Here is a 144,179-nt window from a genome sequence, read left to right on the forward strand (position 1 = left end):
ACCCAAAGCTCTGTTGTTCTCGCCCATCTTTGATAGCAGTTAGTTCTCATGCAAGTCTATGGGTCTTGCTGTGTCATGCTTGCATTGTTTATCACAGAACTGGTTGTATACATAACTATCTCTCATCTTCTTCTCTGGAATTTTGTTCTTGTTTTTGGGTGGATACCTTTGTACTTTAGGGTTGTTAATCTGCACTCTTTGGCCATCAAGACGAGATAATACTGGCATCTTTGTTTCTTCACTCCCTCTTTGGTGGTTATCCCATCTGCTGCTGGCATCTCTTCTTATTTACTCACACACTTGCATCCTCACTCACACAAAGAATGGCTAAACAATTTTCTAATGAGCAATTAAAGGGAAGAGCAAAGGGAACAGTTAACCAATCTTTTAACAAGCAGACTAGACTTGTAACAAAACAAAATTATTTTAAAGCAAAACAATTTCATATTACAATTTTAGCTTATGAAACAAGACAACAACTGACAACAAATTGGAACAACTTAATAGATTAAGACAACTCTAACATTTGCTAACATAATATTTTTTCTCACACTGCAGCCCTTTAGCACCTCTGAAAAATCAGACTACATTTATGCAGATGTCTAGATATGACTTTTGGTGCTGAACTCAAGTCTGAAAATGTTTGCCTAATTTACAAAGAAAAGGGGAAAAAGTGGGAAGGAGAGAAACAGGAAAGTATCCTGGACATCCTCTGACAACATTGCAAAATCAGGGGATTTCAGAGGAGGTCACCTGTAGTGTGTCATACTGCTGCTAAAAGTAGCATTGTGCATGTTTTGTGGAAAATCAGAGGATGTTATAAACTGTGAGTCATGTCACTGTTGACTTTACAGAGCACCCAAGTGATATATATACCGGGACACTGAAGAGACATGCACAGAAAAGCTAGAGACTGAGAGATTTTGTTAAACTAGCGGTAGGATAAATAAGTGATGTTGAAAATGAAGAGTCTTTCATTCCAGATCTTACTTTGTGTAGCATTTTCTTTTGCTTTTCCAGTAGTTCCAGAAACAGAGAAGAAAAATGAAGAAGACATGCAATTTGCTGAGGTAATGATTGTAGACAATATATATGAATAAAGCTGATAGGAAGAATTAGTCTTTTATCATATTAAGATCACAGCAATAACTATATAACTATTAAGATTATTCTATACATTCTAAAAGAAACATGAATGTCATAAAATGTGGCTGTTTTTTTTCTGATTAGAAATATCTGGAAAAGTACTATAAACTTAAAACAGAGGCAGAACCTATCTTTAAAACGAAGAACAGCAAACCCATAACTGACAAAATCCGAGAAATGCAGGAATTCTTTGGGCTGAAAGTGACTGGGGAACTGGATTCCAATACTTTGGAGGTGATGAAGCAGCCCAGGTGTGGAATACCTGATGTTGGTCAATTCAGAACCTTTCCAGGGTCTCCTAGATGGACAAAAACAGATCTGAAATATAGGTAATATTTCAATGTGTTTCCTGGATTGTCATTGGGAATTACAGAAAGAATTAGTTTTATATGTTTACTATTTATTCTTATCGTTATGGTAGCACCTAGGAGCCTGAATGAGGATCAAAGCCCTATTGTTGTAGGCACTAACCAAACACAGAGGTAGACATAAATTGTGTATCAAGGAGCATATTGTCTAAAAAGACAAGACATACAAATAGTAACATACAGACAACAGGGAAGCAAAATGTTTAATGTTAAGTACATGTCCTGTGAGTTGCATTTTTAATTGCCTACATTTATTTCCTTATTATGCATTTAAAGGATTTTGAACTACACACCAGACATGGAACCAGCTGATGTAGATGAAGCGATTGAGAAGGCTTGGAACGTCTGGAGCAGCGTGACCCCACTGAAATTCACCAGAGTTTATGAAGGCAACGCAGATATAATGATCTCCTTTGCGGCTGGATGTAAGAGAATCCCCATGTGTCAATGATGAGTATTGACTCCTTTACTTACAGTCCTGATTGAGAAGAATCATACTTTTTTATGTATCCTTTTCTAGTTCATGGTGACTTCTTTTCTTTTGATGGAGTGGGTGGAACTCTCGCTCATGCCTATGCACCGGGCGAAGGTATTGGTGGAGATGCCCACTTTGATGAGGATGAATACTGGACAAAAGATTTGAAAGGTAGGTATTCCTTACCATTTTATTAGCATTCTCTGCTGCGCAGTATTTGACTGTAAGAGCTATTAGCTCATTTTTACACTGGAAAGAGATGGGAGCACAAAAGTAAAGCAGCTTAGTAATAACTACATATAAAGAGTCTGAGGCTGCTGTACTTCTCAGCGGAATTCTCCTTCAAATCAGTGGTTCAGATTCTGACAACCCATAGTAGTTCCACTGAAGTCAATGCAATGACTACAACTGTGGCTCCCGTGGAGTGACTGGAATTACCATGGAGGTGGACTGTTTGACTGAGTTAGACAATAGGCATTACTAGTGTATGGCATGGAATTGTGCCCTTAGGGTGAGGCTTTTAAAACAAACTATAGTAATAAAGTGATGATAACTTTTAACAACCTTGTGCAGTGAAAACAACGTATGTTCAGTGGATGAGTGTATTTGTGGTGCATGTTGTGTGCTTCTCTCTAGTGTACTTTATCGTGGGTTAGATCATGGGATCACAAGCTATAGGGCTCAATGCAGGAATTACGGAGTGAAATTCCATGGCCTGTGTTATTCAGAAAGTCAGTCAAGAAAAACATAATAGCTTCTTCTGGCCTCTGAATTCATCAATATGAACAAAACCTTGGTTATACGTAAGGAGGGATATTTCTGCAGTCTGAACAGAAGCTTTCACGTTGGCTGGCCTCATATTTGTTTCTTCGAAGGAACAAAAGTGTAATACCCTCTACAGAATCAAAAACTAAATCTTTTCACAATCTTTTCTCAAGACTAAACATGCCCAGTTTTTTTTAACCCTTCCTCATAGGTCATGTTTTGTAAACCTGTTACCGTTTTGGTTTCTCTGCTCTGGATGCGTTCTGATTTGTCCACATCTTCTTAAAGTGTGGCACCCAAAACTGGACACAGTACTCCAGCTGATGCCTCGCAAGAGGCACAGTTCTCTCTTGTGTATTACATATGACACTCCTGTTAATATATCTCAGAAACATATTCACCATTTTTACCACTACATCACATTTGTGGCTGAGGTTCCATTTGTGATCCACTATAACCCCAGAACCTTTTCTGCAGTACTACTGCCTAGCCAGTTATTCCCCATTTTGCAGTTGTTCATTTTATTTTTCAAGTAGTTTGCACTTGTCCTTATTGAATTTCATCTTGATGATTTTAAACCAGTCCTTCAATTTTTCAAGGTAATTTTAAATTCTAATCTTTCCTCCAGAAATGTTAAAAGCACACTCTCCACTCCATTATCCAAATCATTAATGAAAATATTGAATTGTACCAGACTCAGGACAAACCCCACTAGATGCATCCCCCTGGTTTGCAGTGAACCATTTGTAACTACTTTTGAGTATGGTTTTTCAACCAGTTGTTCACCCACTTTATTGTAATTTAATCTAAACCAGATTTCCCTAGTTTGTTGATGTGAATGTCATGTGGGACTATGTCAAAAGTCTTTCTTAAATCAAGATATATCATGTCTACTGCCTCCCTCCTATACTTAGGCCAGTAATTCTGTCAAAGAAAGAAAGGAGATTGGTTTGGGATGATTTGTTCTTCACAAATCCATGTTGGCTATACCGTATAACTTTCTTATTCTCTAGGTGCTTACAAAGTGATTGTTTAAGAATTTTTTCAGTACCTTTCCATGACTCAAAGTTAGACTGACTGGTCTATAATTCCCTGGGTTCTCTTTGCGTATGTCAATGCTACACACTAAGCCTGGGCTCTTATTCAGGTTTGCACCAAAGCCCCTCTTCTGTCCACGTACAAATCATCTGACTTAAATCAGCAAGCAGGAAGGACCTGGGTCTTAGAGCCCTGTTTTGTGTGTGGGGCGGTTCGAGGGGTGGTGGGGATGGGGTGGTTGTGGTTCAGAGCCTGAGTTCCACTGTGACCTGGATCCAAGCCCTGTCATTTTGCAGGGTGGACACAGCTCAAGCTGCAGATCAGAGTCAGAAGGTGTGTGTAGTGTCATATGGATGTGCTAATATGACTGTGAGACCTGGGTCCAGCAAGTGAGAACGCAGATTTACAATGCAGTATGGATGCTTAAGCATGGGCTTGGAAACATTGTGTTCACAATCCCAGGTCCCACAGAGCCAGATTTACAATGCAGTGTAGACATACCCTTTGTTTCCCTTTTTTAAAGATAGCTACTATGTTCGCCCTTCTCCGCTCCTCTGGGACCTCACCCATCCTTTCCTATTGTTTTACGGGGACATTTATTTAATCTACATGCATGCTATGCTTTTTATATTTTTAGGATTCAACTTGTTCCTTGTTGCTGCTCATGAGTTTGGCCACTCATTGGGTCTTCACCATTCAAATGTCCTTGGATCCTTAATGTATCCAGCCTATCCGCAGACAGAGACTAGAAACTACAGGCTCCCTCAGGATGATGTTGATGGCATTCAGACCCTATATGGTAAGGAGGAAGCATCACCTTTTTTTAAAGTCTCTCTCATACAGGTTACAAACAATCTGATGAGAATGTGTAACCAAGAGCCATACTGTGGCCTACCAGTGGGGGGCATGAAGGGGGTAAGGCACCTCCGCCCTTAGAGCAGTGTACAGGGGCTGGCTGTAACTGCAGTCCTTGCTCTTATCTTTACGCAGGGACTGTGTTCCCTCTTGAGTCCTCTGGGTGCTAATCATAGCCAAAGGGATGAGAAGCAGGTAACGCCATGGCTCACTCTAACTCCATCTGCACGAGCTAGCATACACGCCCCGCCCCCCTGCAGAGGTGAGTGCTTCCTGGGCATCACTAATCCGAAAGGTTTACATATGTTTCTGTATGAAACTTTGTGACAGTCTTGTGCCAGCTCCTAAGCAGACATGAATTGGCACAGCTCCATTAATATCGAGGAGTTCAGAGAGGCAGTGGTCAGGGCACTAGGCTAGGAAACGCAGGTTTAATTCCTTGCTCTGCCATAGAGCTTCTGTGTCACTAATCCTCTCAGTTCCCTGATCCGTGAAACGGGGATAATAGCATTGTCCTCCCCCACAGGGGTGTTGAGAAGATAAATACATTAAAGATTGTGAAGCATTCAGATCATATGGCTCAGTGGTGGCCATATAATTACCTAGATAGAATGGGAAAACACTGTTTCAAATGCACTGAGAATTTGGCCCAGTATTGCTGTTCTCCAAGGGCTGTGGTAGCAATACTAACTGACCTTCCAATTCTGCTTTTAACTTCTTCCCTAAGGACCCCCAACCTCTACTGAGGCACCAGCTTCCACACCACCCACAGAAACACCCACAGAATCATCAACCACAGGCATCTGTGACCCTCACGTGACTTTTGATGCCATCACCACCCTCCGTGGGGAAATAATGTTCTTTAAAGACAGGTAAATTATTTCTGTTTTGTCAACATCAAGTTTTGCTTAGATTACACTTGTAATGGCAATGCTTTGACAATTAGTTCAAGAGGGGGGATTTCCTTCCAAATGTATAGTCAACACAACCTCACAAATTTCTACTTGCCCAAGCAACCTGGGTGAAGTAACTGGGCTTTCTGACAGGTGAGTAAATATTAGTATTTTAAATTATCCTTAGTCATCCTGTGCATGGTCTGTTACATTTCCATGCCAATTGTGCAATCAGAGCATTGTACTTTGGCCTGCAGCCATATCACATGAAGCATTGTTCTTGACAGACTGGCGTCAGACTGTGGATGGCAGATCTAAAGGGAAAACTATGGGGCTATAGAAAGTGTTGTTGGTGATTCAGTAGGTGGCATTCTTCACCTCCAGACAGCATTGAGTCAAGGCTGCAGCTGCAGTGCTTGGTGACACTCTGCTGTTAGAGGCGCCATCTTTTCAATGAGATCTGATACTTAACCCTTTAATGGGTCATTTAAAGATCCCAATGCACTTCTTGCAAGATGGAATAAAAGTGGCATCCCCAGGGTTTTGGCCAAATACCAACTCAGGGAATGACATTCTGCCTGCATAAATGCCTCCTGAAGATTCAATGGAAGAAATTATTCTTAAATGTCCCTCCTAAAAAATGCAGTTTAATGTTGCTGTGCACTGTCAAAGAGCTGATACATTGCACTGTAGTGATAGCTGCATTTACATGGTGGGCAAAAGGATTCTTCCTGACACGGCATCACAGATAGGTTTCAGCTCTTCCCTGTGCCTTACTGAGGACCAAAGGAATGGGAGGGAAAGGGTGAGGTAAAAGGACAGGGTAGAAGAACCCCAGTGCAAATAAATAGAAGGACAGGATTTCTCTGTAGCGCTGAAGAGGGCACTAGGAAATGGGCATTGCATCTCCAAGGGGACATGATCTGTGGGTTGAGGGCACGTCCCACCACCTGCAACTAATGAACAAATGTACAGCTCATGTAGTTGGAATTTTTATTAAATTTCCCTGTTGATGATCTCATGAATTAATGGTAAAATATGATTATATAAACAAGCATCTTGTCTTTTCAATCAGGTATATCTGGCGCAAGAGTCCTTATTTCCCAGGTATTGAGCATGATTTAATTTCTTCGTTCTGGCCAGCCCTACCATCTGGCTTTCAAGCTGCTTATGAAATTGACAAGAAGGATCAAGTGTTTCTTTTTAAAGGTATTTCTATTGAATTTCTAGACATTCTTCTTACATGTGGAAATGAAGAAGCAATTATTATTATTATTAATAACCACCACTACCCAGCACTTACATAACTTTTCACTTCAAAGTACAGTTTCACAGTCATTAACTAATTAAACCTCACAACAGTCCTGTGGAATAAGATATTGTGCCTATTTCATAACTGAGAGGAAAACTGAGAGTGAAGTTAAACAATGTGCTTAAGGCAGGTGAGAGGATCAGTTATATAAAATGGAGTGCTTACATTTAGTCAACTAAATTCATATTTAGGCACCTAACTAAGTGGCCTGGTTTCCAGAGTTGCTGAACAATCCCAGCTCCTATGGGGGGAAAATATTTTTTTAACTACTCTAATGAATTTATAAAGCAAAAAATCCAAGTGTCCTGAAACCTTAAACATTCCAGCTGCCTTGCAGGAAAGGAGTATCTTCAAATTCAGTGCTATCAATGGAATTCGCCCCATAGGGAACATAAACATTTCCTTGGGGAGGCTCCACAACTGTACTTAAATACTGCTTAATCTCATCAGAAGTACCTATCGAACTTTTCTATCTTGTTTTTCTTGACAGGCAACCAATACTGGGTTGTTAGTGGATACTCTGTACATCCAGGTTTTCCTAGGAACATCCACACCCTGGGCTTTCCAAGATATGTTAAGAAAATTGATGCCGCTGTTTATGACGAGAATACCAAAAAAACGTACTTCTTTGTAGGTGACAAGTATTGGAGGTAAAATTAAATTCTCCCAGCAAATAATCCATGCACCTTCTTTAAAGCCTTATTAACCCTTTACATTTGGAATGATGACAAATCTGTGGCTCCCTTGAGTAGGATTTCATGACCGCACACCCCATTATTAAGTTGAATTTCAATGACAATAGAGATAGAACTCAGATCTTTCTTCTCCTTAAAACACTTTAGTTAAAGACAGATTTCAGAGTAGCCAGGGCCGGCTCCAGAGCCCAGTGGGGCAAGCAGCCGCGTGGGGCGGCCCTTTCCCGGGGGGGCGGCAGGATGGGCCGGTGGACCTGCCGCAGTCATGCCTGCGGGAGGTCCACTGGAGCCCCGGGAGCAGCGGACCTGCCGCAGGCATGACTGCGGACGGTTCGCTGGTCCCGTGGTTCGGCTGGACCTCCCGCAGGCATGACTGCGGCAGCTCAACCGGAGCTGCCGGACCAGCGAACCACCCGCAGCTGCGGGAGGTTCAGCCGAGCCGCGCGACCAGCGGACCCTCCGCAGTCATGCCCGCGGGAGGTCCGCTGCTCCCGCGGCTCGGGGGCGCCTCCCGGGCATGACTGCTTGGGGCGGCCAAATTTGTAGAGCCGCCCCTGAGAGTAGCAGCCGTGTTAGTCTGTATCCGCAAAAAGAACAGGAGTACTTGTGGCACCTTAGAGACTAACAAATTTATTTCAGCATGAGCTTTCGTGAGCTACAGCTCATTTCTTCAGATGTATAGAATGGAACACACAGACAGGAGATATTTATACATACAGAGAACATGAAACGGTGGAAGTATGCATACCAACAGGAAGAGTCTAATCGATTGAGATGAGCTATCATCAGCAGGAGAAAAAAAGTTTTGAAGTGATAATTAAGATGACCCATAGAAGGTGTGAGGAGTACTTAACATAGGGAAATAGATTCAATTAGTGTAATGACCCAACCATTCCCAGTCTCTGTTTAGGCCTGAGTTAATTGTGTCTAATTTGCATATTTATTCAAGATCAGCAGTCTCTCTTTGGAGTCTGTTTTTGAAGTTTTTTTGTTGCAAAATTGCCACCTTCAAGTCTGTCACTGAGTAGTTAGAGAGGTTGAAGTGTTCTCCCATTGGTTTTTGAATGTTATGATTCCTGATGTCAGATTTGTGTCCATTTATTCTTTTGCGTAGAGACTGTCCGGTTTGGCCAATGTACATGGCAGAGGGGCATTGCTGGCACATGATGGCGTATATCACGTTAGTCTCTAAGGTGCCACAAGTACTCCTGTTCTTTTTTCTAGTTAAAGAACATTTTCCATTTGCTGCTAGTACAGTAAAAGTCTTTTTATTGGGCATGTTGGGGGAATGGGGGGTGCCAGTAAGTGAAAAATTCCAGTTAACTAAGAAGAAAGGAATTTGCATGTGGGAAGGGGTGTGAGGCTGGGGATTAGGGCATGGGAGGGGGTGCGGAGTGCCGGATCCGGGGGGCACTCACCTTGGGCGGCTCCTCACAAGCAGTGACCTGTCCCTGCTGTTGCTGGGGGAGGCACAGCTAGGCAGCTCCGTGCTCTGTCCCCACCCTGCCCTGAGTGCTGGCTCTGCAGCTCCCATTGGCCAGGAACCATGGCCAGGAACCACAGTCAATGGGAGCTGTGGGGGTGGCACCTGCGGGAGGAGGCAGCACACAGAGCCACCTAGCCGTGCCTCCACCTAGGAACAGTAGGGACAGATCGCTGCTTGCAGCAACCCCCCCAAGGTGAGCACTCCCTGGATCCGGCACCCCAAACCCCCTCCCATGCCCCAACCCCCTGCCCCAAGCCCCTTCCCGGACCCACATTCCCTCCCAGAGCCCATGCCCCTCCCACTTCCCGCACGCCCAACCCCTCGTGGCCATTCCTCCGCCTAGGAACAGGAGGCACATGTCTCCTCTTCCAGGGAGCCAAGGATGGAGCCCCACACCAACTAGATTATAAACCGGACTTCCTGTGAAGATTAGAAATACCGGTTTATAGCTCTTTCTGGTTGGTACACGGCCAAATAACACAGCTTTTACTGTAGTATTTTCCTATAACACAGGCGAACCTATCCAATTCTATCCAGCAGAAGATAGGACACCAACACAGTGGCCATGTCATTATAGTATAATAGTGTAATTTGGACAGGGACTGGGTTTGTGTTACAGGTTTGTACAGAGCTTAGCAGAGACATTTAAATCTGTTTTCCTTGCCCTTCTCTCACTTGGGTCAATGAGAATAGAGATGTCACTTTCACTTTTCTTTCTAGTCATTTTTGTTTTCTCGTTCTTGTGACCAATGCGCTACTGCAGAGTTCCATCCCAGCACCGTTATTAGCACAGGCTGAGCCCCGGAGTCATTGCAAAGAACAGTTAATAGAATTGCATCATAAATCCATCAGTAAAAATCTCGACTGCCTTTCCAGTCTCTGTTCTTAGTCCAAGTTTAAGGTACCCCCCTCCTTTTCAGCATTGGCTGATCCTTGTGTGTGATGCAGGCCTGTAAGGACCCCGTGTTTTGGCTGCTCCCTGTGCCCATCTCCAAGCCCTGACCGAGGTCTCTATTTGTGCCTGTGGTGTCCCTGCAGCTCATGCCTACCATGAGCTGTCTCGCCCAAGTGGTATGCCCCACCTCCAGTGGTAGGAGAGCTGGTAGTGTAACCCACACACCTCCTGAGTCTGGTGTTCTGTTCTATTGAGTGGCACCGAGACCTCTTAGAGAGAGATTAATGAGTTTGCTCTACAGCCTTAGCTAACGGCCATATGGCTTTTGGCTCATGCATTTAGCTCCAGAGGTCGTAGATCCAATCCCGCCCGCTGACAACCAGGGTCTGTTGGTATTACAGGGGGGCCTCGTCCGGGATTTCAACTGGGAAGTCTCTGAAGCTCGGGACACGTGTGAGGGTGGAAAGACCAGCACCTACTCTTATTTCAACCGCTACTGGATCAGGGCTGGGGGAAGGCTGAACTTCACAGCACTGCTGCTGTCCTGTGCAGTGGGGAACTGAACTCCATCTGCTTCTAAAATTAAATTCAGAAAATATTTCTACAAATAGACAGGTTTTGTAACCACTCCCCCCCCACACACACAAAAGCCACCCCTATTTCTTCTCGGGTGAGACATAACTAAGTGCTCATCAAGGCCCCATCCTACAAAGTCTTATGCGTATGATTAGCTTCACTCAGGTGACTAGTCCCATTGACAACTCCTAAGCACAAAGCAAGTCATGTACCGAAATGTCTTTGCAGGATGAGGGCCCAGATGTCAGGGTTGCACACTTGGGCCCCACACTGCTCCTCCTACAGCAATCAAGAAGGAAAAACAAACTGTGTAGTCAGAATAGCTAAGGACAACTGTGCATAGATTAGTAAAGGTGAAAGTATTCCTGTAGTAAGGATTGATACAATTCAGTGAGTTTACAGTAGCTCATGATTAGTGAGATTTGGCTAAGGGCAGGACTTACTTGTTGTAAAGGTCAGTTGGATTCAATATTAAATATCACATGCCTATGTATTATTTTCATTTCATTTCTTCATTCAGTTATGATGAAGTCACCAAATCCATGGAAAAGGGTTATCCAAGACGCATATCAGTTGACTTTCCAAGAATTGGCAATAAGGTTGATGCTGCTTTTCAGGAAAAAGGTAAATAGAAAAAAATATTTTGATAAATATTGGAAAATTTGCATTTCCATAGATTCAAGAATCATTATAGAAATTAGTAAGAATGATTCTTTACATGTACACATTTTGATTTGCAGCATTGTCTGTGGAAAGAGAATGAATATACATATGTACAAAGTAATTATTCATTTTGTTTTTATTTCTAGGACATTTCTATTTTTTCCAAGGATCAAAGCTGTATGAGATAGACACCAAGTCCAAGAAAGTTATTCGTGAAATGAAGAGCAATAGTTGGTTTGATTGCAAATAAGAACAGACACACAAGGTGATGGTGCAAAAGAAACAGAACCCAATTTTGTATGCGTTAGAGATGGTTTTTCATCGATTTTTTGTTTCTAATCAGTGTTATTCATCTTTTACTTTATGTCTGAGCCACATAACAGCTGTGATCCCTGATAATTATTATTTTAAATAACAGAGAAATGTTAAATTTAATATATAGTTTTAACTTATCTTAGTATTGTATTTAGGCTATTTATTAAGCTGTCACTGAGCAATAAAGCTATTTTATGTTTGTGTATATAACAGTCTTGGGTTCTTTTGGTCCAGCCTCCTGGTCTTTCTGGTCAGCAGCACTAGAGAAGGGGCCAGTGAATTTAATTTAATTGCCATGCAGTGTGAACTCCCAGCTCAGCCTTTCAGGCAATATGATGACTTTAAGAGACTGCACAGCACCCACCCACCCACCACAGGGGAGCTGGGGGAGGGGGGCTTCCTAGACTTGAGCAGCTGGGGCTTGGGTGAATTTTGTGACACCCTACTCCCCACCCCAGCCACCACCCTGCAGTCCCCACTCCTGCCCCACGCTGGGCAAGGGGCAGCCCCATCCCCCATCCCCAGTGAGGCTATGGTGAGGGGCAGCAGCAGGGGAGGCCACACATGATGGCAACCCCTCCCCCCCCAGTACCCACCATAGGGGAGGCAAGTGGGCTTTCTGGACCTGAGAGAGGCCCTAGGAGCATGTGTAGTAACCGTGGTGCAGAGTGAGTGTGCTGCTGGGGCGGGAGGCAAGAGGAGGTGTCCCTCCCCTGGAGCTTGCTGTTGCCGGGGGAGAGGGAAGTCCTCTCTGGCCCAGCCCTGGGGCAGCCTGTCTGCACCCCAAGTTCCTTATCCCCAGCCATGCCCCACCCCAGAGCCTGCACCCGCAACACCCCAACCCTGAGCACCCTCCTGCACTGTAAACCCCTCATCCCCAGCCCCACCCCAGAGTCCTCACCTGAGGTGGAAAATGTGCACCTTAAATTTAGTGGTCAGGTTGGAGTATCATTGTGTTTAGCACAATACTTGATTATTTTACACCCTTTAAAGTATATAACTAGTTGTATACAGGTGTTACGAAGTGGGAATGTTCTTAATGTTTTCTCTGAATACTGTGTGGGTGCCTCAGTTTCCTCTCTGCATTTCTCAAGGATCTAGATGGTGGGATAAGGGGGTGTGATTGTTGTAGAGCCCTAGAGAGCCAGTGTGATGCCGTCTGCACAGAGAATGGGCAAAACCCTGTCTCTGGGCAACTGATGGCCTGGGCCGCTCTCCTGCAAGGTGCCAACTGAAGGTGTTGGAGAATAAAGAGATCAGGTGGCCTCCTAATGCCTGGAAAAGAGACAAAGGCCAGAGGAGGGAGTGTCGTGCCTGTGTGGACTTCCGGGAAACGCATGATGTGGAAGAGGATGCCTGGATGCTTTGGAACAACTCCATACAAAGCCAGTCAGGACTCTAGGAGAGCCTCCTCTCTCTGAGCATACTGTCTCCAGGGCAAGAAGCTTACACCTTCCTGGGTCTGACCTCAGAGCATTCAGCATGCCCTTCCACACTGTGCACTTTCCGCAGCGAGTCTGCCCAGGCAAGTCCTGGGGCAACCAGAGGTCCCTGCACCCCAACTCTGTAGTCAGATGTGACTCTCAGCCAGCCAGTAAAACAGAAGGTTTATTAGATGACAGGAACACAGTCTAAAACAGAGCTTGTAGGTACAGAAAACAGGACCCCTCAGTCAGGTCCATCTTGGGGGGTGGGGAGCCCAGACCCAAGTTCTGGGCCTCTCCCCATTTCCCCAGCCAGCTCCAAACTCACACTCCCTCCTCTGGCCTTTGTGTCTCTTCTGGACAAAGAGGCCATCTGATCTCTTTGTCCCCAACACCTTCAGCTGGCACCTTGCAGGGGAAACTGAGGAACCCAGACAGTATTCAGAGAAAACATTAAGAACATTCCCACTTTGTCACAACAGGTGCAACAAAATATAATACCATATATTGAAGCAGACAAGTGCTCCTTCTGACTTTCCACTTTTAATTGACCCTTGTAAACTTGTGGCGCTGACGCGTTGTAGCTTCATTTTATATCGGCTTACAGGGCGGGAGCGGGGGGGGCACCACCATTTTGGGCACCACCAAAACATTTACAAACCTGCTGCCTATGATTTACCCTAGATAAAGGTATTGCTAAAGATGAGGGTGTAGGATGGCAAAGGCAGGAGATTTGGTGGCTCAGGTGAGTGACAATGGGCTATATCCTTCAGGCCTCTAATCTGAATGCAGCTCAGGTCAGTCTGAGCTATGAGGGAAAACTGAAAAAATTGGGTTTGTTTAGTCTGGAAAAGAAAAGACTGAGAGGGGACAGTTTTCTAGTACATAAAGGTTGTCACAAGGAGGAGGGACATAAATTGTTCTTGTTAACCTCTGTGAATAGGATGAGAAGCAATGGGCTTAAATTACAGCAAGGGCAGATTAGATTGAACATTAGGACAAACTTCCTATCAGGATAGTTAAGCACTGGAATAAATTGCCTAGGGATGCTGCGGAATCTCTGTCATTGGAGATTTTTAAGAGCAGGTTAGACAAAAACCTGTCAGGGATTGTCTAGATAATATTTAGTCCTGCCGTGAGTGCAGGGGGCTGGACTAGATGACCTCTCGAGGTCCCTTCCAGTCCTATGATTCTATTCTGGTGACTGGAATTGGATATAGCTATGTTAGCACCAGGTGGAAATTGTTCATAGATAGAGCACTGAGCACTTACCCAAATCAGGTCCCTTTATGATGTCTTAAACTGAGCACCCAAAATCCAAGGCACCCACAATCACCAGTCACATTAAAACTCTTGTCTATGTAGTGTGCATCCAACCCTGTTCTCACTGGTGTCAAAAGTCATGTGCAAACTTAATGACTGCATTCAGAGTAGTATCAGGCCCGGAATAAACACACACTGTGAGAATGTGTGGTGGGTGTGTGCTATAGACCACCGGATCGGAAGGATGATGTAGACGAGTCTTTTTTTGGACAACGAACTGAAGTTTCCAGATCACAGGCCCTGGTACTAATGGGGGACTTCAATCACCCTGACATCTGCTGAGAGAGCAATACAGCAATGCACAGACAATCCAGAAAGTTTTTGGAGAGTATTGGGGACAACTTCCTGGTACAAATGCTGGAGCAACTGACTAGGGGCCATGCTCCTCTTGACCTACTGCTTACAAAGAGGGAAGAATTGGTAGGGGAAATAGAAGTGGGTGGCAACCTAGGCATCAGTGACCATGAGATGGTTGAGTTCAGGATCCTGACAAAAGGAAGAAAGGAGAGTAGCAAAATTTGGACCCTGGACTTCAGAAAAATCAGACTTTGACTCCCTTAGGGAACTGATGGGCAGAATCCCCTGGAAAGATAATATGAGGGGGCAAGGAGTCCAGGAGAGCTGGCTGTATTTTAAAGAAGCCTTATTGTGGGTGCAGGAACAAACCATCCCAAAGTGCAGAAAGAACAGCAAATATGGCAGGCAACCAGCTTGGCTTAACAGTGAAATCTTCAGTGAGCTTAAACTCAAAAAGGAAGCTTACAAGAAGTGGAAATTTCGACAGTATAAAAATATTGCTAGAGCATGCAGGGGTGTAATCAGGAAGGGCAAGGCCCAATTGGAATTGCAGCTAGCAAAGGATGTGAAGGGTAACAAGAAGGGTTTCTACAGGTATGTTAGCAAAAGAAGATGGCCAGGGAAAGTGTGGGACCCTTAGTGAATGGGGGAGGCAACATAGTGACAGATGATGTGGAAAAAGCTGAAGTACTCAAAGCTTTTTTTGCCTCGGTTTTCACAGACAAGGTCAGCTCCCAGACTGCTGCACTGGGCAACACAGTATGGGGAGGAGGTGAGCAGCCCTCAGTGGTGAAAGAACAGGTTAAGGACTATTTAGAAAAGCTGGATGTGCACAAGGCCATGGGTTCAGATCCAATGCATCCAAGGGTGCTGAGGGAGTTGGTTGATGTGATTGCAGAGCCATTGGCCATTATCTTTGAAAATTCGTGGCAATTGGGGGAGGTCCTGTATGATTGGAAAAAGGCAAATATTGTGCCCATATTTAAAAGAGGGAAAAAAGAGAACCCGGGGAACTACAGACCAGTCAGCCTCACTTCAGTCCCTGCAAAATAATGGAGCAGGTTCTCAAGGAATCCATTTTGAAGACTTGGAGGAGAGGAAGGTGATCAGGAACATTCAACATGGATTCACCAAGGGCAAGTCATGTCTGACCAATCTGATTGCCTTCTGTGATGAGAGAACTGGCTCTGTGGAAATGGGGAAAGCGGTGGATGTGATATACCTTAACTTTAGCAAAGCTTTTGATACGGTCTCCCACAGTATTCTTGCCAGCAAGTAAAAAAAGTACGGATTGGTTGAATGGACTATAAGGTGGATAGAAAGCTGGGTAGATTGTCGGGCTCAATGTGTAGTGATCAATGGCTTGATGTCTAGTTGGCAGCCGGTATCAAGCGGAGTGCCCCAGGGGTCGTATCCTGGGGCCAGTTTTGTTCAACATTTTTATCAATGATCTGGATGATGGGATTACTTACACCCTCAGCAAACTCTCAGATGACATTAAACTGCGGGGAGAGCTAGATCGGGGGAGGGATAGCTCAGTTGTTTGAGCATTGGCTTGTTAAACACAGAGTTGTGAGTTCAATCCTTGAGGCTGTCATTTAGGGGATCAGGGCAAACATCTGTCTGGGGATAGATCCTGAGCAGGGGATTGGACTAGTTGATCTTCTGAGGTCCTTTCCAACCCAATATTCTATTAGCTGGAGGGTAGGGATAGGGTCCAGAGTGACCTAGACAAATTAGAGCATTGGGCCAAAAGAAATCAGATGAGATTCAACAAGGACAAGTGCAGAGTCCTGCACTTATGAAGGAAGAATCCCATGTACCGCTACAGGCTGGGGACAACTGGCTAAGCAGCAGTTCTTCAGAAAAGGATCTGGGGATTACAGTGGATGAGAAGCTGGATATGAGTCAGCAGTGTACCCTCATTGCCAAGGAGTCCAACAGCATCTTGGGCTGCATTAGTAGGAGCATTGCCAGCAGATTGAGGGAAGTGATTATTCCACTCTATTCAGCACAGGTGAGGCCACACCTGGAGTATTGCATCCAGTTTTGGTCCCCTCACTATAGAAGGGATGTGGACAATTGGAGAGAGTCCAGCAGAGGGCAACACAAATGATTAGGGGGCTGGGGCACATGACTTATGAGGAGAGGCTGAGGGAATTGGGGTTATTTAGTCTGCAGAAGAGAAGAGTGAGGGGGGATTTGATAGCAGCCTTCAACTAGCTAAAGGGGGGTTCCAAAGAGGATGGAGCTAGGCTGTTCTCAGTGGTGGCAGATGACAGAAACAGAAGCAATGGGTTGCAGTGGGGGAGGTTTAGGTTGGATATTAGGAAACCCTATTTCACTAGGAGGGTGGTGAAGCACTGGAATGGGTTACCCAAGGAGGTGGTGGAATCTCCATCCTTAGAGGTTTTTAAGACCCAGCTTGACAAAGCCTTGGCTAGGATCATTTAGTTGGTGTTGGTCCTGCTTTGAGCAGGAGATTGGACTAGATGACCTCCTTAGGTCTCTTCCAACCATGATTCTATGAATGTATCTCATTGCTTATTACTATAACAAATGCATATACATAGTCCAGATTTTCCATAAACAATCAGATCATTGTTCAGTCTAGTCCAGTATGCAGCAGTGGCCAGTCTGAGGGTACGTCTACACTTACCTGCCGGTTCGACGCGGAGAGTTCGACTTTTTGGAGTTCGAACTATCGCGTCTGATCTAGACGCGATAGTTCGAACTCCAGAAGCGCCGCGGTCGACTCCGGTACTCCACCTCGGCAGAAGGAGTTGGCGGAGTCGACGGGGGAGCCGCGGAGTTCGACCCCGCCGCGTGTGGACGGGTGAGTTGTTCGAATTAGGGTACTTCGAATTCAGCTACGCTATTCACGTAGCTGAATTTGCATACCCTAATTCGAACCCCCTTCTTAGTGTAGACCAGGCCTGAGTTGCTTCATAGGAAAGAGAAACAAAAGTTATAATGCTCCTAGCAGGCAATTTCCAGAGGAGTTGTGATGTGGACATCCTTGCTGGAGAAAAGAATGCTCTCATGTGGCCTGAATGGCAGATGAATTTTCAGAGGATTTGGAAATTCACCTCCATCATTGCCTGGCCAGGCAGGGTTTAGTCCCCTATCTAGATAGACACACATGCATGAAGATTGACCTGGAAGTGATTCCTGCATGAAGGGATGTTAGTGGATCCAACATCCTTATTGTCATAGAGGAAATTATGGCAGATTAGGCTTCTGGGAGGAACACACACCCTAGGCTGGAAAGGAAGGGAGATCCACCGGGAGCCACACAGAAGGCACAAGCAAGACAGCAAGCCCTGCCATTAAACAAAGACTATCTCATTCATATGAGCTGTCATTATGCAGCTGTCAGAAGAGGGGTACATGCCTCTCCCTCTGCGGCTGGCATCCTCAGCAACAAAATACATACATATGGCTCCATATTTAAACACAGTAGCCTCAAGGTTTGGCAGTAAACCAGGCAGCCAGGTGGGAGATGTAAACATCTCTCGGTTAGACGCCACTCATCAGTGGCACAGCCAGAGCTGCAGTTTTACAGCTCAAACGCTCCTTGTGTGTGGGTCTTCACTCTTGTACTTTAGCCTGTGGCTCCCACACTGCTGCCAGAGTACACTGTGGCCAGAACATGGCTGGGTGTGTGAAGAATTTTCAGAACAAACCGTACTCATTACCTCATGGGCAAGTCGTGTGGGGACCCCCACTCTTATCTTCTTCCTTTCAGGTTTGTATTTGTACAATTTAAAGTAGCATTTACATATGCTGACTGGCAACTTGCATGCATGAACACAGTTGAAAAGGGCCAAATTTTGAGACTCCTACTCAGCATTGTGCCCACGGGAAGATGTTGTCTTCTTCGGGTGCTGTTACTAGGGGCTCTGGCCAAGGGAATGCTGCTGGTGGGGGTATCGACTCTGGCATAGCAAGGGCCAGACAATGGTATGAGACATTCCTGAGAGAGAGGCTTTGAGAACGGAGAGGGTAGCAATCAGCAAGTCAAATCTCTGTGGAAGAAGAAGAGATTCTCATTATGGAGGTCACTTCTAGGTTTGATCGCTTCATGGGTATGTGGCTATGAAAGTTTCTATATAGGATGATATAGAAACTAAGAAAAGTGAATGATTTTAGTGGGTGATGGACAGCACCAAGAAGTGGGGGGGAAAGAGGGAACAGAATAAGAGGACAAAAGTTAGCAACGGGGCACACTTGACAATGTTGCTGAGCCCTGGCAATCAAAGAACCACAACAACCTCACTAAAACCTTCCCAGTACCCCTGTGGATGGGCACTCTAATGCAAACAATGATGAGTGTGGAAAATTTAGGCCCTATGACCAAGTGTCTGTTTCCTCCTGAATCTCCATCCTGTGTCCTGTTTCAACAAGACCAACCAACCATCCAGGGGGAGAAAGCAGATACTCGAGACTTCATCATGACACCTATCTCCTGGGGCTCCTTTCTGCTGGTTTCCACTGATGTGTCCCAGAGGGAAATAATTCAGCAAAGGTCTCTGTAATGTATGTACCTCTCCTTTCAGAAATCTCTTCTATTGCCATCTCTCACTATATTTTGGATGGAGGCCCCTCTGCCTACTTCCTGTTGCATCCTGTTCCCCTTGTGGTGGAGAATGAAACAAAAGAATTCTCCACCCTGAGGTGGAGACGGTGGTGTTAAACCATTAGTGAAGAATTTGAGCTTATGAATTTTTGAGGACTTTCTAATATCCCAATATCCAGGATGCTGATACTGATTGGTGCATGCACCATATGAAGCAGAGAGAAAGCTTCATGACAATAGCGGGGAACATATTATCCAAAGCATAAGAACTAGGACCGGATTCTGGGCTCTGTGGTGGCTCAGTACTCTGGCTTTGCTGGTATACCAGGGCCACAAAGCAGGCCGAACCGTCCATTTGGGAATCACCCCTGGCATAAGGGAGATTCTGGTAGGATAGAGCCATCAGGACATTCCCATATCACCCTGCTAACAGCCCCCAGTGTAAGGGAGCACCAGGGGTGTGGTGGTAGATTATGGGGGGACATGTTGAAGGAGGAGATATAGTCAGAGCACAGTTCACTCCTGCTATTCTATACCATGTTCAGCACAGTGTAAGATAGAGCAACTCCTAAGGAGTGTTCTAGCTTTTATTGTTCTGTTCCTTTGCTGTCTCCAGAATTAAGGTGGTGGTGCAACAGTCCTTTACCCGATCCCCAATTCCTGCATTCAGTTTACCTCAACCAGGCCTGAGAATCAAGTTGTAATTGCTGCATGGAATTGTTGCTTGGTAGTACAGGCAGGAGCAATGGGCAGAGAGAGACATGGGTGGTTCCAATAGAGCTAAGAACCTTATTAAAGATAACCTGGATGTGATGCAAATAGTCAGCACTGCTTTTTCAGTGTCTTACAGCACAAGGACTATTCCAATGGGTAAAGTGAGCAGATTATGGCACTATATTAACAATGAGATTTCTCCCAAAATACATGTGACCGTAGAAGACACTTGTTTCAGTTGTCTACAAAAAAACTGGAACCTGCCCAGGTTTCATTTTGTTTCTTATTAGAGGCCACAATTCTGCAAAGACTTATATCTGTGCTTTCCTTTGAGCACTGAGAGGTTTCAAATTGTCCAGATGCTTAAAGTTAAGGACATTCATAAATGGTCTGAGGTTCAAGGATGGATTTTTTAAGTAGCTAAAATAACACTTTTCTTACCTGAAGAAACAGTGAGTTTATAAAGGAAAGGAATATCATCCTATTTCCTGGGCATTAATCATATTGTCCGACTGCAAAATTTGCAAAGGAGAGGAGCGGGATGGGAGGCAGTTCACATGAAATCTGTCAAGCTTTTCATGCCTAAACCAGTGTTTGCATATCTTCTGTTGGTAACTGGAGGCTGTTCTAAACTGTGAGTCAGGCTACACGTGACTTTATGAAGCACACAAGTACTATATATACAGGGATATGTGAGAGACTTGTATGTAGCGGGCAGAGATTGAGATCTTCATAAAGACAAGACACAGAAGCAAAAGAATGAAGAACCTTCTGTTTCTGCTGTTACTATGTGCCGCATCTTGTGCTTTTCCTATAGATCCAAAAAGGAAAGCGGAAGAAGATACGAAGCTTGTTCAGGTAATGATTGCAGACACAAAGGACCAGATCCTGAGTTGGAGTTAATTGAAGTTAATGGAGCCATGCTGATTTACACCAGCTGAGGATCTGACCCTATACATGCTGATGGGGTGAATAGTCTGGTTCAGTATTTCCCAAAGAATAGAAGTATGCCCTCCTGGAGGGGTATGACACAGTGTCCGTGAAAGGTTCCCCAAGGCTGCCCTTCTAAAATAGTGGGGTGGAAGGGTGGATAGGACTTGTTTCATTTTCCTGAGGGGGTGCTTGGTTTCAAAAACTTGGAAAGTGTTTGTCTTGAGCGCTGTTTTAATGAATGTGCAATGCTCAAAGTGAGGCAATATTTCTGAAGAATAATTCAGCGCTGTCATCATGAACCATAGAAATTTGCCAGGAAGCATCTTATTATTTTTTGTTTTACATTATTTTGTGGGAAGCAATTTAAAATTACAGTGCACCCGTTTAGGGCCTGATACCACAAACTTTTAAACATGTGAATAACTTTACACACAAGTAATCTTCTTGGCTCACTTGGGGCTTCTCAGGGGAGTAAAGATATTCTCATGCATAAGTGATTGTAGGAGCAGGATCTTCGTTTTGTCTGAATCATTGCACATGATAAAATGTAATGCTATTGGCAACTCATGCTTTCAATCATGTTCTTCAAACATCTGTCATTGTCTGTCTTTAAATACTGCATGGAGTGCTAGAACAGAGAGTAAGTCTAAGGTGTTTTATCACAAAATGTTCCATTTACAGGGCAAATGTTTATTCTGAATGTGTTCTGAGCATTAATCCTATTGTACAATTGCAAAACATTCATGCAGAACTCTTGTAGCCACATTATCTCACAACAAGATAATGTCAAGGTATTAATATAAATGGAAAATGAGAACTAATTTCAGTTTTACAAAGTTTCTAAACAAAGTGAGTTCTTGAGACACAGAGGGAACAAGCAGCAGAAGCCCAGGGTAGATCTCATGTCATAATATTTAATATTATTTTCCAAGATCTAAAAAAGAACCTAGTGTCTTAATATATATCTGTTTCATCAGAAGTACCTGGAAAATTACTACAGCTTTAAGACAGATGGGAAGCCTGTTTTAAGATGGAAAAGCGATAGTCCCATAGTCAACAAAATCAAAGAAATGCAGGAATTCATCGGATTGGAGGTGACTGGGAAATTGGATTCTAACACTCTGGAGGTGATGCAGAAACCCCGGTGTGGAGTCCCTGAAATTGCTGATTTCTCCACCTTTGCAGGACAACCAAAATGAGGGAAAAGGAATCTAACATACGGGTAACCATGCAGTAGTAGAGGGGTTTTCTTGAACTAAAGGGAAACAAGTTGCTCTAAGTAGATGATAAATATTGTAAAGAACTCAGCTGTTTCTCTATATTATATTTGAAAGGATTTTGAGCTATACACCAGACATGGCCCAAGTTGATGTAGATGCAGCCATCAAGAAAGCTTTTACGGTCTGGAGCAATGTGATCCCATTGACATTTACCCGGGTTGACAGAGGTGATGCCGATATATTGATCTCCTTTGCAGCCAGAGGTAAATATATCTATCTATTTATCTACCTATATAGAATCATTGTAAATATTACCATCCAGAGGTCTGTGAATGATTTTTCCTGAAATTATTATTCATTATTATCATTTGTATTAGGATGGGGATCCCATTGTGCAAGGCATTATACAATCACACACAAAAACACAGTCCCCACCCCAAAGAGTTTATAATCTAAGGCGCTGATACTGCAAAGATTTATATCTGTACATAACTTTACACACTGTGTGTAGTTCAATGGGACTGTGCATAGTGTATAATGTTCAGCCTGGGCAGACATCTGCACAGAATCAGGGCTTTTGGGTCTTACTCATAGTTTTACTCATGACTGTAGTTCCATGTGAGTCACTGGGACTACTCACATGCTTAAAGGTAAGCACAGGTTAAAGTGCTTTGTTAAATAAGGTCCACAGAGCTCAGTGCTTGGGGCTGGCTCCCCCTCAGGGGCTTTTCTGTGGTGGAGGAGGGCAAACTACACCCCCTACTGGGATGATGTGGGTGGATCCTCAGGGAGATTTCTCCCCCCAAAGCTCTCTTCTATGTGCATAGGAGGTAGCAGGATCATAATTAGACATAATGCAGTGGGTAAAGAGAACAGAAAGTAGTGGAGGATGGTGGAGGGAACAATAAAAGGTCATGTGATTATTTTGTAAAAAGCAACAAAGAGTCCTGTGGCACCTTATAGACTAACAGATGTATTGGAGCATAACCCACGAAGCTAATGCTCCAATACATCTCTTAGTCTATAAAGTGCCACAGGACTCTTTGTAGCTTTTTACAGATCCAGACTAACACAGCTACCCCTCTGATACGTCATCATTTTGGTTTCTCACATACTGTCTTGTGGTTCAACTGTATAAATACAAGCTGTACAATAGCTCGCCATTATTTTTATTTACCTTCCTTTCCTTTTTATTTTTCCTCCCATCAAGCCATTGTACCTGTATTCATGCCCATCTCCAATCCTTACTCAATACCCACTGCTTCATGATCTCTCTTCCATTGGGACAGATGTTTGTTTCACTTCCAATTGTTTAGTGTCTGCAGATCTACTAGAAAGTCAAAATTTTCTGTTTTTCAGTAAAAATTAACAAATAATGGAGTTGTCAAAATTGCATGTTAGAAGAATTTGGAGTGTTGCACACTCACAAAGAGTTCTATTGCACCTTATTCCATTCTTAGTTCACAACGATTTCAATCCCTTTGATGGTCCTGGTGGGACGGTTGCTCATGCCTACGCACCTGGCAATGGTATTGGTGGAGATGCTCACTTTAATGAGGATGAAGACTGGACCAAAGGCTCACAGGGTATGTAAAACAACTCTTAATATTACATACCTGGGCTTGGTAGGATTTTCAAAACGAGGTATCTAAAGTTTGACTCCTAAATCCATAGTTAGATACCTGAGTGAGTGGCTGATTTTCAGAAGTGTTGAACAACTAACAGCTCCCAACAAAGTTAGGATTTCAGCACTTTTGAAAACCATCTCACATAATTAGCTTTCTCAGACCCCAGTTTTCCAACGGCATCACAACATCTGGACTCCTTCACCCACATTGATTTCTGCTGGAGTTGTTTCATGCTGGATCAGACCTACAAGCACTGCACCTTTGCGCTTTTGATGTGCCTCAATGTATTTTCATTGTACTTAGTTGTATTTCAACTACATCTGAGTTTACTATAAGCACTAAAAAACTCTATTGTATTGAGTGCAATTGGGTGGCCTGTATTTCACATTGATGGGTAAGAACATGAAAAGACTTAACTTTCTTTTATACATTTTGTTTGCTGGTTTTAGGTTCCAACTTGTTTTTCGTGGCTGCGCATAAGTTTGGCCATTCACTGGGACTCTTCCATTCTAGACACCCTGATTCACTGATGTACCCAGTTTATAGATACTCTGATTCCAAGACTTTCCGTCTTCATCAGGATGATATTAATGGCATTCAATACCTCTATGGTAATCAAACATTATTAATCGCTCAATGTTTATAGGCTCTAACAAGTTCAAATAACTTTTAATGAAATCCATGTTGAATGGTTATATTAACTATAGCTTGAATAAAAATGACAGATCCACTGAAGTTATCTGAATTTTATAATATCAAATACTAGTTTTAATTTCTTCTCTAAACTGTTTCCCCTAGGACCTTCATCCAACCCCCCTGAAGATCCAACAGAATCTATTGTCTCCATAGAACCCATGGAGCCAACAGAACCTCTACCACCAAACACTTGTGGCCCTAATCTGACTTTCGATGCTGTCACCACTTTCCGTGGAGAAATAATGTTCTTTAAAGACAAGTAAGCTGACTGTCTTAAAGCAACATCATATCTTTTGCTTCAATCTTCCTTTAATGGCACAATAGTTTGGAAAAATAAGAAACATTCCAAATTTTGTCCAGCATGTTAGTCAGACCAATACCTTTTATTATGTTCAAATAAGGTTCAGATAAATATTACTAATCTTTCTTCCCAAGTACCAACAGACCTCCTACTTACCTGCACAGAGGTGATCATTAAGGGATATTTCCTTAGACTGTAAGCTCTTTGGGTCAGGGGCCATCTTTCTGTTCTGGTTATTTATGCAGTACCTAGCACAACAGGATACATAGCTGGGATCCTTGGTACTACCACGATGCAAATGATATACCCTAATAATAATAATAACAACAGCAACACACACTTGCCACATTTATTTCCCATTCTAACCATAGGAGAAAACTTGTCAAATTTAGATAAGATTGTGGCAACTGTTGACAAATTCTGACTTCTTCATTGGGACCTCTATATGTTGGACTCTATCATGACATCTAACACTGGCAAGTTTTACTTGGGTACTTGGGTTCTGCAGTATTCCCAGGACAATCCATTGATTAAAACAACTGACCAGAGACTAGCAGTGAGTGTGCCAAAGCTGAAGCATTCCTCCATGGAAAATCACTAATACTAAGGTGCTCTCAAGGGAATAAAGAGAATAGATTGTGGGTTCATAGGACCCAAAAAGAGGAAAGTGGGATAAAAGTTGGTCCTAGTGGAGACGTGGAATATGGTATGGTAGGAAAAGGGGGTTGGGAAAAGGATAGAGGTAAGTATTGGTGGGTAAAGAGACGGATCTGGTTGCATTAAGAAAAGGGAGGTAGAGGAAGAGGGATGGGATGCAGAGAAGACAGGGAGAGAGTTAGAAAGGGTGCCTTAAAAGACATGGCTAAATTAGAACAGATCCCAACATTCAGAATTCAGGAGAACTCAGTTTTGGACTCTGAATCCATTACTTGGGACGGGACACTGAAGTTAGCCATTTACCCATCTTTAACTGCAGCCTTCTAAACTTTGAAAATTTGCCATCCCAAATACCAAGTCTACATGCAACGATGATTTCGGATAATGAAACCAATTACCATCATTATATTTTATCATTTGTTCAGTGCTGCACAACGGTGTAGGTTGCTTCTGCCTAAAGACTTCACAGTCTAAAGGAGTTTATAATGTTGTATTCTGACATTCAAAATATACTAATGCCAGGAGAGCAGGCAAATAAGTATTGTGAAATCTGCTTTCCCTGAAATCCAGAGATTTATCCAGCAATAAACTCTCTCAGTGGAAAATCCTCAGCCCAGAGCCTAGCACGGGTATGTGGGAGCAGATCTTGGGGAGACACCTGAGGGAAGTAGGAATCCTCTGGTTTCACCAAACTCTACCACCTCCTTTTCTTAGTGGTGTACTCTGCAGAACTGAGTCCCATTTCCCTTTAGTGTAGCAGAACTGCATTTGTTCCATGCCAGGGAACCCTCTCTAACATCAGCGGTAAAGGCCGGTTTTAGCCCTAAGTGATTCAAAAGTCCAAAATCTAAGTAAATGCATAGAAGACATGATTTGGGAGCAATGGAATTTCTTTGTGTGCCAATATACAATACTCTCTGGGCTGTAGAAGTTGTAAACTCTTATTGCTATGGTTAGAATGGCACATATTGTTATGTATAAAGATATGATTGAATATGCAAGTTGTACTGTATTTGGATCGGGTACTTCTGATGCAAACACCCTACAAGCAGAGAAGTTGACTTTAATTTAATATCTTCATTCTGGTCACCTCTGCCATCTGGCTTGGATGCTGCCTATGAAATTACAGACAGAGATGAGACATTTCTTTTTAAAGGTAAGCATCGGAATTTCTCTATGTTCTTCTTACATGTGACACAAATGGAATTTTCCTCCTTTGAAAATACATTTCTACCCCGATATAACGGTGTCCTCAGGAGCTAAATAAACTTACCGTGTTATAGGTGAAACCCCGTTATATCGAACTTGCTTTGATCTGCCGGAGCGGGCAGCCCTGCCCCCTGGGAGTGCTACTTTACCACGTTATATCCAAATTTGTGTTATATCGGGTCGTTTTATATCGGTGTAAAGGTATAGTTAAGGAAATTGAACCTTGTACTCTTTTAATGGGATTTCATGAACTCTGATCTAATCCAATTTATTGGTATTGTTTTGCAATTAAATTGCTAACAAAGACCACACTCGGCATCAAAATGCATGTCACTTATTTGATTAGTGTTAACAAATCTAAATTTCCCTAACAAATCAAGCTCTATCCAAGGAAATGTGAAATGGCACTTTTTTCTGTAGAACTACTTGTCTAAATTAAAAATAGCCCAAATTCATCCTTAGCATTCAGAAGAGTTACATGAGGAATGGATTTTGCCAGGTGTGTTTAAAACACAACAGAAGGCGATGGGTCATTGTTTACTGTAGCCACAGGAATATAATTCTCAACAGACGTTCCTGGGCAAAAAGTTTTCAACAACTTTTCTTGATAGGAAATGAATTCTGGGTTGTCAAAGGAGATACTATACTGTCTGGATACCCAAAGAAAATCCATGATTTGGGCTTCCCAAAGGGTGTGAAGAAAATTAATGCAGCTCTTTATAATGCAATTAAAAGAAAAACATACTACTTTGTGTCTAACAAGTATTGGAGGTAAGATTTCATGTTCAACATTCCTGAGTATGAGGTAATAGGGACCACTGAGCAAACAAAACCCACATCACCAATAACTGTACCCTTAATTTGCCTTATGATGCTTTAGTAGCACACTGGGAAGCCAGTCTCTTACACTGTCACCACTGCCTGTAGAAAAATAATATTCTTTAAAGGCAGGTGAAACAGTTCTTTTAAAGATACATAAATTTTGCTTAAATTATTTTACTGACAGAGAGAAAAAAGACATCTAAAGCTTTACTGCACATTTTAAAGCAAACAATAATTCCTAATTATACTAGAGAGTCCAGAACAACACACCCAGAAGGTGTGTGGGTTACACTTAGTTCACTGCTAACGGGCTCTCTGTAAAGAGTGGGACTGGCTTACGTGGCATTTGCCTTATTTTGAATTGTCTTCATATTGTTTTTAACTTTCCTCAGTTATGATGAAAGAAGACAGTCCATAGACAAGAAGCCAAAGCTGATAAAAGATGAATTTCCAGGAATTAATGGGAAGATTGATGCTGTTTTCCAGCATAAAAGTAAGTGGAAACTCTCAGGTAAGGAAGCATTAAATGGTTCAGAAGTGATAAGAGCCAGAAACATCTGCATGCTAATCCTGGCTCCGGTACTTCCTCTGTGGCTTGGACAAGTCACTTAACCTTTCTGTGCTTCAGTTTCCCTACCTGTACAAGAGGGATAAAAATACATCCCAAGGTGTATTGAAAATGAATTAATGTTTGCACAAGGCTATGAAAAGATCAGTAGTAAGGGACAGATTGGAATACCCTTACTTGTGCTGCATTGTACCTTATACCATAAGTAGTTCCACTGAAGTCAATGGAAGCGCTTGTGAAGTAAGGTATTGCTCAACATGAATAAGGATATCACAGTCTGGCCTTAAGACACTATAGTTACTGTGTTGAATTTAATGAACAGTTTGTTTTTTTCCTATGTCAGATAGGATATTATTTAGATAGAATAGTTCTGCAAATTGCTAGAGTGGGTGACCCAAATAGTCTTTTCTAGCCCTTTGCAACCTTTATTGTAACAGATTAATATTTATTTGTGCAATATAGTAATTCAACTTGCTTTTATTCCTAGCGTTCTTCTATTTCTTTCGTGGATCACGGCAGTTTGAGTTTGATCCTATTACCAAGAAAGTTACTCATGTCCTAAAGACTAACTTCTGGTTTCCATGCTAAGAACATGAAGTCCTGGATCATGCATAAAAGAAGTAAACAATACTGTAAATACACCAGGGATTACTTTTCATTAGTTAATTTCTAAAACATGTAGTCAGGATTCTGCAGGTTTCAGTGTATGTCCACTAGTCAAACTATAGCTATTGTATAATCTGCAGTTCTGTAAATAACAGAAATGCAATACTTAGCATGAATATGTGTATATGTAAATAAATATGTATCATATATAGAGATTTTGTATTTGCTTGCCAGATGATGTATTTACTTGCAAAAGATGATAATTTCCTAACTCAAAAAGTGTTGCATCCAACCTGAGAATTCTATATTAGATTTCATCTTGACAGGTAAAGAGGAACTGATTCATAGAACTAAAAATGAATGGTATCTTAGGTACAAATGCTGAGGACTTGATCACATTTATAATATGCAAACAGAATAACGTCCAAACCAGTAATATCTCTCTCTCTAGTGCTTTAAAAGGGCCAATTTCAGAAAGCTGAAAACAATTATGAGCCAGATCAGCTAGAAGGAAGAATTTAATCACAAAAATGAGAAAGATAATTGGGCGTTGATTAAGAACACTTTACTAGATATCCAAATACCAAAATCCCATAAGTAAGGAAGAAGGAGAATTGGTAAAAAAAACAAAAAAACCACCTGGTTTAGAGGGGAAGTGAAGGGAGATATAAAAATTATATATATAAAAATTACACATGGAAAAAAGGGGAGGTTGATATTAATGAATATAAATCAGAAGGTAGGAATTATAGAAAATTGATAAAAGAAGCAAAGGGACATAAGAAGTGATCTATGGCCACCAAAATTAAGGACAATAAGGAGTTTTAAAAATATATTAGGAACTAAAGGAATCCTAACAATGGTATTGGCCCATTACTAGATGGGCAGAATTATCAATACTTACTGTATTTTTCCGTGTATAAGACACTACTTTTTCCTAAAATCGTTAGACTAAAAATTGAGGGTCGTCTTATACACGGAAGTAAGCAGAGGAGAGAACCACGCGGTCAGGGCCGGCTCTGGCTTTTTTGCCGCCCCAAGGAAAAAAACAAAAACAAAAAACCTGCGCGGGGGCCAGAGCAGCAAACGGGGGGGGAAACAAACCTGCCGCTTGGCCGGAGCAGGGAAGGGGCAAGGGGGAACAAACCTGCCAGCTGGAGCAGCGAAGGGGGGGGGGGCGTGAAACCTGCCCACCGGTTGGAGTGATGAGGGGAGGAGGAGGAGGAGGGCGCGAAACAAACTGGCCAGCCGGAGCAGTGAAGCGGGGGGGCGTGAAACCTGCTGGTCGGTCGGAGCGACCGGGGGGGGCCGTGAAACAAACCGCCCGGCCGGCCGGAGCAGCGAAGGGAAGAAAAAACAAACAAATAAAAAAATACCTGCAGGGTGGCGGGTGCAGGGGGACTCCCAGCCCTGCAGACCCCGGGCAGCGGGGTGCGCGCCCCGGCTACCGGGGCGGGGGGGGGGGAGACAGAAGGGGGGCGGCCAGGGCTTCCTTAAGGGGGCACTCACCCTGCGGCCCCTCCCACCGTGCCGCCTGCTAGGAGGGCTCCGTGCAGCTCGGATGGGCGAGCAGGGAGGGCTGCGGGCTGCCGTGCTGGGCTTGCTGCAGACCTGGCACCACTCCCAGCAGCTCCCCTCCTCCGCGCTGCCGCCCCCTACAGGGCAGCAGGAGCAGCAAACCAAAAAGAAAAAAACCTGGCGGCGGAAGCGGCGAAGTGCAAAAAAATTAAAATAAATAAAATAAAAGGATTGGGCGGAATGCCGCCCCTTGGAATCTGCCGCCCCAAGCACCAACTTGCTCGGCTGCTGCCTGGAGCCGGCCCTGCGCGCGGTTGCGAAACTGCCCATACCTTGTCTCTGCAAACAGGCTTCTTCCAATCAAGCTAAGTGTGATGCATAATATCATAGTACTGGTATGTAAATGTTGCCTAATTACTAAATAAAAATGTGTTCTGTTTTATGTTTAAAATATTGATTTCTGAATTTTGGGTTAGAAAAGTGGGGGTCATCTTATACATGGGGGCGTCTTATACACGGAAAAATACGGTATGCAGAAAAGGCAGAAGTGTTCAATCAAAATGTATATTCTATATTTGGAAAAACACAGACAATGTAGTCCTAACATATAATAACACTCTTTCCATTACTCTAGTATCTCAGAAGAATGTTAAACCTAATAAAGTTAAACATTTTAAATCAGTGGGCCCAGATAACTTGAGTTTTAAAAGAACTGGTTGAGGTGCTCACTGATGGTAACTGATTGGGTTTAATGTGGCTATGTAGTCACAGCACCAGCCCTGGGAGAGAGCTCTCCCAATACTGTAAAAAACCCACTCCCATGAGGGGAGTAGCTACCAGTGCTAGGAGTACAGCACCCAGCACTGGTGCACTATCTACGCTGCCACTTTACAGTGCTGAAACTTGCATTGCTCGGGGGGATATTTTCCACTCCCCTGAGTGAGAAAGTTTCAGCACTGTAAAGAGGCAGTGTAGACGAGGCCTGGAACCCAAATGTGTATCATCAAACAGATACAACCCATACTCCATTGAGACCACATCCTGAAGGAAATCTTGTCTCAACTCCCACATCTGGCCTTCAAACAGTCCCCCAACCCATCCAAGCTCGTCTTCAAGCTCTCCACAGACCAGGACATGCCCAGTCAAAGTGGCACCAGACAACAGATGCAAAACCTGCAGACATATCTCCACTTCTACAATGTTGAACACCCCCCCACAACACACTTTTTAAGATCCCTAGGTCCTACACATGCCTATCACAACATGTGGTGTACCTCATCCAGTACACTAAATGCCCTAACAACAACTATGTGGGTGAAATCAAACAATCACTACACTCCTGAAGGAACTCACACAGGAAAATGATTAAAGCAAAAAACACCGACCACCTGTGGGTGAACACTTTTCACAAAGCAATCACTCTATATCTGACCTATCAGTCCTCATCCTCAAAGGAAACCTGCACGGCACCTTCAAAAGATGAGCCTGTCGTTATTTTGGCTGACACTAAAAATCATGGACTGAATAGAGACACTGGATTTATAGCTCATTACAACAGTCTGTAACACACTAGTGCCCCCCCCCCAGCTTTTTTTCCTCCCTTTCCTCCCTATGACTAGAGAGGTGTTAACAGGCCACTTCACCTTGAATGGTCTCTCAAATACATGTTAACTACTTACATTAAAAAATTTGTTCCACCTTATATTTAGCTCTTACACTCTGAGTACATTTCCCAGAGCTGAAGAAGAGCTCTGTGTAAACTCAAAAGCTTGTGTCTCTCACCAACAGAAGCTGACCCAATAAAATATATTACCTCACCCACCTTGTCTCTCTAGACAACTCTAAGGCATTTGACTTGGTACCACATGACATTTTGATTAACAAAGTAGAATGATAAAATTAACATGGCATGGATTAAAAGCTGGTTACTTGATAAATCTCAAAATGTAATTGTAAATAAGTCAACGAATGGCTACGCAGGTGGTGTCGGAGAGAAGGCTTTGGATTCTTCGACCATGGGATGGTGTTCCAAGAAGGAGGAGTGCTAGGCAGAGATGGCTAACTTAGTGAGGAGGGCTTTAAACAAGGTTCACCGGGGAAAGTAGACCAAAGCCCTGAGGTAAGTGGGGAAATGGGATACCGGGAGGAAGCACGAGCAGGAGAGTGCAAGAGGGGAGGACTCCTGTCTCAGACCGAGAAAGCGGGACAATCAGCGAGTTATCTTAAGTGCCTATACACAAATGCAAGAAGCATGGGAAACAAGCAGGGAGAACTGGAAGTCCTGGCACAGTCAAGGAACTATGATGAGATTGGAATAACAGAGACTTGGTGGAATAACTCACATGACTGGAGTACTGTCATGGATGGATATAAACTGTTCAGGAAGGACAAGCAGGGCAGAAAAGGTGGGGGAGTTGCATTGTATGTAAGAGAGCAATATGACTGCTCAGAGCTCCGGTATGAAACTGCAGAAAAACCTGAGAGTCTCTGGATTAAGTTTAGAAGTGTGAGCAACAAGGGTGATGTCGTGGTGGGAGTCTGCTATAGACCACCAGACCAGGGGGATGAGGTGGACGAGGCTTTCTTCTGGCAACTAGCAGAAGTTCCTAGATTGCAGGCCCTGGTTCTCATGGGAAACTTTAATCACCCTGATATCTGCTGGGAGAGCAATATAGCGGTGCACAGACAATCCAGGAAGTTTTTGGAACGTGTAGGGGACAATTTCCTGGTCCAAGTGCTGGAGGAACCAACTAGGGGCAGAGCTCTTCTTGATCTGCTGCTCACAAACAGAGAAGAGTTAGTAGGGGAAGCAAAAGTGGATGGGAACCTGAGAGGCAGTGACCATAAGATGGTCGAGTTCAGGATCCTGACACAGGGGAAAAAGGAGAGCAGCCAAATACGGACCCTGGACTTCAGAAAAGCAGACTTTGATTCCTTCAGGGAGCTGATGGGCAGGATCCCCTGGGAAAATAACATGAGGGGGAAAGGAGGCCAGGAGAGCTGGTTGTATTTTAAAGAATCCTTATTGAGGTTGCAGGAAAAAAACATCCCGACGTGTAGGAAGAATAGTAAATATGGCAGGCGACCAGCTTGGCTTAACAGTGAAATCCTTGATGATCTTAAACGCAAAAAAGAAGCTTACAAGAAGTGGAAGATTGGACAAATGACCAGGGAGGAGTATAAAAATATTGCTCGGGCATGCAGGAGTGAAATCAGGAAGGCCAAATCACGCTTGGAGTTGCAGCTAGCCGGAGATGATAGGAGTAAAAAGAAGGGTTTCTTCAAGTATGTTAGCAACAAGAAGAAAGTCAAGGAAAGTGTGGGCCCCTTACTGAATGAGGGAGGCAACCTTGTGACAGAGGATGTGGAAAAAGCTAATGTACTCAATTATTTTTTTGCTTCTGTCTTCACAAACAAGGTCAGCTCCCAGATTGCTGCACTGGGCAGCACAGTATGGGGAGAAGGTGACCACCCCTTTGTGGAGAAAGAAGTGGTTCGGGACTATTTAGAAAAACTGGACGAGCACAAGTCCATGGGGCCGGATGCGCTGCATCCAAGGGTGCTAAAGGAGTTGGTGGATGTGATTGCAGAGCCATTGGCCATTATCTTTGAAAACTCATGGCGAACGGGGGAGGTCCCAGATGACTGGAAAAAGGCTACTGTAGTGCCCATCTTTAAAAAAGGGAAGAAGGAGGATCCGGGGAACTACAGGCCAGTCAGTCTCACCTCAGTCCCTGGAAAAATCATGGAACAGGTCCTCAAGGAATCAATTCTGAAGCACTTAGAGGAGAGGAAAGTGATCAGGAACAGTCAGCATGGATTCACGAAGGGCAAGTCATGCCTGACTAACCTAATTGCCTTCTATGAGGAGATAACTGGGTCTGTGGATGAGGGGAAAGCAGTGGATGTGTTATTCCTTGACTTTAGCAAAGCTTTTGATACAGTCTCCCACAGTATTCTTGCCAGCAAGTTAAAGAAGTATGGGCTGGATGATTGGACTAGAAGATGGATAGAAAGCTGGCTAGATTGTCAGGCTCAGCGGGTAGTGATCAATGGCTCCATGTCTAATTGGCAGCCGGTTTCAAGTGGAGTGCCCCAAGGGTCGGTCCTGGGGCTGGTTTTGTTCAATATCTTCATTAATGATATGGAGGATGGCGTGAACTGCACTCTCAGCAAGTTTGCAGATGACACTAAACTGGGAGGAGTGGTAGATACACTGGAAGGTAGGAATAGGATACAGAGGGACCTAGACAAATTACAGGACTGGGCCAAAAGAAACCTGATGAGGTTCAACAAGGACAAGTTCAGAGTCCTGCACTTAGGACGGAAGAATCCCATTCACTGCTACAGCCTAGGAACCGAGTGGCTAGGCAGCAGTTCTGCAGAAAAGGACCTAGGGGTTACAGTGGACGAGAAGCTGGATATGAGTCAACAGTGTGCCCTTGTTGCCAAGAAGGCTAACAGCATTTTGGGCTGTATAAGTAGGGGCATTGCAAGCAGGTCAAAGGATGTGATCATTCCCCTCTATTCGACATTGGAAAGGCCTCATCTGGAGTACTGTGTCCAGTTTTGGGCCCCACACTACAAGAAGGATGTGGACAAATTGGAGGGAGTCCAACGGAGGGCAACAAAAATGATTAGGGGGCTGGAGCACATGACTTATGAGGCGAGGCTGAGGGAACTGGGATTGTTTAGTCTGCGGAAGACAAGAATGAGGGGGGATTTGATAGCTGCTTTCAACTACCTGAAAGGGGGTTCCAAAGAGGATGGATCTAGACTGTTCTCAGTGGTAGCGGATGACAGAACAAGGAGTAATGGTCTCAAGTTGCAGTGGGGGAGGTTTAGGTTGGATATTAGGAAAACGTTTTCACTCAGAGAGTGGTGAAGCACTGGAATGGGTTACCTAGGGAGGTGGTGGAATCTCCTTCCTTAGAGGTTTTTAAGGTCAGGCTTGACAAAGCCCTGGCTGGGATGATTTAGTTGGGAGTTGGTCCTGCTTTGAGCAGGGGGTTGGACTAGATGACCTCCTGAGGTCCCTTCCAACCCTGATATGCTATGATTCTATGAATTACCACTGAGCAGGTGTGTTGCTAGTGGGGTCTCTAAGAGATCGATTCTTGGTCCTATGCTATTTAACTTTTTTTTATCGATGACCTGGAAGAAAACATAGAATCATCCCTGATTAAGTTTGCAGATGACACCAATATTGGGAGAGTGGGAAATTATGAAGGGGACCAGTCACTGATTCAGAGTGATCTGGTTCGCTTGGTAAGCAGGGAGCAAGCAAACAACATGTGTTTTAATATGGCTAAATGTAAAGATATACATGTTGGAACAAAGAATGTAGTCTATATTCCTAGGACTTTATCTTAGAAAGCAGTGACTTTAAAAAAGATTTTGGGAAATGGGAGCGGATAGTCAACTGAACATGAACTCCCAGTGCGACGTTTTGTCCAAAAGGGCTAATGTGATCCTTGGATGCAAAACCACTGTGATCATCTAGTCTGACCTCCTACATAACACAGGCCATAACGTTTTACCCAGTTTATGCTGCAGTGGACGGAATTATGTTTCCTACTATGTAACTGAGCACTAGTAAGTGCAATAACTTGTGGCTGAACTAGGCCAGACCTTGATAAAGACATCCAGTCATTGAATTAAAGACTCCAGCTGATGGTGCATTGACCACTTTCCCTGGTAAACTGTTCCAGGGATAACACACGCTCGCTATTAAAAAAGTTGGTCTTATTTTGCACCTTTGTCCATTCAAACACTAACTTGCAATGATGACTTATTGCAACAACCAAAAAGCTTTTAAAAACACAACATAAAATAGTATTTGTCCTTTGTCTATTGTGTTTGGTTGCTGACGATCAAATGCATCTGTTAATGGCAATGTTAAATTATGTCTACATTCATCATAGGAACAAGAAAAATAAAAACTAGAACATGAATTGAATAACCATTTTGATTTTCAAAAGTACTCACCATTAAGGATGAAATCCTGGACCCACTGAAGTTAACGGAAGTTTTGTCACTGACATGAGTTGGGCCAGTGATTCACACTGTATATTCTCCCCTGTAGAAGGAATGTGTCTGGTTGAGCCACTATTGGCCGATATGCCATTCCTGAATGCTTTGGTGGCCCCTTCACTATCTATACGGTGTAAGTTTTAATTAAAATTCCTTTTCTGGCCATGCTGCTGGTGAAGACCTTCCAGATGGAACCCAGTGCAGAATATAATATAATAACCTGTCTGAATATAATTATAGATAGAAGCAATAGCTCTAAAAGTTAATATATTGCTGTCATTTGGATCAATAGAGATTAACTCTGAAGCCTAACGCCAACAAGTTAAATGTCAACATTTTACAATGTTTTACATTTTCCTAAACAACACATCAAATTTCAGCTTTGCAGACCAGCTCAGGAAGGGCTTTGAGGATGTGATAGGGAAAGGTGCAGCTATGTTTTACTGGAGAAGCTGTCAGGAGGTTAGAGTCAAATGGAGTGGAGGAGGGATTGGAGGAGACAAGTGGCCCCTACTGTGGTTGTTTGGGGATGATTTTGGGTTAGGGATGTAAGGAAAGGAGATATCACATCAGTAAGTGTAGACACAGGCTCACAGAAGGTTATCCAGATCTCAGAGAGATGGCAGTGATTTTTTCGATGCAGTGGGTATTCCAGAGGGAGTAATAGATAGAGAGTGTGGCTCATATTTCCTATCAATCCCTGGGATATCTGTGAAGCGTAGTGGTAAACAAAGTGCGTGACTATGATGGAAACTCCACCAGGGGATCCCCACCAGTCTTCCCTTGGGTATATTCCAGCCTGGGATTCAGCAGACCAGGTTGGCACAGAGAGGTGTGCCTGCAAGAATGATTAATCTGCCCCATATAGTTTGTGTACTCAGGAAACAGCTTATTGGCTTGGAAAGGCGGCACTCCTTTGCCTATCCTTAAAATAGAGTCCAACTGATTTCAGCTTATGACGTTACGTCTGAGACTGTGCAAGTCACTGAGGTGTAACTCAGGAGCTGCCCCCATCTATGACCTGTCAGAATGTTACTGTTTTAATACAACAGACTAATTATACTGATTCAGCATGTATCCCTCCTCCCCTGCCCTCTCCTCTCTTGAGGGAACACAAGCCACCTGGCATTGCTGCTGGCCTGAGCTGATGTCACAGAAGTCATGGCTTTTTTGGCAAAACTGGGCATTTTATTTGTTTTATATGATTGATTGATAAATCTCATAAAGCAGAATCTGTACTCTTTGGTTAAAGAAAATGTCCCAACATTAGCTATCATCTCATTTACAATAACTCATATCAGGAGCTTGTATGAACTCCTAAATTGACAAATTTCATGGGGAGGCCTCCTTCGTCTCAAGTTAGTATCAAAATGCGCAGGGCCCCAATGTGAATTTTCTAGCAGTTTAAGAAAACATGATAATAACTGATTCAAGACTGATATACAATAGCAATGTATGGCTTCTGTGTGCAACTTTGTGCGCAAAAAAGTGACTCAATAGCAAAAGAGCTTGTTTCAGCATAACATTATTTTCCATTAAAACGTTACTTTTAATTACTTCAGAGGAGATTAAAAGCAGACCACTGTAGGGTACAAATGGCAGTGGTTTGAGCATTGGCCTGCTAAACCCAGGGTTGTGAGTTTAATCCTTGAGGAGGCCACTTAGGGATCTGGGGCAAAAATTGGTCCTGCTAGTGAAGGCAGGGGGCTGGACTCGATGACCTTTCAAGGTCCCTTCCAGTTCTAGGAGATTGGTATATCTCCAATTATTACCTTTTTTTTTAAAGATGTTTGCACATAAATGTATAAATTGTCCTCTTAGAAGAAATACAGAACTTGCTAGTGCCACCTACTGGTGGAAAAGTAAAACTGACTATAACTCTTGCTACAGCAAATGCTGAAATTGTTAAAATCAGTTCTTTGAATTGCAAATTATTGTTCTTAATTTTCATAGTACTAAAAATAGCATAAATGGAAAAACTACTGGCCAAATTGCCCCCTCATAAAGGAAAACCTGCAGTAGGAGGAAACCCCAATGTGGCTGCCCTTGAGGAATTTCTCCTGACTTGTTATATTGGGGTGGGGGAGGAAGGAGGGCAGGATCCCCTGAGAGGAAGAGGCCCTGGGTCCAGGCCTTTGGGGATGAAAATCACTAGAACATTTAAAGATTTTATCAGTTACAAATAAGGAACAAAGGAAAGTAGCCTGCAGATTTAAACACAATTTTGAGCTCCAATGTAGTCGGAGTCCTAAAGTATCAGGACTAAGGGCAGGTCTACACTAAGGGCGGGGGTCGAACTAGGGTACGCAAGTTCAGCTACGTGAATAGCGTAGCTGAACTCGAAGTACCCTAGTTCGAACTACTTACCCGTCCAGATGCTGCGGGATCGAAGTCCGCGGCTCCAAGGTCGACTCCGCCACCGCCTTTTGCAGTGGTGGAGTACCGGAGTCGACCGCGGCGCTTCCGGAGTTCGAACTATCGCGTCTAGATCAGACGCGATAGTTCGAACTCCGAGAAGTCGAACTCACCGCGTCGACGGTAAGTGTAGACTAGCCCTAAGAAGCTAATGTAGGTAGAATGGGTCTAGTTAAAGAGCTGGGCCCTAGATATGCATAACAGAAGTGCCACTTTGTAAACGAAGAAATGTATGTCTAAAGTAAGATCAACATTAAATATGGAGAGGGGACTCTGAACTGCCCGGGGACAGACGAAGTGAAACTCTTCTAGGGATGGTCAGAAATGTTTTGATGAAATGTTTTGATCAGTGGAAAATGCTGATTCATTGACGCCAAACTTTGTGTGGAAATGTATCGGTTTCAGTGTGAGAAAGAGAAAGCCCCACTCCAGAAGAGGCAATAGTCCAGAGCCTGGGGCAGTCACCTCCGATGTGGGTTCAAGACCCTACTCTGAACTGGGTAGTGCATAGACTTGAACCTGTGTCTCCCACATCTCTAGGGAGTGCCCTAAATATCAGTCTATTGGCTGTTCTTGAGCATGTCTCTCTCTTGCTTTGTTCTGTTTTTAGTTTTGAAAGGTCTGTTTTATTCCACCTATTTCAAAACACTTCACAAAACAGAATTCCTGTTTTCAGGCCAGCCCTGCTTTCTGCCCAGTTGAGAATGGGACTTGAACAAGAGCAAGTTGGAAGACAAGTTCCATAATGTTTTTAAATGTGTTTAGTTTTCCTTCAAAAACCAAATAAAGGCAAAATGATAAAAGAAAAGAAGAAGGCAAAGCAGTGAGTTACCCATGGGATCGCTGAGCAAAACTAAAAATACAATAGCCTGTATAAAACACAAGAAGAAGTGTATATGGAAAAGTGTCTCTTTCACAAACAGGACTAGACTAGACAAACAAAGACAGCTTTTCAGCCCCAAGTCGATGAATAAGAGCATGACAGCTTTGAACACATAAAAATAATGCAATGTCATTGGATTTGTGTCCAAGATACGTGCCACTGTTTGTTGATGCCTGAAAATGATTATGAAACAAGAATAATAAAAAATTGTGTTTCTTTGGATGATGAATCTTGAGACTGAAGATATGTATGGCTGAAAAGGAGATCCATCATGATGAGTTATTTTGCTAATAATTGTAAATGTTGGCATTAATTTATTCCTTCCCTATTTCTGAAACTTCCTGTGCCAGTTTCTCAGTTTACCTCACAGAAGATGTATTAGTCTGCAGTGGTTAGAATGAAAAAAGATACAGAGAGATTTAGTTTGATTAGATAGCTGTCACTTTTCATTTAAAAAAAGTTTGGTTCTGACAAAGGCCCAGGGAGGGGAATGCTTTATTCTGCTTTCACTTACAATGCATTACAATGGTTTAATCAGTAGAGTTAATCATAATTTAGGACTAGATCCTGCAATGAGGACATGCAAATATCTACACACTTACTTAACTTGAAGCACTCGTCTTGAAGTCAATAAGACCATTCGAATACTAAAGGTTTAGCACCTGCTTAAGTGCTTTACTGGAGCAGGAACTAAGTGCACTGGGACTCCAAGCAAGCACATCGGTCTGCTCTAAATGCAGGATTGGGATATTACACTGCAGTGAGATCAGAATCAAGCCCTGCTGGCTGGGTAAATTTTGAATGTCCCTGTCCCAAAGAACTAAAGACTTTGGGGAGTATAATATAGTTGCAGGTATTGTCTTATTGAGGTCAATCAGGCTACTTCCGAATTTAAGTTTAAGCCTGTACTTAAGTGATCTTCTGGATCAGGGTAGGCAAACTACGGCCCTTCAGACATTTTAATCCAGCCCTCGAGCTCCCGCTGGCGGGCAGGGTTGGGGGCTTGGCCACTCTGCGTGTGCCATGGTTCCACATGGATCCCAGAAGCAGAGGAATGTCCACCTTCTGGCTTCCACATGTAGGGGCAGCCAGGGGGCTCCACATGCTGCTCCCACCCCAAGCGCCACTCCCACAGCTCCCATTAGCTGGGAACCACGGCCAGTGGGAGCTGCAGAGGTGGTGCCTGTGGATGGGCTAGCTGCAAAGCTGCCTGGCTGCACCTCTGCATAGGAGCCAGAGGGGGGAAATGGCACTGCTTCCGGGAGCTGCTTGAAGTAAGCGCCCCGTGGAGCGTACACCCCTGACCCTCTTCTGTGCCCCAATCCCCTGCCCCAGCCCTGATCCCCCTCCCACCTTCCTAACCCCTTGGTCCCAGCCCAGAGCACCCTCCTACACCCCCAACCCCTCATCCCCATCCCCACCACACAGCCTGCATCCCCAACTGGATCCCTCACCTCCTCTCCACACCCCAACCCAGGAGCCCAAGTTAAAGCCCAGAGCCCCCTCCCGCACCCAGAACTCCTCATTTCTGGCCCCACTCCAGAACCTGGACCCCCAGCCAGAGTTCTCACCGCCTCCCGCATCCCAATTCTGTGAGCATTCATGCCCCTTCATACAATTTCCATACACAGATGTGGCCCTTGGGCTAAAAAGTTTCCCCACTCATGTTCTAGATGTAGGTCGCTGTGTTTGTTTTCATCACTATGGCTACCATAATGTTTTTCTGAATTTTCTGAAAAAATGGGACCACTTGGATGGGACATAATCTAATAGAGGAAGGAAAGGAATTTGGAATCACCAAAACTCTTTCATTTGAAAACCTCTTCCTTTCTTATTAATCATATTATATGATTGCGAAAATGGGGGGAGGGAGTTCTGTTAGTTGTGTCACCCTTTGATGATGAAACTATTGTTATGTATCGGTTTTCTTGCTAATCAGAGGAAGTTAGACACGATGAGTCATCTTATAGCTGATGTCCACAGTTGCTATATAAACAGGGCTATCTGAGAGACATGTATGTAGCAGCTATAGAGTAAGCAGTGTTAGTGTTACAAGGCACAGAAGTGACAATAAGAATGAAGACCCTTCTGCTTCTGCTGTTATTATACGTAGCATCCTCCACTGCAGTTCCTGTGGCTCAAGAAACAGAAGATGAAGACAAAAACATCCAACTTGTGAAGGTAAATATTTGCTATGAATTTCAGACACTCTAAATTAAATGGCAGGAAGGAACCTTCTTATCGGTTTTACAAAATTTTACCTTATAATTGTCAAACTGCAGTTGTATTTCTTATTTTTTAGAAACAGTCCTGATGTTCAAGAGGTACCAAGTTGCAGAAGTTTTAAGGGAAATATTTCCCCTTGGCACCAGCTTAGTTTTCTCTGAATTATGATTATGGCTGTCAGAAGTGATATAATAAAGTAATAAAATACTACAGAAACATGGCATTAATTATGTTATCTAGCAAGCAGATTGTGTTGTTCTATAAAAACATAGGCCCCAATTCAGCAAGGTACTTAACTCTGTGCCTAACTTTAAGCTCATAAATAGTCTCATTGTCGTCAATGGGTGTACTTAAAATTAGGCACATTTTTAAGTATCTTGCTGAATCAGAGCCTTAATGGAGCAGCAGAACAAAAAATAACTAAGTTATATAATCCTTGTTAAGATGTTATAACACTTTTTTTTTTAAATGGGTAACTAATGTTAGGCTCCTAAATTATTTGGTTGATAAGTAGATGGCTTCAAAAGTGCAGAGCATCCAGCATCCTCCATTGGTTTCACTGAAAATCATAACAGTAGTGGCTGAAGGATAGATCCTATTAGCCTTTACTGATTTGAGCAGCCCCAGAGAAGTGAATTGAATTACTCATGAGAGAAAGGGCTGTGGGAAGAGGTTGTAATATACAAATTGAGAGTAAATAACTGAAGAGTAAATTTTAGATTTTTAAAGATACATGTTGCAAAAGCTTTCATTGTAAAACAGGAAATCTAGAGGTCCGTCAGAAAATTGAACTGTATTATCTCTCACTGTTTAAATAAATCCCTGCAGAAAGTGACCTGTCTTGACTCCTCGAAAACACAGACCCTAGGCATATGGGTGTAATTTTGGAAATGTTTAAACTGTTCTGCAGGACCTAATGAATACAAATGACCCAAAGCTCTGTTCTTGTTTTTGTCAGACTTACCTACAAAATTTCTACAAGCTTGAAACAGACAAGCAGTCTCACTTTAAGAGTAAAAACATTAAGCCTCTAAGTGAAAAACTCAAGGAAATGCAGGCATTTTTTGGGCTGAAAGTGACTGGGAAACCAGATCTTGATACTTTGGAGGTGATGAAGAAGCCCAGGTGTGGTGTACCTGATATTGGTCAGTATGTCCTCACTGATGGAAATCCAAAATGGGAAAGAAAGAATCTGACATACAGGTAACCTTTGTCTAAAGAATTTATTGAGCAAAAGAGTTAAGGCCAAAATTTTCATACGATTTGCCGAAAGTTTCAAAGTTAGGCACTGAATTCCATATTTAGGCAGCTAGATAAATATTCTGTTTTTAAAGGGAGGATGAAACCACCATTAAAGTCTTTGGGAGTTGTAAATGCTCAGAATTTGAAAATCAAGTCACTTAATATGCTGCCAAAATGTGGCTTTAAGGTGTTTAACTTTAGGCTCCAAATTTCAAATATTTTGGCATAAAACATTATATTCTACGTAAACTACAAGTGTAGATACCAAAAAGTGTATATTACTTTTTGGGTTATTTTAAAGGATTGTGAGCTACACACCAGATATGAATCCAGCAGATGTGGACAAAGCAATCCAAAAGGCATTTAAAGTTTGGAGTGATGTGTCACCACTAACATTCAAAAGGATCTATGATGGCAATGCAGATATAATGATGTCTTTTGAAACTGGAGGTAAGAACGTTATACTAATACAAACATTAGCCTTCATCAGTTATAGAAGTGCTTGGCAATAAGAATTGAGTTAATTATCCTTTTTTTTAGATCATCGTGACAATTCCCCCTTTGATGGACCTAATGGACTCCTGGCTCATGCCTTTCAGCCTGGCAATGGTATTGGTGGAGATGTCCACTTTGATGAGGAGGAATATTGGACAAAAGGCTCAAATGGTAGGAGCTTCATTACTAGCCCTGTTTATACAGGATCAGATTGTGCAATCTTTGCTCATGTGAAGTTGTAACTTAGGCTCGGACCCACAAAAGACTGGGCTATAGAATATTCTGATGTGACTCTCTTTCAATCTCCCCTGTTGAAGCTGATCCACTGGGTATAAATAATTAAATATTAATAGGGTGGTTCAGAGGTGGGAAGCCCATGTTCAAATCCCTTCTCATCAGGCAGAGGAGGGAATTGAATCCGCATCTTTCACCTCCTGAGTGAGTGTCCTAATCAGAGGGCTAAAACTTCTCTGGAAAGATTCTGCCTCCTCCTCATTCGCTGGCCATTCTGTGTGGCATTAGGCATGTTCTGAGCACACCTACTGGATTAGCCCCCACAGGTGTCTGGGCATCTGCCTGAGGCAGCCCTGTGCCTGCCAGAGGTATAAACATAGGATGTCTAGGGGACTTTTACAGTGAAAATTTTGGTGCTGGGGGAACTTAGGTGCCTAGAGAGTTAAGTGGCAGCTGAACAGGGATTTTGAGCCTCTTAGTGACACCTTAGTTTTGGATTTAGATGCCTAAAGTGGGAATTAGGCACTTAAGTCCTTACATGGACCTGACCCTTACTCTATGAGCTGTTCCTTTGATGTCAGGGTGTGAATGAGGGTAGCAGAATCTGGCTCTCTGACTGGTTTTTCCTCTATTGCTTCTTCAGCAAACTTATCTGAGGGAAACGGCTCTGTAGGATGATATGTTTTGATGAGGTTCAGATTGAGTTGTTTCAGTCTGGCACGTTTTACGATGGGTTACATTAAAGAAATTGTGGTGCTTAGAAAAGTTAGTTTTCTTTGGCAGCAAGGAACATCAGTCCATGCCGAAAATATCACAGACTCTTCAAGACAGGGACGGTGCCTTTCTATGCCCAGGCCTAGCACAATGGGGTTTGATACTGACTGGGGTCTTTGGGCACCACTACAATTCTCCTCTCATATACTTTCATGTAAATAAGGGAGAATTTTATTAAAGTCAGTGACCCTCCATTTATTTCAATGGCATTTTTCCTGATTTACACCAGTCTAAGAAGGAAAATTGGGGCATTTTTCAAAGGTTGGGGGGTTACAGAAATGGCAAGGGAAGCACTAACTGGGGCCTGATTGGTTTATATGTCCATATAAAAAATCTTCTCCTTCTACATTTATTTATATTATAATGTTTGCGGATTACTGAAAGAATCTCGAGTGCCTCTACTGTGCTTTGGGCTGGCATGTATAGGTATTTCCTACTTAGACAGCTGTACTACAGATTCAAACACAGTTCACCTATTTTAAATGTACTTTTTTTTAATTCCTCAGGATACAACTTGTTCTTTGTTGCTGCCCATGAACTTGGCCATTCACTGGGTCTGTCTCATTCTACTGATCCTGGTGCCCTGATGTACCCCACCTATTCCTACACTGAGCCTAATGAATTTCACCTTCCTCAGGATGACATTAACGGCATTCAAAAGGTCTATGGTAGGAAAAATAAACATTTAGTCATATGCTGGGTTAATTTCACTTTTATGAAGAATGCTGCTTAATCAATAATAAGTGTATATTTTAAGAAATATTCTACTAATTCTAGAAACATTCTAGTGTTGCTGCACAGAGCAATTCTAGTTTTGCTGAGCGCCTGTTAACTAGAGGTGGGCGATAGCCCTGAAGGTGGTTTCACTGAAGTTCAGCTCCTCTGCATGCCCATTCTTGCACACTTCAGTAGTTTTGTAGGAACTAAGCCTGCCCTGTGCTGAGTTTAGGAGCTCTACAGACCTGAAGTTACCTGACAGAACCCTGATTAATGACCACCTCCCTACAATTTTTCATGAGAAGATATTGCGTGTCCACCAAGTCCTTCATAATGTTGGTTTTCAGCTGTATTTCTCCATATTATATAATGCCAATTTTTCTTTAATCTTCATGTAGGACAGTCAGATACCCCCATTCAACCAACCGGACCCACAACGCCAGTATCTTGTGACCCCAAATTGACTTTTGATGCTGTCACTACCATGCGTGGAGAACTGATGTTCTTTAAGGGCAGGTAACAACAAAGAACTTCTGAGTTACTTCTTTGAACTGCAGTACTTACAAGGAAACAATATTTCAGATCATTTAATTCCCATGAGACATGAGGGGAAATAGTCACTTAGAAATGTTGCGCTAACAATAAAAATCACATACAAAAGGTGGCCCAAATTCTCGATGATGGGTGCCTAGATTTACCTAACATTTCTCTCAGGCATGACAAAATGCTTTAGCTGTTTCCAAAGTGGCTGCATCAAATGGTGAGATGGCTAAAGGGCACTAACCATTGTACTGTAGTTGCTAAGGAATTCTAATTGTTTTCAATGGGAACTATGACCCAGATTCTGCTATACACAGCTCTGATCAGAGGAGAGGAACTTAAATGTCAGAGGTCTATTGGCTAAGGCTGATGAAGGTGAGTCAGGACTCCTCTCATAGATTCTATTCCAACTACTCTGCCACTCTAATCAGTGGAATGATAGGTTTGTTATTAGTCTAGAGTCAGTTGAAAAGAGGGCAGCTGCAAACTCATGTTTTGCAATGGTATGTTTATGTGACACACTGGGCCACTACTTTGTCATGACCCCACCACATTGTAGGTCATTGGCAGGGATAGAACAGGTGACCTCCAGCACCAAAACTACTAAAGGATTAGTTCTAGTAGATAGCAATCATAGCAGACTCTTTTCCACACTGTGGCTCAAACACTAACGGGAGACAGAATCAGACACACTTCACCATTGTATTACATTTATGTTAGGTGCAGGAACAGTTTATAATATGCAAATTTTATTTAAACCAGGTATTTCTGGCGCAAGCATCCTCAGATGACAGAGGTCGAACTCAATTTCATTTCTTTATTCTGGCCAAATCTGCCATCTGGAATTCAAGCTGCTTATGAAAATGTTGAAAGGGATCAAGTTTTTCTTTTTAAAGGTAACGGAATCTGACATTTGTTAGTTCTTCTGATACATGAATTTACTGGGAATACTTTGCTCCACAGACTGTGCAATTCTCCTTAGATGACACTGCATGCAACGACTCAAATGTTCAAATTACAAAAGCACCCAAAATGTGTGAATAATGAAATTAAAGGTTGCTCATCTATTTAATATAAATGTTCTGAAAAGCAAGATATGAAAATGGCTTAACTTTTCCTTCAAATCTAGTTTTATGATAGAAAATAACATATGGCGATTAAGAAGCACTTTGGCTAAATTCAAAATGTACTGTGGACTAGGGCACTAGCAGCCTTGAATTAATACCCTAATTCTCAGTAGTAAGTCAAAGAACTAGCAGCTGTTTTGAAAAGCATTCAGCAGAGTATTGGTTAATTATTGTTGCCGCATCCAAAGGTCTGCTAGGCACCTTACAGAACACAGAGAACAAAAAACCTCCAGAGCTTTTAGCATCTAGGCGAAGACAGGACATACAGGTGAGCATAATTACTAGAGGTGGTCAAAAAATAAAAACCTATTTCTGTGAAAAATGTCAAAACTGTTTTTCTCTGGAAGTGTTAAAAGGGATACAAAATTTTCCACAATCCCCATTCCTGACCCAAAATGTTGACAATGCTGACACTTGTTTGTGAAAAGCTTTGTTTTAGTAAAAAGGCCGTTTGTTGATGAGAATAGCTGTCTGTTTGAAATAGCTCAACCAGCTCTCGTAAGGATACCCTTAAGTGGGGAGAGGGAGAGAGAGAAAAGAACAAGGTTTTATACATAAGATCACCTGATCATTTAGATAAGACATATGCACTTATTAATAGTTAAGTTTCTGTATATACATCTACTTAGACATGTATATGCCTCCATCACCAAAGTATCTGAACACATCCCAAGTATTGTTAATCTTCTGCATCCCAATAAACTGCTCTTGGAGGATTCTTTAACAATTTGTAGAATTCAGGGAGTCTTCTCCCAAAATGTATAATGTGTATAAATGTATGGGAAGGGTTCTTCTTGGACTCATTGCTCCAAGGTCTAATTCCTGACCATGAAAGACATCTCCCCTAGGATTTATGCTATGTTTAAAATACAAAGATCAGTGCCATTCCTTAATTTACTGAAAGTAAAGGGGAGAATGAAATCTCAGAATCACTACTCAGCTATACATGAAGCAGCAAAGAATCCTGTGGCACCTTATAGACTAACAGACGTTTTGCAGCATGAGCTTTCGTGGGTGAATACCCACTTCTTCGGATGCAAGCAGTGCATCCGAAGAAGTGGGTATTCACCCACAAAAGCTCATGCTGCAAAACGTCTGTTAGTCTATAAGGTGCCACAGGATTCTTTGCTGCTTCTACAGAACCAGACTAACACGGCTACCCCTCTGATCCTTCAGCTATACATGTCTCTTGAAAATTAAGTTGCTTTGTTATCATCATTGTAACGAAAGTCCTAAGCCAGAAGCGATTATCTGATGTTGCTTAGTATGAGCAGAAGCTGCTGGTGAAACATTTAATTCTATTTTTTCTTTGCAGAGAACAAATATTGGGTCCTCAGTGGGTATGACTTAGTGTATAACCACCCAAAAAGCATCTATGACTTGGGCTTCCCAAAAACTGTTAAGAGAATTAATGCAGCTTTCAGTGATGAGAATTCAGGGAAAACATACTTCTTTGTAGGTAACAAGTACTGGAGGTAAGATTTAATGTTCAACAGACTTAATGTATATTCTCTCTTTAGGCATGGAGGATTAATATGGAAATATAAAATAAAATGTAATAAGGATTAAACCAATTGGATTCCACAAAACTGAATAGGGGTCAATGGAAGTTAGTTTTAAAACTTAGGGAGTCTGATAGAAAATGCTAATCTTTCTATAGGTTTTTTCCAACCATCCTGTAGAAATCTGTGGCCAGGATTAATTACATTCTAGAGCAGGGATCGGCAACCTTTGGCACGCGGTCCACTAGGGTCGGGCCAGCTTGTTTACCTGCCACGCCCGCAAGTTCAGCCGATCGTGGCTCCCACTGACCGCGGTTCACCACTCCAGGCCAATGGGGGCTGCAGGAAGCGACGGACGGCACATCCCTCAGCCCACGCCATTTCTCGCAGCCCCCATTGGCCTGGAGCGGCAAACCGGAGCCAGTGGGAGCTATGATTGGCCGAACCTGAGGACACGGCAGGTAAACTAACCGTCCCGGCCTGCTAAGGTGCTTACCCTGGCAAGCCAAGTGCCAAAAGTTGCCGATCCCTGTTCTAGAGAATGAAACACAAAACCTGTAGAAACATTGTTATCTAGTAAGTTCTTTAAGAATTACCCAAAGGATGTAATGTTCTGAAATTATACTCCTGTGTCTCTCGAACTTCAAGCTAAAAGAAGTATTAATATACTGGATTTTTGTTCCTTCACTGTGAACAGTCAAGTGGGTTTATGCTGTGTGATTATGCAGTAGTTTGTGGTTGCGGTTTGTTTATATTTCATAATAGCTCAGTAATCTTTTGCAATAAATACTCCACTGAACTAATACCTGCATCACATCACAATGGCTCTTCGGCTTCTCCTCTGAAAACAGTTTAGAATTCAGTTGAATGGACTCTTGGAATCACACTGTCAGGGGCATGGGGGAGCCACTCCAAAATTTGCCTTTGCCCCCCGGCAGCCACCCCGTAGCTGCTGCTGCTCTCCAGCCATCCAGCTCTGAAGGCACAGTGGAGAGAGTGGCAGTTGCTGGCTGGGTGCCCAGCTGTGGCAGCAGCGGCAAAGTAAGCCCTGGAGGGGTACTAGGAGCAGTCCCCAGCCTGTGTCCCTGCCTGCTGGGGCACGCTGCACAGGGCAGGTGCAGGATCCAGGGCTACTCACAGTAGCCCAGACTGAACCACTCTGGCCTGGGCTTCTGTTCCCAGCCCCCAAGTTGCTGCTCCCTGAGGGGTCTGCCAGCCCCCGAGCTGGGTCCCCCTGCCTGGGCAGCTCTTACCAGCTGCGAGCAGCCAGCACCCTGTACTGCCCAGCTCTGGCTTCCAGAGGAGGGAACTGAATCAGAATCTTTCACCTCCTGAGTGAATGCCCTAATCACAGGGCTAAAACTTCTCTGGGAAGGTTCTCCCTCCTCTTCATTCGCTGGCCATTTTGTGTGGCATTAGGCATGTTCTGAGCACCCCTACTGGATTAGCCCCTTCCAGCCTCTGATCTGGCCCCAGGGAAGTGCCACAGAGAGGGCAGGGCCTTGTGGCAATGTTCTGTCTCGCCCACCTCAGCCCCTCCACTGGGAGCTGGTGCCATCCCTGCATAATATAACAGTAATCAAAGATACATATGACTTTTACTTAATAAATAATATATCTGCTAGGCAGTTAACACTAAGACAAATATTATTTCAGAGTCACACATACACACCTTCCGCTTCCCTGGTGCTTCACTTTCCCAAAAAGCACTGATTGGTTAGGATGGGGTGGCCAAAGCTGTATATAGGCAAGAAGAGTTTTATTCATTTGGGGCAGCCTTGCAAAACTGTCAAGTAAACTCACCAGCTCAGGCTCTAGCTTATCTTTACCAGACATGCAGTTTCTCCCTGTCCCTACCCATTCAGCCAAAACACCTATACATATGCACACATGCACTCCTGAGGTGAAAGCTCAAAGGAAGTTTTGTATGCAAACCTGAAAACAGAATAGCAAGGATTTTAAGGGTTCAGTTAGTTTAGCTCATTCTTAGTGGATTTTCTACCACGAATAGTCTCATTTATGTGTCAGGGTTTGTTTTCAACTTTTTAAATGTCATTTATTTACCATACATTGTAAATATATTTCTTCTATGCAGATACGATGAAAACAGGCAGTCCATGGATCAGGGTTATCCAAAGAAGATAATCAATGAGTTCCGAGGAATTAGCAAAAATATTGATGCTGCTTTCCAGTATGGTAGTAAGTAAAACAAATCTTTAAAAACAGTTTACTATGCTAGAATACTTGTGCTTCTCTAGGTTGAAGAAATCTTTTAAAAGACAATCATTATTCATATTTTCACTAGTGTACTAAGATCAGAAATTAACACAAATGAATATGTAGGTACCGCCAATGTTATATTTTGCTTTATAGAAATATTTGTTGGAAAACATTTCACCTATGAAATATAACCATTCAATTTATTTTTATTTCTAGGAAACATCTATTTCTTCATAGGAACAAGACAGTTCCAGTTTGATCCTAACGTCAAGAGAGTTGTCAGTGTCATGAAAAGCAATAGCTGGTTTAATTGCTGATTAATTCCATTGATTTCCTTCTTGCGTGTTACAATTGTTTTATATGCAGTATTATTAATCTATTAATCGATCTTAAAAAATCAGAACAATTGTACTGTTCTCTGGCCTGAGCCTCTGGGAGTTCTGTCTGAATAACTTCAGAATGTTTGAGTACTGTCATTATGTAATTTATTGTATTATTATGGGCTGGACTTCCGATTACCCATAAATATTTTATATTTGTCCTACCACTTCCTGTGTCTTGTGATCATTGCCACTGCTCAAGAGCTACACTCTGCTCCCAAGCACAGGCTGAGCAAATGGGCTGTGCCCAAGGAAATTACATGGAGTCTTAGGGGATAAAAATCTTCCTTCAACTCAAAAGCAGAGAATGGAGCAGCCACACCGCTCTAGGCTGCATTACCATCCATGGCCACTGGAAAATTTCTGTGGAGCCAATGTATCCCCTCTCTCATCAATCCATTAGTCATACTCAAACCTCTCCCATTCCAAGCCCCAAATTTCTCTCTATGGCCAACTGCTGAGCTCTGCTTCTCTGATGCTTCATGTCATGCTTTTTGTCATACAGTGGAGCTGCATTACTCCTTCTACATTCAGGAACATTTACCGCCCAGAATTAATTCCTAAGAGAATCCACATTTTAAAAATAGAAAACAAAATGGCAACATAACTGGAGAGCCTGATGCTTTATAGCCACCTACATATTACACATTCATCCATTCATTTTCAAGTAAGGTGAAACAGAGATGTTCAGAGCCATGAAAGGGAGAACAAGTAGCTTAAACTTGATACAGTTGGAAAACAGAACTGTGATGGGATCTAAGCTCTGGACACACATAAAGCAATAGGAGAAGAAGATCTCACAGAAAAGCCAAGAAAATAGTGAATTCAGGCAAACCTAGTTGCCCAGAGCCTATTTCTACAATACTGGGGTGCAGATGATGTTTCTATGATATAGTTGTCCTCAAAACTGCATATGTAATTTCTAGAATGGAAGAGTAATGAATACCAGATGATGAATAAATAGCAAATATTCTTGTTTAGATGCATACTTTTCTTTGCATGGGGTATGCGTATTCATACAAAGAATAGCCACTCCTCCTGGATAGGAGTGAAACCTTTCACACGAATGCTAGCAAATAGTGAAAATGAACAGCCATTCAGCATTTGAGGGAACACTTGCTGTATTTGCAGTATTCTACCAGTTCTACTAATAAACATGACATGTAGGAACTACTCTACCAAATCAAAGTAGTGATTCATGTAGTCTGGTACCCAGTCTCATTTATGGAATAAGTTGCACTTAAGATGAATTTCTATCTAATCTCAGGCATCTAGGGACTGCCATGTGTCCTGAAGCATGAGGGTTATAATTTTTTAAACTACACTGTAAAATATGGATGCTCTTCTTCCTGTGAGAACAGTACCATTAAGTGAGTAAAACACACATTGGTTAAGTAATTTTATTTACTCGGCTATCTATAGTATGTTCCTCAAGGATCTGTTGAGTTTCATATTAAAATAATTCTTATAGATTTTTCATTAATCAAAATAGAATTTAGAGATAAAAAGGACATTACAGAAATCAAAACGAAGATGGTGATATGTAAGCATGTAAAAACATTAATGAATTAATTTGACATAGGACATAAAAACTTATCAAACTGCAATAAACCAAAGCCCTTTATCACAAAGATGTAAATTTATTTTAATCCTGTTTCTCTCCTGTTCTGAGGAGTTGATTTAGGTCTAACTATGGATCCTTAATAGAGGTCTTCAACAATTTGCAAATCAACCATAGACCAACAAATATTATTAAAAAATCTCATTAACGATTAACCAAAAGTTATTTTAAAAACTCAGAAATGTAAGCTGTTACCTGCTTACTAAAGTATCAACTCAGTTCAAAATTGTCTTACTTTCTGGATTTCAAACACAAATACCGCATGTTAACCCACGTACATATTTAACAATTGATTTATCATATATTATATTTTTCCATATTAGTTTCCATCTTGTTTTTATGCACCCTAATATTTTATTTAATTTTTTTGGCCACTACTTCACACTGAGAAGAGATTAGCATTGCACTGCCAGTAATGCTGGCCAGGGATCAAATCCTGGCCTCACTGAAGTCAATAACAAAACTTCCACTGATTTTAGTGGAACCAGGATTCCAGAATCTATCTGTGTGTGGAATTATTTATTCCAATGCAGGATAATTTGTCAACAGTTCTTTTTTTATGCTACTTTGTACTGGTCCACAATTACTTTCATCTGCCACTTCGGTGCCTATTTTTCTAGCATTGAAAAGTCCTTCTCATGTGCCTGACAGTCTTTTTTAGTCTTGACTAGCATAAATAATTTTGTGTTGTGCAAGTTCTACCAAATCACAAGCACCCCGCCCCCCACCACACACACACACCCTTTCCAGATCATTAATAAACAAACATCACTGGTCCTACTATAGAACTTTGGGCACCCCTCTGTTAACCCTTTCCATGATGAATATTAGCCATTTATTCTTACTCTTTGTTTTCTGTCTTAGTCAAATCCAACCTATGATAGTACTTTAACTCTCAGCCACTCACTACTTCAATTCCTGAAGGGTCTCTTAGGAGGGATTTTGCCAAAAGTTTTGTGAAAGTTCAAATAAATTGTTCCAACCATTTCTCCATTATCCAGTATTTGTTGACTATACCCACAAAATTCTAGTAGATTGGAGTGGCATGATTTTCTTTTGCAGAATTCATATTCATTTGTCCCTATCACATCAAGTTCATTTAGGTGCTTTTTGGGGGGAGGGATAGCTCAGTGGTTTGACCATTGGCCTGCTAAATCCAAGATTGTGAGTTTAATCCTTGAGGGGGCCACTTAGGGATCTGGGGCAAAATCAGTACTTGGTCCTGCTAGTAAAGGCAGGGGGCTGAACTCAATGACCTTTCAAGGTCCCTTCCAGTTCTAGGAGATAGGATAACTCCATTTATTTAATTGTTGTTTTAACTAATTTTCTGATACTGAAATAAGGTTCACTCACAGCATAGTCTGATTCTGGTCCTCTCTGGGCAGCTGCAGATACAGGCAACATACTGGGGAGAAGTGTGTGCAGTGGCATCTTGTTTTGTTAGGGTGTTTTGGTTTTTAGTATACATGTTGCTATGTACCCAGCTACTGGGACCACAGCAGGCTAGCACAGATTAGAGCACTATTGAGGTAGCTCTGACACAAAGAATCAAGGAGCTATAACTGGTTGCTGGTTTACATTTCTACTCTTTTTGTCCTCTGCTAGCCTGTCATGGGGGGTGGGGTAGAGGAGTCATCCCTTACTAGGTGCTCTCATAGGCTTCTACCCTGCTCTTCTTGGGGTTCCCATAGAATGGCAGGAAAGCAGGCTATGGAATACTGTCTCTTCCCTCCCCTGCCATGCAACAGGCAACCAGTGGAGGAGTTGATGAGAAACCATAGTGGAGTGGAAACAGCAGCTTCTCAGATCACTCCCATCTCACACCAGAGCTGCTGCTAATGCTATAAGGGAGAAAGTGGGGAGGTGATGTCCCTACCTCCTCCCTGTAGCTACAGGGCTAATTCAAATCTTGACAGTAATTCAGTTTTGAATACTTGTATAAAAGGGAGGCTCTTGCTCAACCATAAGTTATGTGCTTGATGCAAGAATCATTAATTCTATGGACTGTGTTCTCCAGGAGGTCAGACGAGATGATCACAATGGTCCCCTCTGGCCTTAAAATCTATTAATCTAATAAACTTTAACTTATAAATAGAAAGCGCAGCTGAAGAAACACAGCCTCCATGAATAGTTAAAGACTCATTTTCTTATGAACATAGCCATCTTCAAGGGCAACAGTTCAGAGTTTTGAGGCCCTCAGGTTGGAAGTTACTGATCTAGCATAATGGACCCCCAATCTGAACTTGAGTCCTTAAGTGCTATCATAACATCAATTAATAATAATAGAGCAGGTTTTCACATTGAGGTTAAGTAACAATAGAAACTGCTCAGCAAACAATGTTATACAATGAAACTGGGATTTTGTCCATCATCCACTGACTTCCTCAGATGCTAGCTGAAAAGGACAGTGAAGCAACAAACATGAAACCAAGCGTTTCCTCAGAATGACACAGCCAGACACGGAGGATATTTGTCACAAGTTATTTTGCAAATGACGAGTGCTATCCTGTCAGAGGCTCTGCAGCTCCTGAGAAGTTCTGAACCCTCTCAGCTCCCATGGACACCAATGGGACTAGGCGCAATTCAGCCCCTGACAGGTTCAGGCTCTAATTTGTTACGGTTTGTGTGATCCCTGAAATGTCCCTTCTTCTAAACTACTCAGAGATTAGTGTCCTGTGAGGAATGTGGTTAAAATGACGAACTAAGTTGTGAAACCATTTTGATTAAATGAAATAGATAGACAGACAGACAGACAGAGTACTCACATGAGACCCAGCCTACGGTGCTGAGCAATGTTGTCTCATTGTTTTCTTGCACTCCCACATCTGCCTGTCTTAGTCATCTGTCATCTCTTGTCATATACTTAAATTGTAAGCTCCTTGGGGCAGGGACGGTTTTTTGTTCTGTGTTCCCACAGCACCTAGTGCAATAGGGTCCATGCCTAAGGCTCCTAGACACTATGATAAGTGGGCATTGCAAGTGGGCAATGGGAGGCTGATATAATGGGCCTATTGACAGCTCAATTACAAAAGAGAGATGATAGGAAGAGAGACAAGGTGGGTGGCATAATATCTTTTATTGGACCAGCTTCAAAGGAAAGAGAGTAGGCACCTGACCAAAAGAGCCAATGGGAAGGCTAGAACATTTTAAAATTGTGTGGAAAGCTTTCCCTTTGTTGTTCTGTAGTTGTTCTCCGGAGAGAGGGAACAGAGCAAAGTCAGGGCTATGACTATGCCGTAAATAGATTTTTGCCAGGTATGGAAATCATCAGATTATACCTAGAACTACCCAAATATGTAAGTAGATTAGGAAATGTCTGGAAAGACGTGATTAGGTTTATTTCTTTTATTTTCTGTAAGGCTTGTGGACTCCTCTGTGCTAACCCCAGATGCTTTTGTTTTGCTTGTAACCTTTAAGCTGAACCTCAAGAGAGCTGTCTTGATGCTTAATTTTTGTAATTGTTTCTTTTAAGATCTAGCAAAAAGCCTAAGTTTCAGATGTATTTCCTTTCTTTTTGTTTTTAATCAAATTTATCTTTTTTAAGAACAAGATTGGGTTTTTGGTGTCCTAAGAGGTTTGTGCATGTTGTTTGATTAGCTGGTAGCAACAGCTAATTTCCTTTGTTTTCTTTCTCAGCTCTTCCCCAGAGGTGGGATGAAAGGGTACCCCACAAGGAGGAATTCCCAAGTGTACCTTCCTGGGTCCCAAGGGGGTTTTGCATTTGGGTGGTAGCAGGGTTTACCAAGCCAAGGTCAGAGAGAAGCTGTAACCTTGGGAATGTAATACAAACCTGGAGTGGCCAGGATTAATTTTTAGAATCCTTGTGGGCCCCCACCTTCTGCACTTGAAGTGCCAGAGTGGGGAATCAGCCTTGACACATGGTCAATCCAATAGGCTAGGAAAATGCTCTTTGTAGCAGCATTCTAAATGGATGTGAGTGGGGCAAGGTCACATTTGTTAAGACCCAAGAAGAGCAGCATGTTGCAGTAATCAACACATAAGATGACAAGAGCTTGGATGGGAATGTTGGCTGTCTGGATATTCAAATCCCTGTTCCAATAAATATTTATACAAAGTGGAACAACTTCAATAGGACAAATTGAGTTTCACTTGCCAGTAGCCCAGGGCTTAAAGCACTCAGCTGGGAATTGAAATACCCAGGTTCAAATTCCTGGTTTGAAATCAGACAAATCGGAAACTTGGACCTGGAATTCCTATAAGCAAAGTAAATGGCTTAACCACCTAGATATTCAAGGGAAAGGGGGGGTGGTGTTCTCTCCTGGCAAGTCGGCTCAAAGTTCGTATGTTCCAGCAAAACGATTCCATTTTGACGAATCAGCTTTTTTGATTAAAAACTTTAATCAAAAATGCAGATTCATCAAAATAGAATCGTTTTGCTGGAACTTACCAGTTTTGAGCCTACTTGCAAAGAGAGAACACCCCCCAAGTTTGATTAAAAACTTTAATCAAAAATTTCACAATCATCTCCAGTATTTACGGTCTTCAAATGGTTGCACAATCAGATGGTATTAGTTAACTTGTTTTGTGTCTTCCCATCTTGTGTTATATGATATCTGTTGCTAATTAAAGCATGTTAAACTGTGAGTCATTCTACAGCAGACTTTATGAAACACCCTATTAACCATATAAACTGAGAAGCCTGAAAGACATGTATACCGAAAGCAGAGCCTGACTCTTGTTACGCTAAGGCAGGAATGAGGATAAGAATGAAGAGCCTTCCATTTTTGCTGTTACTATATGTGGCATTTTCTTATGCTTTTCCTGTGTTTCCAGAAAAAAACAATGAAGGAGAAAATATGCAGCTTGTACAGGTAACTTCATTTTCTGAATATAAGATGCACTGAGCCCTTTCCGTTTAGATTTTAAAGCATCTGCATGTTTGAATTGGTCAAGACATTGTTATCCCATGAGAATTCCCTGCACAACCAGACACAGATCTTTTAAGCGCACTTTGCTAAAACGAATAAAAATCATCATGAGTAGGAATTGTCAAGTGATTAAAAAAATGGAACGTGTGGTCTGTTTCTATTTAGCCAGATTCCTAAGACAAACAGCTGCTGGAGCACATGGAAATCAGAGGCATGAAAGCATAGTGTATGAATAATAGTGGTCCTAAGGTAATTTTTTTAAGATCTAAAAAAAAGTTGTAGCATTTATTTATTTATTTATTTGTCAGGAGTATCTAGAGAAATTTTATGAGCTTCAACCAGATCCAGAGCATCTAGCATGGAGAAGGAGCACTAGCCCCATGGTTGAAAAAATCCAAAAAATGCAAGAATTTTTTGGGTTGGAAGTGACCGGAAAGCCAGATCCTGAGACTTTGGAAGTGATGCAGAAGCCCAGGTGTGGAGTTCCTGATGTCGGACAGTATGGTTTCATTCTCCCAGGATGGAAAAAAAAACAACTGACATACAGGTAATATCTATGCAATTTTTTCTTGTGTTTAAAATGTGGTTCTCATCTGAAAAGTAGCTAAAAAATTATCCTGCGGGTATCCTTATTTATTTTCTTTTAAAAAACTTTCATAGCAAGTGTGCTCAGTTAACCCTGCCAGTCATGCAAATACACCCTGGACTCAGGGAGTCTACTTTACCTCTCGGACATAATTTCTAGTAAAGATTCTGTAGGCCAAATATGATCCTCACTTATGCTCGTTACACCCCTATTGTCTTCAAATGATGTAATCACTGGCAACTTAATATTGTCTCCAAAGTCAGTAGATATGACTTTCAATGCGCCCAAGGAGAAGATCTGTTGAACAGCAGCCATTTTGACAGAGGTCAGATATATATGATAGAACATTAGTATTATAAATATTAGAGATGGAAAAAACAAGTTATCACATTCGTGGCACACAGAATCCAAAGTGAGTTTTGAATGCTCAAGGATCATTGGTCAGGCCTCTTTTTGTATCTTCTAGTACAATATGCTGTCATTGCTGAATAAACTCTCTAGATAAACCATACGTTTTATTATTACAGCATATGCATCTGTTTCTTTATTCCTACAGAATTGTGAATTACACTCCAGATATGACACAATCTGATGTGGATAAAGCAATCCAGAAGGCACTTAAAGTGTGGAGCACTGTGTCCCCACTGACTTTCACTAGGATTTATAAAGGGATAGCAGACATAATGATTGCTTTTGGGACTGGAGGTACTGTAATAACTATGGAACTGGTAAGATGAATTTATATTGTTTCCTACAGCAAAGATATGGCGCTCTAATTTTTTTTCAACAAATTCCTGTTTAGCTCATGGTCGCTGTCCCCGTTATTTTGATGGACCCCTTGGTGTTCTTGGCCATGCCTTTCCACCTGGCAATGGTATTGGAGGGGATGTCCACTTTGATGAAGATGAACACTGGACAGAAGGCTCTGCTGGTAGGTCAAGAAGGTCTCTTGTACTACGTGTTAATGATACCTTATTGTAGTACAATGTTAATGTTAAAAATAATTAGGATATTAAAGATCATCCTCAAATTTCTTTCATAGTCCTGCTTCAAAAAGATTGTAGCAGAAGGGTACATACTTCTCCTGAGCAACCTGGTTTGTTTAGATTGGGGTATCCACAGTGACTGACAGCAGATATACAAATTTGGCCTTGTCTACACTATAGGATGGAACCAATGGTAAATATAGCATTCTCTTAAGTACCAGCAGTATAGTGTGTCCTTGCTAATGCTGTAGCAATAGGGGCCACTGCAGTTTTGACCCATGTCCACACAAGAGCTGGAGTACATTTCTGCAGTACCTATCACACAGTTTCCAGCATAGCTCCCTCAAGTAGTGGTTTCTGGGATATTTCAAAAAGCCTTTTGGAATTCCCTGGGGAGCCATAGGAAATTGTGAAAGAGGTTAAACTCCCAGAATCCTCTGGAGGAACTCACATTCACCCCTTAGTTCCAATACAATTTCCTAGTCCTTTTCTTATGTTCCACACCAGGCAGAGTAGGGACTTGAATCCAGGTCTCTCATATATAGGTGAGTGTCCAAACCACTGGGCTATTGAATTTTCAAGGATGGCCCACTCTCTTTTCCCTCTCTCTCTTCTTCCATTCCTCCCCTTCAGTGAAAAGTTTCAGAAAGTCTTGCTTTCATTCCTCAATGGAACAAAAAGAAATGTCCAAACCTCACATTTTGTTTGCAAAATGGAATTATTGTTTTCCAGCCAGCCATGCTCAGGAGATCTAGGTTCAATTCACTGCTCTGCCACAGACTTGTGGTATCGGGCAAGTCACTTGACAAATCTGGACCTCAGTTTTTCATCTTTAAAGGAGAGATAACAATTCCTCTTTAGCTCACAAGGGGTTTGTGAAGCTAAATCTATTAATGTCTGTGAGGCACTCAGATACTGCATTGATAACTATAAGTATCAAGATAACTGAGCAAATCTAATTTCTCCTGTTTGTTGAGCTGACATTAAATCAGAGTGAAAACAGAGCTATCTTTGTCTGATGTGTTTTATTGGGGAATATTTTAAATAAACCATGGACCTAGAAAAATTCTATTTATAAAAGGGAAAACATTGAGTCAACGCTATTTTTATATATATATATTATATATATTTCCTGCCCAAACTGTGTGTACCATGTGTGCAGGGAAGAAAGTCCCCTAGAACAATAATTTAGTGCCTCAGGCATAAATATGAGTATTTCTCTTTTCTAGTCCTCCTACTATTGATAGTTCTGAATCACGATACAATCAGGGGTAAGTAAATTGGAAAGCCTTTCCTGGCAATTCATCAAAACTGCTCCCACGCTCACCTCCAGCTACCTACTCATTCAGCTCACCTAGTTTCAACAACTACAGGAAAGAGCCAAACAGCCACTCCCTTCTTGACTCTGGAAGAACATTGCCTTCAGGGCTTAAATTCTCATAGATGATTTCCTGGAGCACCTACCCCCACCCCATTCCTCTTATTCAGGGCTCCAGGTTTCAGCTGCAGAGTGGGGGAATCTCGGGGCTTTAACCCTATGGGGCATGCTGGGGCTCAGGGCTTCAGCCCCGTGGGTTGCACAAGGGCTCGCCCCACAGGTTTGAAAATATTTACCAGAGCTCCGCTTTGGACAGCGCTGGCAAAATTTAATCCCCGACCGCTTTGTTTATATAACATGTTTCATACTATATCCCAGAACCAGTTGTTTCAGGTATATACTGCGAGGCCATAGAACCATTAAGATCCTCTATAGCACTTTTGTTTTGAGCAGTAAGCTGGACTTCCCAGTTGCAAGCCTGTAGACACAAATATGTCTAAGCTGTCTTGCACCTATGCTTTTTTTAGGGTTCAACTTGTTTCTGGTCGCTGCTCATGAGTTTGGCCACGCATTGGGTCTCTCACATTCCACTGACCGTGGAGCCTTGATGTTCCCAAATTATGCCTACATCAACCCCACTGAATTCCTGCTCTCCCCGGATGACATTAATGGTATACAGGCCATTTACGGTGAGTAGAATCCATCTCCTCAAAAAAACAGAAACAAACAATATCTCAAACAAAGTGAAATCATTTAAAACTAATTATAGTTCCATATTGTTCCTCTGTGTGTGAAATACATGACTATCCCCACACATTTTGGTATATTCTTTTTAAACTGCTTTCCCTAGGACCCTCTCCTAACACCCCGGATGAGCCAGCCAGACCCAGAGCACCTAAAACCTGTGACCCTATGGTGTCTTTCGATGCTATCACTACACTGCGCAGAGAAGTCATGTTTTTTAAAGACAGGTAAACCCCGTCCCTCTTCAAATGACATTAACCTTTGTTTGGACATTTCGTTTACGTTATTTCTTAATGACTGAATGCAACAACGTGCGCCAGTGATCAGCACCATAGATAGATGGATTGAAAGAAAGAAAAGGAGATTTCAGAATTAATAACCCACAGAAATAAGAGATGTTTTATTGTTAACAGTGAAGCTATTTAAAAACTCGCCTACATTTATACTAGAGGTGAAGTGAGTCCTCTGGCAAGAGTTGCTTGTCTTTCCCAGAAAATATCTCAGGCCCAGCAAAGTCTATGATTCATTCCAAAATAAGCAGATGGTCAAATTGAGTTGTGAGATAAGTAAATGCTGCCATCATTTGCAAAGGAATGGCTATGCTCTGTAATACCTCTTGGGGCCAAATTAGGTTCTCAGTTATGCCTGTACAAGCCCACAGTCAGCGGGAACTCATAAGTTAGAAGATCAGAATCAGACTCATTATTTTGTGTGTCCTGGATCCTCTAGCTGATTCTTTCATGTTAGAATGTGGCACAGGAACTACCCAATCCCTCATCCAGTCCTAACTTATATTCTTAGTCAGTCACCACCAAGGTTGGACCGTCAGTCAACAAAAGGGGTTTTTTAGAAGTAGCTGACATATTTGGATATTTGACTGCAGCAAGTGACAGAATTTTCTTTCCCAGTATGGCCAATATTTTACTTTCTGGCATGGTGAAATTATTGACTGATTAACAGAATGCACATGGTATCCTGCTAGATTCCCTTGACAAGAAAGAGGTTATAAGTCCCATCACTGTTTACAGTCTTATGAATATACAGAAATGTATGTGGGTTTATTATTTACTGTGAAAATTGTATCATATTTAAATCAGGCACATATGGAGAGTTTATCCTGGTAATTCAGAAGTTGAACTTGAATTAATTTCTACATTCTGGCCTTCTCTGCCATCTGGTATTCAAGCTGCTTATGAAAATATTAAAGATCAGATTCTATTTTTCAAAGGTAAAATATGTATGATTTTCTCTAAATTCTTCTTACATGTAATTTTTGGGAGGACATGTGAGGAAAGCACAAGGTGTGTAGTGTTTCACTGTGCTCAACACCTATGTACCTGGAATACCTATGTCAACGGGAGGATTTTCCCACTGATGTAGGTAATCCACCTCCCCAAGAGGCCATAGGTAGGTTGATGGAAGAATTCTTCTCTTGACCTAGTGCTGTCTTCACAGGAGGAGGGAGGGAGTAGCGGGGAGAGGTGAGATTGGTATAGCTACATCTCTCAGGGGTATGGATTTCTCACACCTTGAGAGATATATCTACACCAGTGTAAGTCTTGTATAGACCTGGCCTGTATAGAATGAACAACAACAGAAAATTTCACCTAGTTTTTCTTACATGGGATTTCCTGAATTCTGCTACCATGCAGGCCCATGTGTTACTTCCATTAAGCAAATGCATTTGTGTTAGGGTGACCAGACATCAAGTGTGAAAAATCGGGATGGGGTGGGGGGCAATAGGACCCCATATAAGAAAAAGACCCCAAAATTGGGACTGTCCCTATAAAATCGGGACATCTGGTTATCCTAACTTGTGTTTGTTTGACTTGTCATAAACCACAGGTGAAACATTACAAATCTTATTGTTGTTTTTAACAGGGAATAATTTCTGGGTTATCAGTGGGTACCAGGTGCTCCCTGGTTATCCTAAGAACATCAACACATTGGGTTTCCCAAGGAGTGTTAAGAAAATTGATGCAGCTGTTTCAAATAAAAACTCAGGAAAAACAGACTTTTTTGTAGGTGACAAGTATTGGAGGTAAGATCAATGGCTAAAATTTTTGCTTTCTGGTTGACTTCCATGCAACCTTCATGTGAGCATTTAAAGATAAGATTTGCCCTTTAAATATTTAGACAGCTAGGACACTTTAATAAGGAATATATTTTAATTTTCAAGGAAAGCATTTGTTTAAATGACTCCTGAACTCAGAAAAGAATATACCTTTGCTTCTCTTTCAAAGATCTGTTTAACAGGACCGTTAATACAGTACTCTGCATGTAGATTTCTTTTGGTGCACTGTACAAGACAATAAGAGTATTCAAGGAAAATGGTAGAAGCCTTAACACTTGGGACTTTTACAAATAAAGTGGACAAAAAACTAGAAAATGTACTATACAAAGCAATCCTCTGTTGGCAGGGAGATGGACTGGATGGTCCAACAGGACTTTACCTTCTCTAACTTGTGTACAAATAACAGTAAATTGAGTCACAGTATAGGCCTATGTCTACTCTATGAGCGGGACGTGTGATTCCTCTGCTCACATACACAGACTCGTGGTTAGCTCTTGTTAAGAGAGCATGAGTATAAATAGCTGTGTAGTCACAGTAGCATGGGTAGGTGCAGTGGAAGCATGGCTTAGCATGGAACCTGGAACCGATAGGTACAATGAAACTAACTGTCCTTAACTCTCCATTATTTATCTGCTTTGTATTGGATTTGCAATACATTTAAGCCAAACCCTGCTCACCCTAATTCACAGGAGTGCCTTTTAGCACCCAAATAGAAGAGAAATAAGATACAGGCAGATAAGACAGATAATAAACTAGTCATGTGAGTGGCCCATTATGCAAAGCTGGTCATTCTTCAGAGATCCTTGCAATAAGTAAGGACCACGGTATGAGTCAAAGAGGCTTTATCATCATTGTGCATTTCCTTAGTCTGATGATTCAAGTCAGCCACACAATGTTCGTTGAATTTATAGTTGTCTGTGGTTTCCTATTGTTTGTATTTACTGGTGAATAAAGTTAACCATGTACTTAAGTCTTTGCAGGATTAGGGCTTAAATTCTTGCAAATCCATTCCACCCTGTTATATCATTCAGGTATGAGGAAAGCAGTCAAACCATGGAAAAGGGCTATCCAAGACAGATAATAGATGATTTTCCAGGAATTGGCAAGAAAGTTGATGCTGTTTTCCAGCATAAAGGTACATGGAATGAACTTTCAAGTGGAAGATTTGCACTGTTGTAAATTTCAGAAGGATTAAAAATATTATTAGTCATTATTATATTAGTCACATTATATGCCATTATTATTATTACCTTGCTAAGAGCAGAAAGTAACAAGAGGTTTTCTGTGCATATGGAAGATGTTATTTTGCTATTGTCTCCAGCATTATTTGTGAAACAGAGCTACAAACGACTTGTACAATATAATCATTCCTCTTACTTTTATTTCTAGGATTCTTCTACTTTTTCCATGGATCAAAGCAATGGGAGTTTGACCCTAATACAAAGAGAGTTATTCGTGTGATGACAAGCAACAGCTGGTTTAACTGTTAACATTAAATATTATTATATGCAACTTAAGAAAATAAATTCTAGTTAGCTAGCTTTCTATAAAATAGCCCATCACTATGATATCAAAGCACCTAGTATTTCAGAAAGGCAAACGGGCTGTTTTTTCATGAATGTCTACAATCTCAGTATTGTTCATATTTAGTGTATGTCCAACAGTCAAAGCAGAGCTACGGTCTTTGATTTCTTTTCATAACAAAGTATGACATATTCATGTGTGTTTTATACTCTGAATGGACTTCCCACTATCTTGGAAATAAAGTGTTTTATACTTGGTATTAACTGCCATCTGCTCATGACACTTCACATTTCTAAAACAGAAAAGGTCTGAAGGACTTGACACAAATACCCTGAATATATTTTAAAATTATATATCCCAATTTTTTCACTTTTTCTTTCACCACATTTCTAAGCACCTGCCTTGTTCTGTCCATATTGCCAAAGCTCTCACCCAGGCCCTTATTGTTTTATGTCTTAGCTTTGTCATCATCTCCTCTTTGGCCTTGACTGCTTCAACCTTCACCCTCTCGTATCAAATCAGAATCACCCTCTGGCTTGTTGTTTCAACCATGTCACCCCACTCTCTTGCATCCAGTGTCATCTTCTTAGAACATTATGTCCATTAACAATTTAGCCCTGTTCTGTTCAGTCAATCCATTATCTTACCACATGTAAATCTTTGTGCCATCAACAATGCCAGTCTTTCCCACCCATTAGTCTACTTCTAACTCAAATACTTGTGTGCTTTATATCATGCTGTCCCTTGTGCATGGAACAAATTCCCCACAAAAATCCATAAAGTCGCTCCCTTATCCTCCCTTCATATGTTTCCTTCAGACACCCTTGTGCAATAATGCCTATAGAAAAACCAGTTGGCAAGTTATTCTGTGTTCTAGTCTATGCGAAAACATGCTTGCATTGATATTGGCTTGTCCTCCTTCTCCTGCATTGTCATCTTTGTTTCATCACACATTGCATCTTTGGAATAAGGAGTTTCTTTTTACTACATGTGTGCACAGTGCTAAGTGCAGTGGGATCCTGATCCCTACCTGGAAACTCATAGCACTACTGTAAATAACATAATAATAATGAAAATATATAATAATGATAATAATAAATAATAATATTGGGATGAAAGTGTGACTGCTCCATTCCCATTGATCTGTTTGCTATCAGGAAATCTGACCCAATATGGGGCCAATCAGGGCTCCAACATTTCTTTCCCTTGTTCTGTGTAGCTCCACAGAATTTCATACTTCTCTTCTTGTTCTAGTCTCACTGCAGCCAATGGAGCAACACTGAATTACACCAGTTGGCCAATTGCATCTAAAAATGAGATAAAAATTCAACAGACCCTAGAGTCTGGTGCACTCAAGAGTACCCCGGGGCAACATGTCAGGTCCGATATTTCAGTTTTGTGGGGAGCTTTGACAGTAATTTGGAATTTGGGTGGGGTGAAACCCCCATTTGAAAGAAACTTGTGACAAGAAATGTCTCATTTCCTATTGTGTGTTCAAAGGGACCACAGTGCATTAATAGCTGATTGGCTACTGCTTCTGTGCAAGTAATTGCCCCTTTGACACCAGCTTTCCCACAGTAACACAAACCCCATACAGTTGTGTTTGTGTGCACAGTGGATACTTACCATCATATTACTCCACACTTCATTTTAACTTTTACTGAAGCTTAGTTGTTTTTTATCCCTTCCCCACATATCTACTTTATACAAACAGGAAAAATGTCACCACCACAATTTGTTGTTCCAGGACATATGCAATAACTTCTCGCCCAGGCCATAATTTCATACTCACTGTGGTTAGTTTTCCCAATAGAAAAGGAAACTGCAAGCTCTGCATTTAAGCAATCAGAACAAAGAGGCCCTTAAGCAGTTCAGTGTGTTAACTCCTTGATTCCCAAATCCTCAGTATAGTCAGAACCACATCAAAGAAGACAGCTAAAATTCAGTACAGTGCAGCTAATTTCATCATACCTGTTGCATAAAGTTAAAACAATAAATAACAGAGGGAGGGAGACACGAAAAGGACTAAGCAAGGGAGTAAAGGTATATGAGATTTGAAAAGACATGGCGAGTGAATGAGATAGAGGTTGCCTCTATTTGTTTACTGGACACCTTCAAAAATGTGACATTTATATCAGCACTCAAGGAACATTTCCTCAGAGGAAACATCTCCAACTACCAGTTGTCTTCTTCAGACACTCCAGCAGTGCCTGTTCTCCATCAGCATTTTAGATTATTTCCAGTCAGGATTCAGACCTGGCACACATCTGTCAGATTGCCTAGCTGAACGCTCTTCTCATGGCTATGGAACATGTCCAACAGGGCTGTTAGACCAGGGAGAGAGGTTACGGGCTACAATACCATTAATAGCTGATGATACTTTGCTCTATATCTTCTGATTGAGCATGTGCAATGCTGTATCTCTCCCCAGCAACTCCAGTGTTTGACTGAAACTGGAATATGGGTAACATAAGAATTGGCTCAGGTTCAACTCAAATAACAGACATAATGTTGGTAAGAAGGAAAAAACATTTTGAGGAAGCTGTGACTGAGAAAACCTCTCCCTGAGTAAACCTCTGCCACTGGTTGCCATGGTACTGGCCAGATTAGTATTCAGTCCTTATGGACTCTTTACTGCCCTTGGATATCCACTGTACAAAAACCAAAAACACCTTATCCCTCTTTTACAGCTATCCTGGAGCTGGCATCCTCTCCTCTAAGATACAGACCTAGCCACGGTGATCCAAACTGTGATCACCTCCAGGTTGGTTTGCTCCTACATGCTGGCAGTGAAGGCCACACAGAGGTTACTAAGGGCACAGCTACACTAGAGAGTTTACAGTGGCACAGCTGCACTGATGCAGCTGTGCTGCTGTAAGCTCTCTAATGTAGCCACTCTAAGCCGATGGGAGAGAGCTCTTCCGTCGTCATTAACTACTCCAGCCCCCACGAGCAGCAGAAGCTATGCCGGAGAAGCTCTCCCACAGACATAGCGCTGTCCACACTAGCACTTATGTTAGTACAACTTATGTCACTCAGGGGGGTTATGCCAATATAAACTGCAGTGTAGACACAGCCTCAGCAGTGCCCAGTTGCTAGGTAAGAAAGACGTACAGGAATGTATCACACCAATTCTCCACACTCTCTACTCGCTCTTTGTTCAATTCATGGTTCATTTTGAAATCCTGGTTTATGATCCCTATTTTTTAGTCTCTCACTGAGCCTATTACCTTAGGAAATGCCTCTACCTTTACACCCCACCAGGAGAGCTGTGACTGACAGGAAACTTGTACCTAACAGTCCCCAGATACAAACCTCTTGAGCCTGGAGTCAGTGTGTTCTCAGGGAAAAGGGGACAGGACAAACCTGAATCTTGCCTCTCCAAGGGCATGATGCAAGACTCATCTCTTTCTGTAGGTCTTTCCTAAGCAGCGGATGGTCTGGCAGTATTTCTGCAGGAAAATGACAATAAAGATCAATCCGGCCGGGGGAAATAGTTTTTAAGAACAGAAGGGTGGAGAATTCTCCCAAAAGCAACATATTGTATTATGTTAATTGTACATACTGTGATACGTTAGACTCATAAGTATAGATATGAAGCAAAGGAAGAATTGAAGGCTAATTTGTGGCTTAAATGTGCATAATGAATTTGGCGCTGTTGTATGGAGCTGGACTGACAAATTCTTTGTGCAAAAAAGTGGGAATATTTTAAAATATTTGTATGATTCTGATGTGTGCCACACTAGTGTTTAGGATTTAGTATACAAATACTAGTCTAAAAACACTTCAGCTTTTATCATCCCAAGCCATAATTATTTTCGGTTCTTTCAGGGTTATATATGTAGAGCTATAAATGCCACCTAGTGGTCTTAACTGATTTGACAAGCTTTTATCAATTTGATATTCAAAAGCTTAGGGTTTGCTACAAGCGTCTGTGGTCCTACATAAGTCCTTTTGAAGTCAATGAGATTACTCACATGATTACACTGAGTATGTGCTTAAGTAATTTGCTAATTAAGAGCCTTGGCAAGTTATTCTGCAGGAAGCAGGCTATCTAAAGGGGTAGACACAGACAAGAGTATTATTTTGGGTGGTACAAATGAAAACAAGATTGATGGGATGGAAATAAGAAAAGGAAGATTTGGAAATAAACATTTTATTTAATTTAGTATACTCTTACCTTTCAGATAGATATGGCATGTGTGTGTGTGTGTGTGAGAGAGAGAGAGTCAGTGAGTGAGTGAGAGAGATCAAAACAGCCACGAGGGAATAAAAAGAAAATTTAAGCTGACTGTTAGTACAAATGTCTTAGAGGGTGAGATCTATTAATTTGTGGGAAAGTCTCAAGAGAAGTGGTAGAAGACCCATTATTTTAGATAATTAAAATTAGACTCGTCAAAGTTTATTCTCTATACTTAGGTGTCAAGATGCCTCAGAGAAAATATATGTTACAGACAGCTTTGGATAATATTGCTATTTAAGAGGAGTATATGGTAATGCAAATGAAAAAGATGTGGTTGGCTAACAGCACTGGATACTACTTTTCTTAACCACTAACTATATTCCAGATTACCCTCAAGGCATTTATAACCATTATTCTCCTCATGATCATCACTGAAATTATTACTCAGGAAATGATTTATAAAATAAATCAATATTAATAGTCTTTTCTTAACTTATGGTACAATTAGGGTCAGACTGATACATTTTTCTCCAACACCTAAATTGCACTTTTGACATTCAAGTTTTATAGTTATAGTGCTCAGAATGCTAGGATGAGTAAAATGTTGCCCTGACAACTTCTGGGGGCTAGATGTAATCCAGAGGGATTTTTTATAACTAAAGATGGTCTCTTTCATCTCCTGGAGTGACAGATTCCTTCTTGTCTTTCCATAGCATGGTGCAGTGATCTGAGAGTGCCTCTTGTTTGATTCATCATTGGTTATGATCTGGTGATTAAGGTCCCAGTTCAGCAAAGAGCTTGAGCATATGCTTACTTCAAATGTGCTTAAACAACACTGACTTGAATGTGCCTTTCTGAATCAGGGTCTTACTAGGGATATCTGTATTCCTTATTACTGTAGAAACTTATTCACAGAATAATTGCCATATAACATCTGCTTGCACAAAGAACGGTCATTCCCCAAGTACCACCCACTTACATGAATGTGCATAAACAGTAATGCTCCAAGATATAATTAAGTCATCCAGGTAACAGTAAGAGATCTCTTCCCTGTCATTGCTTTCCCGGAAGATGTTGTGATACTTGTGTAGACAAGCTTCTATATACTAGTTTGTACTATGATTTCAGATACAGTCAAATGCTTAAGCTCTTTTAGTCCTTCCCACCATTTTGAGACAGACAGATCATAAAAATGTCCTTGTTTTTAGGAAAAATATGATGGGTTGGGAGCTCCCTGCTATCTGGATGATGCGTGACTATTTGGGAGCTGAGTTAAGGTTGTTTTTTGGAATATGCAGTATGGTGTTTTTAAATATGTACCTTTCCTTAAGAAATTGTTAGGCATCTGAGAGCCTTAAAGGAAAAGGGAAACAAAACGTTGGTGGAGAAAGGGGCTTTCAAACTCAGTGACACTGAAATGCGATGGAGGTTTCATCACCAGTGGAGATATTCGTTTTAGGGGAGCTACAGGATACATCCATCTTCTAGGACAAAAAAGAATTGCCAAGGATTAACCATTTTAGTACCAGAAGTATGTATGCTGGGCCAAAATCCCCTTTTGAATTATTTGCCCTTATATAATTATGTGCATGGAGTTTTGAAAGAGAGGAGTTTGAACCTTAGGAAATGTTTCTATCAGCAGCTGTTTCATAAGTGTAATTACACACATCTTGAATCACTCTTGAACAACGTGGGTGTTGTGGCGGTAGAGGGAAGCAACCAAGACAGTGGCCTGAGTAATTAGCCGTAATAAAATTACTGTATCTATGTATGCTGATTGCTAACCACAATAACCTAAATAGGAATTATGTGTATAAACCCCCATCCACTTCTTCATATACTATTTGCTTAGAAATTACAAAATCAATATCATATTTGCTGCAACAAGACTGTAAAGTGCAAGGTCGGAGTAAATGCAAGGCACAGATGTTTAGCAGCATGACTTCCCAACATTATTTCATGAAATACCCTGATCTGAGTTTGCCTGAGTGATCACCCGGGGTTGGCAATTTCAGTGTGATTTGATATAGTTATCTGGAAACCTATAGATGATCAACGCTGTGCTCTGTTTTCAAAGTTTATTCCCTCTCCAAAACTGAGGTGATAAAACATGATGGGGGCTAATTAAGCTACAACAAGTCAGGAAAAAGATCTTGGAGTCATCATGGATAGTTCTCTGAAGATGTCCACGCAGTGTGCAGAGGCGGTCAAAAAAGCAAACAGGATGTTAGGAATCATTAAAAAGGGGAGAGAGAATAAGACTGAGAATATATTATTGCCCTTATATAAATCCATGGTACGCCCACATCTCGAATACTGTGTACAGATGTGGTCTCCTCACCTCAAAAAAGATATTCTAGCACTAGAAAAGGTTCAGAAAAGGGCAACTAAAATGATTAGGGGTTTAGAGAGGGTCCCATACGAGGAAAGATTAAAGAGGCTAGGACTCTTCAGCTTGGAAAAGAGGAGACTAAGAGGGGATATGATAGAGGTATATAAAATCATATAAAATCATATAAAATCTCAATGATGTTGAGAAAGTGGATAAGGAAAAGTTATTTACTTATTCTCATAATGCAAGAACTAGGGGTCACCGAATGAAACTAATAGGCAGCAGGTTTAAAACAAATAAAAGGAAGTTCTTCATGCAGCGCACAGTCAACTTGTGGAACTCCTTACCTGAGGAGGTTGTGAAGGCTAGGACTATAACAATGTTTAAAAGGGGACTGGATAAATTCATGGTGGCTAAGTCCATAAATGGCTATTAGCTAGGATGGGTAAGAATGGGGTCCCTAGCCTCTGTTCGTCAGAGGATGGAGATGGATGGCAGGAGAGAGATCACTTGATCATTGCCTGTTAGGTTCACTCCCTCTGGGGCACCTGGCATTGGCCACTGTCGGTAGACAGATACTGGGCTAGATGGACCTTTGGTCTGACCCGGTACGGCCGTTCTTATGTTCTTACCTCCCAAGGGGATAATTAGAGTATCTAAAATGACCTACTGCAAAGGATATATTGCTGAATCTTGTGCTTTTTATCCACAGAACCTGAAAACTGAAAATCAAAGTTGTTGTTTTTTAAAAAGTAAAGAATCAATGTGTAAGTTTCAAAAAATAAAACTAAGCATTTTCTGTCTTAGGTGACACACAGACGGGGCTGATGGGAGTGGGGGAAAGGGGGGACAATTGCACTGGGGTAAGAGCTTAGAGTCCCCCAAAAAGCATCTGTAAAGTCCGTGAAAATACAGTGAAATGGGAGGGGCGGGGCCCCAGCAAACATGATGTTCTGGAGCCCCAATTATCTCTAGGCAGCCCTGCACACAGAGCACAGTTGTGTTGATTATAGTCAGTGGTTGACAGATACCAGATTTTATACCTTGGCACTGCACTGGTTATCAGAGTGAAGTCATGTACGTCCCAGCCCACTACAGACCCTGTGCTTCCCCTCCACTGCAGAAGTGCATGGGGATAGAAAGAGACTGCCACAAAGGGAGATACAACCCCAGCAGAAACCTGTAGGGGGCATCTTGGAGGTGTACCCTGTGCCAGGGAGAGGGGAGCAGACAGCAGCAACTTGGGGGCTTTGTAGATGCAGCCTAAGGTAGGACTGGAAGGGTATATATGGTAAGAGAGGAGAAAGAGCTTTCTGGCCACTCACACACAGCACTGGGGCACATTGTGGGGCACCAGGAGTATCTCCAAGAGGCAGTCTGCAGCATAGTTTGCTCACTCACTCCTGGCACGGCCTGGAGAAGGAGTGAAGAACAAATGTGCACATAGCTGTCACACTGTGAGGGTGCCTCCCAGCCTTGGAGCCCTGCAGGTTTCTCAGAAGTCAAACAATATTATGACTGACATACTATGTTCTGTAATCTCCTAAGAGTGCATGACAGCACTTTACCGGGTCAAAGTGTCCACGTGGTATTTGGCCTTCAGACACAAGTTCTACTCTGAAAAGCTACGTTTTCAGAAATGTGTAACAATGTACCATGCACTATAAAAGGATGGGCAGTAGCACTGAAGTGTCATTAATCACTATAAAGTCTGAGATTCATAGATTCCAAGGCCAGAAGAGCCAGTCTGACCTTCTGTATAACTCAGGCCATAGAACTTCCGCAAAATAATTCCTTTTGAACTAGAGCAAATCTTTTAAAAATTTAATCCAATCTTGATTTCAAAATTGTCAGTGATGGAGAATCCACCTCAGCCTTGGGTAAATTGTTCCAATGGGTAATTACCCTTGCTGTTACAAATGTACAACTTATTTTCAGTCTGGATTTGTCTAGCTTCAACTTCCAGCCATGAATTGTGTTGCACTTTTCTCTGCTAGACTGAAGAGCTCAATGTCAAAAAATTTTTCCCCATGCTGGTACTTACAGATTGTCAGCTAAGCACCCCTTAACTTACCCTTTGTTAAGCTCAGTAGACTGAGCTCCTTCAGTCTATCGCTATGTCATGTTTTCTAATTCTTTAATCAGTCTTGTGGTTCTTCTCTGAACCCTCTCCAATTTATCAGCATCCTTCTTGAATTCTGGACACCAGAACTGGACATAATATTGTAGCAGTGGTCACACCAATGCCAAATACAGAGGTAAAATAACCTCTCTACTCCTATTGGAGAGTCCCTTGTTTATGCACTCATGGATCTCATTAGCCCTTTTGGTCACAGTGTCAGCCTGATAGCTCATGTCCGACTGATTAGCCAACAACACTCCAAAACCATTTTCAGAGTCGCTGTTTCCCAGGATAGAGTCCCCCATCCTGTAAGTATCGCCTACATTCTTTGTTTGTAAATGTATAAGCTTACATGTAACCATATTAAAACACATATAGTTTGCTTGAGCCCAGCATACCAAATGATCCAGATTGCTCTGTATCAGTGACATGTCCTCTTCGTTATTTACCACTCCCCCAATTTTTGTATCATTGGAAAACTTTATTAATGATGATTTTATGTTCTCTGTCAGGTCATTGATAAAAATGTCAAAATGTTAAATAGGGCCAAGAACCAATCCCTGCAGGACCCCACTAGAAACATGCCCAATTGATTATTCCCCATTTACAATTATATTTGGAGATGTATCAATTAGTCAGTTTTTAATCCATGTAATATGTGCCACGTTAATTTGGCGTTGTTCTAGTTTTGAATCAAAATGTCATGCAGTATCAAGGCAGAATGCCAATGTAAAAATTACTATTTGAATTTAATTACAGGGCTAGAGACTAAAAGATTGAGATTGAGCCTATCATAGACATACCAGATATTAGTATTTATTATTTGCATTGCAGGTGTTGTACAAACAGTTCAAGAATAGGAGAATTTCCTGTGTTGTGTACAAAAAAATTGGCAATGGTTAGGCCACTGGTACATTGAGACTGCTGCCTATCATGTTGGCCAATATTGTCTCATTGTTTCCTTGTACTCTGTCTGTCTGTATCCATCGGTTGTGTGGTGTATTGAGGACTGTGTTGGAATTGCAAGTTATCACTTTAAAAGAGTGTGGCAGTAGGACAATTTTCCAAGCCAACACTACTTTGCTCACAGGGCTAGGAAATTGGCCAACATGGGTGCCAGAAATCTATGGCACCAAAAAGAAGGTCTGAACATCTACTGTGATGCTGTATGATTGAAATATGACCATGTATATCATTAATATTGCCAATGCAACAAATCTTGTACAAAGCATGTCATGTGAGGTGTCAATGGAAAAGTTATGATTTGCTAAGTATGATTATCCTGTTTATATGCATGTATCATGTTTGCATTTGAAGTTATGAATATTGGCTATATACCTGAACCTCCATTGTGTTTGTTCCTGGGGTAACACCCACAAAGTAGTTTACATCCACATTGTGAATGGACTTTTCAAGCTTGATGGCTCATTAAGGACACTTAATTCTCACAATGGGCCATAGAAGAAACTCATTCCGCCCACAGAAGTCTTCCTGTGGACACCTTAGCACAGATATGGCCTATGGCTGCCCCCATGAGTCAGCAAGACATGTAAGTGCATGTGACCTGCTCATGTGACCCTGGACTCCATCTTGTGCCAGTAATTTTTCACAGACTGCGTCATGAGCTTTGTTTGGGACAACAAAATTCCAAGCACATGGTGGAGGATATAAAAGACCCCTGAAACATCTCCATCTTGTCTCTTTCCTGCTATGATTCGCTGGACTGTGGATTTACAACTAAAATGAGGATATTGGACTATTTGAGGAGCTTCCAATCTTTTGGAAGTTTCCAGAGACTTTACAAGCCAGCATCACTGCTACTAACCTGAGATAAGAGCTTTGCAATGATTGTATGTATATGATATATTAACCATTCTTAACTCTTGTCTTCTTTTCTTTATTAATAAAACTTTAGATTTTAGTTACTAAAGTTTTGGCAGCAGTGTGATTATTGGAGAAGATCTGAGTTATATATTGACCTGGCTATATGCCTGATCTCTTGAGATCAGAAGAACCCTTTTTTTTATCAAATTGGTTTTCAATAACCACTCATCATAAAGTCTAGTGTCTGGGTGGTGAAATACATACTGGAATGCCTAAGGAGACGGCATTTTTGGCTTCTTGTTAACCAGTGCGGTGAGGCAGAAGTTTACTTTTGTTATTGGCTTGATGTAATCTAATGATAGAATAACCACCAGATTAGGGTGAATCTGCCCTCAGCAGTTTGTCCTGAATCTGGCATCCTCCGCTGTGACCCACTGAGGCACGGTGATAGCTACCCTTCTGCAAGATGCCCTCCAGCCCACCTTTCAGATTGTGATGGGTTATTATGATATGTATTACAGTGGTGCCAGGATGAGGCACCACTGTGCTGGGCGCTGATCAAGCATAAAATAAAGACAGCTGCTGACCATAACAGCTTACATGCTAAATCACGTACTAGAGACAGGCTCATGCTGCTCCTTTTCAGAGCAGCACTAAGGCACTCCCCTTTCAAGCATGTCCTTCCTCCTCTCTACAAGCCTTGCCTACCTATTCTGCACTGAGCAGGATGGCTCAGGGACTGGCTGCCTGGCCAGCACCCTTCCCTTCCAATGCAGCTCTTAGGAGTAAGAAGTTGATTTTAGTCCGAGTTTATATTGCTGCACCCCATCTCTCTCTACTGAGAAGTTCCTTTGAATGGTAGAGAACCCTCCAAGCTTGTTCGTTAGCTACACATTTACCATGCAGTTTTTATTAATGAGCTGTCTGCAGTTTAAAACCATGACAGTGTTGGGATGCATGTGGGGGATGGTAGGCAGAGGGGGAAGATAATCTCATCTAGTCCCATCTCAAAGACACTAGAAACCATATATATTTAGAAACCTAAAAGGGCTTTGGTTATGGAAACACTACAGTTCATTTTATTTTGTCAGAATAGAGTTGGCCCAATCTCCCCCCTTTTTGCTGAGTCTCTCTACCCCAGGGGTAGGCAACCTATGGCACGCGTGCTAAAGGTGGTCTGAGAGCTGATTTTCAGTGGCACTCACACTGCCTGGGTCCTGGCCACTGGTCCGGAGGGGCTCTGCATTTTAATTTAATTTTAAATGAAGCTTCTTAAATATTTTAAAAACCTTATTTACTTTACATACAACAATAGGTTAGTTATATATTATAGACTTATAGAAAGAGACCTTCTAAAAACGTTAAAATGTATGACTGGCACGCAAAACCTTAAATTAGAGAGAATAAAAGAAGACTCGGCACACCACTTCTGAAAGGTTGCCGATCCCTGCTCTATCCATGTCCTTCTGTGACTATGTAGTTGTGCTTAACTCTGTAGGAGCTCTGTCACAACTTAAGAGGATTTGTGCTGAGAAACAAAGGCAAACCCTTAGGAACTAGAAGCATTTGTTTTTAAGAAGCTTAAAACAAGAACTTGCCCTAGAAAAGGACAAAACTGTAAAACTGAAACATCCTGAAATCTAAAGGCATCTATAAGAGGGAGCAGCCACTCATGTTATGGCTTTTATGGTAGAAAACTGCCAGCATGACAGGAAATGAAAGGAGGGTGGGGTGAAGCAGTTAATTGGTTTTTAAAAACATTGATAGAATAGGGTAAACACTATTTAAAGGCTGTCTCTATGGAAGGAATAATTAATTAAAAACAGAAAGGAAAAAAGAGGCCTGAAAAAAGGAACATAACTGAATCAGGTGACCTGAAGGGTGAAAGGTCAAACCTTGGGGAGTTATAAAAAGAAATTTTTTCATTCAAAAGACAAGAAAAAGGTTAGCTATTTACTTAGTGTTGCAAGGAGTATTTTTGTTGAAAAGTTATAGAATGTTTGTTGTTCTCAGTTTTTATTTCTTTACTTGGTTTAGATTTATTGTCTGCTTTTATATATGAATAGCCAATTCTCGTATATCTGAATTGTATCACTGCTGAAGTCATTTAGAGAGAAGATTAGCCAATAAGAATAGGTGAGAATCTGAACATGATGTATACTTGTTAGCTTAATGTCTGTAATGCCTAATGGTATTTGCAAAAGCGCTCTCCTGTCTTTTTTTTCCTCCTCTGTTAGAATAAAGGCAATTGAAAGCACAACACTAAACTAAAAGTTTAGGAGATGATGGCTTAACACTTACTTCTATATAATACTATCACATATAAACACAACTTAATATCCTATCTATGGAGAAACTTATGTGGAAACATTCTTGTTTGTCACAAGCACAAAAATAAGGCAAAGGATGAAAATCACCCTATACAGAGGGCCAATAAAAAGCTTATGCACTACTTAAGCTCTCTAGGAGAACTGAAATGGTCTATCCTTATCCTTGCCTTCTGCAAAAGAGGTGAATTTCACCTAGTGTCAGACTTGTGTGAAATGCTGCGTATGTGTGTAGATTGTGATATACACCAGGGACAGAGCATGGGAACTCTATACTCCAAGTTTTTCAGCTTATTTAGAGACTTGTTTGGGGAAAACCTCTTCAAATGCTGGCAATTATGGTAGCAACCACCCATGAAAGCATCTGAGTTCTGCTCCTCCTGTGGCAGAAGATGGTGGTAGTAGCAGCCCAAAGATTCTTGTCTCCCCGTCTTTTAGTTGACAATTTAGACTGGATCATTCTTAACAAAGTTTCGGAGTAGAGCTGGGAGGGAAAAAAAAACTATTTATCTGAAAATTATTTGCTGAAAAAAATGCACTTTCAGTAGAAACTATTTGTGAATTTGCCCTGATTAGTTTGAGCTTGGAAAAAGACTTTGGGGCCAGCTTCAAAAAAGAGAGAGAGAGGGTCCTTTTATAATGTTTAGTCCTGGGCTTAGGGCACTCTCCTGGACTGTAGGAAACCTAGGATTGAAATCCCCCCTCTGGAGCTGGGACTTTAACTCAGTTCTCTCCTCCTAAGTGAGTATCCGAGTCACTAGGTTGTAGGGTATTCTGGGGTTGGTTGCTCTCAATTTCTTCTGTTGAAACTATTCTGCTTTGTATAAGCACTTTTTGGAGCAGGTACTTGAAGTCACCTGCTAGGTGAGTGCCCAAACCAACCGGCTATAAGCTAGTCTGCAATCAAGCTCTTCTGTTGAAACTGTTCCAACAGAACATAGCTTATTCATTGGGCCAGAGAGAGAGAGAGAGCAATGACTCTATAGCTTGGCGATTAAGTCGCCTGGGAAGAAGGAGATGTGGATTCAAATCCTCTCTTGTCTGTTTCAGAGAAGGGATTTAAATCCATATCTCCTATCTCAAGGCTGAATGTGTATATCACCAGGTTCTAGGGTCATTTCTCTCTCTTTGGCCCAATGAATTTTTCAGTATTGTTCAAAGTGGAAGCACTTCAACAGAAGAGCTTCAGCCTAACCCATCCCCTAATAGCCTCATGGTTAGGATGTTCTCCTCAGAAGGGGAGACCTAAATTCAAATTCTGGCTCTAGAGTGGGGATTCAAGTCTGGCTCTCCCCCAACCCAGTTAATTGCCCTACCCACTGGGTTAAAAGACAGTCACTCTTTTGCTGATGCTGGTCATTTAAAAGTGGCCCAAATGAAACATTTTGTAGGACCTGAAACAGACTTTTCCCATTTGGTGACACATTCTGAACATTTTCAGGGCTGAACTAACTGATTTTTTTAATTATTATTTGCTGGCTGAAGGGAAAAATCAAGTATTTTCCAAGCTGTATTTGGAACCATTTAAAAGTTGAGTGGTTTTCCTGACCCTACAACCCATGCATAGCTTTACAGCCAATTAAAAGCAGGGTGTGGTTATTTAGAGCTGTGCAAGTGTCATCTATGAAAGAGGGTAGGAGCCTTTACTTTGGGAACACTATCAAACTAAGGAAAACAAGTTCTCAATGAACTCCTAGACTTTAAGGCCAGAAGGGACTATCATGACTAGTCTGACCTCCTGCACATCGCAGGCAACAGAACCTCAACTACCTACTCCTGTAATAAGCCTGTAACCTCCAGCTAAGTTACTGAAGTCCTCAAATCTTGATTTAAAGGCTTCAAGTTACAGAGACTCCACCATTTACATTAGCACAAGCCAGCAAGTGATCCTGGTGCCCCATGCTGCAGAGGAAGGCAAACCTCCCCCACAGATCTTTGCTAATCAGACCTGGGCAAAAATTCCTTCCTGACCTCTAAAATGGTGATCACTTAGACCAGGGATCAGCAACCTTTGCCACACAGCCCGTCAGGGAAATCTGCTGGTGGGCCGGGATGGTTTGTTTACCTGCAGCATCCACAGGTTTGGCCGACTGCAGCTCCCACTGGCCTCGGTTTGCTATTCCAGGCCAATGGAAGCTGGGAAGCGGCACCGGCCGAGGGATGTGATCACATCACTTGGTTTCATTGTCTCCTAAGCCTGATGGATAAAAATGTAGTGTCTCTCTGTTCTTTATATCCCCAAAAGTCACTTAAAAGTCAGAGAGGCCTCTGGGGATTCAGTCTCTTATACCCCAGAGAGACAGCTAATTTTCTGTCTCTCGAGGACAAAATCAGGATAATCCCTGCTGGTTTAGCTGGATAGCTTTGTTTACTGCTAGTATGTAAACTGAGATAAACCCACATTCCTTTGACTAGGACAGACTTGTTTATCATCTTTATCTAGACTAGGCTGTCTAGTTTTTAACATGTTCTGGTAACATCATACAGAGAGAATTCATAGCTTCACAATTATATTAATAGTCAGCATATTATCAGCTTTCATATGATACCTCATAGGCATATTTTATGCAAATATTATTCAATAGTGTGTGTCCAGGGTGGGGTGACTAGACAGCAAATGTGAAAAATCGGGATGAGGGTGGGGGGTAATAGGAGCCTATATAAGAAAAAGACCCCAAAATCGGGACTGTCCCTATAAAATCGGGACATCTGGTCACCCTAGTCTAGGGGTCACAGAGATCATGTGAGCACAACTGCCTTGTAGTCACACTGCCTTCCTGCCAGTGATGCCCTCAACACACCTTCTTTTCCAGGGGCAAGGAGGAGGATGTCATAGTACCCAGCCAACCAGAGAGTCCCCCAGGCCAGCAGAATCCCCAGGTAGCTGATTATGCAGCTTTCTGGCTGGTTTACACTGCCACACTGTGGTGGAATTCTGGACTGAACTGGCAGCTACCTCTTTACCCAGGCAGCATTCTTAGAAATTAATATGTGCAATACACTGGAACAAATGTAATGTAGTGTATTTGTGTATGTTTAAGTCTGCCCAAACCAGCTGTTTTTGAGTCTGCTGAACAAAACCTGAATATTGGGAATTTGGTTTGGAAGATCACATTTTAAATATTTGTGGTATAATGTAACAACAAGAAAAAAGGCTGTTCCAGAGGTTAGGATTTTAGTTGGGACTTGAGGGAATGCTGTTCAACTCCTATGCCTCAGTTTTCCATCTGTAAAATGGATCTAATAGTACTTCCTTACATCAAAGGTGTGTTGCGAGGATGAATATATTAAAGATTACAAGGCACCCAGATACAACAATAATGGGAGACATAAATACTTAAGATAGCAGGATATGTTGGCATTCTAACTGCTCAAAAGAAACCTGTGATTCTGGAGCATATCATGAGGAGGAAGAGATAGCCAGCCACATCTACAGCTGTCCCAAAATAAATCATTCCCAGATTGAGAGGACCATTGATATAGAAAAAGGAAAGTTACATTATGTAGCCAAGAAAAGTGTATTAAGGAATTCAATCCAAGAAGTTTTGGGAGCAACTGGGTTCACAGGAGAATGTGCAGCTACTATCTATGGCCTTACTCTGAGATACTCTTAGCCACATTGTTTGTGTTGATATTCCTGAAGTGCCATTGCTAGGACTTTCTACCATCCACATCTTCAGCCCTGTACAGAATGTGTGTTTTGTTTTATAAGCTTGCACAGCAATTTTCAAAAATTAAATGTCAAATATAAACCATACATGTATGACAATGTCATCAATGAAAGTAGAGCACATGTCAAATAGAGAGCAACATTTGACTGTCTCTTTCCATTCTTAGGAATACCTTGACAAGTATTACATATAGAAAGGAGGACACCAGGTTGGGGCAATGGTAACAGATGACAGTTCCCACGACAAGAAAGATTAAAGAAATGCAAGAATTCTGTGGTATAAGAAATGCAAGTATTCTCCAGGTTACTGGGAAACTGGACTATTGCTAGGGCCCTACCAAATTCATGGCCGTGAAACATGTCACGGACTGTGAAATCTCATCTCCTCCAAGAAATCTGGTCTTTTGTGTGCTTTTACCCTATTTGATACAGATTTCACAGGGTAGAGCACCATTTCTCAAACTGGGGGTCCTGACCCCAAAGGGGGTTGTGTGTGGGGAGGGTGTTACTTCTGTGCTGCATTCAGAGCTGGGTAGCTGGAGAGCGGCAGCTGCTGGCTGAGTGCCAAGTTCTGAAGGCAGCACTGCCAGCAGCAATACAGACATAAGGGTGGTGATACCATACCATGCCACCCTTATGTCTGTGCTGCTGCCTTCAGAGCTGGACTCCTGGCTAGCAGCTGCCACTGTCCAGCTGCCCAGTTCTGAGGGCGGTGCCTCCTGCCAGCAGCAGAGCAGAAGTAAGGGTGGCAATGCCGTGACCTCCTACAATGACCTTGTGACCCGCCCACTACCCATTTTACAACACCATCAAATTTCAGATTTAAATATCTGAAATCATGAAATCTATGATTTTTAAAATCCTATGACTGTGAAATTGACCAAAAGGAACCATAAATTTGGTAAAGCCCTAACTATAGCACTATGGGTATAATAAAGAGGCCACACAGTGGTGTCCCTGATATAGCAAACTACCACCTGTTTCCAGGAAAGCCCAAATGGGGAAAAAAATACATTTACATACAGGCAATGAGATTAAGTCTTTAAATTAACTAAAGGTATTTTAAACTCTCTGATCAAAATTTTCCTCTTCCGTCTTTACTTCAGCTCTCACCTCTAATTTGTACTCTGATTACATAACTCACATTGCTGTCTGTAGTATTTTGCCAGAGGGGAGGAGTATTTAATATCAAGGAAGAATATATAATAAAGATGCATTGTACAGATCCAACTGCAAGTTTTTTTTACTGTGTTTTAATTACAGGGTGACTGAGAAGCACATACCTGTATATACATTTTGTAAACTATAAAAATCTTGTTCTAAACATACAGCCTAAATCCACAAAGTGAGATGATTTTCACATGTCCTGACTGCTTTTTAAGATTATTCCATTATGTTTGACAATTCTGACCTCATGCATCCCTGACTTCCAAGTTTTCATGACAAACCTACAGCCCTAGTTGCTATTACACACTGTAGCCAGTAGGTGCCAGCAACCACACATTAAAAGAGGTTCCAAAGAAAATGTGATTATATAGCATAAGCAGTTAGCAGATGAGCTAGATTTAAGTAATACACAGAAGGTCACATAGACTCCTAAACCCTGGTATACACTGAGTGGGGAGGGAATCGATCTAAGTTACGCAACTTCAGCTACTTGAATAACGTAGCTGAAATCGATGTACTTAGATCGACTTACCGTGGTGTCTTCACTGCGGTCAATCAACTGCTGCCACTCCCCCGTCGACTCTGCCTGCGCCTCTCACGGTGCTGGAGTACAGGAATCGACGGGAGAGCGCTCGGAGGTCGATTTATTGCATCTAGACTAGACTGATAAATCAATCCCCGCTGGATCGATCGCTTCCCGCTGATCTGGCGGGTTGTGTAGACATCCCCTAAAAGACAGTTACATACTAATGAAAGCCAAGAACTTACAGTGTGATTATTGATCTTTTCTGAAAAATCCCACCAACACGGTCCATCAACCCATGTAAGCTCTTTAGATCAAGGACCATCTTTTTTGTTCTGTGTTTGTACAGCACGTAACACAACAGGGTCTTGACCACGACTGGGGCTCCTAGGCTTTATGGCAGTGGTTCCCAAACTTTAACAACCTGTGAATCCCTTTCACTAAAATGTCAAGTCTCATGAACCTGCTCCTAAAAATGAATATTTCCAGGGATTTTCTCCTTTACCTGAGTATAAATTATAAAAGAAGTGGTCTTGGAAATATAAAATTTGTTTTTATGACATGCTTATTACACACTATTTATTATTATTATTTATCATTGCAGTATTTTTATTACATTATGAATACAGCAACACTCTTCCAAGATCTCACTTTCGTAGCTTGTATCACTTTGAATAAGCCTGTTATAAGACAAGGCTCCTATGTTTCATCAAGGAATATCAGATGTGAAACAACATGAAGGTATTTAAGAAGCCAACTCAAATAGTTCCTTCTACACAAGCATTCAGGTTTTGTGCAGTCCAGGAAAACAAAGTTTAAACTTGTTCTTCATAATAATTTTAAAAACAATACTAGCTGCCTATATAATTTTAAAAACAGCAAAAATATCTACTTCCCTTTCCTTTTCTTATAAGGAGTCTTGAAATTTAAATCTCCTCAGTGTGATAGATACGCTTGCTTTGATCTGCTTAGCTCTTGGAAGTCCAGAGGCTCTGGGCTGCTGGCCCCATGCTGCCCAGGGTCCCTAGGGGCAGTTCTGTCCACCATTAGGGAATTTTTTCCCGAGAACCCTCTGTAACATTTCGCAAACCCTCCGGGGCTCACAAACCCCAGTTTGAGAACAACTGCTCTATGATAATACAAATAATAATAATGGATGAATGCCACCCTAGAAAAAGCAGATAAAATATGAGTAAATGTCATTTAAAAGAAACTAAAAAGCTTGTAAGCTTGGCTTTTTCCCCACAGAGTAAAAGATATTACTTCACCCAGGGGTGGCTCTAGCCATTTCGCCGCCCCAAGCACGGTGGCAGACCGCGGGGGGCACTCTGCCGGTCGCCGATCCCGCGGCTCCGGTGGACCTCCCGCAGACGTACCTGCGGATGCTCCACCGAAGCCGCGGGACCAGCGGACCCTCCGCAGGCACGCCTGTGGGAGGTCCACCCGAGCCGCCTGCCGCCCTCCTGGCGACCGGCAGAGCGCCCCCCGTGGCATGCCGCCCCAAGCACGCGCTTGGCATGCTGGGGCCTGGAGCCGCCCCTGACTTCACCCAACTTGTCTCTCTCATTTAAACAGCATGTAATTTGACCAAATCTGACTCCCTATATAGATGTACATAAACACCTTAAAAAAATCAACAAGCCAAATAGCCACACACTGTCAGCCTAACATTCACAAGAAACAATGTATCTGGAATAATGTAGAGATGGGCCTGAGCAGTAAATATTTTGCTACATTTACATTTAAGTGGGACGACAAATTTACAAAAAAACCAACAGTACTAACGATGCGCAGTGCAGCTGAGTTGTTGTTGTGGAACATTCCCTTTGGGTGTTTCACATCTTTTTACAAGTTTAACTATGCAACCTTACTGCTGTGTGAACAGATTTTTGAATATAAATATCTTGGTTTAGTGAACAAAAAAGAAGTTGTCTGTGCTTAATAATGCAGATATTAAAATGGCACAAAACGTTTATGGTTCATTGAGATGATTTTGGGTGGGGATGAATTGAGTTCTCACCAACTGATGCTATTGTTTGGCTGGAATAAATATACGGCAAGGCTGGATAAACAGGGCAGCAGTGCATAGATTTACATACTGAAAGCTGTATCTTTTAAATGGAAAAAGATTGGTTGATAGAATCTAATTCTCTTCTCATTCCAGTTTTAAACTCGTGTCACTCTAGTGACTATAAACCAAGGCCAGTGAGAAGAAAATCAAGCCCATCATTTTTACTAAGTGAAATTTTATAACTTGAAGAATATATAAAGCAAAAATTAAGAATGACCCTAAAATTAAAAACTATTATTTCCACATGTACAATTTTGGGTATGCCTGCCAGGCTGGGCCTGGGGAATGCACAGTGATGTCACAAAGAGGGCGGGATTCATTAGTTTACATAAATTTTGATTCTCATTACTAGGAAATGCCACCAGACTAATATTGCTGTTAACTGAAAAATTAATCAGGTGCAAAACCTTATAGTAATGACAAATAAATGAACTCATGCCAGGACTCCCCCTCTTTTGAAGTAATTTTTGCTTCTAAATTCTTGACCTTCTCTTCTAGGAGAACTGTACAGCCCCATGCAGCTATACTAACATGTATTCTTCTTACAAAGTAGTAAAGTACACGTCCAGTTTGAGTCATGCAGACGTCAGTAAAGTTGTAGAGATGGGGTTAAACACATGGAGTAATGCTGCCCCATTGAAATCTGTCAGAACAAGCACAGAGGAAGCAGATTTGATGATATTATTTGAAAGTGAAGGTAAGTATTCAAACCACAACACCACAATTAAGATCAAACACATCCCTGTATTGTTGTTAGAGGATAACACCCTCTTAAAATGGGTAAAACTGTGAAAATCATTAGTTATTTGCTTGGAAAATGCAAGATGTTTTAATTTGCACTAGACCTATAACATAACATTCTTTGGTGACGCTGTTTTATCTCTATATCACACTGTATAGTCTCTAGGTGAACCTGTATCTATGCATAATATTTTCATTGAAGGAAGTCTGAGGGCTTTTCCTAGTCTGGATGAGTTTATCCCCTATCTGGATGCAGCTAATTCATCCCCCTTCCAGAGATATCTTTTAGCCCTTGTTCGTACACATACTTGTACAAAGGAACTTTGTCATTGGAATGGCCCTTTAGTAGACATCAGATGGGAGGTTTGTCTTGTGTTTTCATTTCCTGAGGAAGGGTACCGACTTACAATGATTTTCCTTCCTCGTCAGCAAATTTTTCATTTGGACACTGTTTATGAGATCTACTGTAGGGACATAGGGCTGGGAGGGGCCTTGTGAGTCACTGAGTCCAGTTTCTTGCTATCGGGGGCAACCCCATTACATAATTCTGTTCATAAATTTATCAAGCTCCACCTCTAGCTAGTTAGGCAGTTTGCCCTCCCTCCACTCCACACACACACACACACATTTATACTGGAAGGCTGTTCCATACCATCACTCCTCTGATGGTTAGAATCCTTCATCTAATTTCCACTCTAAATTTCTTCATGACCAGTTTATACCCATTGTTCTTGTGCCAACATTGTCCTTTAGTTTAAGTAGCTCTTCTCCCTCCCTGATGTTTACCCCTAAAGTATTTATAGAGAATAATCATGTACCCTTTCAGTCTTTATTTTGATAGGCTAAAGAAGCCAAGCTCTGTTAGTCTCATCTCATAAGATATGGTCTTCATTCCCCTTTGATTTTCCAAGACTGGATTGGCTGACTCCACAGTAGATTTGTCAGAAGCCTGTGAAAGTGGGGACAAGCGCATGTTTTCTCTGGCTGAGTTTCAGCCTATGTTGATCACTGATGGTGTTAGGAGAGTTTTGGGCTGCAAAATGTTATCTGGCTCCATTCCAAATTTACCATGGAGCTGGTAAAATTCAGGTTGGTAGAACCTTAACTTCCCTCAGAAGCTCTGCCTTTTTTTTCCCCCTGGCCATCTTGCCTGTGAAAACTCAGATACTCAGTAATTAGGCCTGGGAACTGAATCCTCCACTCCTAATGTGTTGAGTTACATGCTCTATTTTCAGTATTGCTATTAGCCCAGGTTTCAGAGTGGTAGCCATCTTAGTCTGTATCAGCAAAAACAATGAGGAGTCCTTGTGGCACCTTAGAGACTAACACATTTATTTGGACATAGTGGATTCTAGTCCACGAAAGCTTATGCCCAAATAAATGTGTTAGTCTCTAAGGTGCCACAAGGACTCCTTGTTGTTTTTGCTATTAGCCCAGACCACTTTGCTTTTCACTTCTCCTTTTCCTAGAAGAACTGCAAAATGCCCAGCCCATTTTGAAAGTTACTGTAAATGGCCTGTGAGTCATCAGCCTTTTCTGCGCCAGGGAGAGATTTGAAAAATTCCCACTGCTTCTAACTTCTGCTCAGTTGCTTTCAGTAAAAAAGAGGGGCATGGTCATGCACAGTACATGCACAGTATGTACTTATGGGGGAGAGCTATGTTCATTTGACACTCCTGCAGTGGCAAGATATTCCCTTGACTTCAGACCAGACCGAGTCCTTACAACAGTACCTGACTGTTCTGCTGAGGCCCTGTTGGATTGTGCAGCATTTTTGGCAGACACACAGAGTACAATTTCAATTGAGCCTAAGGAAGTTAAGCACACAAATGCCAGTATTTGGGTGCCTAACTCTCTTGGGCTCCTTTGCAATCCCATCTGCAACCCTTGGTATGATAGCTTTGAGTTGGAGTGAACAGGCAGAACACTTTCTCCCCCTCCTGCCATCCTCTTTTCTTTTTAATTATTTTCTTTGATTCCATTGTCTGCCTTCTTTGGAGGATTTAGATGCTTTTAAGGAAGAATCAGAATAGGAACTGCAGCTGTTGCAACTCCTCTCACAAAGAGACAGAGTAGCAGCCGGCTCACAAGAAGCCACAAAGTCACCAGGAAGCTAAGAGGAACTTAAAAAGGAGAAAATCCCTTGATGGTGGCAGCTGCCCAATTAAGAAAGATGTGCAACACATTAGACTTAGATCTTGGGCATGGGAGCTGCAGGATAAGAGCTCTCCCTGAAAAAAGGGCTGATTTCCCCCATATATGTTTATCCAGACAGTAGTTACAGATACACACACACACACACACACACACACACACATTTCTAACTAATGATAAAACTTTCAAAGAATAATTCCTATTCATTAGAGTCATCTGCTTCCCCCCAGGACCATGTTACAGGAGTGGGTGGGTGAGATTCTGTGGCCTGCATTGTGCAGGAGGTCAGACTAGAAGATCATAATGATCCCTTCTGAACTTAAAGTCTATGAGTCTATGTTGCTTGTGGTTGAGGCTAAGACAGAGAGTTGGTTGAAGAGTATGCAAAGAGGATTCTCCACTGAAGTGCTGGCCAGACAGGGAGCCTGTAGTTTACCCTGGCTTTCTATTTGCCAGACTAAAGCCCTGATCCATCAAATCACTTTAGTATGTCCCAATAAGGGCACTTGCATGCCTAAAGTTAACCATGAGCTTGAGAACTTTGCTGGACCAGGGCCTAACTAAATGCAGCCTGTGATGTTTCAAGTCATCATGCAGGGTCTCCCTAAGTCTTGGCCTGAACATGCCAAGAGCAGAATTTGTAGCATAGGCAGGGCACTGGCATTGTCCATCCCAGCTCACACTATGTTTACATGACACTATGTAAATAACAGAAGGAGCCCATATTTTCAGTATTTACAAGTCAAACATTTTATTGTGACATCTGAATACAAGATGGTTCTTTCTAGACCTTTAACCACAGTTGAGGAGTTGACCCAGGAGCAAGCTGGAACGAAAGATTTAATTTCTAAGATATATACAATTTTGATTGAAACAGTTGTTGATAAGAAAACAACACAGATGAAAAGATGAGATGGGGATTTGGACAAAGAAATTGATATATATGGGAAAAGGATATACATCTTCAATCTGTGTTGCTCAAATAATTTTTTTTAAATTATTGTATTGAAGGCATTCAACTCCAGTTAAGCTTCATTATAGTTTTGCTGCTAGGAAGGTGCTCTGTTGAAGGGCTTGCAGGGAAAGGGGAACATACTTGTACAAGTGGTAGTTGTGTCCAGGAATTAAAATGGTTTGGGGAGGAAATTATTAAAGAAATTCATCTTATGACAAAATACCAGCTTCTTACAGATCCCCTGACCTGCCTACTTAATGTTCCAGTAATGGAACTACATTTTAAACAGAACAAATTAATTTCTTGTTTATTGTTAGCATCAAGACTTTGTATTGCACATTACAGGAAACATGTGACTTCTTCCATGGTATTTTGGTATAGTAAAATATGGGCTGCCCTTTTAATGGAAAAACTTTCATATCAAGTAGGTACACAGGAGAAGTGCCTAAAAGAACAGGCATTTAGAAATTTGCTCACCAGTTTTAGCATACTCAGAGGAGGTGGGCTTCCCAGGCAGTGAGCCAGAATCTTTAGCCAGGTTCTTTGAATATTAACCTGATCCTGAATAAGTAATGTAGGATGTAGGATTGTGACGTTTAAAAAAAAATTGTGCCCCATCAATAGTGCAGTAGGAGCAGACTTCTAGAAAATTGAGAGAACTGTAGAAGCCAGGGCTAGAGAGTGATCTGGTTACAACAGCCCTGGAAGGTCAGGCTGAGCCAAGAACCTCAATATTTGGGAGGCAGGGCTCAATTTTATTTCAAAATTTTCAAAAAAATTGGTTTGATTTTTTTTCTTCAGATTTCTGGGGGATTTTCCCTTCCAAAGGAAATTTTGAAAATCCTACTTATTCCAAAAATCGAATATATTTATTTTCAGAATTTTGGAATTTCTTATTGAATGGAAATTCGAACTTTTGACAAGCTCTAGCCATCCCCCATATACACCCAGAACAGTGGTTTAGGATTTGCGGTGCACCATAGGATTTACAACCCCTCTCTTTGAGATCCAAAAGAAAAATCTATAGGCAAGAAAACCCTTTACTGCAACTTTCCCAGTTCAGATAATGGAGGGAAAGATATCCAGTCTTGATCTAAAGACTTCAAATGCTGAAGAATTTTCCATTCTCATTGATGAGATGTTTCAGTAGTTAATTATCCTCACTTAAAAATGTTAACAGCAGACTAAAATTATGAACGATGGGCACAGTTTTGTCCCCCTTATTTATTTAGATTTAAATAATAATGATAAAAGATGACTATGGATGGCCTAGGCACCCTGATACATCGTTAATAAACACCATCATTAAAATGACCATTTCAACAGGTGCTCAGTGAGCCACATATAGAAACATCTTTCCTGTAACAATGTAAGGGGTGGAATCATTACCCTCAGCCCAATTAAACAAGTGTCTATTGCAGCATGCCTGAAAGGTCACCATGTTTGGACTGTCTTGGACCAAGAGGGAAGCAAGTTCTAGTCATGGAGCCCTCACAGACAGTGCCCTGCCAACCACCTCCTCCTTTTTATAAGAGAGGGATCCGCTTGGGCATCCATGCTCACTGCAGCAGTGGCACATTGCACACGGAAGAAAGCAGTTCCTCACGTAGGCTGGTCCCAGGCCATCAGGACTTTTAAGGTCATAACCCAGACCTCATACTCCAGCTGGAGAACAATGGGCAGCCGGTGCAGCTGCTGGAGTGCAGGTGTCATACGATCCCAGTGAGTCAGCCCACTCAGTGAGTGAGTCATTGTGTTCTGCACCAGCTTCAGCCTTACTCATGCTGAGAGATCTCACTGGGATTTTTTCATGCAGTTAGGATGAAAGAATTGGGTATTTCAAGAGTATTTCAGGGAAACTGATAATCCTTGTATAATATATTTCATGTTTTTCAGGCCCATGTTAATGGACAACTTGAGGGTTTCAAATTCAAGGCCCTCCTCAGCCCATCTCTGACTTTGGGTTTTTGAGAAATGTGCAGCACACTAATGAGTTGTCTAAAGATACTCTTCTTTATGGGAAATGAATATTACAGGTGCATTCATTATTGCCTTTCTTTTTAGAAAACATCTTGCTCTAACAACAATAGTTTATTCTCCAGTACAAAAAGGTAGGTTGTGAAGTAGATTGCAAAGTCTGGGGTGAAGGGAATTCCACACCCAGATGCTAAAACCTGGTGAGGATTTCTAAGTAGCTGTACTAGAATACAGATGCATATCAGGAGAAGGCCTCCAATACACCTAGGCCTATATCACTAATGGTTTTTAAAATCACTGGTTACACTTAAAATTAGAGCTGGTCAAAAAAACGGTCAGTATGTTTTGCCAGGGGAAAAACAGTGAAACCTTTTCATTTTTCTCAATTATAGAAAATGATGATTAAAAAAATTGATTTTTGGTTTCTCAGTGTTTTTCCCCCCTTTCTATATCCATCTTTTCTCTTTTGCCACCAAAAAAGCGGGGGTGGGGAGAGAAAAAAAGATCATGAAGGGGAAAACGGGAAAACTGGGAACATTTTAGTTGTCTTTTTTCCCCTTAAAAAACCCTCAGAAATTAAAAAAAAAATCTATAAATTTTTTTTAAAAAATGAAAAGGCCTTTTTTGTCAAAACAATTGTTTAACAGATTTCAACCAGACCTACTTAAAATCAGTCCACACTCTACAAACAGACAATGTAAAGTATGCAAGTTGGGTGTAATATTATCACAGTTGCTCAAACCAGTGTGCAAACACATTGCTTCATTCTGAACAAACTGCACGTAGCAAAACTGCCCTTCAGTAAGTCCTGTGAAGAGGATATTAAAGTCATTAGACTTTGCAGCCAGAAGGACTTGTGTCTATTTTACAAGGTCATGGACAATGGAATAATTAAGGGTAGCCTGGGAAAATCATGCAAGTGAAAAGCAATCACATGTATCTGATAGAAATGGAAACCCAAGTGAGAATGGTCGAAAGTGACACCAAAAACGCTTAGCCTGACTGACCAGCTCTGATTGCCATGAAACTAGGGTGCAGATCTGAGGGAAGTGGATACTTAGTTGCCCCTGCCATATTTTTTCCACCAATCCTAGTACATTTTCAGTTGGCCTCGAACACTCCCTATAGCTCAGCAGTTAGGCTGTGTTCCCATGAGTACTTGCTGTCCTTCTCATTTTAGTCTTACTAGCAAGCTTGAACTAAAGGAAGGTGTAAACTTGACTCTGACCAGTGATGAAACAGCAGTATCAAACAATTCCTCTGGAGGGTTTCCCTTTTGGGGGTCTTCCCAGCCTCTTTCGGTCAATCAGTTTCTTAGCCCTACTTTACTATGTTTTCTAGTGTGCATTTGTTCAAATTTTTCATATGTATAATTATCCTACACAGTCCCGTCTTGCAGCTCTGTGTGGAATGTTTTACTGCAATCCACGTACTGCAGTACATTAGCAGCATTCCGGTTCGCCACTCAGGGCGAGACTGTGCCTAGCCCTAATGCAACTGCATAGGGGAAAAGTAAAGATTCCCACGCACTCACTAGATGTTAGAGCTACCTGGGTCTTAGTCCCAGCTGCTGAGGGAAGTGCATTGACTGCACTCCAGATGCTCTCCCTATGGATACTGTAGTTAGCGAGAGGCGAGGAATAGGTAGAGTTATATCCCCAACTCTCCCCCTAAACTGACCAGTGGCACTGGCTAGCTATTGGGGGGGAGGGGGAAGAGTAAGCAGCACCCTGAAAAAGGACTGTAGCAAGATCCTCTGTCCCAGTCCACCATACTCCAGTTTTTGCATAAAATGCACCACCTAGTTATCAATCAGTAATTACACTGAAGCATTACTACTGTTCCAGAGATATTTTTAATATTACAAAAAGAGACCTGGCCTATTGGCCTTGGCCTATTCATGCCAGGTGTCTATTAATGAAGTGCCCAGGATGATATTCTCTGCTCCTAAAGCTATAATGAAGAAAAGAAAGATGGGAAAAGACTTTCCCAAGAGCACTGATGAAGAGTCTGCAGGGAATAGTGGCAAAATAGATGTAGCAATAGAAGTGAATGGTGAGTATTACACACACACACACATACACACACACACACGTAACAGGCCTGATCCTATTGGTCATGCCTGAGAGAAAACTCTCATGTATATCAGTGGGAGGAAGACATGTAAATAATAGGCCCATTGTCAGTCTCTATAAACAAGTGGGTATTTTTTAATATTGGACCAAACCTTCAGCTGGTTTGAATTAATTTAGCTCCGTAGAGAGATACTCCAGTAGACATCAGTTATGGATCAGGACTATTATATTACTGTACTAATTTCAAACCCCAAGATTTGATATTCATTTTAACTGGCCTTTTTTCACTTTTAATTTTTAAATATTCTGAAACTCTCCAATTTTCTACTGGAAAAAATTGCAAAATGCAAGAACTGTAAATTTCCAGTTAAGAAAAATTCTTAATTCTCTTCATTGCTTAAGGTAAATTTTAACCCTCTTTGAACACAAAGAGGAAAAAAACTATTCTTCTAACAATAAGTGAACTGAAGACCTACACATCACAGATAGAGTAGAAAAGCTTCAAATCCAAAATATCATTTAAGTTTGGCTTAATGTTAGAGTAAATGTAATGCAGGTAAGTGGCTGGTTCACATTTAGAATAGCCTGCTACTGTTCTTAGCTAAGGGAGTTGCTCCACCAGCTCAAGTGGTGAAGGCCAATGTTTTAGAGCAGAAGGACGTGTTCAATAACCATAATAAAGGTCCATTATATAAGCAACCCCTTCTCAATAGAAGAAATCTACCCATAAAATGACTAAAGATTAAAAATAAGTCATATCTTCAAAATGTAATTTCCAAATATAAATCTGTTCATGTAAAAGGCACGAAACCAACAGTACAGAGACAAAGACAGAACAAACGTCTGCTATGACAGGTAGCAATAACTATGATAGTGCATCCAATAGGTTTTGGTAGTTACATGTAACATTTTTGGGAGTTTTGTATATGTCCCAGTCAACACCAAACAAACAGACTCACATACCACTGTGTCCATTGGACCACAACAAATTGCTGCAGCATCAAGGAAATGTCTCAGGGACATGTCTATGGATTATTGTGAAAGCCTTCTTAATGACTCAGTGAGAAAATGTGTTAGTGGGGACCAAATCCCGAGTGGAGACTCTGGACACTACTGTACGGCAAATATAACATTGCTTGAACTTGACACTCTAGCTTAGAGACTCCATGGTCCAGAAGGAGTCACTAGCTGATGTATCATTTCATGACTCCTGCTATAATTCTTCAGTAAACAAAGAACAGGAGTACGTGTGGCACCTTAGCCCTGGTCTACACTAGGACTTTAATTCGAATTTATCAGCGTTAATTCGAACTAACCGCTCAACCGTCCACACCAGGAAGCCATTTAATTCGAACTAGAGGGCTCTTTAGTTCGAATTTGGTACTCCACCCCGGCAGGTGGAGTAACGCTAAATTCGCACTTGCTAGCTCGAATTAGGCTTGGTGTGGATGCTAATCGAACTTAGCAGCTCCGGGAGCTATCCCACAGTTCACCACTCTGTTGACGCTCTGGACAGCATTCCGAGCTTGGATTCTCTGGCCAGCCACACAGGAAATGACCCGCGAAAATTTGAATTCATTTTCCTGTCTGGGCGGTTTGAATCTGACGTTCTGGTTGCACATCGGGGCGAGCTCCGCAGCACCTGCAACGATGCAGAGCTCTCCAGCAGAGGAGTCCGGGCAATCCCAGAATAGAAAGAGGTCCCCAGCATGGACTGACCGGGAAGTCCAGGATCTGATCGCTGTGTGGGGCGAGGAGTCTGTGCTCTCGGAGCTGCGCTCCAACAAGCGGAACGCGAAGACCTTCGAGAAGGTCTCTAAAGCCATGAAAGACAAAGGATACAGCCGGGATGCGATGCAGTGCCGCGTGAAAGTGAAGGACCTAAGACAAGGGTATCAAAAAGTCAGAGCGGCAAACGGACGCTCCGGAGCCCAGCCCCAGACATGCCGCTTCTACGAGGCACTGCATGCCATTCTAGGTGGGTCTGCCACCAGTGCCCCACCAGTGACGGTGGACTCCGAGGACGGAATAGTGTACCGGGACAGTTCCCCCTCCCTGTTCGCCGATGGGGAAGATGAGGAAGGGTCTGTTGAGGACGGCGCAGGCGACATCGAACCCACTCCCGCTTTCCCTGACAGCCAGGATCTCTTCATCACCCTCACAGAGATCCCCTACCAACCGTCCCCGCCCGTTAACCCGGACTCGGAATCAGGGGAAGGATCAGGCGGTAAGTGCTACAAACAGGGATACATTTATTTTTTTAAGAAACAGGGATATATATAAAAAATAGAAATACTATATAACAATTTTTAAATATGAAACTAGACAAACAGCAGGTCTACACAAACAGCAATGGAGCAATAGTCCTCTGGGGATAGTTCAAAAAAGCTCTCAGAGAGCAGCTGGAAAAGCCTCAGCAAGAGGTTTCTTGGGAGAGGTGCTTTATTGGGTGCTCCGTTGAAGCACACTCTTCCGCGCCAGGCCATCCTCAGGTACAGGGGGACCATCGCCTCGACGAGCATGGCAGCGTATGGTCCTGGTCTGTGCAGGGCTTCTGTTAGCATCCGCTCTCTCTGTGTGCGCCTGACACGCCTCAGGGTGATGTCGTTGTGGAAGTGCTGCATCTAATTAGTGGAATTAGTGTACTGTTACTATTGTGCATGGTAGACTTTTACTTTGCATAAGAATGACCCTCGCTTAACAGAGTTTTACTTTGCATAAGAATGACCCTCGCTTAACAGCCACGTGTTGCAGGCCACAGAGGAAACGCATACAGGGGTCTTTCCCGTTCACTGGCGGGAGGTGCCGCATAACGCTCATCTTTTCTGCTTTGCACATTGCCTCCAGCAGGAGAGCACAGCTAAGCAGTAACTGATAAGCACTCTGTACTGTAAGGCTTACCAGGACTTTGTGCAAGAGGGATGCAGCTGTCTCTCCTCGCTTGTGCACTATCCAGTGCAATCGCGCCGCCAATGAGAGCGTATTCCGAAATCTCGGACTAGTTCCGAGATCTCCTGAGTCTTGGTTCCCTGTTTGGTCTTCTTAACTGAAACTGACTAGACTGTGTTTACTGTTGGAAAACATGTATTTGTTCAAGGAAATCACCTACTTTTTCGCATCACACAGCTTCGGGTCCTTCCCGGACTGCCCCGCCATCCCCCTCGCAGAGGCTGGCTCAGATTAGACGCCGAAAGAAAAAGACAAGGGACGACATGTTCCAGGAACTGATGGCCAGCTCCAGAGCGGAGGCGGCAGAGCAGAGACAGTCGAGGGAGAGCCTGTGTCAGCAGCATCGCACACACATGGAACGGGAGGATAGGTGGCGGCAGGAAGACCAGCAGGCGACTCAAACGCTGCTTGGTCTAATGAGGGAGCAAACGGACACGCTCCGGCGCCTTGTAGATGTTCTGCAAGACCGCAGTCAGGAGGAGAGAGCCCCCCTGCAGTGCATCTGCAACCGCCCTCCAACGCCAAGAAGTCCTGTCCCCCCCTCACCCAAAGTGACAAGACGGAGGGGCGGTAGGGGCCGTGAGAACTGTCCCTGCACCGCAGCACACCGATAATGTTCGAGACAACTGTCGCGCTGTAAATTTGTACAAGCTCTTTCCTTAAAGCATCAACCAGTCCCAACTCCAAGTTTAAACCCCCCACTGTGTACTACATTATTAAAAGCGGTTTTGTGTTACTGACTGTTTCCGTCATGTTTCTGGTGTCAGAAGACTTTCTGTTGTTCTGTAGGGGGGGGGGGGTTGTAATTTCACTGCATAGCCCACAGTGCCATGCTACAGACTTGGCTGCAGGGTCAACTGCAGGGCACACACAGACTGCAGTCACTAGGCACCAGGGACAGTCTGTGTGGTGTATGCTGCCCCGGGTCTTTCCTTGATGTGTATGCTTGTGCAGGGTCCTGGTGCCTGACATCCCAGAATGTAAAGGCAGGCTTCCCTTCACATGCACTTGGACCGTAGTCACGATCCTCCCCGGTGCCCTGAGCCCCAAAAAGAGACCTCATCCAGGGGCAGATACTCACCCTTCCCCCACACCCCTCACCCCTTCCAACGCCCAAACCCACAGCCGTCATGTTAACCCCTATCCAAAGACGGCACCCCTCGCCCCTTCCTGCAAACCCACCCATCAGTGCACACCTTAACCAGCACAGAGTGCTTCCATGTTTCAACGAAGAAAGAGAAATGCAAAGTCAACGAAAGATTTATTATTAATTACTAAAACATGTCCTTAGTTTTAAAACGTCCTTCGGAACTGGGGGAAACTTGGTTTATGATCAGGCTCTCTTAAAATCAAGTGGACAGTCACAGGTTACCCTGCTCTGCGAGGAAACTCGCTTTCAAAGCCTCCCTGATGCATATCGCTTCCCGCTGGGATATTCTCTCAGCACGGGTGTCTGGCTGATCGTAAACAGCAGCCAGGCGATTTGCCTCAACCTCCCAAGCGGCCAAAAAGGTCTCGCCCTTGCTCTCACAGAGATTGTGGAGCACACAGCAAGCAGCAATCACTACGGGGATATTCTTTTCGCTGATGTCCGAGCGAGTCAGTAAGGTCCGCCATCTCCCCTTGAGACGTCCGAAAGCACACTCCACCACCATTCTGCACTTGCTCAGCCGGTAGTTGAAGAGTTCCTTGTCTCTGTCCAAGGCGCCTGTATAGGGCTTCATGAGCCAGGGCATTAGCGGGTAGGCCGGGTCCCCGAGGATCACTGTAGGCATCTGCACATCCCCAACCGTTATTTTGTGGTCCGGGAAGAAAGTGCCTGCCTGGAGGCGTCTAAACAGACCAGAGTTCCTGAACACACGCGCGTCATGAACCTTGCCCGCCCACCCGACGTTGATGTTGGTAAAACGTCCCCTATGGTCCACCACAGCTTGCAGCACCATTGAAAAGTAGCCCTTTCGGTTAATGTACTCGCTGGCCTGGTGGGCTGGTGCCAGGATAGGGATGTGAGTCCCATCTATAGCCCCACCGCAGTTTGGGAATCCCATCGCGGCGAAGCCATCTATGATGACCTGGACATTTCCGAGAGTCACTACCTTTGAGAACAGTTGCTCAACGATTGCGTGGGCTACTTGAATGACAGCAATCCCCACGGTAGATTTGCCCACGCCAAAGTGGTTCGCTACTGACCGGTAGCTGTCTGGCGTGGCAAGTTTCCAGAGGGCTATGGCCACTCGCTTCTGCACACTCAGGGCTGCTCGCATCCTTGTGTCCTGGCGCTTCAGGGCAGGGGACAGCAAGTCACACAGTTCAAGGAAAGTGCCCTTACGCATCCTGAAGTTTCGCAGCCACTCTGTGTCATCCCAGACCTGCAGCACTATGCGGTCCCACCAGTCTGTGCTTGTTTCCCGGGCCCAGAATCGCCGTTCCACACCATGAACTTGACCCATTGCCACCATGATCTCCACTGCCCGGCGTACCCTGCTTTCTGAGAGGTCTGCGCCACTCTCCTCACCGTGCTGCCGGAGCCTCCTCGCCCGGTTTCTCAGCATCTGACTGTGGAAGAGGTGGACGATAACGTGCGAGGAGTTGACAACGGCCATAAGTGCAGCGATGATCGCAGCGGGCTCCATGCTCGCAGTGCTGTGGCGTCCGCGCTGTAACCGACCAGACAAGGGCGCGAACAGATTTCCCGCCGGCGCTTTCAAGGAAGACAGGGAGGGCGGGATTGACGGTTCAATGACGACACATTTTTTCCCCCAGCATGCATTGGGGGGAAATCCCACAATTCCAATGGGCAGCGGGGAGTGCGGGAACTGTGGGATAGCTTCCCACAGTGCACCGCTTCCAAAGTCGAAGCTGGCCCCGTGAATGTGGACTCAGAAGTTCGAATTTGTGTATTTAGTATGGATACACAAATTCGACTTCATAAGGTCGAATCCACAAATTCGACTTAAGTAGATTCGAAATAGTCCTGTAGTGTAGACAAGCCCTTAGAGACTAACAAATTTATTTGAGCATAAGCTTTCATGGGCTACAGCCCACTTCATCGGATGCATAGAATGGAACATATAGTAAGAAGATATATATACATACAGAGAACATGAAAAGGTGGGAGTTGCCCTACCAACTCTAAGAGGCTAATTAATTAAGATAAGCAGTTATCAGCAGGAGAAAAAAAACTTTTGTAGTGATAATCAAGATGGCCCATTTCAGACAGTTTGACAAGAAGGTGTGAGGATACTTAACATGGGGAAATAGATTCAATGTGTGTAATGGCTCAGCCATTCCCAGTCTCTATTCAAGCCTAAATTGATGGTATCTAGTTTGCATATTAATTCAAGTTCAGCAGTTTCTCGTTGGAGTCTGTTTTTGAAGCTTTTCTGTTGCAAGATTGCCACCTTTAAGTCTGTTACTGGGTGTCCAGAGTGGTTGAACTGTTCTCCTACTGGTTTTTTAATGTTATGATTCCTGATGTCAGATTTGTGTCCATTTATTCTTTTGCGTAGAGACTGTCCAGTTTGGCCAATGTACATGGCAGAGGGGCATTGCTGGCACATGATGGCATCCCCAGGACTGTATTCAATATTTATAAGTCACTGTGCAACATCTTATGCCTAGGCTAGTATGCAGCTCCAAAAAATTCTAACAGCTATAAGAAAGAAAGCCAGAGTATCTACCTGTGTTGAACCATCCAAACATTCTCTAGGACCCGTGAGAATGTGCACATGTAAATACAAAATGTTGTAACAGAACCCTTACAACAAGTTAGTTTCTATAATCAGTCTTTCCTCTTTTTATTTTAGGATTCATTTACTTCTTTTCTGGCCCTAAAGCCTATAAATACCACAGAGAGAAGAAAGATGTGGTTAGTGTTGTGAAATCCCGTTCTTGAAAGCTGCAACAGATCATCAACTGCAGCTGGTAGGAACTGAAAACTGGAGCACAAGGACCAGAGTCAAGGATGTTCCCTTGCTGTGGTTTTCCCTTTCAAAGGGCATTTTGCATTGTCATTGCTATCACTCAGCTCAGAAAACACAAAGCTATTAAAATAGTCATGTTGTTGCAGTATTTCAAAGAGCCCCAGACTTATCTTAAAAATTCCTGCTCACATGAATTTTGAGTCTAGCCCCAGCTAGAATTAACTCTAACAAAATAAAATGATAAATTGTCTGACAGCTGCTTGGTGGCCTATGTTAAATAAGTTGTCCCGTGGACAGGTTCCCTTCCAACATAAAACCCTATTGCAATGGGAACTAACTGGACCCTTTCCTGGGCATATCAGTAGAGAGGTCTCTGGATACAATGCACAGGGAGAAAGAATTACTCCTTCATTGTTAGATGTGACTCTTCAAGGTCAGGGCGCAGCAGGACAGCATAGGGAAGATTGCACTACAGTTGCTATGATATGTCTAAATAGAGGACTTCAGTCATCCAGGCCTTTAAATTTAGCCCCTTTCATCAACAGAAATTTTTTTAGCGGAGAAGGGGATGATGAAGGAACATATTGGAATCTACCCTTCCCTATCTAAGTTCAATATAATTGATTTTGGGCTGTTTAGTGAGTGAGGTTAATTAGCGATTATAAAACTGTCCAGTTGACAGGAAACATTAGAAGGTTTGCATATGGTAGCATATGGATTTGCAACATCATCGTTCTGGTATTTTCTGTTGCCAGTAACAATCATCAAGCCCAAGCAGATTGTGTTTAAAGGCTATGAGGATAAGTGGTGTTGTGGGTCACATTAAACTTTCACTTTTCTCCCCCTCCATGAAGCCCCGTGTACATCACAGGTAAAAACCTCACAACCACGAAGGGGAGAATTCCTCCACCCCAGGCACTGTGTTGGGCTGCCTATGGCAACTCAACTTTTCAGAAGCTCTGACCAGGAAGTGTGCTGGATGTCTGGTGGGGTGGTCCATAGTGCTCTAGGGATTCTGGAAAATATTGCTACCCACAGGCAAACTTCCAGGAGCTTTCCCCTTCCGCTGCCCAGACTAATTTAAATTACACCAGTAGCCATTTGGCCCCAATAGCAACCTAGAATCAGGAGGTGCAAAAGTGGTATTAATCCATCTTTGCCTCTCCTCTCATGACTGAGATCTGTGTAAGAGATGCAGCACAGGATGTCTTCTTGGCTATTTGCAGGATATCAAATGGAGTTCTCTGGTTTCTCAGCCTGCTTCCTAGTGAATGAACCTTCCACATTCTCACTTATTCAGAACAAACGCCAGCAAGAAAAAATAATATTCACAATTTCCAGAAGTTGTGAAGTGAGATGCTGGCACAGATGGCTTCTCACTCCATACGCACAGCTATTGCAAATGAGAATTGTGCACACAAATCTGCTAATTTGATATTTAATTACCCAATTTCTGCATGCAGTCTTTCATCTGAAGTACAAATGCTGAATCTTTGCATTCTGTTTATAAATAATGGACCCTGGTTTGAGGCCCCTTTGAAAATAAGCCCCAAGACAAGTGTGCTGATGAAAGGCAACAATCTTTCATTCCCTACGCTAAACTGAGTTATTAAATATAGCAGACAACTGAGTAATCCTGATAAACAGTACAAACAAAGAAACAGATTTTCAGAGGCTTGGCCAAGGCCACAAAGGTGTAAGAAATCATAGGGATGCATTCCAGCAGTATAAGCCAATCATGTCCGTATTCATCTTTAAAATATTTTATACAGAACTGACTAATGGAAGGGATAATACAGTAATTCTTTCAGTGTTCTGAAAAATAAAAGGGAACATAGAAAATGGGTGTCATGCCTTTCTTTACAACATGTGAATACTGTAAATCACAATTCTCTGTGGTTGATAGTATGAATGATCTTTACTAATACACACCCTAGATTTAAACCTCTGGTGGTTGGAGACAGGCTCTTTGAGGTCTTCAACTCAATACCCCCACTGGATTGTCTGAGTCTGCTGATTTTCAGGACACACTGTGTTTAATCAGACACTTGCTTGTGTGGGTGTAGAAAGGATGGGAAGAGAGTTATTACATGAAGGAGATGGAAATATTTGGGGAAGGGAATATATCCATTGAGTATTTGATTGTTTTAGTTTGTATACATCTTAGGTTGTCAGATAAGTGCATTCTAATATGTTGGAATATATATAAGTATATAGTTATTAATTATAAAATACCAAAACATTACATCTTGCTTTCACAGGGGAGTGTTCTTTCTATCTGCTAAATTGCAAGTTTCTTTTTTAACTGATTAGTTCACATCTATAAGTCCTGTATTTAAACACATCATCTAGAGCTGTAAATACTCCAGAAATGTTAGGAAGTTAACCAGATGGATTACCTGCAGCAGTAAATTTTTGATTTAATGTAGAAACATACTTTGGCACTGATGCCCTAGTATTTGCAGTCTTGGGGCTTCCTGTTAGTTCTGTTACTAAAAATGAACTGAGAACACAAAAGCTATCTGTTATTTTCTGTGTAACTTCTCATGTGCAGCACCTCAATGAAGTTCTCCTGCTCACTTTTATTAATGGTGGACTGCTCCCAACCCCCTAGAACCACACCTTAAAGAAGCTCAGACCCAGATCTGAACTCCACCTCTGGACCCACCCGTCAGGGCCGGCTCCAGGCGCCAGCGTAGCAAGCAGGTGCCTGGGATGGCCAATGAAGAGGGGGGGTGGCACGTCTGGCCGTTCGGCGGCAATTTGGCAGTGGGGCTGTCACTCCCTCTTGGAGCGAAGGACCAGCCGCCAAACTGCCACCGTAAAAGAAGCGACAGTAGAGCTGCCGCCAGATTGCCGCTGATCACGATCGTGGCGCTTTTTTTTTCTTCTGCTTGGGGTGGCAAAAACGCTAGAGCCGGCCCTGCCACCCGTCTTTATCATATGCCAGCCAAAACTCTGGATTCAAACATCCTGAATTTAGCAAAAGTTTAAATCCAGGTTCAAACTTCACAAATGGGGCCCATCTCTAATTTCTGTCATTGTTCTGCAACTTGATTGTGCAAGTAGAGTTTTTAGCTATGAAGACCTACGATTTAATGAAATCAGCAACATAGTTTAACATATATCATCCATGAAAACTTTTCTGCGGTTCTGGCAAAACTAGTTAAAAAAAATTCTCTCTTTTTTTTTTCCAGTTACATCTTGAATCTGTTACTGTTTCACAAAAAAACAAAAGAACTAATTTTTGTTGTGGGAATGGTGATATTTTGCATGCGACAAATTTATGAAGAATGCTAAGTGAAGGTGAAATGTTGCTATTTTTGTTACAAATAATGGTCTAAATTCTTCCAGGTGTTATTAGGGTGGTAGGACAAGGTCCAACTTTGACCACTGCGCTCAATGGTTAAATGGCAAAAATAAATAAATTTTGAGCAAATTTACAATTCTCCTAAAACACTCAGATTTTGTAAATGCAACGGATAGCGTTGTATAAGTCTAGATGTAAGAGGTAGAAGTATTAAAACTCTGCCTCAGAGTTCAGTGCAGCTACACCCCTTTACGCCAGAAGTGAATTGCTCTGTTTTACAAATATATATTCCATGACATACTCAAAAAACATTGAAAGATACTGTAACAAAACACTAATGAAATAAATGTGTCCTTTAGGAAAGGAATGTCTTGGCTTTGCTACAATATTTAGTCCTAATAAGTACAGTATTTTGTTACAATGGTCCCTTTCATTGATGTTTCTTACTGAAGCAGGAGACATGCATGGGCTACATTGAGATATTTCCTTTTATTTTTATGTGGGGGGATTCTGGTAGTTCCATGGTCAGATTACAATTATATCAAATTTAAAGTGACATCCTGGCCCCACTGAACTCAATTGGAATTTTGCAACTGACTTTGGTGGAGTCACTATTTCACATATAGGTGGTGGAACTAAGGGTGCTGCCACACTCCCTGGCTTGAAGTGGTTTCCATCATACACAGGATTTACAGTTTGGTTCAATGGCTCTCAGAACCCCCACTATACAAATTGTTCCAGCACCCTGGATTTCACCCATGATGTTTAAGAAACCACATAGTCCCAGTTCCAGTTCATGCCTATTATCTTCTGAAATCCTTTGTAATCCAGTATCCCAATGCATCACATGTATCTATTTCATTGTGAGGCTAAACAAAGAAAAGTTGGAGTACCCCAAACGTATCTATAACTTGTGTATTCAACATTGATAGAGAATTGCTATATTCAGATCCATATCCAGATTTAGATTCTGAACCATCCCCTTTGTCCACTAAGTGATGGTGTTCAAATCTAAAGTCTTGGTTGGATTACATCTCCAGACTATAGGCAATTGCAGAAAAGTCCTGCTCAGCCATTAAAGCTTTGGAGTGTGCTCAGTGAGGCCTGTAGGGTGGAGCATGCACGTTTACACAGCATATCAACAGATACCTCATGACTGCAATCATCCTTTATTTCTTCAGCTTTAAAAGTTTGGAGTGATGTTAGTCAGCTGATGTTTGTCCCATCTAAAAATGCTGATAGAGTGGTCATTAAAAGTGTTCAAGGGAATGGCAGGATTTGCATTTTCTTTAAACTGGCTTCGGCCTCAATTCTGCAAAGTAGTGAGCAGACAGGCCAAACCTGCGGGGGGAAAATGTGGAAATTTGGCTGGTTTTTGGCTTAATTGGCTTGTAAGTTGCTTGTTGGCTAGTTTTCGGCTTGTAGCTTGTTGCTTCTTTTTATTGATCAGCTCCCAGCAAGCAGGGGCAAGGTCCAGGGTCAATGGGCAAGCAGGGGCAAGGTGGGGGAGAGAGTCAGGGGTGCACAGAGGGCCCACTATAGTCCCAGACTGCACATCGGGAGGGATCTAGTCACGTAGAGTGTTGGAGTTCTTGGGGATTGGCTTGTCTTGGCCTTGTTTTGAAATGGGATGAGCTTGATTTTTGGCTTATTGTGAAAGTTGGGATACTTATTTACCACGTGAAAATTGGCAACAAAGGCAGTGAGGCATGTGCTTAACTTTAAATCAATGGACATATACACATATTACAGTTAAGTGAGGGCCAGATCTTCAGAGGTATTTGGGCACCTAACTCCCATTGATCTAATGGAAATTAGGTTTCTAAATACCTTTGAGGATCTGGGCTTACATCCTTTGCTGAATCAAGGCTATAACCCGCACTTGATTTACATGAAAAGTCTATGTGTCAGTGTATATTATCTTGTTAGCTCATGGAGAATCACATCCATTTGATGGTCAAGGAGGCACTCTGGCTCATGCACTTGGACCTGGAGAAGGAATTGGATGGGACACTCATTCTGACGGATGAAAAATGATCAGCAGAACATAATGGTGAGTAGTTTGACAACATATGAAAGAGGGGGTGGACCTCAATGCAGTGTTACACCCCCATGACTCCCTCCCTCAGGGGGTCCCCTAGGAAGGCAGGTTAGCACTGCTTGTTGCTAATGCTGTTGCAAGCATCACAAAGCATTTTGGGGAGGGTCAAAGGTGTGAGTGTAGAGTGAAAGATTTTTTTTGCAGGCTGCGAGAGGCCAAAGGAGGAGGAAGGAAGAAAGCAGAGAACAGGTTAACTCAACGCCTAGCTCTCAGCTCAGCCTGAAGATAAGATGTGGGCTCCAGTCCAAGGTCACGGTGCTGAAACAAGCTTTATGCAGCCAAAAAACTTGCAGTCACAGCTGCTTCTTACCCCACCCCAGCCAACCGTGGGAAAAACGGGGTCAGCTGGACAGGGGATCTCAAAATTGGCAAGACGGAGAAGGAGAGCAAGGGGAAAAAACAAACTTTCACATTCCTGGACCCGGTATGTTTTGGGAATGCTGAGGAGGCCACAGAAAGCCGGTTTGGACTGGTACAAAGAGCACGTGGAACAGAATGAATGAAACACCCCCTAAAGATCCCAGGACTTAAAAGCCTTCCTAAGGGTCGAAACAAGTTGGAGATCACAGCGGACCCTGGACGACCTGTGCCTGGGACAAAAACTCCCGTCCACCCCTCCCCCTCTTCTTCTTATGTTACACCCAGGCTTGGTCAGCCTTGTGTCATGCATGTGTGAGTATGAAATGGGTTAGGGCTGGGGTAGTAACACATTCTTGCTTCCTTTGAGTAACGTGGGAGCAGTCCCAGCATTCAGCACTGTTATTTTATTATTTTATTAATAAAGCTTTAAAATTTAAATCCTTGGTGTTTTCCTTCATCCCCTCCCCAAACAATCCTGCGGCCTCAGCCTGATTACCTGATGCCTCAGGCAGATTGGTAACTAAAATCTGTCACCGTTTTGGTGAAGAATTGCAGAGCAGGGGGCCCTGTGGGGTGCACCAACTGTTCTGTTCTGCCCTTGGCATTTCATGTTTGCTCTGTCTGGCTCTGTTGGTCTTTCATATTAAAAATTTTATAATTAAAGGTAAGCCCCACCCATAGTCATAGCAGGACTGAGAAATGGAGGGAGGTTTAGCATTCCCCTCTCCACCTCGGTTGGCGGGGGAAGGGTGCAGGTGGGTCTACCCCTGGTCGTAGGAGTACCAGGCAATAGGAGGAGGGCTTCGAGCCCTCTCTCCGAGCTGAAGGGATAATCCTTGGTGCATGTGTCCTCAGTCGCAGTATAACTAAGCAAAAGAGAAGAACTTAGGGATTCTCACTCTGCCTGCAAAGGGTTTTGGATTTGGTGCATGAACCCTCGGTGGTAGAGAACCAAGTAATACGAATGGAGGCTTAGCGTCTCTCCCTCCGGCCCAGGGGTAAGCATTAAAAGTCCTGGTGCCAACGTGGGCTGCGTAAAATCTCAAGTAATTAAAAAGCCTTTAAATTAATATTATCAGGAGTCCCGTAGTTGTGGGCATCGTCGATGGGTTTACAGCTGGACACAAGGGCAGGAGGCAGCCTGGACACAGGAGTCCCACCGCCTGACCTGCTGGGGTCAAGGGAGACTGGTAAACTGAATGCCTGTGCTACGGGGGAGGCAACAAAGAGGGACCCTGCTGCCTCTTTCAAAGGGGGGTAAGGACCTCTCCTGGTTGAAGAGGGCTCTTGCCAAGGTGGGATATAATCCCTGGGGTTTCATGGCAGAGATTCAGAGCAGTGTGGATACTTGGCAGGATTTGTTGGACCTGTATGCCAAGTATAAAAAGCAAAAGGGTAAAAACCTAGGGGCAGCTGTGAAATTAATTTAAACTTCAGCAGCCATGTAGTATCAAATGTTGTTAAAACAAAGCAAAAAAAGTTGGGGAAAAGGGAAAAGGTGTGTACCCAACAGCTGGTAAAAATTAAGCAACTTAAAGTGCAAATCACTAACCAGGCAGCAACCCAAGCCTATGCGCAGAACTTGAGACAAAACTACCAGGCAAAAAAAATGAAACGCACCCCCCTGGAAGTACTGGCTAAGCATGTACCAGTCCTTCAAGAACTTGTCAAGAATCTAACCATTCATACGGAGAATACGCTGCAAAGGCAGTGTGCTTGGCATAAAAAGAAAAGTAAACAGTTAAAACGCCAATTGGCCGTGCATTCTGTCCAAGTAGCGAGCCTCACGGGGGATAAATTGGGTAACCCTTGGGCTTTAATCTCTCCCTTTGTAAAAATCCTCACTTTTGGGCAAAACCTTCTTGCACCGCTATAGCGGCCCTCATTAAGGCGAAGAAAAGGTCCACCAAACAACTCCAGGATGGGGCTTGGGTCCAGACTCAGCGTGTTACAGCCAGAATTCAGAGTCCGCTGGGGCCGGCAGACATCTCCATGCTAGCTCGCGAGCTCAGCCCCTTCAAAACGGAAAAAGCCGCCACCTGGCTCCTTTCCCTCTGGAATATCATACATGTAAATACTTTGTCCCAGCAAGAAATTGAGCAGGTGCTCACCGCTGCCAGCCCAGAGCTGGCCTCCACCCTAAAAACTGTGGTGGCTCAGTTGCAGGGAGAGGGGTTGCTTGTTGTGCAAGCTGTGGCAGACGTCCTTTTTTCCGCCAAAGAAAAACAAAAATATCTGTCTAACCTGAATCAGGCCCCGGGGCAAACTGGGTTAAATTAATATTATCAACAACGTTTAATCGCACTGGTTCTGGAGCAAATCCAGCCGGCGAACGCGGCACAGCATCCCTTAGCCCTGCTCCCCTAAACCATTGCTCAGTTACAAAAGCTTACAAAAAATAAATAACTGATAACAAAATAAATTGGGGCTCTGGGCCAAGGGCAAACCTGTCACCTAAAAGGCATTAAAAAATAAAATTATGCAAATTGCAAACCATTTCGGGAAACCAATTAAAAGGGTAAAGGTGGCCGCCCTCCAGGCCACCCAGAAGATGGGAGGTACCCCCATGTATACTAATTGGGTATCCAAGAATGATGAAAAAAAGCCAATTAAGAGCCAGTCAAACCTCACTTAAAAACTACTTGCTTAGAATATCAGATATAAAAATACAAGAGTGTCACAGCACACTGTTACCAAAAAAAATTGCTTACTTTCTTATTTTTAATCATATAATATAAAATAAATCAATCTGAATACAAATATTGTACTTACATTTCAGTGTAAAGTGTATAGATCAGTTTAAACAAGTCATTGTCTGTGTGAAATTTTCGTTTGCACTGGCTTTGCTAGTGCTTTTTATGTAGCCTGTAGTAAAAGTAGGCTACATATGTTGATGTACCCCTGGAAGACCTCTGCATAGTCCCAGGGGTACATGTACTCCAGTTTGAGAACCACTGCCCTATGGCATCCACTGTCATCCTGTTGTTCTTAACACCTTTTGTGCAGAGATTGTGCTCCCTCACTGGTGAGCAGCAAGATGGGAGAATGGCTGCTATGGACTTCCATGGAGTTCTATAAAGTTGGATAAAGCCATGGTGAATCAGGCTCTCTACTTCATTCACCATTCCCAGACCCTTGGGAGCAGAGGAAGTTAAGACTGACCCAGTCAGCAATATTTTACTTACAATCAACTTTAAACTCTTATCTGAGATTGACTGGGGGCAGCAAGCAGTGGGGGAATCCATGCAGCTATTGCGCCACTGCTAGCATTGGGGGCTTCCACCCATGGCAGACCACTGCAAGTGAGAGCAAAACTGGGCCTGCTGACTTCAAAGGTAGCTCTACCAACTTATGTGAGAGCTGAAAATGGCTCCCATAGATACCATGTTACACTTACTTTGTAAACCCACTGAATGCCAAACTAGTGCAAGTCACACAGTTTTGCCTTGCATGCCCACTTACTGACCCATTCACTCGCATTGTAACTGGTTCCTCATTTATGGCATCGGTGAGTCAGTGGCAGAGGCAGAAATAGAATCTAGAACTACTGAGGCCAGGCCCTGACCTTCAGTTACCAGAAGCTCCCTTCCTCCTAATGAAAGATCAGTTCAAGTTTCAATCAATACCAGTTTCCTAATCTGCACAGTCACCAACCAGGAGGTAGCTGGTAATACATCACCCAAGGGCATGGAAGGCATACATACATGGCTGCTGTTTCCTGTCATGGAAGCTTGCCAGTAGAGATGTCACCGTTGGAGCACCTCCTTCGGGCCGCATCTGAGGATTAGCTTGGCCACCCCAACTTCCTCTTCTCACAGTTCCTGGGCCCATCATCTCATTCTCTTGCTCTGCAGCACCCCCACCCCTTGCTCCTCAGGAGCTGCTGTATCTCTTCTTCGTGGCTTAGCACTCCAACCAAGTCACAACAGTCTTCCCCTTCCAGGGTGCTACCAAAGTCTTCCACACCATCTCAGGCACTTCTTAAATCCACTGCCCTGGCTGACCCACTCCCTCAGTGACTAGAATAAACAGTCCCAGACAGTCTTCAGGTTCACTGTCCAAATTGTGCCATTCATTCAATGGCTGGTAGGGGAACCTAGGCCCACCCCCTACACTGGGTCCCAGCCTAGGGGCCCTATCTCCCCTATCTTCCTGAAACTCCCCTGGACTACTTCCTACCTTGCCTGGCCCAGGCTTGCATTCTCCACCCTTCTAGCTAAACCCTTGTCACCTGGGTCTGCTAGACAAACCCCATTCGCAAATTTGTTCCAAGGAACGTGACTGCACCTCTCTTCCCTGTAGTCTTGTTTCTACTGCCAGCTCCCTGGTTTTATAAATGCCCCACCTGTTCCTGCACAGATGAGCTTCCTTTAATTAGGGTTTTCCTCTCAGCGTAAATGCCCCTCCCCCGTTGCAGTCTAATAGGTGAATTGGCCTATCTGGCCTATGTTAACCCATTCTGGGAGAGTGTGGGGCTCGCATCCCATCACAGTGCTCAAAAATCATTAACTGAAATACTTATTGAAATATATAAGTGTTATATACCTTGAAATATACATTCACTTAAAACATATGGGACCAGATTCATCCCTAGTTTTAACTCCAGTGAAGTCACCTCTACTAGTCATGGCATTGGCCAGTGCAATCCTTGATTTACTGAAATTATTTATCAACTGAATGGTACTCTGTGGATTTATTGCATTGTTTGTATTGTCTAAGAAACCTTGTTAGTTTATATAGTTGTACTTTAGTTATGATCAGTCTACCTTACTATGGTAAGTAGTGGACGGCCCTTCTGCTGCCACCCCCACCTCAGGAGGTGAGAGGGGCACCTACCGATGCTCCTGGGGAGGAAAAAGGCAGCCAGTGCAGCTTCCCCTGCCGCCATCACTCCAAGGGATCAAGGCCACAGTGCAAGGGGTGGGGCTACAGAAGATCCCCTGTCCTGGTGTGCATAGGATGCTGAATTGCTTTAATCCAGCCTTGCAACCTTAACCTGACCTCTACACAGACTCAGACACACACACACACACACACACACACACACACAGCAAGCTGCATGGAATTTGGAGGGAGGATCACGAGTTGCAGGAGGAAAGAGTTTGGAGGAGGCATCAGGAACCAGTGTGTGCACATGACTAGAATGCCACCTGCAGTTGCAGCACCTCTGTAAATAGTTCTCTTAATAAAGAGATGGTTTAGTTATAGAAACCTGGAGTCCTCTCATGTTATTGCTCAGCATGTGGTATATGAAGCTATCCCCCTTCCTCCCCCACCAAAAAAAAGACCTATTGTATCTCTTCCAGATCCCCATGCCCAGTTTAGTGTACGGGCAGTGACATTTAGTGATTAGAATAGGAGTCTAGGAGTCATGAATCCTGGGATCTATTTCTGGTTGTCAGTTTCACTCTCTATGACCTTGGGCAAGTCACTTAACCGCTCTGTGCCTCGGTTTACCCATCTGTAAAATGATGGTAGCAACACCTGCTTCATCCAGGGGTGTTCAAAAGATCAATCAGTTGATGTTTATTTAGAGTTTTGACTTCTCCTGATGGAAGCTGCTATATGCAGCTAATACATTGAGCAATACTAATGCTATAGTGGAATGGTAGGTCTGTGACTGCTGTCTGGGGGAATTAGAAAATGGAGATATGAAGAAAGAAAAGATGTCACTGAGCACATTGCTTCTGTCTTCTATAAGATGTCACTCTAGTTACTGGAAGGGCTATTTAGTGAAGAAATGATGGAAGCTGTAATACTTCACTACAAGAGAAGTGTTAGGATCACTAGGATGATCTACAATTCTAGCTGTATATAGGAGAAGTGGGTCACTAATAGAGGGATTATAATTATCATAGAGAGCTACGAGTGATGGCATGGTATACATTGGCCATTGTTGTCCAAACAAAAATCTTTTTTAAATAAATGAACACAAAGATGCATTATGTGCGCAAGACAGAAGAAACAAATGATCACCTTTTATGGGTATGTCAGGGCTTTGATACAGAATGGGAAAAGCTTTTGAGGAATTTAAGCAGTATAAGGTAACAAAAGTTACATTACAATATTTATTAAAAATATAAGGGAAATGGGGTAGGTTAGAAAGGCATTCTTACATTACCTAAAAGACACAGGGCACAATGAGATCATATAAACTGCTAGATATTTAGCAATTATAGCTGGTGGCAGCTATAGAGTATCCAGCAAATCTGCTTCGCCATGAAAAAGAAAGGAGGATGCTTCAGGGAAGGGGCCTGCAGTCACTCTCTAGATGGAAAGGGAGTTGGTCAAGGAGGATGTCCAAGGGGAAAGTAAGCCCTAGGATCCTGCTCTGGACTAGAGAGTCTGGCAAGATGCCAAGAAGGATGAAATAGCTACAGGGAACAGAGGAAGCTCTGGTGGTAAGCCCAGAGATAGACTAAGAGATAGAGAAGTGAGATAGGAAGGAGCCCAGGGAACCAGCAACTGGGACTGAACCTGAGCAAACCTGGATTACATAGGATCCCTAGGCTGGAACCCAGAATTGCAGGCGGGCCTGGGTTCCCCTACCAGCCACTTGGAAGTAGCACAGGATATGAGGAGGAAAGGAAGACCGTCTGAGGCAGCTTTTGGATAGCTTGGCTGGTGAGACTTTGGTGCTCCAAAAGTGGGGACTGTACAGTGAACTGGCAAGAGGGCCAAGTTACAACGAGGGAGCACTTCACTTTGCAAAAAGAGAGTGGGACCACAGTGCAAACAACAAAAAAGCAGGGATGCCACACAAGGCGAAAGCTAATTCCTGCAACTAGGCACCAGGAGGCATACCTGCCGTGAGTGGAGCCCTTTACACATGCACTTCTTAACACAAATTGACAATTTTACTGTTTAAAAGTTTCTGTCGCCCAGTGAGGGAGCAGAGACAATACCACATGACCACACCGGCCAACCACACACCACAAATAAAGACTACACAAAGTGAACAGTTTGGGAACAACTCATGGGTTGCAGTGTTTGCATTAGCTCTATGCGAAAATATTTATAAGAAATCAAAGTCTATTGGTGATGTATGAGACTCTGTAAACTGAACGCTTCCATTAAAAGGTCACTTAAGACTCCCTGGCCTGTGTGTATTTTTGTAACTCTAGGCATATCTGGACAGGAAAATTCGATTGGAGAATGTGGCTAAGAGTTATTGTGGGAAAGTCTAAGGGCCACAGCAGATCCCAGGAGCAGCTCAGGTGCCTTTTACAATTGGCTTCTAATTGGGGAAATGGCTCTTGCCCAGTTTGGTATAACAGTTGCACACTCATTGAAAATTGAGGACTGGAGTTTAATTGCATTGACAAGAGTTCATTTGCATGGAATTTCCAGTCCAGTCTTTTGTCTCATCCTTGGTTTGTGCCTGTGGGGGGCTGCCATTGTGTGCTCTGCTCTAATCTAATTTTTCAATTAAAAATCACCAAACTGGCGTGTCCTATTTTCTTTGGATTAATTTTTCCTGGAGACATTCCAGTAGCAGTAGAGTCACATTGTTCTGATTCTATTAGGGGTGACATTAGAACAAAAACACTTTGGCGGCTGAATGCTACATTTCATGGGATTCAAAAGCACAGCCGATATAATGCATGTAAATGCAAATAAGTTTCCATAAATTGCTCCACCACAGACCGCAGGCCATATCTTTGAGTCTGGCCAAAATGCACAGGCTGCCAATCAGGGGCCAGTATCCAGAGGTGACTTAAAGTTGTCCTTTGTATAAGGTCATTCCTGTGTATGCCATCCTCCCTGCACTGTTAAGCACTCCCAGAAATACCGTTATATTTATGTCAGCCCGGCATGGCCGTAAGGAGCTAAAAACATAGCCCATGATGGGTATGGCTTAGGGGCATCTCAACTATGCCATCTCTTCTCTAACCACACTTCTGTCCCAGAGAAGGCATGTGACACAGAACCCTCGGGTTGACACTATATCACTGCAGGATCCTTCTTGGCCTGGGTTGACCCTTCCCAAGCCATTTAGTCAGGTTTTAGTGCTAAAGTACCCAAGGATCTGGCCCAGTACTGTTTACACAATCAATCACCTTTTCACAGCCAGGTATCTTCTGATTTGTAGTTAGAAAATGTCTTAAAGAACGTACGCATTTGCTCTGAACTCCATGAAAAAACAAACAAACAGTGAAGGCCCTGATCCTGCAAATATTAACTACCAAGAGCAGTTCCATTAATGCCAAAACTATTACTTGGGGGAGGAAGCATTAGAGCCCAGATTCTCAAAGATATTTACCTAACTTCTATTGTTTTCCTTGGGAGTTAAGATTCTCAGTACTTTTGAGGATCTGAGATAAGGTGCTTGCAGAATCGAGCCCTAAATGTAGCCTTTCATTCACCATAAATGACTATCACTTCTGGATCACAACTATAAATATTTATCTTAAAATGCATTAGAAAATTGCACTCTATTCTATGACTTCACTAAATTTACCATTACATAATGTGTATCCACAGGTAACCAGGTCTTATTAGTAAGGTGTAAAAGCAACCGGAAGAAAAGGATCAGAGAAGAATCATTGTTTGATGTTAAGTATCAGAGGGGTAGCCGTGTTAGTCTGGATCTGTAAAAGCAGCAAAGAGTCCTGTGGCACCTTATAGACTAACAGACGTTTTGGAGCATGAGCTTTCATGGGTGAATACCCACTTCGTCGGATGAATGCATGCATGTATTCACCCACGAAAGCTCATGCTCCAAAACGTCTGTTAGTCTATAACAGGGGTCGGAAACCGGTGGCTCGCGGCTCGCCAGGGTAAGCACCCTGGCGGGCCGGCCCGGTTTGTTTATCTGCCGCATCGGCAAGTTCGGCCGATCGCGGCTCCCACTGGCCGCGGTTCGCGGTCCCAGGCCAATGCGGGAGGCAGGAAGCCGCGGCCAGAACATCCCTCGGCTCGCGCCGCTTCCTGCCTCCCGCATTGGCCTGGGACCGCGAACCGCGGCCAGTGGGAGCCGCGATCGGCCGAACTTGCCGATGCGGCAGATAAACAAACTGGGCCGGCCCGCCAGGGTGCTTACCCTGGCGAGCCGCGAGCCACCGGTTGCCGACCCCTGGTCTATAAGGTGCCACAGGAATCTTTGCTGCTTTGTTTGATGTTAATCATCCTCTTTCATTTGTAAGTACCTTCTTCATCAGAGAGTTTCATTAATCTTAACACATAGTCACAACAATAGTCACTCTAAAATCTAAAGTACTTGATCCATTTATTGTCACTCTGTGATCCCCATAACACCGCTAATGGATTTCAGCATATCTGAAAAACACGAGTCACTTTCAGGCAGAGTCATTCAACCCCCATAAAGTCCACGAGGAACAATGGGAAAATTTCATTGTTAGATGGAAATGCTGTTAAAAGACTTGAAGTCTACTTGGATAGTTTTCTTCATTTTGTCAAACTGTGGATTTTATTTTTGTTTGCCCTTGCAAAATGAGCCTGAGGGATTAATTTAGCATGATTAAACACTATGGGTAAGTTTTTGTTAGGCTAACCCTCAGTGCTCCTGAAAAATCTCACCCTATGGGCCAGATTCTGATACAATTACTCTCACTGAGCAGCACCAAACTTTAGTCCCAGTCACGTCAATGGGACTACTCATGGAGTAAATGATTGTTCAATGTGAGTAAGTGCAGAGGGACCCAGTCCTATGGACTAATGTCTGCAGTCCTTAGTTAAGCAAAATAGATGTCAGAAGGAATTTACTTGAATGAGGATTGAAGGGCCTGTGCTGCATTCCATGCACCCCTTGGTATCCTCAAAACTTGCTCTGGTTCCAGCTGACATTTTGTTGTGTCAGGTACAGACTGAGCCCAGAGAGAGATCTGCAGTATGTGGCTATGTGAAGAAAAAGGAGGGTAAGTCACAATAGCAATAAATCTCCAAGAGCTTGTCTTATGTTGGGGGTGGCATGCACCTGGCAGTGTCTACTGACGTGATCACGAAATGCCAAATTTCATCAGAGATGCTATTAAATTCAATCCCAAATCTAACTCACTGGGGCAAGATGTTGATTGATGTTACAGCTTCAGATTGGCTGCTGCACACCACAGAAGTGCTAATAACTATATTGTGATGCCCAGATGGACTTTTTAGAGTGTTACAGTGAGGGTTCTCAATCTTTTTCTTTTGAAGGCCCCCCAACATGCTATAGAAACTCCATGGCCCAGTGAGGGAGGTCCCTCCGAGTTTCAGATGGGGGAGGGGCCTCTGGGCTTCAGCCGTGGGTAGGATTCTGCCTTATGGGGCTGGGAGTGGGGGGCTTGGGAGCTCTACGGGATGGGGGGGAGCTCAAGACTTGCCCCTCAGAGCAGGGAGCTCTGGGATTCTGCCCCTCGGGGCAGGGGACAGCTCAGGACTTGAGCCCTGCAGTGTTGGGGGGCTCCAGCTTCTGTCCTGCAGGGCAGCTTCTGCTGGGTCTTGGGGCACCAGGGTTTGGGCTTCAGCCCTACAGGGCAGAGGGGCACCAAGCTTCTGCATCATGCCTCACAGGGTGCAGGGGCTCAGGGCTCTGAGTGGCCCTGCTTGGTGGACCCCCTGAAACAGCTCACAGCCCCCAGTGGGCCGTGGACCTGCAGTTGAGAACCGGTGATTTACAGCACAGCACTAAAATGATGAGAGAGAGTGATAAATCCAAAGAGAGAGACAGTTTGTTTGAACGTGGGTGTGACTTTAGCTGCAATTTGCATTTAAAAATGTAGATTACAACAGTGGTCCGGGATCTACACTGGCATGGGAGGCAGCTATACTACCCTCACCAGCCGTATACCTGCGGTGATTCCCTTATATAGGAGGAGTTCTCTAACATCAAGCTGCAGCTGGTTTAAGTACACTGAGTGCTATTCACATGGTGTAAAGTGAACTTGGTGGGCCAGAGAATACAGCCCTCTGAGTCACAACTCTGAATAGCTGTCTATTAACATTTTTTAAAGAGACAAGCTGGGTGAGATCAACCAACTTGGAAGTGGGAAGTTGGAAGCAACTTGAAAGTTAGTCCAATAAAAAATATTACCTTACCCACCTTATCTTTCTAATATCCTGGGACCAACAGGGCTATGACAACACTGCATATTAACATTTATTTGTCCTGCACTTTCCTTGGATGTAGGATAGTGAATTATACCAACAACTGAGGCACGAGGAAGTGGACCAAGCAGTAGAGATGTCTGTAAATGTCTGGAGTGATGTCACACCACTAAATTTTGTGACTGTAGACAATGGCAATGCTAATATCATGATTACATATGCTTTTAAGGTGCCTGGTTTCTTCAGTGGTGCTTCCTTAAAGAGTATTTCCAAAAGACATTTTGAAGTGCTAAGGTTTCCTTTTGAGAAAAGTAAACAACATGAATTTCAGTGCTGTCTATCTTCTCATATCAGGTCAGGCTACTCCTTCTATTGATGTACAGTATCTGGCCCTCATCGTCATAATATCTGAGCATCTTACTACTCTACTTGTACTACATTGATGACATCTTCATCATCTGGACCCATGGAAAAGAAGCCCTCGAAGAATTCCACGATGATTTCAACAATTTCTATCTCACCATCAACCTCAGCCTAGACCGATCCACACAAGCAGTCCATTTCCTGGACACTACTGTGCTAATAAGCAATGGTCACATAAACACCACCCTATACCGGAAATCTACTGACCGCTATACTTACCTATATGCCTCCAACTTCCATCCAGGACACACCACATGATCCATTGTCTATAGCTAAGCTCTAAGATACAACCACATTTGCTCCAATTCCTCAGACAGAGACAAGCACCTACAAGATCTCTATCAAGCATTCTTAAAACTACAATACCCACCTGCTAAAGTGAAAAAACTGATTGACAGAGCCAGAAGAGTACCCAGAAGTCATCTACTACAGGACAGACCCAACAAAGAAAATAACAGAATGCCACTAGCTGTCACCTTCAGCCCCTGACTAAAACCTCTCCAGTGCATCATCAAAGATCTACAACCTATCTTGAAAGATGATCCCTCACTCTCACGGATCTTGGGAGACAGACCTGTCTTCTATTACAGACAGCCCCCACATCTGAAGCAAATACTCACCAGCAACCACATACCATACAACATAAACACTAACCCAGGAACCTATCTTTGCAACAAAGCCCGATGCCAACACTGTCCACATATCTATTCAAGTGACACCATCATAGGACCTAATCACATCAGCCACTCCATCAGGGGCTCATTCACCTGTACATCTACCAACGTGATATATGCCATCATGTGCCAGCAATGCCCCTCTGCCATGTACATTGGCCAAACTGGACAGTCTCTACACAAAAGAATAAATGGACACAAATCTGACATCAGGAATCATAACATTCAAAAACCAGTAGGAGAACCCTTCAACCTCTCTGATCACTCAGTAACAGACTTAAAGGTGGCAATCTTGCAACAGAAAAGCTTCAAAAACAGACTCCAATGAGAAACTGCTGAACTTGAATTAATATGCAAGCATCAATTTAGGCTTGAATAGGGACTGGGAATGACTGAGCCATTACACACATTGAATCTATTTCCCCATGTTAAGTATCCTCACAGCTTCTTGTCAAACTGTCTGAAATGGGCCATCTTGATTATCACTACAAAAGTTTTTTTTTCTCCAGCTGATAACTGCTCATCTTAATTAATTAGCCTCTTAGAGTTGGTTGGGCAACTCCCACCTTTTCATGTTCTCTGTATGTGTATATATATCTCCTTACTATATGTTCCCTTCTATGCATCCGATGAACTGGGCTGTAGCCCACAAAAGCTTATGCTCAAATAAATTTGTTAGTCTCTAAGGTGCCACAAGTACTCCTGTACTTTTTGTCCTCCCAGGGCCCCATGAGGTAGAGAAACATTATTCCTATTTTACAGAGTGGGAACTGAGGCACAGGGTAGATTAAATGACTTATTCAAGGTCACACACTGGAAGTCTGTAGTTAAGCCAGGAATTGATCCCAGGTCCCATCCATCCTAGTGTTTTATACAGCTGACCATCACTGTAGTATTGGAGCACAATTGAGTCTCAGTCTACTGCATCAGCCACCAGACCATCCTTCCTATTTTATGAGTATTACAAGCCACTGTAAGATGAGCTGCCTTAAGGCTGCTCTACTTTATGGCAGCCAAGGGGTTGGGGAGAATATAAAGATGGTGTATAGATACTTTTCTCCTTTCCTGTCATGTCCCGCACAGAGTGCAGCTCAGCAGAAACCACAGATTGGAGATTCTGAGTTTAAGGCCTGATTCTACCCTCAGATACACATGTTAAACATCCATTGAATGCAATGGGAATAGCTGTAACTGAGGGCAGAATTTAGGCTTTAAAAGGAATTACTACTACAAAGATCTCAGGATCAGGGCCATAGTGTAAATCTACCCTGTAAGGAAGATATCAGTCTCTTCATAAAATTGATTAATAGGGATCATTTAATTTTGTTCGGAAAAATCTGGGAACTCACATGGAAACAGTTTTTAATATTTAGAAATACATGTGTGCAGGACAGATGTGAAAGAAATATTAACAATGTTTAAATTGGATGGCCCAGATCCTTACTTCCTTGTATGTCCCCTTTGAGCCACTGCATTGGCTCAGAGGGCAAAAAGGGAACTAAACATTGCTTTAAAGCAGCAGCTGAAGATTCCCCTGTAAATAGAAGGGGGCATTCTGGGGCAGGCTAAGGATCAGGAAGGGGCATGGCAAAGGTATGAGAGGTGGGGCTGGAGCATGATGCACTCTTGCAGTCTTGGCCAGCAGCATCTTGGGAGTAGCTACCTGGCACAGAAAGTTAGAACTTGGCCCCTCGCAGTTTAAGAGGTTGGCTGGGTCCGTAGAAAGGTGGCTTGAACCCACCTGTGATCCTCTATTTCCCCAGAATGTGAAGCAGAGCTCTGGAAAATCTGGGGTCTAGCTCTATGAGTTGTTGACCTAACACATGCCTGTGTGGTTTGAAACACTAGCAACAAAGTCAAATTAAATGAGATGGAAAGTTCGAGGACCATGTTTTTATCTTTGCTCAAATTATGGTTGTGAGCAAGACATGAGAAGTCATTCTTCCGCTCTACTCTACGCTGGTTAGGCCTCAACTGGAGTATTGTGTCCAGTTCTGGGCACCACATTTCAAGAAAGGTGTGAAGAAATTGGAGAGGGTCCAGAGAAGAGCAACAAGAATGATTAAAGGTCTTGAGAACATGACCTATGAAGGAAGGCTGAAAGAATTGAGTTTGTTTAGTTTGGAAAAGAGAAGACTGAGAGGGGACATAATAGCAGTTTTCAGGTGTCTAAAAAGGTGTCATAAGGAGGAGGGAGAAAACTTGTTCACCTTAGCCTCTAAGGATAGAACAAGAAGCAATAGGCTTAAACTGCAGCAAGGGAGATTTAGGTTGGACATTAGGAAAAAGTTCCTAACCGTCAGGGTGGTTAAACACTGGAATAAATTGCCTAGGGAAGTTGTGGAATCTCCATCTCTGGAGATATTTAAGAGTAGGTTAGATAAATGTCTATCCAGGATGGTCTAGACAGTATTTGGTCCTGCCATGAGGGCAGGGGACTGGACTCGATGACCTCTCGAGACTGGACTCGATGACCACAGACTGCTCATTCAATGCCTTTTATCCAATCTTCATGGCCATGGAGTATTAGTGGTTTCCAGTCCTAGAATCTTTGAATCTATGAATCTATGGTAGTTTGAAGTTGAGTTGATTACTTGGTTCCATCAACTGTCAGCTAAAACCTTTATGTGCACTTTGCCATGGAGACTTTTCCCATTTGATGGGTCTTGTGGTGTGCTGGGTCATGTATATGGATCTGGAGAAGAAATAGGAGGTGACATTCATTTGAATGAAGAGGAATTTTGGACAATGGATTATGTCTGGAAAGGCAGGTGTTTTGTTTAACTGATCAGCTCTCCCCTGGAGTGCAGTGGAGCAACAAACATTAGCTTCAGACTCTTACGTCAACTTTATATACAGTGAATTTCATTGCATATGTCCCTCTTGCTGCTGCCACCATGGAAATAGGTAACACATGAATACAAGCCAAGTCTAATAACAAAAATGATTGCCTCAGGTTAGGCTATTGAGTTCACATCTAGGTCCCCAAATAAATAGCTTGATTTGTAAAAGCGCTGAGCACTAAGAAATTCCCAATAGATACTCATTTTTAAAAACAATATTGGGCACAGTCCACTGGGAATGTGAAGCAGTTTTGCTATATAGAAAGAGTAGCATGCTCCAGCAAACAGGCTGCTTTCAATTATCTTTGCACTATAACCATTCTTGGAGCATGACAGGATGAAAAGACTTTGCAAGAAAAAGAAGTCTAGTCTTATTACCTCAGAAAGATCTAAAGACTATTGAAAACTATTGGAATCTTTTCATTACTTCAGTGGGTTTGGGATCAAGCCCAAAATAATTACGCTACAAACAATAAATGGTGAAAACCAAAACCATGAAAGCATTGTAGCAAATAATCTTCATTTTAGTATACACACTTTTTCTCTATTCACTCATGAACTCCAGTTAAAATGTGTTCTGTTTGTCAAAAGAATCTTCAGGGTTTTGTATTATGGCATATGCCAGACTTCTGAAGAATAGTCAGTCCACAAGCTTTTAATGAGAAGTCATTTTTATTATTTCCTTCCATGTACATCTTCATTTACTTTAGTAAGAATATGCACTTTCTTTGCAGTAGTCACCTCGCACACACATCCCTCCTGAAAACCTGTTTTCCCAGAGTATACTTGATTTAGAGCCAAATTTAACTTTTCTCCAGGAAATACCTGCAAGAGACTAGTAGGTGACCCAGGAAACTCAGTAAGATATAGAGGTACAACAGCATCCAAAGAGTGGAAGATTAATTTAGACCAGGGGTTGGCAACCTTTCAGAAGTGGTTTGCCGAGTCTTCATTTTTATTCACTCTAATTTAAGGTTTTGTGTGCCAATAATACATTTTAACGCTTTAGAAGGTCTCTTTCTAAAAGTCTATAATATATAACTAAACTATTGTTGTATGTAAAGTAAATAAGGTTTTTATAATGTTTAAGAAAAGATGGTTACTCACCGTAGTAACTGTTGTTCTTCGAGATGTGTTGCTCCTATCCATTCCAGTTAGGTGTGCGCGCCGTGCGTGCACGGCATCTCGGAACTTTTTTACCCTAGCAACTCCGGCGGGCCAGCTGGGCGCCCCCTGGAGTGGCGCCGCTATGGCGCCGGATATATACCCCAGCCGGCCCGTCCGCTCCTCAGTTCCTTCTTGCCGGCTACTCCGACAGTGGGGAAGGAGGGCGGGTCTGGAATGGATAGGAGCAACACATCTCGAAGAACAACAGTTACTACGGTGAGTAACCGTCTCTTCTTCTTCGAGTGATTGCTCCTATGCATTCCAGTCAGGTGATTCCCAAGCCTTACCTAGGCGGTGGGGTCGGAGTGAGACGTGGCGGAGTGTAATACCGCGGAGCCGAAGGCTGCGTCGTCTCGAGACTGTTGCACCAACGCGTAATGGGAGGTGAAGGTATGGACCGAAGACCAGGTGGCCGCTCGACAGATGTCCTGGATGGGGACATGGGCCAGGAAGGCGGCCGACGAGGCGTGCACTCTCGTGGAGTGAGCGGTGAGGCGGCACAGCGGCACGCGAGCAAGCTCGTAGCAGGTCCGGATACATGCAGTGACCCAAGAGGAAATCCGCTGGGAGGATATCGGCTCGCCTTTCATGCGGTCAGCAACTGCTACGAACAGCTGGGGCTAACGCCGGAAGGGTTTAGTCCGCTCGATGTAGAAAGCGAGCGCCCTGCGGACGTCGAGGGTGTGCAGCTGTTGCTCCCGAGGCGAGGCATGCGGCTTCGGGAAGAACACCGGGAGGAAGATCTCCTGGTTGAGGTGGAAGGCCGACACCACCTTTGGGAGGAAGGCCGGATGTGGTCGAAGTTGCACCTTGTCCCCGTGGAAGACGGTGTATGGCGGACCAACCGTCAGAGCGCGGAGCTCAGAAACTCGTCTCGCTGATGTAATGGCGACGAGGAAGGCCGTCTTCCAGGAGAGGTAGAGCAGGGAGCATGTGGCCAAGGGCTCGAAGGGGAGACCCATCAGCCTGGCCAGCACGAGGTTCAAATCCCAGGTCGGAGCAGGACGCCGCACCGGCGGGTACAAGCGGTCCAGGCCTTTAAGGAAGCGGGAAACCATCTGGTTGGAGAAGATGGACCGACCTTCCACGGATGGACGAAAGGCGGACACCGCTGCCAGGTGAACCCTCAAGGAGGAGACCGCAAGACCTTGCTCCTTAAGGTACCAGAGGTAGTCCAGGATAGTAGGGACCGGGACTACGAATGGATTGAGGCCTCGTTGGTCACACCAGAGCACGAACCGCTTCCATTTCGCCAGATAGGTGGAGCGAGTGGAAGGCTTTCTGCTCTCTAGCAGGACTTGCTGTACTGCCGCTGAACAGTCCCTCTCTGCGTGGGTCAACCACTCAGGTACCAAGCTGTAAGATGAAGGGACTGCAGGCTCGGATGGCGGAGCCTGCCGAAGTCCTGGGTGATGAGGTCCGGCCACAACGGAAGGGGGATGGGGTCCCGAACGGAGAGCTCGAGCAGCAGGGAGTACCAATGCTGCCTCGGCCAGGCCGGAGCTACGAGAATGACGGCGGCTCTGTCCCTCCACAGCTTCTGAAGCACTCGGTGAACAAGCAGGAACGGAGGGAAGGCGTAGAGCAGGCGATCCTTCCATGAATACAGGAAGGCGTCCGACAGGGAGCCCGGCGAGTGACCCCGGAACGAGCAAAACAGGTGGCACTTCCTGTTTTCCTTGGACGCGAATAGGTCTACTTGGGGAAACCCCCACCTCTGGAAGATCGTGTGTACAACGTCGGGGCGGAGAGACCACTCGTGGGAGAGGAACGACCTGCTGAGATGGTCGGCCAGCGTGTTCTGCACTCCCGGAAGAAAGGACGCTTCCAGGTGAATGGAGTGGGTCACGCAGAAGTCCCACAGGAGCATCGCTTCCTTGCAGAGGAGGGAGGAGCGGGCTCCGCCCTGCTTGTTCACGTAGAACATTGCTGTTGTATTGTCCGTGAACACTGTCACACAGCGGCCTTGCAGGTGGGTGCAGAAGGTGCGACAGGCCAGACGGATCGCTCGCAGCTCGCGTACATTGATGTGGAGAGCGAGCTCCTGCGGCGACCACAGACCCTGTGTGTGAAGGTCGCCCAGGTGAGCCCCCCAACCGAGCGCTGAGGCATCCGTGGTCAGCGTGGCGGACGGGCGAGGCGGATGGAACGGGACTCCCGCACAGACGACCTGCGGGTCTAGCCACCAGTTGAGGGAGTCGAGGGTCGGCCTGGAGACTGTGACCACCATATTGATGGGATCTCGATGCGGTCGGTACACCGACGCGAGCCAAGACTGGAACGGGCGGAGGCAGAGCCGCACGTACGCGGTGACATACGTGCATGATGCCATGTGGCCTAGGAGGCGGAGGCAGGAGTGCACTGTCGTGGTCGGGAAGGAGACGAGGTCCCGGATGATGGAGACCATGGTCTGATGTCGAGATTGCGGTAGGCAGGCTCAGGCTTTCACGGAGTCGAGGACCGCTCCAATGAACTCCACCCGCTGTGACGGAACCAAAGTGGACTTCTCGGCGTTGACGAGAAGTCCAAGCCGCCGGAAGAGGGACAGTATGTCTGTCAACTGGCCCATCACCAGCTGTCGAGACTGACCGCGAACCAGCCAGTCGTCGAGATACGGGTAGACATGTACCCGACGACGGCGGAGGGCTGCGGCAACCACCGCCATGCATTTGGTAAATACCCTCGGTGCGGTGGAGAGCCCCAACGGCAACACGGCGAACTGGTAGTGGGCGTTGTTGACCACAAACCGGAGGTAACGTCGGTGAGGGGGATAAATCGCGACATGGAATTAGGCGTCCTTCATGTCGAGGGCGGCAAACCAGTCTCCTGGATCCAGAGAGGGAATGATGGTCCCCAAGGTGACCATGCAAAACTTGGGCTTGAGCAGGTACTTGTTCAGCTCGCGAAGGTCCAGGATAGGACGTAGCCCCCCTTTCGCTTTGGGGATGAGAAAATAACGGGAGTAGAATCCCCTGCCCCGCCTGTCTTGAGGCACTGCTTCTATGGCACCCACGCTCAACAGAGTCTGAACCTCTTGTAAGAGGACTTGCTCGTGAGAGGGGTCCCTGAAGAGGGACAGGGAGGGTGGGTGGGAAGGCGGGGGTGAAACAAATTGAAGGCGGTATCCCGACTGGACTGTTTGAAGCACCCAGTTGTCTGATGTTAATTGGGACCACGCCGAAAAGAAATGGGAAAGGCGGTTGTAAAATAAAGGGGAAGGATCCGGTAGGGAGAGTGATGGGCCGTCCTCGAGCGTCCCATCAAAAGGCCTGCTTGGCCCCCTGAGGGGCCTTGGAAGAGGCCTGGCCCTGGCTACGCCGATTGCCGGAAGGACGACGGCGATTTTGAGCCGGTCGCCGGCTATTGTACGGCCAATAGCGTTGCTGGTAGAAGGGCCGGGAGGGTTGCTGCCGAGAGGACCTGCGCTGCGTTGCCGGCGTGTGCATCCCTAGGGTGCGGATGGCAACGCGACCGTCCTTTAGGGTCTGGATCCGGGAATCCGTCTTCTCTGAGAAGAGACCCTGCGTGTCAAAGGGCAGGTCCTGCAGTGTATATTGCACCTCCGGTGGCAGGGTGGAGGACTGCAGCCAGGCGATGCACCGCATCGACACGCCGGAAGCTAAGGTCCGAGCTCCAGAGTCCGCAGCGTCGAGGGCGGCCATGATGGAGGACCTAGATGATCTCCTTCCCTCGTCTAACATTGCCGTGAACTCCTGGCGGGAGGCTGATGGCAGGAGCTCCGTGAACTTCGCCAGGGACGTCAGGATATCATAGACGTACCTGGCAAGGAGGACCATCTGGTTGGCGATACGCATCTGTAGGCCACCCGCCGAGTAGACCTTGCGGCCTAGCAGGTCCATGCGCCGGGCGTCTTTGGACTTAGGCGCAGGGGCAGGTTGACCGTGCCTCTCGCGGTCGTTAACCGATTGCACGACCAAGGAGTCCGGGGTCGGGTGGGTATAAAGATACTCATAGCCCGTAGGGGGAACTGAGTATTTACGCTCAACCCCGCGGGCCGTGGGAGGGATGGAAGCGGGTGTTTGCCAAAGCGTGGTGGCGTTCTTTTGGATTGTTTTCACAAAGGGCAACACCACGCGCATGGGAGCGTCCGCGCCAACCACGTTGGTAATGGGGTCCTCGTCCTCTTGGACCTCCGCTACTGGGAGATTCATGGCCGTCGCCACCCGGCGAAGCAGGTCCTGGTGGGCCTTCAGGTCAACGGGCGGCGGCTCCTTGGTTGAAGCACCGGCCACCGCCTCGTCCGGGGAGGACGATGAGGACAAGCCCTGCACGACGGCCTCCTCCGCAGGGGCTGCTGACTGCGCCTCGGCTGGGTCGTGCTGCATGGAGGACCGGTGGTCCGGCGGAACGGAGGGCTCGCGTCGAGGTGAAGGGGCCGGCTGGCTAACCGTTGCCTCGGGGACCCTGCGCTCGGAGGCCGAGTCTCTCGGGGGAAACGGTACTCCCTGCGCTTCATACTGGGCCCAGGGAACCCAGAAGCCCCACTTTTGAGCCCCTTGAGGATCGCCGTGTGGGGTCGGTGGCAAGTGCGGGTTGCTGTCAGCGCCGGAGGCCACCGATGCTGGGCGGGATGGCCAAGGAGGTGCTGAGGCGCTGACGGATTGTACCGCCGAGGGCGGCAGTCTGTCCGCAGACGGTGCTGAGAAACGGTGCCTGTCCATTCGGTACCGGGACGGTGACCGAGACCGTCGGCCACCGCGGTGCCAGGAGCTCGACCGGTGCCGGGAGCTCGACCGGGAGCGGGATCTGCGGTGCCGGGAGTGGCTGCGGGAGTCGCGGTGCCGGGAACGGTGCCGGGACTGAGACCTCCGACGGTACCGACGCGACGGCGATCGGGACCTGGATCGGTGCCGGGAGTGCGACCAGTACCGGGATGACGAACGGTACCGGGACTCCGACCGGCGTCGGGATGGCGACCGGTGCCGGGACGGCGAGCGGTGCCAAGATCGGGATCGGCGGGATGGCGACCTTCTTCGGGACCGGGAGCGTGACCGGGACCGGGAGCGTCGTCTGTGCCGGCGGTGCGCGGAGGGCGGCCGGATCATCATCGCCGGCTTTCCAACAGACGCGACAGCCCGCACCGGCGGTGGCGGGGGCCGGAGGCTCGGTGCCTCTACGAGCTGTATCAGCTCACGCGCCGCGGAGAATGTCTCCGGCGTCGACAGCAATCGTGGCTCAACCGCGGACGGTGCCGGGGAGCGTGGCGGTGCCGGACTCGACGGCCCTTGCGGCGCTGGAGTCAACGGCCCGGTGCCCGCCTGGTGCACGGCCACCGTGGGAGTCGCAGGTGGCGCAACAGTCTTGGCTGAGTCCTCAGCGCGGGACTTAGCGATCGCCTTCGTCAGCCTGCGCTTCCTAGCAGGCGAAAGGGAGCGGTGCCGGGTCTTCGTGGTTGCTGGCTGAGGCTGCGGCGCCGCGGTGCCGGAACGGCTCAGAGCAGCCGGTGCGCTCTGCACCGATGAGGCTCTCGGTGCCGGCGCGGCCAGTGCCGGGGGCTGTAGCGACGCCTCCATGAGGAGCTGCTTAAGTCTATAGTCCCGCTCCTTACGTGTTCTCGGCTTGAAGGCAGAACAGATCTGACACTTGTCTGTCCGATGACCCTCGCCGAGGCAACGAAGACAGGCGTCGTGCGGGTCCCCGATGTGCATAGGCCTCTGGCAGATTGTGCAGGGCTTAAATCCCGGTGCCTTGGGCATGAGCCCGCACCGGGAGAGGAAAGGGAGGGGAAACCCCCCTAACCTTATCCCTAAAACCTAACTAACTAACTATAACAACTATCTACACGAACTATGAACTAACTATATACAAAAAACCTTTAGCGAGAGCTAGGGTAGTGGAGGACAGAGAGCACTCCACAGTTCCAACTGGCCGTCATGGGCGGTAAGAAGGAACTGAGGAGCGGACGGGCCGGCTGGGGTATATATCCGGCACCATAGCGGCGCCACTCCAGGGGGCGCCCAGCCGGCCCGCCGGAGTTGCTAGGGTAAAAAAGTTCCGAGATGCCGTGCACGCGCGGCGCGCACACCTAACTGGAATGCATAGGAGCAATCACTCAAAGAAGAAGCTTCATTTAAAATTAAATTAAAATGCAGAGTCCCCCAGACCAGTGGCCAGGACCCGGGCAGTGTGAGTGCCACTGAAAATCAGCTCACGTGCCGCCTTTGGCACGCGTGCCATAGGTTGCCTACCCCTGACCTAGACAAATTCAGACTTGAAATAAGGTGCACATTTTTAACTGAGGTTAATTAATCATTGGAACAATTTATCTAGAGATGTGGTGGATTCTCCATCCCTTGACATCTTTAAATCAAGATTGGAAATTTTTCTGAAAGAGATGTTTTAGTTTACACAGAAGTTATGGATTTGCTGCAGCGATTACTGGATGAAATTCTAAGACCTGTGTTCTGCAGGTCAGACTTCTGGCATTAAAAATCTATGAATCACATGCATCCACATGTGGTGCTTATTGTGGTATATCGCAGGAGACTGGTCTGACACATCTATTGTTAAACCGGGAACTTCTCCTGTAACCTGAAATCAATATTTTCAATTCTGATGTTAAATCTAATCAATCTTTTATTATCAGGCTGCGATTTGTTCCATGTTGTGGATAATGAACTTAGACATTCTCTGGGACTAGCACATTGCAAAGACTCAAATGTACTTATGCACCCAAACTATACATATTTTTTAACCCAAATGATTCCAACTTTCACATGACAATCTGAGAGTAATCCAGTGTTTGTACGATCAGCGCTGAAATGGTTACTGTGTGAATAATAAGAGCCTGATACTCCACTCCATTACACCAGATTTACAGGGAGGTAACCATATTCACACAGGCATCAAACTGGTGAAACATTAGTGGAGAATCTGTTGCTAAACATCTATTTGATTGAGGGAAGGTGCAATACATGTATAACTGAATTACTTGTAATTAGATTATTTTAGTATCCTTTAAATTAATTTGTCTTTATTTACATGAAGAGTATAAAGTATGCTTAAGGCTACAAAACATGTGTTCTCTAGGAATTTTGTTCAGACTAATAGATAGTGTTTTGCATAATGTAATATTTTTAGCACAGAATACTGTGTGGGGAGAGGCAGGGGTTACTACTTTTAGAAGCTAGTTCGGAGTTGCTCTTCCATTACTACAACCACAGGTCCAATACAGTTCAGATTTTGTTGGGCTTCAATCACCCCTTGCCAAAGTTCTTTCTAGCTCTGCTATGGCAAAACTGATAATGATGATACTTAATGCAGGCTTCAGTTGGACGTGCTGCTTGAACTTGTGACCAGGGCCAGCTCTAGGTTTTTTGCCGCCCCAAGCAAAAAAAAATTTGGGTGCCCCCACCCCCAGCCCTGGGCTCCCCCCCGTACATCCCTGCTGCCCCAGCCCTGGGCTCTCCCCCACCCCACCTGCACCCCCTGCCACCCCAGCCCTGGGCTCTCCCCCACACACACCCCGTGCTGCCCCAGTTCTGGGCTCCCTCTTTCCCCCCCACCTACACACCTCCTGCAGCCCCAGCCCTGGGCTCTTCCCCCTCCACCTACACACCTCCTGCAGCCCCAGCCCTGGGCTCTCCCCCCACCCACCTGCACCCCCTGCCACCCCAGCCCTGGGCTCTCCCCCACACACACCCCGTGCTGCCCCAGTTCTGGGCTCCCTCTTTCCCCCCCACCTGCACCCTCCTTCCGCCCCAGCCCTGGGTCACTGGTAACTTGCTCCCAGGGCAGGTCATTCAGCAGGAATTTTGGATGTGCACAGAACACAGACAGGATTGGTTCCCATATGATTACAGAACTGCAGTAAAGTGGAACAATTTCAGCTTGTGTGACTGGAGGATATCTGGATGCATATTATAAGACTGTCTCCCATAAATGAGGAAAAGTTGAGGTGCCTTTAATATTCTTTTGTCCCACTCTTTGTTTCTACGGAGAATTTGCCAATGCAATATCACGGTCTTCCTTTTAAACAAATAAAACTAAAAAAAAAAAGGCAATGGCTGTTGAAAATAGCAATTCCAGTCCTAAAAATCACTGGGAAGCATTTCTTGCTCAATTTTATCTTACTTTTTCTACAGCAAATTACAGTGGATCAGTATATTTGATTTGGGAGAAATGAAGTAACAGCTGCCCAAATTGAGCTTGAGCACTCCTGAATTTTGAGGTGTTCAAATCTGGAAGGCAGGTGCTAGATTCCCTTTCTGAATATTAGCTAAATCTGGAAAGGAAAAGTCAATTTCTGCTTCCATGGCTCAGAAGTGGAAATCCTCCTAAGTGCCTGGTACTGTATCTAAAGCTGCCCAAGTCCAGAGCCTCCCCTCCCTTACTTTTCATTTTAAATTCTAGTGGGATCCACATACCTCCCTTGCTAGGCTTCAGCTAGAGAGGGGCACTATCCATTTAGTCCACACAATTCCTTCTTTGGGGGCTGCAAGGCGAGGTCACACCAGTATCCCTAAGCCAGTCTGGGGATGTCTTCTGAAGGGGATATCTGGGCCAAAGCCTTCTACTCCTTGGGCATAGTTGCTCCCCATTCACAGTGCCACCCCACTCTAGCAGTGAGCTCTCCATTCACACCAAGATGCAGCATGAAGTTTCAGCTTCCATACTCCCTCCCCCTCCCTTTCCTTTGATAGCAGCCAAGGGAATGCTGGGAAATGTAGTTCTTTCCCTGATCCAGGGCTGGCTCTATAGGCAGGGAGCTAAGCAAGGCACTACAGCTCCCAGGGCCCCCTGTTGGTTCTCAGCTCCCAGGCTGGATCCCTGCCAGCTGCCGCCTCTGCAAATGGGCTGCCCCAAACACCTGCTTGCTTTGCTGGTGCCTAGAGCAACCCCTGCTTGTGACATTGTTTTGCTATTGGCCGCTGCAGCTGCAACATCTCCCATTAATCTCAATTAATCTCAAACTGCATAAATGCTGATTACATTGTTAGCATTCATCTGCCTGACTTTTCAAAACAAAAGTGGAAATGGGGTGGGAGGAGACTGTATATTTGAATGGCAACGTCCTTTCTCCCCATTTCCTTGATCTTTGCTTTAGGCTTGAACACTCTTTGCTCTTCATATAAAGGGACTCTCTCCTAAGAACTACAATCAGAGTTCATGAATAGCCATTTTGGACAAGTTACAAATAGAGTTTCTATATTGCAACAATGTTTTCCTGTATCTGACTGCTTTGGGCTGTGCATGTATATATTTCACCGGAAAATACAGCTTTAGAGAGTGGGGAAATAAATTCCAAAGCAGAGGTTATAAAGGTGTGGTAGTAAAAAGCCTTGTTCCTGCATGATAATAGATTCATTTATTTGTACAAGTATCAGAGGGGTAGCTGTATTAGTCTGTATCCACAAAAACAACAAGGAGTCCGGTGGGACCTTAAAGACTAACAAATCTAACAAATCTGTTAGTCTTTAAGGTGCAACCAGACTCCTCGTTGTTTTTATTTATTTGTACAGTGTGTTTAGTTTCATATACCTAATGTAAATAATACACAGAAAAATATATGTGCTTTTGTCTGAAGGTCTTCAAAATGAAAAATCAGTTAGGATCACCATTCCACAGAAATGTGGTGATTTCCTAACTTTCGATGCAATTACTAATATTGGAAATGCTCTGCTAGGATGGGTAAACATCCACTCTCATTATATACAGTACTTTATTGACTAGTTTATCACAGTAGAGGCAGTCACATTTCTACCTAAATGTTTGCAGAGCACATTCCTTCCTGACTGTTCCATTAATCATTTCACAGAATCACACACTCTAGAAAATCATTCTTTCTCTTATCTAGCTGATTCCCAAGCTGACAGGCTCCATCTCCTTTTACCAGTGTCAAGTGTTGAGCTGATTGACCTTGTGTGATGTTATCTGATAAAATATAGGTAGATCATTGTTGCTACCACTGTAATATAATTTCAACAAATCTTGTGCAAAGTATGTCAAGTAAGGTGTCTATGGAAAGTTTATGATTTGCTGAATATGATTATGCTATTTGCACCCTTCTGGGTGTGGTGTTCTGGCCCATCTAGTGGCACCAAGACCACTTACAGAGAGAGATTAATGAGTCTGCTCTATCACCATAGCTAACAGCGAGTTGGCTTTTAGCTCATGCAGTAGAGGCTCATGCACTAAGCTCCAGAGGTCACTGGTTCAATCCTGCCCAACAACAACCGGCGTCTGTCGACATTACATGTACATGTACCATTTTTGTATTTGAAGTTATGAGTCCAGCTCTGTACCTGTATTTCAGATTTGTTTGCTTTTGTGGTAACACCTACAAGGTATTTAGCCTGCACTTCTAGAATGGACTATTCAAGTTAAGTGGCCCATTAATGAACACTTAACTCATAATGGAAGATGCCTATCAGTTACTTATTGGACTTTCCTGCTGTAACTAAGCGAAGTCATGTTTGGACATGTGAGTTGCTCATGTGACTCCAAACACCATCTTGCTACCTGTAATTTTCCACTAGCTGTGCTGAAAGCTGTTTGAAACAATGGATTTCCCTCCACATGGCAGAAGCTCTTAAAAGGCCCTGGAAACATCTCCCTTTTGCCTCTTTTCTGCTCAAACTTCTGGACTATGAACTTATATTAATGGGAGCACTCTAACCAAAGGACTGAGGACCTTCCAATGGTTTGGAAGCAACCGGAGATTTAACATGCCAGAAGTTTATTCCATCTCTGCTACAAACCTGAACCAAGAACTTTGCAATTGTTGCATGTATTTGATTCCTTTAACCAATTTTAACTCTCATCTTTCTTTCAGACAAAAACTGATGTGCTTATGAAATTCCAGGAAGAAGGAAAGTTTATCTTTTGACAGGTAAATATCATACCCCAACCTACCCATAACTAGAGATGCATATATAGTGGTCCCCCAACTGATACTTAAGTGTTTCTTTCACTACATTCTCAAGAATTTAAAATTCAGCCAGAAATTTCACACACACACACACACACACACACACTAGTGCTTTCCAGATGTACATACAACCCACGATCAGATTTTCACAAAATTCAGGAGGATTTTTTCTTCTCCTAATTACAAAGTATTAAAAAGATGAGTTTGAACTACAAATGCAAAAATAACACTCAAACCAATTAACGTTTGCTTTATTTTTCTATGGGTTATTTCTTAGTCATCTAACATGTCAGGGTTTCAAAGCTGAGTTACACGAAGTCGAGTGATATTGAAAGGATTTTCACAAGCCCTTAGTATTGTCCAAACTTTGTTCCCATTGAAGTTGATAGTAAAATTATCATTGACATAGATGGGAGAAGAATTTGACCAATATTGAGCACTTTTGAAAATCTGAAAGATAAGAGGAAAGACCACAAAAATGCTAGTCACCTTGTAATACCAGGTTACAAAAGTGGTCTCTCTAATAACTATTTTTATTATGACTTGCTTTTCAGATACTAAATACTGGATAATAAATACTTTGACCATGGAACTGACAGTACACTCTATATATGATCTAGGATTTCTTCCCACTGTGTCTCATGTTGATACTGCAGTATTCATAAAGAGAAACAAAAAGACCTTGTTCTTTGTTGGCGATGAATACTGGAGGTGTTAATCTCACTGGTTTCTGTATTTTCTCTTATAGTAAAATTATAGTTTTACTGAAACAGTTGACCAAATCAGCACTCCCTACTCCCATTACAACAGGAGCTCCATGCATGGAGCAACTGTAGGATTGAAACTAATATTAATAATATTAAAAAACTTTGCTGCAAAGCAATTAGTGTTGCTAAACATACGTAATAGTACCTGACACAAACCCACACAGCAAGGCACTGAAATGCTAAACTACCTAACACTACATACCTTTTTCTCCTCCACACACTTTCCCATTACCACAGCTACTATGCACTACAACCTTAATCTGCTCCTCACACCTGGCCTTCTTGCTGCACACCTCTTTACCAAATTCCCTCCTTTACAGACTATTGGTTGTGAATGTTTGCTGTCTGAAAATGAACCCAGGAAGAAACAAAAATCAAGAATTTGGACAAAGTTTTCTCAAAACACATCGCAGGTGTGTGAGTCGAGGGGAACTTTATGTAAACCTGGTTGTGTTTTGTTTGTAACCAAGTTTCAGGCCTTGTTTCAAAGACTTTTTCCACAGCTTTTGGGTCTGATTCTGCAAACCCTCTGCACACACACACACATCTCCCACTAAAGCCAGAAGGAGTTCTGCATGCAGTGGGCTTGACTAGTAGTAAAATCAATCCTTTACTACTGCAGGATTGTTCCCTCCAGTATAAGAATCAAAAACACGAACTAATTAGCATATCTTTTATCTTATAGTAGCTGTTGTCCCACCCCCCCAGAAGCTGAAAGCTTACCAATAAATAATTCCAAGTAAATGTAGCAAAGGAAATGCAGAGGAAAAAGATAAATCTGTTTCCTGATATTGTTTTCTGCATGGACTAGAGATGAGTTTGAGCTGCAGAATCCATACTTCTCTGTAGTTCAAGGGTATTTAGAGCAAGATCTATGTTTGATTTACGTGCATGCCCCTGAAGGAGGTGACCAGCTCTCTGTGGAGAAAGAAGTAGTTCGGGGCTATTTAGGAAAGCTAGACGAGCACAAGTCCATGGGGCCGGATGCGCTGCATCCGAGGGTGCTAAAGGAGTTGGCCGATGAGATTGCAGAGCCATTGGCCATTATCTTTGAAAAATCATGGCAATCGGGGGAGGTCCCGGATGACTGGAAAAAAGCTAATGTAGTGCCCATCTTTAAAAAAGGGAAGAAGGAAGATCCAGGGAACTACAGGCCAGTCAGTCTCACCTCAGTCCCTGGAAAAATCATGGAACAGGTCCTCAAGGAATCAATCCTGAACCACTTAAAGGAGGGGAAAGTGAGCAGGAACAGTCAGCATGGATTCACCAAGGGCAAGTCATGCCTGACTAACCTAATTGCCTTCTATGACGAGATAACCAGCTCTGTGGATGAGGGGAAAGCAGTGGATGTACTATTTCTGGATTTTAGCAAAGCTTTTGATACAGTCTCCCACAGTATTCTTGCCAGCAAGTTAAAGAAGTCTGGGCTGGATGAATGGACGGTAAGGTGGATAGAAAACTGGCTAGATGGTCGGGCTCAACGGGTAGTGATCAATGGTTCCATGTCTAGATGGCAGCCGGTATCAAGTGGAGTGCCCCAAGGGTCGGTGTTGGGGCCGGTTTTGTTCAATATCTTCATTAACGATCTGGAGGATGGTGTGGACTGCACCCTTAGCAAGTTTGCAGATGACACTAAACTGGGAGGAGTGGTTGATACGCTGGAGGGTAGGGATAGGATACAGAGGGACCTAGACAAATTAGAGGATTGGGCCAAAAGAAATATGATGAGGTTCAACAAGGACAAGTGCAGAGTCCTGCACTTAGGACGGAAGAATCCCATGCACTGCTACAGACTAGGGACCGAATGGCTGGGTAGCAGTTCTGCAGAAAAGGACCTAGGGGTTACGGTGGACGAAAAGCTGAATATGAGTCAACAGTGTGCCCTTGTTGCCAAGAAGGCTAATGGCATTTTGGGTTGTATAAGTAGGGGCATTTCCAGCAGATCAAGGGATGTGATCATCCCCCTCTACTCAGCACTGGTGAGGCCTCATTTGGAGTACTGTGTCCAGTTTTGGGCCCCACACTACAAGAAGGATGTGGATAAATTGGAGAGAGTCCAGCGGAGGGCAACAAAAATGATTAGGGGGCTGGAGCACATGACTTATGAGGAGAGGCTGAGGGAACTGGGATTGTTTAGTCTGCAGAAGAGAAGAATGAGGGGGGATTTGATAGCTGCTTTCAACTACCTGAAAGGGGGTTCCAAAGAGGATGGATCTAGACTGTTCTCAGTGGTAGAAGATGACAGAACAAGGAGTAATGGTCTCAAGTTGCAGAGGGGGAGGTTTAGGTTGGATATTAGGAAAAACTTTTTCACTAGTAGGGTGGTGAAGAACTGGAATGGGTTACCTAGGGAGGTAGTGGAATCTCCTTCCTTAGAGGTTTTTAAGGTCAGGCTTGACAAAGCCCTGGCTGGGATGATTTAGTTGGGTTTGGTCCTGCTTTGAGCAGGGGGTTGGACTAGATGACCTCCTGAGGTCCCTTCCAACCCTGAGATTCTATGATTCTATGATTCTAAGTTGAGATTCCTTTGTTTATCTGCAAATTGATTGTAAAATGGATATTGTTAATTGTTGCTCGTTAGAATGTGCAGTTTCCAAAAGGAGTGGGTTTAGTTCTTAAAAAAAAACACTTGGAAATAACTATTGTCTCTCAGTGTTGATGACGTTCCACATATGATGGAACCCGGGTACCCTAAAAAGATGGTTTCTTAGCAATTAATAGTCTAAATACAGCCTTTGAATGGGAAGGTGAGTGGCAAATATGATGCTGAGCCAGAAGAAAATGTTTAAATGTACTATTTGTTCAAATATAAAATTCTACTTTGCACTTTAAATGACTCCATATAGCAAGTATTCATACACGGGTTGGTTTTGTAAATTAGTATTACTGAATCATGGTCTGATACAGTGGTTGAGGGTCAAAATCCTTCACCTAACCTGCAAATAGGGACCCACACAGATAAGCTATAACAATTACTACACAGCATAGGTAGAAATAACTGACATACCCCATTGTTTTATGCTGCCTTCTTATAGGTTTGTGGTCCAGTAAATCTGCTAAGTGTGGTTAGATGTTTGGCTGCTTGTGTGTGTCCCCTTTGCGTGCCGCCCCAGCCCTGTGCAGACAGTTGGAACGGCAGACCTTGAGCGAACCCCCCAATCACCACAAGATCCGTTAGAGCAGTGGGCTGTGGGAAGTACTGGCTACCGCTTCCAGCAGCGCCCATTGGCCTGGAGCAGCAAACCGCAGCCACTGGGAGCCGTCATCGGCCAAACCTGCGGACACGGCAGGTAAACAAACTGGACCGGCTCACCAGGGGCTTTCCCTGCACGAGCAGCGGAACAAGTTTGGGAACCACTGTGTTAAAGGATGAAGGCCCCCAGCCAGGTTTATTGTTGGCAAAGCATGGTATTAGTATTCCACAGGCCATTAATCCATGTGTGCCTGTAACAATGGAGCAGCTCAGTGAACGGCGGGACTTTTCATTTCTCCCTAAGGCCAGCCAAAGATACTCCCTTTGAGATACATCTTTATACACTGATACAAACAAGTTAGCACTGCCCCTTTGACATAGTCAGTTACTGTCTCCTGACATTGCTAGTTATTACCCATTATTTTGTACATGTTGGTTTGATTAAAACATTTTTATTATGTACTGTCATTCTGACCTTATTTTTTAAGAGGGGTCAGCGTGTTCCTGTTATCCCTGGTGAATGTTTTTGTACTGTCCAGATATTGGGATGTTTTGGTACCACTTGATCTCGGGATGTATTTGCGTGAGTACTCTGTGCCTAGCACTTCTTAGGAATGTGTATTTTTGCAATAGTAGCCCTGTTCTTGCCAAATTCTGTGAGCAGGTCCTGCCTCATACAAGGGCTTATGTCTCAGGCTCTCTTTCCACTACACCATACACAGCTCCACTGACCAAGACCCAATACACTTGTTATTCCCTTTGCCTCAGTCAGAAACTTCTTAGCCTTGCAAATATTCTAAGAAAATTATGGGCGAGTGAAACTACATTATTGTTCTTTTTCTCTCATAGGTTTCATGTACATTTTTGGTGGCTCTCAAGTACATGCATTTAGCTATGAAGAGAGAAAGATTGTGTTTTCCATCAAGATGAATGCTTGGTTTGGATGTTAATACTCAAAGACAGTGGTCTCATAAGCGCCAAAAGGATGCTATCATCTTGCAGTGTTTGAAACAGCCCCCACTTGTGTGCATGCAACTTTGTGCATGCATGTATTTGTGCAGCTGTCTTGGTGCACAAGGACCTGTAGGTTCAGCTGAAAGATGGTGGAATTTATACATGCAAAACATATTTGGAGAAATGAGATTTGTTCATGGAATAAAATCTCTCATATGCATATGTGCCACGTCTGAAAATCAGGCACTTAGTGTTCCAGTACTTCTGCTCTTGGCCTTTGATAGCTTGCAGCACAGATACGTCACTCAGAGACACTGCTGAGACACTCTGACTATGGGAATGGTATTTAAACTTGGGTAGAATAGATAAGAGCGAGCGGTTAAAACCATGAGCTAGGCTTTCGGTTAAGTGTTCCACACAATTATACCAGGGGCTTTTCCTGTATGGGGACACTTAATGAAAAGCCTGGCTCATGACTGTAACTGCCTTCCCCATGGTAATGTGAAACACTTAACCACAAACCGAGCACACGATTGCAATTGCTTTTAAAAATGTGATCTCTTGGGTATTAGAGGATAAATTATAGGATTCTAACTTAAATGTGTATAATATGCTGCTTTAATGTGCGTGCGCAAATTCCAGAAGGGTTCACAGCTCTCATACACAAATACTTGTGTTTGACATTGTATCTTTGGCTAACAAATAATGGTCCTGCCAGGGCCGCCCAGAGGATTCCGGGGGCCCAGGGTCTTCAGCGGCGGGGGGCCCTTCCGTTCCGGGACCCGCCACCGAAGTGCCCCGAAGACCCACGGCGGGAGCCCCCCGCCGCCGAATTACCGCCGAAGCGGGACCCGCCGCCGAAGTGCGGCGGGGGGAGGCAGGGGTCCCCGCCGCGGGTCTTCGGGGCACTTCAGCGGCGGGTCCCGGAACGGAAGGGGCCCCCCGCCGCCGAAGACCGGGCTGCGCTTCGGCAGCGGGTCCTGCTTCCCCCCGGCCCCGGCCCCAGCCTCTTACCCCCGGCTCCCTCCTCGCCCGGAGTCTCAGCGCCTCGCCGGAACAGCGGCAGCGTGTCCCCGGTGGGGCCTGAGCTCCGTCCCGCTCAGAGCCGTGTGGTGAGGGGGCGGGGCTGGGAGCTCCACTCCGATCGGAGGGAGCGGAGCTCCCAGCCCCGCCCCCTCACCACGCGGCTCTGAGCAGGGCGGGGCTCAGCAGGGCCGCCCAGAGGATTCCGGGGGCCCGGGGTCTTCGGCGGCAGGGGGCCCTTCCGTTCCGGGACCCGCCGCCAAAGTGCCCCGAAGACCCGCGGCAGGAGCCCCCCGCCGCCGAATTACCGCCAAAGCGGGACCCGCCGCTGAAGTGCAGCCCGGTCTTCGGCGGTAATTCGGTGGCGGGGGGGGTCCCCGCCGCGGGCCTTCCGGGCCCTTAGGCGGCGGGTCCCGGGACAGAAGGGGCCCCCCGCCGCGGAAGACCGGGTTGCGCTGCGGCGGCAACGGGTCCCGCTTCCCCCCCCCGGCCCCGGCCTCGGCCTCGGCCTCTTACCGAGCGCGTCTCCGGCGGGGCCTGAGCTCCGTCCCGCTCAGAGCCGCGTGGTGAGGGGGCGGGGCTGTGAGCTCCACGCCGAGCGGAGGCAGCTGCCCCGCCCCCTCCCCACGCCGCTCTGAGCGGGGCGGGGCTCAGGCCCCGTTGGAGCTCCCAGCCCCGCCCCGCTCACCACGCGTCTCTGAGCGGGGCGGGGCTCAGGGGCCTCGCCGGAGACGCTGAGGCTCCAGGAGAGGGGCGGAGGCGGGAGCCTCCGCTCTTCTCTTGGGGGCCCCTGCGGAGCCCGGGGCAAATTGCCCCCTTTGCCCCCCCCCGGGCGGCCCTGGGTCCTGCTTGGTTTGGTCTCTCAACCCCAGTACTGGAAATTCTTTATGAATGTTTACATCAGTGAATTCTTATCTCAAATGTTAATCATTTATACAGCCCAAGGAGTGCTGTTAAGTCCTTAGTGTTTATTCCAAATATAGACATAGAAACAGTAATTTACCAGGTGGAATCTCAGAAAAACATCTACTGACCTCACTGTTTTTCATGCTTCTTTGGGTTTCAGGCATGCCTAAGCAGGATACTGAAATGAAAACCCTTTGGTTTTCACACCCATAGAGGAGAATAAGACACAATAGCTCAATTATACTAACAGGGAAACAAAACTCATCACTTCGAATGAAGCAACAATGAAAATCATTCCAACTTTATAGCAAGGAGATTGATAAGCCCCATTTTGTTAATGTACAATAGCACAGATTCATATTAAAGTATCCAGTGAGGGCATCATGGTTCACATAAACTGCCTTCCTAGCATTTGACCCAGTTATATTTACTGATCAGCATAGGAAGACAACATGTCTTTTCCATTGCTGATATAGACTGATGCTTATTTATACAAATCCATCAGGCTACAGTGTGTGCATGTAGCATCTTTGCCTGCTCCAAAACGTAGTTCCTACATGTTGCTTAGGGTCCAAACTCACTCGCCCCTTTCCTGGGGTTTGTCTTAACAATAAGTTATCACAAAATCAACCACTAACTCCAGCTCATGTCTCCTGGGTTCCTCGCTTTAGGAGTGGTCATCCCCAGCCACAGGGCCCCTTTATATTTCTAGAGAGAGCTATTTTCACCTCCCTTATATCTAGAATGGATTTAACAAATCATGTGCAACAGTAAATCAGCAGCACTCACTTACCATCTTCTCACAGGACGAACATCTACTGATAGAGTGGGTTCACACAAGTTGTCAGTGTTTGAGTCCTTCACAGCCTATGGATCTTAAACCATGAAGCTCTTCAAGGGTCTTTGTTTATTAAACCCAACAAGCGAACTGGGGAAAAAATTGTGCCTTATACATACAGCTCATCTCTCATCCTGATCACTGCAACCTCCTGCTCCCTGAGCCCCACAAAACCCAGGTTTCCCCTCACAGCCCACGCAAAATGCTGCTACTAAGTCCATCTCCCTTGTCTGTCATTCTCACCTCCTTTTGAATCCCTCCTTTCCTAACTGTATCAAGTTCTGCCATTCCCAACTTATCCACTCTTTTCTCTTAGTGCATCATCGCATTGCCCAGCCCGTGTTTATCCACGTCTCCCACAACTGTCTCTGTGCATTCTTCCATGCTGCCCCCTATGCTTGGAGTGACCCTTCGTGAGTGCTCTCTAGGGACCCGAGTGTCACAGGGCTGTTCTCAACTCCAACTCATAGCTCAACCCTATGCTCTTAGGCAGAATATTTATCCCCATGGCTCTCCCATCTGTGGCTAATACATTCCTTTGAAATAAGCCCAGTATTAGATAAAGGTTTAGCAGCTTTGTCCTCACAAAAAAATTCAGGAGAATCTGGAGTCAGAGAAGAGAGGTTATTTTACCTCTGTATTCGGCACTGGTGTGACCACTGCTGGAATACTGCATCCAGTTCTGGTGCCCACAATTCAAGAAGGATGTTAATAAATTGAAAAGTGTTCAGAGAAGAGCCAGGAGAATGATTAAATAATTAGAAAACCTGCCTTATAATGACAGACTCAAGTAGCTCCATCTATGGGCAGGATCCCCTGGGAGGCTAATATGAGGGGGAAAGGAATCCAGGAGAGCTGGCTATATTTTAAAGAAGCCTTATTGAGGGCACAGGAACAAAACATCCTGAAGTGCAGAAAGAACAGCAAATGTGGCAGGCGACCAGCTTGGCTTAACAGTGAAATCTTCGACGAGCTTAAACTCAAAAGGAAGTTTACAGGAAGTGGAAACTTGGACAGATATTGCTCGAGCATGCAGGGGTGTAATCAGGAAGGCCGATGCACGATTCAAGTTGCAGCTAGCAAGGGATGTGAAGGATAACAAGAAGGGTTTCTACAGGTATGTTAGCAACAAGAAGATGGTCAGGGAAAGTGTGGGACCCTTACTGAATGGGGGAGGCAACACAGTGACAGATGATATGGAAAAAGCTGAAGTACTCAATGCTTTTTTTGCCTCGGTCTTCACAGACAAGGTCAGCTCCCAGACTGCAGCACTGGGCAACACAGTATGGGAAGGAGGTGAGCAGCCCTCAGTGGTGAAAGAACAGGTTAAGGACTATTTAGAAAAGCTGGACATGCACAAGTCCATGGGTCCAGATCTAATGCATCCAAGGGTGCTGAGGGAGTTGGCTGATGTGATTGCAGAGCCATTGGCCACTATCTTTGAAAATTCGTAGCAATCGGGGGAGGTCCCAGATGATTGGATAAAGGCAAATATAGTGCCCATATTTTAAAAAGGGAAAAAAGAGAACCCACAGAACTACAGCCCGGTCAGCCTCACTTCAGTCCCCAGCAAAATCATGGAGCAGGTTCTCAAGGAGTTTATTTTGAAGAACTTGAAGGAGAGGAAGGTGATCAGGAAGAGTCAACATGGATTCACCAAGGGCAAGCCATGCCTGACCAACCTGATTGCCTTCTATGATTAGATAAGTGTCTCTGTGGATATAGGGAAAGCGGTGGATGCGATATATCTTGACTTTAGCAACGCTTTTGATACAGTCTCCCACAGTGTTCTTGCCAGCAAGTTAAAGAAGTATGGATTGGATGAATGGACTATAAGGTGGATAGAAAGCTGGATAGATTGTCGGGCTCAACCGGTCGTGATCAACTGCTCAGTGTCTAGTTGGCAGCCGGTATCAAGTGGAGTGCCCCAGGAATCGGACCTGGGGCCGGTTTTGTTCAACATCTTTATTAATTATCTGGATGATGGGATGAATTAGACCCTCAGCAAGTTCGCAATAAGCTGGGGGAAGAGGTAGATATGCTGGAGGGTAGGGATAGGGTCCAGAGTGACCTAGATAAATTGGAGGATTGAGCCAAAAGAAATCTGGTGAGGTTCAACAAGGACAAGTGCAGAGTCCTGCACTTAGGAAGGAAGAATTCCATGCACTGCTACAGGCTGGGGATCAACTGGCTAAACAGCAGTTCGCAGAAAAGGACCTGGGGATTACAGTGGATGAGAAGCCGGATATGAGTCAGCAGTGTGCACTTGTTGCCAAGAAGGCCAAAAGCATATTGGGCTCTATTAGTAGGAGTACTGCAAGCAGATCAAGGGAGGTGATTATTCCTCTCTATTCAGCACTGGTGAGGTCACACCTGCAGTACTTTGTCCAGTTTTGGTTCCCCCACTACAGAAGGGATATGGGCAAATTGGAGTCCAGCGGAGGGCAACAAAAATGATTAGGGGGCTGGAGCACATGACTTATGAGGAGAGGCTCAGGGAAATGGGCTTGTTTAGTCTGCAGAAGAGAAGAGTGAGGGGGGATTTGATAGCAGCCTTCAACTACCTGAAGGGGGGTTTCAAAAAGGATGGAGCTAGACTGTTCTCAGTGGTGGCAGATGACAGAATAAGAAGAAATGGTCTCAAGTTGCAATGGGGGAGGTCTAGGTTGGATATTAGGAAACACTATTTCACTAGGAGGGTGGTGAAGCATTGGAATGGGTTACCTAGGGAGGTGGTGGAATCTCCGTCCTTAGAGGTTTTTAAGTCCTGGCCTGACAAAGCCTTGGCTGGGATGATTTAGTTGGTGTTGGTACTGCTTTGAGCAAGGAGTTGGACTAGATGACCTCCTGAGGTCTCTTCCAAACCTAATATTCTATGATTCTATGATTCTATTTAGCTCAACAAAGAGAAGGTTATGGGGTGACTTGATTATAGCCTATAAGTATCTATATTGACAGTGGGATCTTCAATATAGCAGAGAAAGGTATAACACAGTCTAATGGCTGGAAGTTGAAGTAAGACAAAATCAGACTGGAAATCAGGCATAGATAGTTAACGGTGAGAGTAATAAACCATTGAAATAACTTACACAATGTTGTGGTAGATTCTCCATTGCTGGCAATTTAAAAATCAGGCTTGGATGTTTTTATAAACGATATCTTTGGAATTTTGGGGGCAAGTTCTAGGGCCTGTGTTATACAGGATGTCAGACCAGATGATCACAATGGTCCCTTCTGAGCAAGCCCATCAACAAAATCTGCGAGGGATTGTAGCTAATATGTGCTATATCTGTGGCTTTCACCTACGGCTGCAGCCACCCACAGGTGCCAGACACAGGAAAAAGGATGGATTTTATTTATTTATTTATTAACTGTTTGCATTGCAGTAGCACCTAGGAGCATCAATCAAGGTTTGGGGCTCCCTTATGCTGGGCACCATATAGACACACCATAAAGAGGACAGTGTCTGCCCAAAGAGCTCACCATCTAGGTCATGAAAAGACAGCAAGTGGATAAGACAAAGGGGAGTTATGGGGAGGACAGAAGCAGTAAAATGAATAGGTTGTCATACAACAAGTAGAGGTTGTCATACAACAAGCAGAGGTCTGACCTAGCCATTAAATGTGAGCACTGCCTGAAATCAGTAAGTTTTATCTCTAGGATTGAGTTATATAACCAACAAAACTTCTTGACTCTTAGCAAAATTATTGCAATTTGCAAATTTTGTCTGAGTGTGGATTTGTACAAAGCCAGAACAATGTGCTAGAAACTCATGGAACCAAAACCACACACTTTCTCTGCTGTAAATTCACAAACAGCTGTTGCAAACAGCTGTTAATTAATACCCTTCATATGCTCTTTTTACAGGAGATTTCAAAATGACCCTCAGTTTTCCATCTCATTCCAAGCTGCACACCATCCCTGACAGCATTCTGGACTTTCATTTAGGATTGTATCAAACATAAATGAGCGAGCCACCTACTCAGTTAGGACCACCTTTCCTGCAGTGCTTTGGCATCCCATGGACATCTTTCAGACAGGTACTTACCCTTGTTTAGTTTGTAAGATCTGATGTTTTTACAGCATAGGAAGTGAATGAAAATAACTTTCATTACAATGTATTTTGGGATCCACCAACCCTTTCCTCTTACACATTGCACCATGTTCACTAGATTTCTCAATT

At 43.7% G+C, this 144,179-nt stretch overlaps 3 protein-coding genes and 1 pseudogene across 3 annotated transcripts; all 4 read left to right on the forward strand.

Annotated features, from left to right (window-relative positions):
• The first annotated feature begins 754 nt into the window (after nt 1-754).
• LOC123345331 (stromelysin-1-like) lies at nt 755-11,684 on the forward strand. Its single transcript, XM_044982125.1, has 10 exons — nt 755-1,070; nt 1,231-1,475; nt 1,791-1,939; nt 2,035-2,160; nt 4,430-4,591; nt 5,375-5,519; nt 6,616-6,749; nt 7,343-7,502; nt 11,025-11,128; nt 11,314-11,684. The coding sequence occupies exons 1-10, from the start codon at nt 954-956 to the stop codon at nt 11,415-11,417; spliced, it is 1,446 nt and encodes a 481-aa protein (XP_044838060.1). The 5' UTR covers nt 755-953; the 3' UTR covers nt 11,418-11,684.
• An 8,864-nt stretch (nt 11,685-20,548) lies between these two features.
• LOC123371461 lies at nt 20,549-28,441 on the forward strand (annotated as a pseudogene).
• Nucleotides 28,442-41,350: 12,909 nt separating this feature from the next.
• On the forward strand, nt 41,351-50,932 carry LOC123371457 (interstitial collagenase-like). The gene is made up of 10 exons (XM_045019111.1): nt 41,351-41,489; nt 42,493-42,737; nt 43,078-43,226; nt 43,317-43,442; nt 44,786-44,947; nt 45,395-45,512; nt 46,299-46,432; nt 47,979-48,138; nt 50,261-50,364; nt 50,602-50,932. The coding sequence occupies exons 1-10, from the start codon at nt 41,385-41,387 to the stop codon at nt 50,700-50,702; spliced, it is 1,404 nt and encodes a 467-aa protein (XP_044875046.1). The 5' UTR covers nt 41,351-41,384; the 3' UTR covers nt 50,703-50,932.
• A 6,148-nt stretch (nt 50,933-57,080) lies between these two features.
• On the forward strand, nt 57,081-64,728 carry LOC123371453 (matrix metalloproteinase-27-like). The gene is made up of 10 exons (XM_045019097.1): nt 57,081-57,218; nt 57,584-57,822; nt 58,418-58,566; nt 58,664-58,792; nt 60,693-60,854; nt 61,016-61,136; nt 62,007-62,137; nt 62,791-62,950; nt 64,015-64,118; nt 64,373-64,728. Exons 1-10 carry the CDS (start codon nt 57,102-57,104, stop codon nt 64,471-64,473), a joined length of 1,413 nt encoding a protein of 470 aa, XP_044875032.1. The 5' UTR covers nt 57,081-57,101; the 3' UTR covers nt 64,474-64,728.
• Nucleotides 64,729-144,179: the final 79,451 nt, after the last annotated feature.

This window comes from Mauremys mutica, chromosome 1 (assembly GCF_020497125.1).
Source record: "Mauremys mutica isolate MM-2020 ecotype Southern chromosome 1, ASM2049712v1, whole genome shotgun sequence".
Classification (NCBI taxonomy): domain Eukaryota; kingdom Metazoa; phylum Chordata; order Testudines; family Geoemydidae; genus Mauremys; species Mauremys mutica.

Excerpts from the sequence above, each read along its gene's own strand:
- LOC123345331 (XM_044982125.1), top strand. The coding sequence starts at position 954 with ATGTTGAAAATGAAGAGTCTTTCATTCCAGATCTTACTTTGTGTAGCA. Across the intron at positions 2,161-4,429 it reads CTGGACAAAAGATTTGAAAG|GATTCAACTTGTTCCTTGTT; the intron begins GTAGGTATTCCT and ends TTATATTTTTAG. Across the intron at positions 4,592-5,374 it reads TGGCATTCAGACCCTATATG|GACCCCCAACCTCTACTGAG; the intron begins GTAAGGAGGAAG and ends TTCTTCCCTAAG.
- LOC123371457 (XM_045019111.1), top strand. The coding sequence starts at position 41,385 with ATGAAGACCCTTCTGCTTCTGCTGTTATTATACGTAGCATCCTCCACT. Across the intron at positions 42,738-43,077 it reads AGAAAGAATCTGACATACAG|GATTGTGAGCTACACACCAG; the intron begins GTAACCTTTGTC and ends GTTATTTTAAAG. Across the intron at positions 45,513-46,298 it reads CTGATGTTCTTTAAGGGCAG|GTATTTCTGGCGCAAGCATC; the intron begins GTAACAACAAAG and ends TATTTAAACCAG.
- LOC123371453 (XM_045019097.1), top strand. The coding sequence starts at position 57,102 with ATGAGGATAAGAATGAAGAGCCTTCCATTTTTGCTGTTACTATATGTG. Across the intron at positions 57,823-58,417 it reads AAAAAACAACTGACATACAG|AATTGTGAATTACACTCCAG; the intron begins GTAATATCTATG and ends TTATTCCTACAG. Across the intron at positions 62,951-64,014 it reads GTAGGTGACAAGTATTGGAG|GTATGAGGAAAGCAGTCAAA; the intron begins GTAAGATCAATG and ends TATATCATTCAG.